Source organism: Lynx rufus, unplaced genomic scaffold (genome assembly GCF_022079265.1).
Source record: "Lynx rufus isolate CCGP_SWC_20201006 ecotype Redwood Valley unplaced genomic scaffold, mLynRuf1.p SCAF_9, whole genome shotgun sequence".
Lineage (NCBI taxonomy): Eukaryota > Metazoa > Chordata > Mammalia > Carnivora > Felidae > Lynx > Lynx rufus.
In genome coordinates, this window is record NW_025814897.1 from 105,409,103 (window position 1) to 105,532,062 (window position 122,960).

Below are 122,960 nucleotides of genomic sequence, written 5' to 3' on the forward strand. Positions count from 1 at the left end.
TGGCAACACGAGGATGTGGAGGACATCAGATGAATTCTGAGACGCCTCAGCTGCAGCAGTCTGATTTCTTGGGATGGCAGCTGATTTTTCAAGAACACAAAGTGCTCAGTGTAATTTCGAATAAATGGCACAGCTCAAAATAGGGTTCCTCTCTCAGATGATACTGTGAAGGGCCCCAGATCCCTGCCAGGCTCACTTCCCGATCCAGAGAGTGACTGGAAAGTGACTTCCAAGGCCCATCTTGGGCCACAAACCCTCGGGAACGCAGCCCTGTCTTCAACCAGGCAGAAGCCGTGCGACGGTGATACAGCCCCGTGCTGCCCGCCCCGTCACCCGCAGACCCCTCTCAGTCCCCCTCTTCTTCCCTGCCATCTTTCCCTGAACCTCAAAAATGCACGCAGTAGGGTGCCTTGAGTTCGGTGTTTTCTCTGCAGCAAATCTCTCAATAATCCCCCTGCCAGCATCACCAGACCCTCTCCAGACGCTCGCGAAATGAGCCTCTCCTTTGCAAAGAGCTTCTGATGTTGCGCAGCAAGCACGAGAGTGCGCTTCGACTGGGCACGACCGCGCTGGCCCAACGGCAACAGCGGAACAGCCTAACTGAGCACCTACTACGCGCCAGACACTGTTCTAAGCACAGCTCGTGCGTCACTTTATTTCTGAGGCCTGGGAAGTTCCTGAGACCCTCAGGGAAAACCCTCACCAAGAATCCCAGCTTTACACAGTGTCTCCGACCCTCAAAACCAGGCCTTAACAATAATTAAGGCCTCTTCCGAGAGCATGTGTTTGCTTTGGCCCCTGATGAATTGCTTTCACCGAATTGTGCTTTGGGGCAGACCTTTCGGCGTTGAGGGAGTTCATGAGAAAGAGCCCCATGAAACTTCCTGTCCACTGCTCATGTTGGCTATGAGAACTTCTTTAAAGGCAGTAGAGATGGCCCTCAGGCCACTGGGTTTACCTCTTTGCTTTGGCCACCAGGAAACTCAGAAGCAAACAAATGGTTCCCCACCTGTCAGATGGACAGACCTTTCAGCACTGGTGGATCATGGGGACAAATTCATCTTATGTTCTAGCCTTCTTTTCCTATCATGCAGGTTTTTCTTTTTTTTTTAATTTTTTTAATGTTTTTATTTATTTTTGAGACAGAGAGAGACAGAGCATGAGCAGGGGATGGACAGAGAGAGAAGGAGACACAGAATCTGAAGCAGGCTCCAGGCTCTGAGCTGTCAGCACAGAGCCCGACGCGGGGCTCAAACTCACAGACCGTGAGATCATGACCTGAGCCGAAGTCGGACGCTCAACCGACTGAGCCACCCAGGTGCCCCATGCAGGTTTTTCTAATTTTTCATCCCATTCCCTTTTTTTTTTTTTTAATTTTTTTTTCAACGTTTTTATTTATTTTTGGGACAGAGAGAGACAGAGCATGAACGGGGGAGGGGCAGAGAGAGAGGGAGACACAGAATGGGAAACAGGCTCCAGGCTCCGAGCCATCCGCCCAGAGCCCGACGCGGGGCTCGAACTCACGGACCGCGAGATCGTGACCTGGCTGAAGTCGGATGCTTAACCGACTGCACCACCCAGGCGCCCCCATCCCATTCCCTTTTATCCACTGCTGCCTCATATTCTCGGGGCAACGAGAAGGGAAGTAACTGAATGTCAGAAGTCAGGGGCAGGACAGAGGACCGGTCACCCGATCATTGACTCAGTGATTGGGTCACCCAAGGAGGAGGTGTCGTCTTATCAGTCATACAATGATCTGAGTCACAACTAGTCGATAACTTCAGAACAAAGGGCGTCACCGGCCCTTTCTACGGTTTCTTCAGCCATCCAAACAGACCTGTTCTCCTCGCCCACCAGGTAAAGCCACAAAGTCAGGCAATCAAAATTGCTCTTGAAAGGCCACCTGTGGGGTCGCCTGGGTGGCGCAGTCGGTTAAGCGTCCGACTTCAGCCAGGTCACGATCTCACGCTCCGTGAGTTCGAGCCCTGCGTCGGGCTCTGGGCTGATGGCTCGGGGCCTGGAGCCTGTTTCCGATTCTGTGTCTCCCTCTCTCTCTGCCCCTCCCCCGTTCATGCTCTGTCTCTCTCTGTCCCAAAAATAAATAAACGTTGGAAAAAAAAAATTTAAAAAAAAATAAAAATAAAAAAAAGAAAGGCCACCTGTGGATCCAGAACTCTAAACCAGTGACCTACCTGGTTCTAAGGTGGCTAAGAAAAAAGTCTCAGTTAAAAACACAAAACAGGGGCACCTGGGTGGCTCAGTCGGTTGAGCGTCCGACTTCGGCTCAGGTCATGATCTCACCGTTCATGGGTTCGAGCCCCACGTCGGGCTCTGTGCTCACAACTCAGAGCCTGGAGCCTGCTTCAGATTCTGTGTCTCCGTCTCTCTCTGCCCCTCCCCGACTCACTCTCTCTCTCTCTCTCAAAATAAATACACATTAAAAATTCTTTTAAATAAATAAAAAATAAAAATAAAAACACAAAACGAAAGGAACAACAACACCCTTTCCCCTCTAAAGCTCCCGCACTTCTGCAGAAGAGCAAGTAAGACACTCAACTCAGGTGCACGTCTGCCCGGCCCCGAACAAACAGCCCCCTCCTGGAGCCCGTTAAGCTGTCCTGCCGGCTGTCTCCCGAACCTGGCACGCCCTCCCTCGGGCCCAGCCACCAGGTGAGGCCCCAGAGTGCGCCCCTCCTCCCCCATGAAGCCTCCCCGACCCCTCCAGGCCCCGTGGGCCCTCTCTTTTTTCTTCCATCATCTTTCCACCTATTGTAGCTCAGCACAGTTGGGCAGGTCATTGCTTCCAACTCCCAACCTCCAACTCCAGGCAGCCGGGGGCTGGGGGGGGCGGGGGGGGGCGCTTTTTTCTGGAACCCAGTAGCTGCCTGATCTTAAAATGCTAGCATGGTTTGGGGCGCCTGGGTGGCGCAGTCGGTTAAACGTCCGACTTCAGCCAGGTCACGATCTCGCGGTCCGTGAGTTCGAGCCCCGCGTCGGGCTCTGGGCTGATGGCTCAGAGCCTGGAGCCTGTTTCCGATTCTGTGTCTCCCTCTCTCTCTGCCCCTCCCCCGTTCATGCTCTGTCTCTCTCTGTCCCAAAAATAAATAAACGTTGAAAAAAAAAATTTAAAAAAAATAAAAAAAAAAAAATGCTAGCATGGTTTGAAGTGACTTCATAGAAAGCTACCTGCCTGGCTCATTGCCACCTGTTCTTTGTATCTAAATCTCAAAGCTGTCCTTAAGACCTGGCCTCGGTAAAGAGGGAGTCAATGCTCCGCACTGCAGGGTCTGTCGGGGTCAAGGTTGGGACGAACCCCAACACGCAGCCAAGCATCACAGAACAGTGCTTCTAAAGAAACGCTCCGAACTACCACGTGTCCCCGGCCACACACTCATTCACTCATGCCACCGACGGGACAGCTGGCGCACCTCTGACCTTGAGCTATGGCTTTGCCCGCTTGGGCTTCTAACTTCTCACCCGGTGAAACATGGCGCCCACCTCACATGACTAACTGGCAGTTTACTTCCCTTCTCGGTCTGTTTCCTCAGCTCCCTGGGAGGTTGTGCTTCTAAGTGAGCTGGGGCGTGAGAGGCCCTCAAGGACAGCGCTTGCATCCAGCAATGACGGTGACAGCAGCCATCTGGGACAATGTGGCAGCTCAGTGCCCGGCAGATAGTAAGTGCTCAATAAATCCTAGCTGTTGGTGCTCGGCGGTTATTACTACTTCTAAGCTTTCAAAGCCCTTGAAATGTGTTTTTCACACACTCTCACAGCCCGTTCAGCTGAATTCTGTTTTCTTTGAATAACCAACCACCGCAGTTTCACCCCCGGGGGAAGAGGATGCTTTTCGTCACTAGTCTTTTATATTTGGTAATGAAACAGGGCTTTGTGATGGAAAATCATTCCTTTAATTTGATTTTCTTTGTTGTCCTTTTTAAAAATGAATTGATTGAGGCTCCTCCGAGTTTTACAGCCACAGTGAGGCCTGCACCGCAGGAGTCCAAAGCAGAGAGAAGCCACCAAAGCCCGCTCTGTGTCCCCCAGAGGCCACTTTGCCCTGAGCCTGGTCCCTCTGGTGCTGCTCCGTGGAACTCTGTTTTCCCACACGGCCCCACTGGGTTCTGCCTCATGTCGCATCCTGTCACATCCCAGGACCTTCCCCGGCTGCCTTACCACCACCCAGCCTATCTTGTTCTTGTTTTTTGTTAATTTTTTAAATGTTTATTTACTTTTTGAGAGAGAGACAGAGCACCCGCAGGGAAGGGGCAGAGAGAGACACACACACACACACAGAATCCGAAGCAGGGTCCAGGCTCTGAACTGTCAGCACAGAGCCCGATGTGGGGCTTGAACTCACGAACCGTGAGACCATGACCTGAGCTGAAGTCAGACGCTTAACCGACTGAGCCACCCAGGCGCCCCGAGAGAGAGAATCTTAAGCAGGCTCCACACACAGCACAGAGCCCGACTCTGGGCTTGATCTCACAACCCTGGGCTCATGACCTGAGCTGAAATCAAGAATCAGGCGCTTAACCGACCGGGGCACCCAGCACCCCAGCCTGTCGTTTTTAATGGCTGCTTAATCTGAGCGGCTTTTCGGGCCTTCCATTAGTCACATGTTAGGGGGCACGTTGGTTTTCCTACCCGGTAGGCAAGTCCATCGTGGACATTTGAACACATGGATCTTTCTCTTTTGTATTGCGTCCTTAAAGTTAGCACATTTAAAACAAGAATGTAACCACATGTATCCTGATTTAAAGGTAATATAGGGGCACCTGGGTGGCTCAGTCGGTTAAGCATCCCACTTTGGCTCAGGTCATGATCTTATGGTCTGTGAGTTCGAGTCCCACATCGAGCTCTGTGCAGACAGCTCAGAGCCTGGAGCCTGCTTGGGATTCTGTGTCTCCCTCTCTCTGCCCCTCCCCTGCTTGTACTCTATCTCTCTCTCAAAAGTAAACATTTTTAAAATTTTTTAAAAATAAAGGTAATATACGGTAAAGGGAGATCAGAGCATACCTCCCCAAAGTAAGCCACTTTGGCGTAAGGATCGTTTTGAGCTGAAAGCAATTGTCTCCCCGCCCTCCGCTTTTCTGTCTGAAAGCAGGGCATACATTTCCTGTTGTAGAGGTAACATAAATTCCCACCTGTAAAGGTGTCTCCCTCTCCCATACAGGGAAGAGGACGGTAACTCTTAATCACCAGAGACGGGTCTTATCAATGACAAAGCCACCAACTTGACCCCGGATTACAAACCTTTCTAAGTAATCCTTATCTTCCATTAGTTTCCCTCATATACTTACCCTCCCACAGCTAACCTCCCTAGAAGCCCTTCCTTTTGTCTAGTTACTTCTCTGCAGTTTATCACCTTTTGTCAAAATGGTGTATAAGCTCCTGAGTCTAACTTCTGTGCGTTTTCACCTCTTTCCTGTGAAGCCCTCAGATCCATGCAAAATAAACCTCTCCTATTAATCTTTCTTTTCTCCTGATTCACATGCCCCCGGGACAGAACCTAAGAGGGTAAAGGAAAGTTTTTGTTGTGTGTTTTTTTTTTTTTTACCTCCCCTGCATAGTCTTATGTTGACATTTAGAAGGTGCACAAACATCTAAAAACCAAAACCTAAATTGCCCATAAGGAACCTCTCCACCGCTGAGACAATGAGTGCTCCCACATAGACATCGCTTTTTCTAGCCTTCCCACCCCCTTTCTGCATCAACACACATGAAGTGTGTGTCTATAGAACAGCGTCAAGATCAGGGGAGTTGGAGTCGCAGAGACCCGGGCACTACTGCTCCCGTGACATCACCTCCTAGACATGCGACCTTGGGCGTCTCATCTCACCTTCTTAAAGCTCATGTTCTCATCCGCGAGATGGGGCAGAGAAGATTTGCCTCACAAGGTTGCGAGGATTGTACAAGACAGGACGCAGCTTCAAGGGCTGATTAATAGTGCCTGGCACACGGCGAGGGCCCCCTACGAAGGCTGTTTCCCACCCAGGCTCCCTTCAGCCTCATTAAAGTCTTGACGAAAGTGGTTTTGCGCGCATTTGGGCCCTTGATTTATAATCACCAGCTAAAATGAACAAACCATCCCCTAGAGGAAATAACACAAATTTCAGCACCAACTGCTTACACAGAACTGTCCTCCTCCTCTTCTTCCTCCGGGCCCTGCAGGCACCCACAGTTACCATTTCCTGGGGCCTGGGATAGAACCCCCCCAAAACGAGAGGCCCAGGCAGGCCACACTGCAATCATGAAATGTCTCAGGCTCGAGCGGCCGGGTGCTCAAAACTCCCTGGGGCGTTGGTTCCCATTCTACAGGGGTGGACACTGAGGTTCAGAAGGGTGAACTACTTGGACCCGGGTCACGAGGGCAGTGACAGAGCCAGGATTCCACGAGATCTGGCCAGGCACCCTGTCCTATGCCCTCCCCTACCCCACGAAGAAATGAATATCCTCCCAAGAGAGCTTTGAGACAGGAGCTCAGTACAGCCAGTGCACGGAGGTCAGGGCTTGAGAACCCTCATCAACACCCACACTGCCGATCCTGACCGGGGCCCTCCCTGCCAAGACCGCAAAAGCCAACACTCAAACACCAGGTCGAACCGCACGTTGGACCGTATCTCATCTCGGGGTGGCTCCAGGCAGGCCCTTGTTCCCACCCAATCCTGCCTCCCTGGAACAGATCTTCCAACCCTGGGGGGATGAGGCGAGTCTAGACTTTGCCCCCCAGGGATCTGGGCCCCCCACAGATGGGGACCCCTACTCTGTCCCATCTCCCCAGCCGTGGCCTGATCCCTGGACCCTGGAAGGGTCCTGCCCTGGGGGGCCAGAGACCTGGGTAGGTAGATGTCCTGGGCGCAGTGCTGGCACGAGCAGTCACCAACATGGCCAGCACGACGTCCCCAACACCGTGGAAGGGGAAACAGAGACCCGAAAATGCCGTCCGTATGCCCTAAAGCGGCTCGCTTCTGGGTTTAGTTTCTCAGCACCTGAGAGCTTTACAGATGAACACCAAAGAGCCGCAGTGTCTTGTGCGCTTCTCGCTCTCCTACCTGGGGGAGCTGGGTCAAGCCCCAGCCACACATCACCGTCCCCCTTCCCACTGCAGGAAATGAGCTCTGTCTCTCTGCATGGAGGGAACCACTATTCAATTGAAATTGATTTCCAGGCCTCAGCAACCTCGGGAAATGGCTGGCCTGGCCGTGGTCGCCCCTGGTGGCAAAGTTAGGGGGGAGGAGGGGAAGGGGGGGAGGAGGGGGAGGGGAGGAGGGGGAGGGGAGGAGGGGGAGAGGGAAGAGGGGGAGAGGGAGGAGGGGGAGAGGAGGAGAGGGAGGGGAGGAGGGGGAGGAGGAGGGAGGAGGGGGAGAGGAGGAGAGGGAGGGGAGGAGGGAGAGGAGGAGGGAGGAGGGAGAGAGGGAAGAGGGGGAGAGGGAGGAGCGGGAGAGGAAGGGAGGGAGGGGAGGAGGGGGAGAGGGAGGAGGGGGAGGAGGAAGGAGAGGAGAGGGAGGGGAAGAGGGGGAGGAGGGGGAGGGGAGGAGGAGGAGGGAGAGGGGGAGGAGGGAGAAGAGGAAGGAGAGGAAGAGGAGGGAGGGGAGGAGGGGGAGAGGGGAAAGGACTTTAAAAATCAAATGGGAAAACAGCTGCGAGGCTTGCTGCTGGAGCGAGGCGTTTTCGGAACGGGTTCAGCACTGGGCTGACAGATTTCGAGTCCGGCTCTGACACTTCCGCCAGGTTAGCCAGCCAGACTTCAGCTGTACAATTGGGACAGTCACAACTCTTGGCCCTCAGCTTCCTCTGCGGCGAAATGTCACGGTGACAGCGAGGGAAGCTGGTGGCAAGATTGGATCGGTGGCGGCCTGGAGCCGGTGGGCACAAGGGATCTTCTGGGGGTGACGGAGACGCCGTGAACCTGGATCGTGGCGATGGCGGCACAGCCTTGCAAGTTTGCTGAAGTTTATTAAATTGTGCAGGTAACGCAGGTGGGTTTTGTACCACACTCGTCAGACCTCAATAGAGCGGTTTTTAAAAAGCACCCGGGGATAGAGCGTCAGAAGGTAAGGATTCAGTTCGGAGACCGCGTTCAGAAGTGCGTTGAGGCTGTACCGCACCGTGGAGATGCCGGTCCTGTTGTAGCAATAAGACCGCAGCAGAGTGAGTGTAACCACAGCAGACCGGGACCCCGCTCGGGGGTTTACGAGCCGGGCCTGCGCTCCTTCGTGTCTAGAACGAGGACAGGAGCAGTTTCGGGGGCTGACGGGCCGATGAAATGAGCGCAAGGTGAAAGTACGCGGCCACGTGCTCAGGAACTGGCAGCTCATGACCACCTCATCCTCGCTCTTAGGATCCCAGCCGCTCAGAGGAGGCCCCCCAGGACCAGGGCTCGAGACAAGTTCCCTTCCCCGCAGTGTCCCTCCTGCAGCTCATGGCCACTTGCCCCGTCCCTTGGGCTTGGGATTAGACTCGGTCCTTCATCCCGAACTTCCTCACGGCCACACATCAGCCCAGAGCCAGGCTCTGCCCACCACAGTACTGTTCCCCAAGGGCTGGCCATGTGGGGTCTCTGGGGGGGAGGGGAGGGGGGGGTCCCTGGGAGGGGCGGAGGCTGGCTCTGACACCAGGGAGAAGCCTCAGGCCGAGTGGCCTGGAGCCCAGGTAGGCACACAGAAATGTCCCCGTACCTGAGCAGTCGCCCTACAGTCAAGAAAACCGGGGTTCAGAGGGATAGGACACCTGCGAGACAGCGGTAAGCACGGGTCACACCTGCTCTGTTTACACCAAAGCCCAAGTACCAACGCCCAAAAGAGATGGAAAATACGAAGGGAAGGAAAGGAGGGAGTGGGGGCTCTGCTCGCCTCCCCCCCATACACTGAGCTGTAGAAATCATTCAGAGAACACTTGTGCGAATGCAGGTTCCCGGGCCTCACCCCCACCGCCACCCCCAGCTAACTGAAACACAGAACCGGCGTTTTAAAAAGCGTCCCCAGGCAATTCGGATGAAGGTGGAGAACCACCAGCCGCAAATAATACAGGGAAACAGAAATGCAAATAGAGAAAGATCCAGAAGTCAGCAGAGCGCGAGTTCTCTGTGGCAACGGTAATAAAGGCTTTAGAGGCATGCAGCTGAGATGCTGCAAAGTGCATGGCCGAGCAGAAGCCTTGCACCGGCCCCTCACGCTGGCAGGCGCGCAGATCCCCAAGCGCAAAGGAGGAAACTGAGGCCTGGACTGGGGAAGCCACATGGCTGGCGGCCGACAGCCCTGAGCCGTGGGCCACGTGAAGCCAGTCACCACACCCTTGGGCTGCAAGTTCGAGCCAGTGCAAACCCCAAACCCCAGACCAGCATCACGAAGACCCCAAAAGTGCTTTTCCTCATCTCATCGAGGTTCCATTACCCCCACGTGTGACCAGACGCAGGGGAGCAAATACACGATGAGTAAACACGGAGGCAGGGCGCCCGGTTAGGCTCATTTGTCAAACGAGCGTGGCCCTGAGGTCCTGGAGGCTGCACGGACGGACTGACCTCATGCCTGCACGGCCCCTGGTGGCTCACACCGTGCTTTTCCAGCGTTATCCGCATGCGCTCGCAGTAAGAATTCGCAGTCCCGGTGACGAATGGGGTTGGACCCTAATTTGCAGAACGAGGGCTGAGCTCCTAGCCCCCCGGATCCTGATGTCTGTGGTCACCCAGAAATGCTGACTTGGCTGGTCTAGGGTGCAGCCTGGACAGAGGGGTTTTTAAACTCTTGGCAGGGTTCTGGGTACTTGGCCCTGGGCTGCTTGGAGAACACCCTCAAACCCGCATGTCCCATGGGCCCTGAGGCCCTGGCAAGCCCCCCTGCTCCCTCCCTTCCTTGCCCCCCGCCCCTCCTGTCCTGTCTGTGCCCTGACAGCGACAGCGGTCCTTGGGAAAACACACCATCGCTGGATCCCAAAGTGTGCCCCAGTCAATTCTCCGTCTCCTGCTGCAACAATGAAAGTCGAAACCTGCCTCCTTAGGGAGACAAGCAGCGTCACAAAGATCTGCGTGGGCCTCTCGCCTCCCCCACTGCACCCAGCGCCCAAGGATGTGGGGCAGCGCAGGGCTTCAGGCCCCGAAAGCAGGTCAGGCCGTCACTCCTCACCACCGGGCGGTGACGGATTTGGCCATGAACTGCCCCAAACACTGGTCGACAGCCCCGTAGTAATTAATGATGTCACCGCAAGCCACGTGCTGAGCGGTTTCCATGCATTCTGTCAGTTAATCTCCAGCTCGAGGCTGTGAAATAGCCGTTATTGTCAGCCCCCTTTTACAGATGTGGAAACTGAGGCTCGTGCAGGTAAGTGGCAGAATCTGGATTCGAACCCGGGTCAGACAGGCGCCAGGGTCGGCGCTGTTCTTAACAGCTGCACTGCCCCGCCTCTCCCCAGGGTTCATATCAGCACCCACATCACTGACCCTCTGCTGAGGAGACGGCAGAGGAGAGAGCTCCAGACAGGAATCAGGACTGCTTGGCCAGGTGCTGGCCGTGTTGTCTCAGAAGGTCAAAGAAAATGGCCAAGTCCATAGCCCACGGGGCCCTTACGGCTAGTGCGTGATTAATCCCCTGAGTCACGGCACTTTGTGGAGTAAAAGGGGCTATTCATGACGACAGTGGGACAATAACGATGGTCAGGACTGTCCAGTGCAAGCAGGACTTAACGGTCACCCAACATGGAACCGAAGTTGGCTACTCTGCACTTCAGTCCCCTCACATTTAAAGTGAGGATGTTATGGGGCGTCTGGGTGGCTCAGACGGTTAGGCGTCCGACCTTGGCTCAGGTCACGATTTCACAGCTCTTGAGTTCCAGCCCCACGTCGGGCTCTGTGCTGACAGCTCCGAGCCTGGAGCCTGCTTCGGATTCTGTCTTCCCCTCTCTCTCTGCCCCTCCCCTGCTCATGCTCTGTCTCTCTCCCTCTCTCAAAAATAAACAAACACTAGGGGCGCCTGGGTGGCTCAGTTGGTTAAGCGTCCGACTTCGGCTCAGGTCACGATCTCATGGTCCGTGGGTTCGAGCCCCGCGTTGGGCTCTGTGCTGACAGCCCAGAGCCTGGAGCCTGCTTCAGATTCTGTGTCTCCCTCTCTCTCTCTGCTCCTCCCCTGTTCATGCTCTGTCTCTCTCTGTCTCAAAAATAAACAAACATTTTAAAAAATAAATAAATAAATAAATAAATACTAAAAATGTTGTAAAAAAATAAAGTGAGGATATTATGAGGACCCATTAAAATAATTTGTGTGACCACACTCAATACATTCTAAAACCTTATGTGCAGTGAAGGTGTTTTGTTTTGTTTTGTTTTGTTTTAGTTTGCAAGACAACACTTGTGTTCGTGAATTTATTCGTGGTCTGCCCGGACGGTGGGAAATCACTGCCCCTAAAGACCCCCCTCCCCCCGGTGGTGTAGTGAAGAGGTCTGGCCACATTCGAGCTGTGGACCGATGACACATGAGCCAAATGTGCTCCGTGTGACGAGTTTTGTTCGGTCAGCGCAAGGTACTGACGTTTTTGAGTTTGAACCTCACAGCCCTGCAGTCCCTGTTGGCTTATTCCTGGCCCGATTCCCGTGGCGTGGCCACCTGCCCAGCCCCTGTGGGCATCTGAGTTTGCCAGCCTGGGACTGGACACATCCAGAAGCCCCTTCCGGTCCTGACATTCTAGGTCCTTCCTCACCTGGGTCTCTAGCACGGATATGAACTCTAATGGACGCTCTGTAGGTAGGCTGATTGCCGTTGACATCCGACATTACCCTATCGGACAGGCAATGTGCAGCATTAATCAGAATATAAGAAGACCACCCCTCACACCATGCCAAATGCTTAAGCCAACCGTCAACTGGGAAAAAGAGAATCGCAAAATCAAAGGGTCAGTCACCACGTCTCACGTGGGCAGTTTGGTTTTCCACCACTTAAGCCACTGCCAACCTCTTCGGGTTAACCGTGAGCCAGACAATGGCGGAGAGAGGGGGAGGGGAGGGGAGCGCCCCTGAGTTCAGTCTCCTGTTTCCCCTCCTTGGAGAGTAATGGGCTCCCGGGTGGGCTGAGAGGACGTGGTGACCCCACCGGGCACGGAGCGCGGCACACGAGCCCCCACAGTAGGTAGTTAAAGCGGGGTCACTCTCTAGAAAGAGCAGATCCTGGTCAGCAAATCCTCCCTGGTCTTTCGTAGGTGCAGCTTCCTGGAGAAGCAACAAGGCAGCAGGTGAAAACCCTGTATTTGGAGTTTCAATAACGCATTTGAATGTTGCTATGCTTCTGAGCGGCAGCGTGACCTTGAAAGAGCTCCTTGACCCCTTTTGGTGTGTTTGCGCACCTGCTAAAAGGGAATAATGGCCCCTGTCCTGCCCACCTCACGGCCCCCTGAAACCCTAGCTGTGAGGTCTGTCACTGGGCCATGTGTGTGTTAATAGTCACTGTCAGCAGACAAACTCCTCGGGGAGAACCAGACCCTGCACACCTCCTACCCTCTCCACCACTGAGCTAAAGGAGTATCGTGTCCAACCTCTCACTTTCCAGCCAGGACTGTCCGCCATTATTATCGACACAGGTTGGCTGGTCCCCGGGGCTCTGATTCTCCTTTGGGGTATTAAGTACTTTTCATAACAACCACAGACAAGATGCACAAAGAGGTCAGTAGCTGGATCCCTATCTACAGATGGGGCCAAGATTCTAACCCAGAGCCAAAAGACCCCATCCTTCGTTATTCGTGTCCCGGGATCAGGGATGGACCCAGGTTTTCTTGGGCCTGAAGTTCACACAGTTGGGGAGGGCCCTCTTTGAAAAGGATCCAACAGCACACAAATAAAATTAGGTAAAAGGCCGTGGAAGAATCGGGAGCCAGCCCCGAGGCTGACCTTCCCCAGCCTCTATGGGCTGAGCTGCCTGGAGCGTGGGGAGGGACTCAAGGGCATCAGTGATGGCAATCACACTTCACCCTCTCCGTCCCAGAACCCGTCTGCACATCGGCCCTCTAATTTCTTCCCACTGGTCCTGTATCACACGCGCATTATTATTTTTTTTATGAAATGTTTTTAACGTTTATTTATTTTTGAGAGACAGAGCACGAGCCGGGGAGGGACAGAGAAAGAGGGAGACACACACAGGATCCGAAGCAGACTCCAGGCTCTGAGCTGGAGCACAGAGCCCGATGTGGGGCTTGAACCCACGAACTGGGAGATCATGACCCGAGCCGAGGTCGGACGCTTAACCCACTGAGCCACCCAGGCGCCCCTACACGTGCATTATTAAAGATACAGACTCAAGCTCCAGGAGGTCGTCCAGGAAGAACCAGACCCCACATCCCATGTTCTTTCAGCCACACCACACAGCTCCGGAACACATATCTCCCACATGGTGTGGGTAACAGGCCACGATGAATGGAACACAAAATTTGGGGCAAGTTTCAAGTTCAGCCCATCCATCCCTCACCCGACTCCTACCAGAACTCCTGAATATCACAGACATTCAGCCAGCACCCCCCCCCACCCCCCCCCCCAAAAAAAGTCCCGGGTCATAACCGTATCAGAGTCATGGAAAATGAGACAATGGAAAACCTCCATCATTCCCAGCAAAGACCTGACCGTGCCCTCACAGGGCTCCACCTCGTCCCCACTGAGGCAGCTTCCGGCAAGTGCCTGTTTGTACGAGCAGCGAGAAACAGAACTTGTGCTGATCTGAGTGTCTTACCCCCACTCGCTTGGCTCTCCTGTGACAGACAGCCCGGCTGAGTTTCGCAGCATCCCCGAAACGTGCCGGAGTGGGCTGGGCGAGACTCTCGGGGCTCAGAGTCTGTCATCACATCTTGGTTGCGACCACAGAGGGGTTTTTGTTTTTTTTTTTTTTTTTTTCTTTTAGACGCCAGCTCAAGGGCAGAAGAATTAGTCACGGCTCAGAGGTTGAGGAACGCTACTGTATGGGACCATAACATCACCGTCAGGCCCCACAGCTGGGAGCCCAGAAAACTCCCAGGTACTTTACCAGACCCAGATAGCAACGTCCTGTTTGGGACACAGTCATCTGGTGCTAAAAGTTCTCAACCCATGGTAACGGTGCTTTTGAAACTGAAAGATGCATCCAAAAAATCTCGATGGCACACCATGACTCCCCATGCACCCCACCCCCACCCGGAGGGGGGGGGGCTCAGTCCCTTTCATTCACAAAGTGAAACCAAGTTGGTCAGCGTCTGTCAATTTCACTTCCTGTTTCCTGGCTTCCACCAGCGAGTGAGGGGAGGGGGGGTACTGGGGGGATGGGTGTCACATCACCCAGGGGCCACACAAGCCCACCTGCCGTGCCCCCAGAAGAAGCCCATCCTTGGCCCAGCACTCAAGGACGACCTTCCCCCAGGGGAAGACGGAGAAGGCAGAGAGGCCGACAGACCGTCAGTGCAGCGAGATGGGATGGGGTGGGGGCCACGGGTGCTACAGGATCCAGACGGGTGGGGAAGTCTGTCCCCGGGGAGTCCGCGAAGAGGTCTCCGACAAGACCGCCAAGAGAAGGATGACCGATTAATGACGATGACGATGTTAGCGGACACTGGCTTAGCACCTATAACACGCCAAGCACTTTCTAACACGTGGCGTTCATCAGCTCACGCAGTCTTCCTTCCCAGGGAGCCTTTGAGACAGCTCCCATGATACGTTTACCTTATGGAGGAGGGAACAGAGGCACCAAGATGTTAAGTCACTGGCCCAAAGTCCCACCTCTGGCATGAGGACCAGTTGACCTGCCAGACTGAGCAGGGATGGGGACGTGGGAAGTCGCAGAGATGAAAGAACATGACATTTAGGGAGCGCCACCGACATCTTGTGAACGTGTAGCGATAGGGCAAAGGTCACAACACGTGGGTATCCGGCCCACAGAAAATGCTTTGTGAGTGGCCCACGTGGCACTTTTTAAAAAGTATAGGGGCGCCTGGGTGACTCAGTCGGTTAAGCATCCGTTCCAGTCATGATCTCACGGTTCGTGGGTTCAAGTCCCACGTCGGGCTCGGTGCCGACAGTTCAGAGCCCGGAGCCTGCTTCAGATTTCTCTCTGCCCCTCCCCAGCTCAAACTCTGTCTCTCTCTCTCCTTCAAAAATAAATAAAAACATTAAAAAAATTAAAAAGTGTAAAGCAACCTTTGAAAATTGGGCGATTTCACATAAACACCCAGATTTCCCAGGCTGTGTTGAGAAATCGGGACCTGGGAACACGGAGCCCGTATTCTTCTATGACAACGGAGTTGGGATGGTCCCCCTTAGATGGGGTGCGGCCACCCTCCTCCATCCAGTTCACTGCAGCCCCCCCACACACACCCCCTTGTGTCTCCCCTGCCCGGCATTACCTGCGTGCTGACCAAGGGGCTCAAGATCTGGGGAATAAAGATCTGGGAATAAGTCGGGGGGAAGGCAGGGTGCCTGGGTGGCTCAGTCGGTTGAGCATCCGATTTCAGCTCAGGGCACGATCTCACGGTTTGTGGGTTTGAGGAGCCAGCTTTGGATTCTGTGTCTCTCTCTCTCTTTCTCTCTGCCCCTCCCCCACTTGTGCACGCACGTGCGCTCTCTCTCTCTCTCTCTCTCTCTGTCTCTCTCTCCTTCCCTCTCTCTCTCAAAAATAAACATTAAATATTTAATGTAAATAAACATTAAATATTCCATGTAAAGAAATAAACATTAAAAAAAGTTTAAGTCGGGGGAGACGTAAACCAGATTTCTGACCAGATTTCTGTCGTCCAGAGGGCACTCCAGCGGCTCTGGGGAAAAGGGATTGGTCGAGCACCTGATGGGAGGTAGGCAGAGGATTCATGAGCCTAGTGCTGCCCACGAAGGATCCAGATCGGGAGAGGTGTTAATAGAGGTCCTGCCCCTCCGCTGAACTCGTCTGGGGAGAATCTCTGCTGAGAACCTTTTCTCTGTCTTCTCCCTGGGGGCTCAGGATGTAAGTTTCATTTTGAAAGCAATGTATTCCCATATGGAAGCCTGAGGTCCACAGAGTACCTACCAAAATAACTCAAAGTCAAATGGGGAAATAAGGAAGGTGCTCTGGGGAGCTAAGCCCAAGGGAACTGCAGCATTTAATAAGGTGACTGTCCCCAGGGCTAAAGCAAACCAGCGGCAGAGGCCAGGTCAACCACATGCTTCACTCCAAGCCCCGACACCTCTCCTGCCTATGTTTTCAACTCGAAGCAGCATGTAACCAGGGAGCAGGGTCTGGAAAGCCAGGGGTAAACGGAGGAGAGGACCCCAAGTCACTTCCCACAAGGAGGGGGGATGCAGCCGAGCCCCACAGTGAGAAAGACAGGTTCCGTCCCCATTTTACAGACACCATTAATGAGCTCGGTTCCAGGCAGACACGCCGATGGCAGGGTCAGGTAAGAGGTAGAAAAGGAATTCGAGAACTGGGGGATCGATGAGGACATCTTGCTTGGCAGAGGGAAGGTGGTGGCCACTGGGGTCCCACGGGACAATGTGGGCCATTCTTAGCTGGGTGGCACTGTGTGCAGTATTGAACTTCTCTGTGTCTGTTTCCTCACCTTTAAAAGAAGGACGATGAGGGGTGCCAGGGGAGGGGGAGGGGCACTTAGTCGGTCAAGTGTCCGACTTCGGCTCAGGTCATGATCTCATGGTTTATGAGTTTGAGCCCCGTGTCGGGCTCTCTGCTGTCAGCGCAAAGCCCGCTTTGCATCCTCTGTCCCCCTCTCTCTCTCTGCCCCTCCCCTGCTCATGCTCTCTCTCTCTCTCTCTCTCTCTCCCTCAAAAATAAACAAAATAAAACAAAATGAGGACAGTGATACTTTTCGGGGTGGACGGAGTCAGTGTCCGGGAGAGCCCTTCGTGACTATAAAGTGACCTATAGACTCGAAAGGCACATGGCCCTTGTGACGTACGTCATCGTTGGTACCTGTGGTTCGTGAATCCCCAGCTCGCTCCGACTCAAGGGAAGGATGCCAAGACAGTCAAGCCCTCCGCCTTTCTTCCTCTCCGTTCCCAAAGTCCCCACCTCTGATGTCCCAAGACCCTAGATCCCCCCGCTTTCTGGAGTGGTCCTGTGTGTGCTGTGCATTTGTTACCAGTGTAGACGGAATAGGTAGCCTCTTCATTGGGACTCACCCAGATATTCAGACTGTGTCAAGCCAGCCTCGCATAAAGGCAGAAGGTCTGGGGCCTGTGGGAAGAACCCTCCCCTGCACAGAGGGCCTGGTTGTAACAACCCGCCGAACATTTACTCCATCATCCACCGCACTTTGTTTTCTATTGAAAGCACCCTGTCATCTTTTATGTTTCCACCCAGGAAACAGCGACCACGGAGCAGAAAATCGAGATCCCATTCACCTTGATGGATTCATTTCGATACAACTTCACTCAACAGCTAGCCGCTTCCTGATTTCACATTTCACCATCAAAGACGACGGCCAGGGCCGGGCGGGGAGGGGGGTGGGGGGCTCGGTCTTATCGGCAGCACACCCTGGCCGAACGACAGCTTCCCGCCTGGAGGATTCTGGGACGGCGGCTTTGGACCCCAGCGGCCAACAGAGCTGAAACGTCCCCACTTGTCCCACCCTGCAGGCTGCCACAGCCAAGTGGGGCAGCAGTGGACGGAGGTCCCGAGAGAACCCAGAATAAGGCACAGTCAGACTGCCCGTACAAATGAAGGAAGCAAGGCCCAGAGAGGGTACTGGTGTGGCCGCGGTCACACAGCAAGGCCTCAGCAGCCAGTCTCCTCACACTGGCTTAGGTATGTCACCGGGGCAGCACGCATTGCCTCGGGGATGTAGGGATGGGTCTCCACCCCCCAGCTTGGGGACCAAGGGATCACATCAGGGGCTCACGCGACCCCAGAACCAGGATCGTAATGAGGTGGTGGTCTGCTATGGGCTTGATGGAGGAGAGGACATGCCCTCCATAGCGTAGTGTGGAGAGGGACGACGACTGTGGACTCTGGGTCCTCCCCAGAGGTTTTCCTGAGCAACTACTTGGCCCCTGATAGGTAACCCAGCACGGCTGAGAGACCGTCCACGGCTGTGGCGACCACGCACTGTGTGGCTCGCATCCAGACCTGTCTAACGTCCCCCGAAGAGAATGGTGATCCGTTCGCTTATCGGACTAACTCGGTGCGGGGCTGTGTGGCTACGAGGCTGAAACGGACACAGCATCTAGGGCCTCACGCTGCTTAGAGCAAAACCATCGACCCGAAACAAAATCGGTATTCGTACGGCGAAATGCAACGCGGCAACACAAAGGCACAACCAGCTGCTGCGCTCAGGCCCGTGGATGGATTTCACGGGCAGAACGATGAGTGAAAGAGACCAGACACACTCGGATTCCGTTTACGTGACGCCCCAGGGGAGGCAGAGCTAATTACTAGTGATGCAAGTCAGGACCGGGCTTGGTTCTTGCTGGGAGGCAGCTGCTGTGGGCAAGAGGCACCGAGCAGCCTTCCAGGGCGGATGAAAACGCTCCACATCCTGAGCTGGGCAGCGGCCACATGGGCGCGTGCGCGCGCGTGGGTGGGTGTCGTGCCTCACTGTACGTTTTTTTTCAAATGTCTGTTTAGCCATCTGTTTCAGAGCTAACCCGCTGTATGCTATATGCTTGATCAAAAGGGAAAAGGCTCAGCCAAAGACAGTCTTGCCTGAGCCTGGATCCTTCCTGTGAAATAGGACACCAGGGACTCTGCATGTGTGTCCCGGCGATCAGGGGCGCAGCCCCCCTCCTGCTCCTTCCGGGGAGCAAGTCTGGCCGCAGAACTGCAATGAACACAAGGCCCCTTCCCACGGCAGACGTTTGGAACCCGCCTTCTGAGCTCCAGTGAGGCGACCCGAGCCCAGACGGCACTTGCTGGGAGCGGGGCCACACGAGTCTCGGATCGCTGACAGACATGGCCGGGGCCCAGGGCATGGAGGCCCCGGGCTCCACGGTGACCTCGTTTTGGAGCGAGCTGGGTCTGGCATTGCTGTCCTGGGAAGCTCTTTGCTCTGTGCGGTGGGGGTGGAGGGAGCCCAAAATAGCAACCCCCTCCACAACCCACACAGAGACAGCAGGTGCTTGAAAAAAGAAGTGTGGGGTGAGGAGTGGCTGACGGGCACGGCCAGGGGGGCACCAGGTGGGACTTCGGGCTCCCTTCTCTGAGGCACAAATGAGGGGTAGAGGAAGGCCAGGCAACGGCATCACATGACTGCTGCCCTCCCCCTCACAACCACGGCGATGACATGGGTACGTCCCCAGCCTGGACCTCTCTTAGGCCCCACATTCAAACCTCCCACATCCCACTGCCCACTCAGCAACCCCATGTGGGGGCTCGACACCATCTCCAAAGCAAACCCCTAAGAGTCCCCAGCTCAGAACAGGACTCCTCCAGCCTTCCAGAAGCCCTGGCCAAAATCCCACGGTGTCACTCCTGGCTCCTCTTTCTCTCACGTCCTACGTGCAAGCCACCCAGAAATCCTGCCGTTTCCACCTGCAACGAGTGGGCAAACCCTGACCACTTCTATTACCCCCGTGGCGACCAGCCTGGGCCACGCCCCCATCATGTCTCACCTCCTACCCTGCTCCCTGCCTTTACGACCTTCAGGGCATTCTCCCGGCGCCCCAATACCCTGGCCTTTTAACTGTACATCCCTGTGGCCCCATAATCCCACACCTAGAGATCTACCTCGAGGACATCACACTGGGACCGCACAGGGGTACAGTCCCGGAAAATGGGAACCGTCTGAGTGTCCCCGGCAGGGGATGGGAGCAATAAATCATGACTTCCTGAAAACAGTCAGTGGGATCTACGTCTCCTGACTGGGAGAGACGGCAGTGCCACGAATTGCGAAACCATGTGTTATAAGAGCCCGTTCTTGTTTTCTAAAACGGACACACGTTTGCACAGAAAAGTATCTAGAATGTATCTAGAAGAGTACCTGTGAATGTATGCACAGAAAAGTATCTAGAAAGACGTGTCTCAAGAGGAATAACAGCTGTGGTCTCTAGGTAGCGAGCCCAGGGGTAGCCTACTCTTTTTTTAATTCTCTTCTGTATTCTATGAATAATTTACAATTAGCACATATCAATATCCTTACTAGGTAAGACAGGAAAAAGTGCATCCATTTTAGGGAACAAGAGCACTAAAACCTCCAAAGGCTTCCCCCAAGTGCCCAGCACACTGGCGTCACCTTTGCGGCTGGACCTGGGCACCCACCGGTGCAGGGCGATCCGAGCAGAGACCCTGTCCCGCTGGCCCCCGCTTCTCCTCCCCATGGTGCTAAGCCCCTGCGTGTGACTGAAGAGGGGGAAGCAGAGAGAAAAGAACCACTTCCTGCAGAGCTGGTGGTGGGAGCAGCTCTGGGGGGGGGGGGGGGAGGAGAGTTGTCCACCTTAGGTGAGAACCAGAAGCTCGCTTAGGAAATGCTGAACATGACCCTGGGGGCCGCCCTCATTCACGAGGGCAGTGCAGCTCTCCGGGGACGACCACAGGCCGAGCAGATCATAGGTAAGATGTGGCCGGCAGCACTGTGGGTCCCGTGGAGACACTGCGCCCAGCCGTGCCATAGGGAATATGGTCTGAAGCCAGTGCGAGCCCAAGGCCACAGGCAACGGAAGCCCCCACTGGTCTCCAGAGCCTCGGGTGGGATGCTATCTGACTCCAAAGAGCACTTGGGCTTGTCCCCGGCAGCCTGGGGGGAAGCTGACCAAACCCCCTCCTGCCACCAGCAAGGGGAAAGCATTCATCCAGGTCGGATCCGTATTGGTGAATTTGACTGTGTTCCATCCACCTTCATAGACAGGGTGCCCAGCCCAGGCCAGGTGCTTGGTGCATTATTCAATGAAGGTATGAATGAATGAATGAATGAATGAATAGAATGAGCCATCCACAAAGACATCACTGCTTGGAAAATAAACATCTCAGTTCACGAGCTTCTCAGGGTTGGAAGTGCATCTATGTCGTGAAGAAAAAAGCTGCCTTTAAAGAGAGAGAAGATTAAGGACCCAGACCTGGAGTCACGGGGCCCGGTTACAGGAATGGGGCCAGAGGACTTCACCTACCTCACCGTGGAGGGGGAGTGGGAGTCGGCTTCTGGGAAAAAATGGGGCCTCACCTGGGGCAGTCCCAGAGGAGGGAGGTGATGATGACAGAGCAAGGCCCCAGCTTCCTGCCTTTAGCGGGTGAGGGACAGTCCACGGGGCTTCAGGATAATTAAGCCCAAGCCCCATTCTCCGTAGGCCATCCACCCAGCACCCAGCCCACCAGACTCTGGGCTCCTCTGCCTAGACTTGGAAGTGGGGGCTTTCAGGCTTTCTGTGAGCCCTTGCCCGGGACGGAAGGGGCAGCGATTGAACTCAGGTGGTCCTTCCCTGCGTTGGGAATCAGAGAGGCAGATTCCAGAGAGCTTGGTGCTGTCGGGGAGATGGGCCACCTGGTGCATCGAGATGGCCTCTCAGTGACTGTGAGTGTGTGGCTGTCACAACCCTCCTGCCCCCAACTGTCATCAACACACCAGTACCTACTTCGGTCACTACCCCCCACCGTCCCCCAGCACACACGGCCTGACCGCGGTCACACTCAGGCCAGCAGGATGGGTACACAGAGTCGCGGACCCCAGCTGTGGTAGAGACGCTGAAGAATACAGAAAAGCCAGCCCCAGGCCCCCGAGGGAAACCCACAGAGCCTTCCCCGAATTCTCCTGGCTCCAGTTAACTGTGGGACTCCGGGCGAGTCCCTTCCCCTCTCTGGGACTTTTCCTGGTCGACGCGATCAAGATGTTGGTCTCTGAGGTCCCATCTGATTCTGAGAAGCTGTGAGTGTCTGAGCCTGGACACATGCTTCCTGTGTCCGAGCAAAACAGCCCCTCACAAACTAGCTGGTTACTAAAAGCAGAAAGGTACCCAAACAGGTAGGCAGGTGCCTGGAAACTTAGATACAGGCACTACTGTTAATTTTTTTTTTTTTTGCCTGAAATATCGCTAAAAATAGTGGACATTTGTGCCATAGGCAAAACATTCCCAAGGGGGTTATCGACCAGTGGAGTCCACAGCTCCCTCCATCCGTTTATTTTTTTTTTCTTTTATTGACTTTTGTCCGTGAATCTAGAATGCATTAATTTCGCCTCCTGCCCATAATTTCTTGCACCTGCTGAACCTCCCCTTCGGTGAAAAGCCCCCGGAGGAACAGGATTTTGTCCCCTCCATCTGTGTGAGCCCTGGTGCCCAGCGTGACACTTTAGGCTCTAAAAATGCTATTATTACTGTTGCTGTTTCCAGTTACAGAACATGAAGAAAACTTCACCTCCAACCCAATCTTCTCTCTACAAACGGACAGCCTGAGGACCAGCACATAAATTTTACTTAGTCTAACACCAGAGCCTCGACAGGGCGAGGGCCACGTTATTCATGCTAATTCTACTTCAATCAATGCGTACGTTCACTGAAATTTAAGCCTAGTGGGGTTTTTCAGGGGTGGGAGACTTGACACGTGTATTTGAAAATGAGGGAGGATAAGAAATGTTTGAGAAGGACAACGTCCTTCCACATACCGAGAGAATGTGTATCTACAGATTTGCAGGAATTAAAACTGTGTGTATCATTTTGGGAGATAGATCAATTGACGGGAAATAAGAAAGAACTCCCCCCTCCCTCAAAAGACCCAAATTTATAAGGAAATTCAAGAACACAGTAGTGTTTCTCATCAGTTGGGGGGAACACGCAGTTTTCTTTTTTAATTTTTTTTATGTTTTTATTTTATTATTGACAGAGAGAGAGAGAGCAAGCAGGGGAGGGGCAGAGAGAGAGGGAGACACAGACTCCGAAGCAGGCTCCAGGCTCTGAGCTGTCAGCACAGAGCCCGACGCGGGGTTTGAACACACGAACCCGAGAGATCATGACCTGAGCCGAAATCGGACGCTTCACCGACTGAGCCACCCCCGGGGCCCCTGTAGTTTTCAAATAGTAGTGGCAACAACTGCTTTTCTTCGGGGGGGGGGGGGAGGGGGGGAATAAAATGTAAAACCTTTCAAGATGATTTTGAATAATTAAAACCAAACTCAAAACCAATGCAGGTGGGCTAAAGGTGTCTGCATAATAAAACAAAACAATACCGGAAGGAAATATAGAGGAAAATTTTTATAACTTCAGTGTGGAAAAAGTTCTTTCTCGGCACGACCTAAAAACCAGACGCCATAAAGAGAAAGAAAAAGAGTTTTGACCACATAAAAACTTAAAGTTATGAATAGTCTAAGATACCATAGAACTAAATTGTTGCAAACAAAAGAGCAGGCTGGGACACGATACTTGCAACATGTGTAACAAACAAAGAATTCATAGCCGTTATATTAAAGAGCTCCTACGAGGGGCGCCTGGGTGGCGCAGTCGGTTAAGCGTCCGACTTCAGCCAGGTCACGATCTCGCGGTCCGTGAGTTCGAGCCCCGCGTCGGGCTCTGGGCTGATGGCTCAGAGCCTGGAGCCTGTTTCCGATTCTGTGTCTCCCTCTCTCTCTGCCCCCCCCCCCCGTTCATGCTCTGTCTCTCTCTGTCCCAAAAATAAATTAAAAAAAACGTTGAAAAAAAAAAAAAAAAAAAAAAGGAACCACTTGGGCATTGGCTTTCAAAATTGTAAACGTTCATGTGCACGAAGGAATGCCGCCTCCGGAAATCCATCCTAAAAAATAACTAACACCCGCCTAAAGATGTGTTTGCTATCCTCTCCTTGTAGCAGGGGACCAGACAGATGTTGATGGAGAGAAGGATAAGAGAAATCATGGCACGTTCCGATGGCAGAGGACCGAGCAGATGTTACTGAGAATGACACAATCCGCGTGTCCTGTCATGGAAAGTCACTCACAATTTATTGGGGAGGAAAAGGAAGCAATTTTATAGTCGTGAGTAGATTGTGACCCCATTTGGTAAAGTAAACAAATGAATAAAGATTCAGACCAAACTTTAGCCCTGGTGACACGTGGGCAGAGGGCTTGGTGGAAAATGATAGAGATGATCATGAATGTTGCTTTTTAAAAATTTAGGGGCTCCTGGGTGGCTCAGCTGAGTGTCCGACTTCAGCTCAGGTCATGATCTCACAGCTCGTGAGTTCGAGCCCCGCATCAGGCTCTGTGCTGACAGCTCAGAGCCTGGAGCCTGCTTCGGATTCTGGGTCTCCCTCTCTCTCTCTGCCCCTCCCCTGCTTGCACTCTGTCTCTCTCTGTCTCTCAAATATAAATAAACACTAAAACAAATTTTTTAAAGAAAAATTTATGTTGGTGCTCTTTGTGTTTCAGTGGTACGTGTGACTTTGCACGTATGTGTACTGTGTGTGTGTGTATGTGTGCATGTGTGTGTGTGAGAGAGAGAGAGACAGAGAGAAAGAGAGGGCTTATTTATTTATTTTGAGAGAGAAAACAAGCACAAACGGGGGAGGGGCCGAGAGAAGGAGAGACAGAATCCCAAGCAGGCTCCTCGTCACCAGTGCCGAGCCCGATGGGTGGCTCAGACTCACCAACTGTGAAATCATGACCTGAGCCCAGACCAAGAGTTGGATGCTTAACCGACTGAGCCACCTAGGCGCCCCCAGTTTTTATTTTAGAGATGAGAAAACAGCTCTGGGCTATGTCACAAGCTACGAATGCTATAAAGGAGTTGCTCCCAGCTTGCGTGAACCGACAGCCAGGGAGGACCCCTTCCCCACCAGTGCCCACCCATCCTCAACCAGACCATGTGAATTTTGTCTTGGCAGACGGAGGCTGCGGTAGCTAGAGGCGGCAAATGGTGGCACATTGTTTCTTCAAGTGTTGTATTTAACGTTTCTTTAAAAAAAAAATTTTTTTTTAATATTTATTTCTGAGACAGAGAGAGACAGAGCATAGTGGGGGAGGGGCAGAGCGAGAGGGAGACACAGAATCCAAAGGGAGCTCCAGGCTCTGAGCTGTCAGCACAGAGCCCGACGCGGGGCTCGAACTCACGGGCCGTGAGATTATGACCTGAGCCGAAGTTGGTCGCTCAACCGACTGAGCCACCCAGGCGCCCCTGTATGTAACATTTCTGATCATTCAAGTATTGGAGTCAGTACTTGGTATAGAAATGTTAAGAAGCGGGGCGCCTGGGTGGCGCAGTCGGTTAAGCGTCCGACTTCAGCCAGGTCACGATCTCGCGGTCCGTGAGTTCGAGCCCCAGGTCAGGTTCTGGGCTGATGGCTCGGAGCCTGGAGCCTGTTTCCGATTCTGTGTCTCCCTCTCTCTCTGCCCCTCCCCCGTTCATGCTCTGTCTCTCTCTGTCCCATAAATAAATAAAAAGCGTTGAAAAAAAAATTTTTTTAAAAAGAAATGTTAAGAAGCAGAAAACAAAACAAAACAAAACAAAACAAAACAAAAAAAACAAAACAAAAAACAACCACCAGTAATTACTATCAATATTTTGTAATATTTCTTCCAAAACGTTCACCCTACCTTTTAAAAACATAGTTGATATTACATTGTAGGTTACGATTTTGTATCTTTCCTAGAAAATAACATTGTATCAGAGGCATTTTCTTATGTCATTAAGATCTTCATAAACATCACAATCTAAAAACAGATCAATGTTTTAAATAGCGGTGTTTTACCCACTATTTAATTTCACCCTGCTAAAACCTAACCCCCACCCACCCAACCTAACCTACAGGCACCAGAGTGCCTCATCTGAGATAAAATGTATTGAGTATATATTCTACGCCAGGCACAGAGATGACTAAAACACACCATACCACATGACACACAGGCAAAATTATTCTGGGTGGATTAAAGAGCTAAAGGAAAAAAAAATCACAGAAAGACTTGAATAAATTTGATGAGAGAATTTATCAAACCTTGGTGAGGGGGAGGACCTTCAAAGCCTAAAGCTATGGAGAAACCACAAAAGAAAAAGATCACGAGATTTGGCTACCTAACATTTTGATACTCTGTAAACAATATGAACAAAAAAGTAAATGTCAGGTAGCAACCTGGGGAAATTATCTGCAACAAAAACAACAAAAGATTAATAGCCGTAATATATAAAGAGCTCATACAAATCAATACAAAATATCCACTGAGACTCCAGGATATAACTAGGGAAAGGCTTAGATCTGTGCTATCCAATATGGTAGCCACTAACCACATGTGGTTATTTAAATTTAGATTTAAAGTAATTTAGATTGAAATGAAGTCCTTAAACTAAATTAAATCTAGATTTCGATTACATTAAATTAAAAAGTCAGTTTCTCAGTCAAGGTAGCCTCACGTCAAGGGCTCAGTACCCACTTTTGGCTAGTGGCTATCCCATTGGACACTGCAGATATAGTCCATTTCTATCCTCATTAAAAAAAAGTTTGATGGCAAAGCACTTAGACAATTCACAAAAGAAGACATACAAGTGGCCAACCAACACATGAAAAAAATTCAACTTCATCAAGAAGAAAAGGAAATCAAAGTAAACAAAAGTAGTATTTTATGTCATTTGTCTAGAAGTAGATGCTGTTAATTGAAGAGAAACCATCTGTAAAATAATTTGGTATAGAAATTAGGAGTGATAAAAACCCTCACGCCCAGTAATTCAGTTTCCAGGACTGTATCCTAAAAACATAGAAATGCAGGAACCGTTTTATGCAGAAAGTTAGTTATTTCTGGGCTCTAAGTAAATTCAGAAAGAGAACCCAACCTGTAAGTCCAGCTTCCAGGAAGTGATTACATCCACTAAAGCTCTCACTCAAGGGGCACCTGGGTGGCTCAGTCGGTTAAACGTTTGACTCTTGATTTCAGCTCAGGTCATGATCTAACGATCACGATCACGATCACGGGGCTCTGCGCTGACAGCAGGGCGCCTGCTTGGGATTGTTTCGCTTCCTCTCTCTCTCTCCCCCTCCCCTGCTCACACATACACTCTCTCTCTCTCAAAATAAATAAATTAATAAACATTAAAAGACCCCCACTCGATGGACTGATAGGCATCAATAAAATTTTGCTTTTTGCAAGAGGGTCTGATGACTTGGGAAACACAAGATTTTTTTTTTTTTAATCCTTCAAAACTGGGCAGCTAGGATAATATCTGTTATAAAAATACGGGGACTATTATATAGGCACCAAATGCTGACAGATGTCAGAAGTAAACATTACAGTGCGATGGGATTCTGAATATTTTTTATGCTGTTCAGAAATTTCTGACTCGTTAACGAGGATCATTTGCTGCTTTTCTATAGAACTAGAAACATTATTAAAAATTTAGAGGAAGAGACAGAATGTAGTGATTAAGAACACGGACCTCAGGGCAGGGGGGCTAGCTCTCCAGCCTCAGACAAGGTCACCTCAGTCTCCTCCTCTGAAATTAACAACAGCCCCTGCCTCAAAAGGTCATGAGAAAATTAAGCGAGCTGTTGCCTGCACGTGCTGGGCAAAGTCTGAGCACACAACAGAGCACATAAGCCACTACTTTTATTAACATGAGAAACGGTTATTCACACTGCTGCAGGACAGACCTGTACCTAAAATCTTCTACATAACACGCTCTCAGCTGCAGAAACATACACCTTCAACACATGCTTTTAAAAATATCCAAAAAGATGAGAAGGAGCTATTCCAGACGAATAGCGGTCACGTCGGGGTGGTGGGATTATGAGTTTTCTTTCTTTGTTAAAGAAGCAAAAAAAAAAAAAAAATATATATATATATATATATATATATAATCTTTCTGTGCTTCTCAGATTTTCCTCAATGAGCATGCAAATTTTACAATAATAAAAATGCTCTAAGAACAAAGAGCAACACTGAAATAAATACGTTTAGCTATGCTAAGGGGGTCAGATTTAAGATTTAAGCTGGGGGTGGTCAAGTGCACAGAAATGACAGCCTGGGCCAGGGGGCATGGGGGGGGTCTGCTGCCACTGGAGGGGACCATGGGGGTCTCTGAGTGATGGGATTCTGGGAGGTGATTTAAAGTTGCTTTCTATGTATTTCATGCGTCTTCCAATCTTTGTAGAAGGGGTCTTGAATGTAGGAAGTTTTCTGATCACATAAAAAGCTAGTTAAAAAAAGAAAACCAAGTTCTCTGACCTCAACTGGGGAAGGAAACTGAGTCAGAAAGAGACTGGTGCTGAGGGGTGGGGCTTGAGTGTTAGGAGGGAGGGTGGCACAGGGACCAGGGACACTCGAGAGGGTCCCACGCTGCTGGGTCTGCGGCTGGGGGCTGGACCCTGGACCCTGGAACACCGCACAGCTGCAAACACGCCCAGGTGGTGTCCCCGGGTTACAAGGACTGGGAGATGATCCCTTTTTATTTCCGAAGCTCCCCATAAAACGTCTGTGAGTTTTTCTGCTGCGTGAGTTTTTCACTGCATAGGAAAGGAACGTGCATTTCGCAGTCCCGGTAGCTGATCACAGATCTATCACATTTCTGTCACTTAGCCTTCCTGCCCCACCCCCAGCACCTGGGAGTGGCCGTCCCCACCTTGCCCCATGACCCCTCCAGAGCTGGACCTAGTCATCCCAAAGGCTGCCAAACGCACCCACACGTCCCAGGCCACACACACAGGTGAAGAGGAAAAAAAAAAAAAAAAACACTTAACTTCCAAAAGGGCCACTACGGGAACAGGGTCAAACTCCTTCTCCCGACATGGGGTCCGGCCGCTCCCTGTTATGTGAGTCCCTCTCCTGATCCCCGAGCTCCCCAAATTCCACAGGGCCTCCTGCAAAGTGTGGGAGGGCTCTTTGTCAACCAAGAGTGGGGACCACCCGGCTTGGTGTCGAATCTGCTGGGCCTGCATGCTTCTGAGACACTGAAGGTAGAATTTGGCTTGAGATGAGTGGGCGGAGAAGCCCGTGCTGGTGCAGAACAAGGTCACAAAAATGCAAGGCAGCCGCACGGTTTTGTGGGACACGCAGGGGCTCCGGGCTCAGAGAATGGCACCGAAGCCTGGTTACCCATCCACGCTGAGCAGTGACCATAAAGTGGAGACGAGATCCGGGCTTGCAGGACTGTGGTGAGCAGAGGATGCCTGGAAAGTGCTCGTAAATATTAACTCCCTCGGCCTCTGGTCTCCTGTTGTCATGGCAACGTGGAAGGCAGCGAGGTTGGGAAATAATGGGATGAAAGGGCCCGGGACGCACAACATCAAGTCCCAGATGGCCATGTTGCACCGGCTGTGCGGGCCTGTGCTGGCCGCTTGACCTTGGGGGTCTTCTCTGTACAAGGGGGTTCATTTCTCCTCCGAGCCCCGGCGGCCTTCTAGAACCATGCCGGGGCTCCTCAGCGCAGGACTCAGGGAGGCGACGGAAATGCAGGCGAGCTGAGCTATCGTCTCTGGCGGAAAGATCGATGCACACAGAGCCCAGCAATAGAGACAGAGCACACAAAGCCTGGGTCCCCAGGCGGTGGTTTGCCAGGTGGGGGAGAAGGTACGTTCTCTGCAGCAAAACCCAGCAAATCAACAAAACACGAAACCACACTTCCATGTTGCAAGGCTTGTCCTGCGCTAGAGGTTCTAGGACCTTATGAGGTGCAAGGGAGGCATCAAGGCTCAGACTAAACGTATGGCCTTTTGCCCCGAAAAAGGCGCAAATGCACGCACGTGACATCCAGTAGCTGGTGGGACCCAGAAACGCAAGCCCGGGCCCCGTGGTCAGGACCCTTGCCCCACCCTGGGCTCAGGGTGCCCTAGACAGTCTCCCCAGCCAGGGGCAGCCCCCGGAGGAGGCAGAAACTAGGCGGGAGGCCCAGCAGCTCTCAGTGATACGCCTGGGCAGGGAGCTTCATCCCCTGGCCGCCCTGACCGGGGCCCTGACCGCCCATCCTGAGGCGTCCCTGTCCCAGGACCACCCAAACCCCAGGCAGAGCAAAGACAGATCCTCAGCTGGGCCCCAAAGGCCCCCTCTTTAGATTCACTTACCACTAGAAATCAGTGGGTAGCAGGATCCCGAAAAACTCGGGCTGAAAGACCCTGCCTCTAGCTGTGTGTCCTACCCCATTCTGGACCTCAGCGTGCTGGGCAAGCCCCTCTGCTCCCTGACGACCCCAGCAGGCAGCCTCCCTCTTTAGAGACCCAGGCACCAGGAGGAAACCCAGCTGACACTGGAGCTCTTGTGAAAAATGCTCCTCTGTGTTCTAAATACACCACTGTCTCCGCAAATCCTGCTATCCGGCTTGACCCCAGAACTCCGTACATCCTATGCCTTTCCCAGAGCCTGCAAAGAAATGAGCTCTCAGGATCACAGAATGTGACTTTTAGCTTTCTTTTATCAAAGAGGGGAAGTCGGAAGGGAGCTGAGAGGAGAAAAGAAGACGGAGGGAGATGAGGCAGGCCAAGTGGGAACCAAGGAGGGCTTCCTGGAGGAGGCAGCCTTGGGCCCAGGCCTGGCTGAGAGGGAGCGTAGGAGGCAGGACCAGCTCCAGCTTCCTTCCGCCCCCGCACACTCCTTCCCGCGCCCCGCCCAGACCTCGCCCCCGGGTGCGTGGCCCCGGCAGTGAGCCCCTTTGTGCCTGTCTGGTCAAGGGCGTAGGCCAGCCCTGTGCATGGATCAGACCAACCTCCCGGGGGCACAGAGCAGCCCCCTCAAGGGCAGGACCCAGTCCCCAGAGACGCACGCAGCCCAGACAAGGGTCTTCCCTGAAGCCACCACCCCCCAGTGCAAGCCCACAGCCGGGGGCCGGTTATATGTCACGAGAGCCCATTTTACGTTCCAGCCTAGTGGAGTGGCCCCGTCACAGAATCAGGGAGAAGCACTTCCTGGTCACAGTTCGTGCGCCGGTTCGGTCTGTCCCTGACACTCACAGACACCTTCCCTGTTGGAATATTGGGGAGGGGGTGTGTGCCATCCTGAGCCGCCCTCAGCGGCGGAGTCGGGGCGGGTGGGGGAGGGGTGCACCGTGCCCGGAGCTTTGCCTCATTTAATCCTCCAGACAATCCAGAAAATACTTTTATTATTCTCACCTGACGGAGGCTACTCAGCTGGCTACTCTGTCTTGGGGTTCTCTGTGACCCTCACGTCCCAGGCTTTCCACCCCGGCCCCATCCTGCGGGCGGTGGGGTGCAGGTGGGCTCTCATCGGGCCTGATCCTTCTTGTAGTGTATCCCGAGGCAGCCCCCTACCCTCACTGGGCCCCTACGTCCCTGTGTTTCAGGCCCCAAGGCCCCCAGTGTGGGCTATGAACTAAAAGCAGGGCTCCCCTAGAGACAAGGCCCAGTACAGCAGGGAAGGGAGTATCCCCTTGGGCCCTGGGTCCCTGTAAATTCTTCACTCGGCCCTGTGACTGTGGGTGAGTCACCGCACCTCTCTGAAAAATGGGGCAAATGTTATATGTGCTGCCTTCCTCCCAGGGTGGTTATGAGATCCACCACGACAATGAATGTGAAAGTTCACCGCTCTGCTCTGTGAGGGCGGCAGTCGGGCGTTGTGGGTCACGGCGCCCACGGCCCTCCCCGGGGAGGGGGCAGGGACCCTCCCCCTGTTTTGCAAACAAAATAAAATCAGGCTCAAAGGAAGGCAGCTTCTCACTCCACGAAGCCAGGGACCTGTTTTGGCTTTGAATGCTTCTCGGGTCTCTATGGGCTCACCAGCTCCCCCCGGCACCCCTCCCTTCCTCATTTCCTCACTGATGGCATGGGGGCGAGCCCCCCCCACCTCCACCGCTCCCCGCCCTGCCTGACAGGACTGTGAGATGCTGCTGGGAACAGCATGTTATAAAGTGCAATGCCACAAGACAAGCATTAAGATCGTCCAAACCGCTCACCACGCCGGCCACCTCAAGGCCACTCTGCACTGAAGAAAGTCCCAGCTCTGTAATAGTGGGCTGGTGTGTTTCACCCCTTCCTTGGTCTCTAGCTCCTCAGAGAAAGGCCTGCTTGCTGGGTGTTGTGCAGGTATCTGTGGGGGGCAGCAGAGCATCAAGCTTTGCACAACCCAAATGGCCATCCTGGTAGGATGGGTCAATAAATTGTGGTATCAGCATGCAGTGGAATACTATACTGCAATGAAGAACACACAGTTGCTATACATGTGCCATAACGTGGATGAATCTCCCAAGCACGATGTTGACTGAAAAAAAAAAAGTCGGACACGAACAAGTACACACCGTGTGATACCGCTGAGATAAAGTCCAAGCACGGGCAAATGCGGTCTGTGATGATAGAAGTCAGGATGGTGGGTGCCTGGGGAGCAGGTGGTGGGGAGCTGGAAGGAGGCACAAGAGGAGGCCTTCTGGATCCTGGTGGGGGTCCGTTTGTTGGCCTGGGTGCTGGTTACCACCCAATGAACAATGCCTGGGTTCAATTTGTAAAGTCACTGAAGCTATGCATTTATGATACATGCACCTTTCTGTGTGTATCCTGTATTTAAATAAAACCTTTTCGAAATTTGACATCTGGGTCCAAGACCTAGCTCTATCATTTGCATATTGTGTGAGCTCTCTCCAGTTAAACTCTCTCTACTCTGACCTCTGCAAAATAGGGATAATGATGGCATCTGCCTCTAATGGTCCCAAATGTCAACTATGTAAACTCCACCTTCATGGTGACCTTATCCAAGCACCAAGTATTAATATTTTTTCTTTAAATCAACTCAACAGTGTCACCTAACTAATTTAAAAGTAAGATTTTATATCACTCTCATAAATCATGGATTTGGTATGCTAATTATCTACTTTCTAGTATATTCTAGTTTATGTTAAACACCTAACTATTAAGATAGTGATGGTCATCTGTGGGCCGCCTCAAATCGCCTTCCGTATCTAGTGATGGTTGCTTACCCACATTGGAAAAAACCGAGATAATGAGTTATGCAGAGCTCCTAGCACGGGGCAGGCCCTTGGTAAGTGGTAACCATCATCACCAACATCACCATCACCAGCACCATTAGGATCACATGCAGAAGCAGCGAACACCCGCTTCCAGACCCTCTCCTAAGGCCAACTCAACACGGCCGTGACCTCAGCAGAGCTTAAAGAGCTCAGGACATGGAATCCATTCTGAAGTTTGGGGACCTGCTGGGTTGCACGTCCAGGTAAAGGTTCCACGTGGGTACAGAGTGGATGGAGGGCACCCTCCCACCCTCCCCACCCAGACCAGAACCACTCTCTCTCCAGAGGCCTGTGTTGACCTGTCTCTTCCTGAAGGCCAAGGCTGAGCACCCCCACACCCCATCCCTCGTCTCTACAACACAGCCAGCTCCTCAGAGCCTCCCACCAATGGGGCCCAGATCACTAGACAAGCAGAAGTCGTCATAGGAGGGGCGCCTGGGTGGCGCAGTCGGTTAAGCGTCCGACTTCAGCCAGGTCACGATCTCGCGGTCCGTGAGTTCGAGCCCTGCGTCGGGCTCTGGGCTGATGGCTCGGAGCCTGGAGCCTGTTTCCGATTCTGTGTCTCCCTCTCTCTCTGCCCCTCCCCCATTCATCCTCTGTCTCTCTCTGTCCCAAAAATAAATAAAAAATGTTAAAAAAAATTGTTAAAAAAAAAAAGAAAAAAAAAAGAAAAAAAAAAAGAAGTGGTCATAGGAGAGCTCTGGACGCTCAGCAAGTCATCAAAAATGTGTCAGTGTTATTTCACATTTGCCCTCCCGGGTGCGCCTGGGACGCGCTCCGTCACGGACTGTCAGGGGCACCCAGAGTGCCCACCCTCACCCCAAAAGTGGTTGACTACCTATTTGGGTATGCCTCTTGGTAAGTAAAGTCAGCTGATCAGCATTCAGATTTACTAAGCTGGCGTGGAGGTCACCAATTCAATTTTTTTTTAAGTTTTTTTCTATGTTTATTTATTTTTGAGAGAGAGAGCGCGAGTGGGGGAGGGGCAGAGAGAGAGGGAGACACAGAATCCGAAGCGGGCTCCAGGCTGTCAGCACAGAGCCCCACTCGGGGCTTGAACTCACGGACTGTGAGATCATGACCTGAGCGGAAGTCGGACGCTTAACCGACTGAGCCACCCAGATGCCCCACTAATTCAATTTTTTCAAAGGCTTTTGGTATTTAAAATGGCCAGGGGCACCTGGGTGGCTCAGTCGGTTAAGCCCCTGACTTCCACTCAGGTCATGATCTCAGGGTGAGTCTGAGCCGCTCATTGGGCTCTCTGCTGTCAGCACAGAGCTAGCTTTGGATCCTCTGTCTACCTCTCTCTCTGCCCCTCCCCTGTGTGTGCACATTCCTGCTCTCTCTCTCTCTCTCCCTGTCTCTCTCTCTCTCTCAAAAATAAACATTAAAAAAATTAAAATAAAAAATAAGATAACATAAAATGGCCATGGGGCGCCTGCTTGATAGGCCAACTCTTGCTTTCAGCTCAGTTCATGATCCCAGGGTCGTGGAATTGAACCCCAAGTCAGGCTCCACACGGAGCCTGCTTGGGATTCTCTCTCTCCCTCAGCCCCTCTCCCCCACTCACACATTCTCTCTCTAAAATAAAATTTTTTTTTAAATTTAAATAAATAAATTGGCCATAATCTTTGATTCAAATAATTCTACTTAAAGGGAGTAAGGACATTTTTTAAAGATACTTGCACAGAAATGTTCATCACATAGTTACTTTTAATAGTAACAAGAAAAAAATGGTAAACAACGCAAATGTCCAGTTAATAGAGATTAAACACGTATCAAGACTTTTATATCTTGGTTATTATAGGCCATTTCAAAAAATCATGTTATATAAGTCTATGACAAGGGAAGATACTCAAGAAGAGAAACTATATACTAGAAGAGAAAAAACAGATTACAAATATAAACCTATGTGTGCATGTGTGTGTGTGTATATCTATTTATCTATCTATCTATATATCTTTGTGTGCTTGTGTGCATATATATCTTAATATATACACATATACATATTTTTATAATACAAAAATATTTATCATATATATGATATTAATTTTGAAACAGTATAATTATTATAATAATAAAAATAATGTAAATATATGTTCTAATACATTAACAGTGGCATATTAGATGGCAAAATTATGGGCAGTTTTCGTTCTTCTTTATACTCTGTGGTACTTGCTGACTTTTCTCAATAAGCACCCATTGTTTTTATTATTAAGGAAAATTGAATATGATATTAAAATGTTATATGTGATATACAACCCTACATGGGACTTTTCTCTTTAAAAGTTTTTCTGCAAATCCCTCTTACGTTATTTTTTAATTTGTTACAAAATCATAATACACGTCCTTCAATAATAGCTAAACTACACAGAAGTGCATAAAATGAAAACGAAAGCCCAATCCAACCCCCCGCCCCCGTCTCCATTGAATCCCGTCCCCAACAATTAACCTCGGTTCGCATTACTTCGATGAATATTCTGCAAAACCTTTTTCTGGTAGCGTAGAAACATTCTGTCCGGCTATTGAACTCACTCATATTTTTTGTCTTATGAAAATAAGATGGCAAGACTCAGATTGTCCTGAAATGAGCGTTTTCACTGAGCAGAATGGCCGTCTCTGCGAGTCATATGCTGTGGTCTAGGTCCCCTTTCTTGCTGGCCGTATCACATTCCAGACTGGAGTTGGGTGGAACTTAGTTGCCCTCGGCCCTGAGTTCCCACGTTTTCATTATCCCTAGGGGACCTAAACACCCTTGTGTATATTGCCTTCCATCCTGGGGAGTGTAGGAGAGCTCTCTAAAAATAACACTGCGTATGAGGTGTTTTTTCTAATGTTGTGGCTTTTGCAACTCTGTCTTTCAAAAAAAAAGGGGGGGCCTGTATCGGTTTTTTTAGGTTCTCGTGAATGACAACCTTTACACAAGATCTCAAGCCTTAACTCACAGCTTAAGAAATCTTGGGGGCCATCTGGTGCAGCCCCTTTATGTCATAAATAAACTGAGGCCTGGGGGGAGACAATCCACCCCGGGCACAGAGCCAGTGAGGGGCTGAGTCGGGACTGACCCCCAGGACCCCCAACTTCGAGACCCTTCTTGTAGTTATTGTAGTTAGTATGCTAACAGGACCCAGAAGCTTCCGTCCTCAGCCTGAAAAACTGATCCCACTGCCAAACTGGCAAACTCCTACTCGCCCTTCAGGTCTCAGCCTGGATGTCACCCCCTCCGGGGAGCCTTCTTTGACTTCCCCAGAGATTGGACTAGGGATATCACCTCCTGCATGCCCCCTCGGGCCAGGCCTTCTGGTGTTCTGTCCCAGCTGCCTGTCGGGTCGTGGCCCCACTAGACTAGAAGCTCAGGGCTGAGGTCAGTCTGTTTCATGAGCCCATGCTGAAAGCCCCCCTGTCATTCATTGATTCACTTGTTCAAGAAATAGCTTGGTGTCGGGTGCTTGATGCTGAGGAGAGAAGGCTTGGGTTGGAGAATTAAAAAAAAAGAGAGACGGGAGAGTTTCCTACAGGTGCCAGAAACTTGAGAAGGCTGAGTGTTGCTTCTCAGGGCCGGAGAGTCGGGTGCTCTAAAGCCGACGACACTGACAACCCCCTGTGTGCCTTTTCCACGAATGCCCTCAGCCAGTCCTCAACAACCCTCCAGGCAGCTTCTGATCCAACATTTCACGGAAGGGAGGCTCTGAGAGCAGAGGCTGCGGGCCAAGGACACACAGCTGGTCTGCCGGCCTCCTGTGCCCCCCACAATCTCCACTGTAACACAGCAAAACCCTCACGGGGCAGGGGAAGTCCAAGATTCAAGAGAGGCTGTGCCAGGAAAGAGTGGCTCATAGGCCAGGAGACCTGAGGGTCCGGTCCAAACCTCACTGCCAGTTGGCTGTGTGCCTCGGGGAATTCACCGTGCCTCTCTGATCCTCAGTTACTTCATCTGAAAAATGGGCTTGGTTAACACTTGCCCTACGCTCTGTACTCGGTGGTCTTATTTTCTTCAGCAAAACGACGCCCCGTGGTCGAACAAATCCAGTCTTACAGGAGCAACAGAAGAGAAACCATGAACGCTGAGTCCCCGAGATATGTGATTCACACCCGCCAGGGGACCAGGGACTGGGGATGTGTCTCTTGCACACACACCACTGGAACGCCTGCAGCAGACTCGCGTGGGGGTAGGGGGTCAGAGAGAAAGGGGAGGTCGGTTCATTCAAGGTCGTCTTCTGGGCCCCATGCACAGAGCCCCAGCAAGGAAGTATGAAGAGTCCCTGGGGTCCGCTGGGCTAGACAAGGCCTCAGCTGACCAGCCCTCACACCCAAGAGATTGCACTAGAGTTTGCAAACCCTTCGTGTCTTTGTGATGGAAACTTCTAGAAGCCCTGCAACGTAGGGATCATCCCCTACTCCATCTTATAAAGGAAGTCTCGAAAGAGGGAAATAAGTTGCCCAAAGATCATTCACCTGGTCAGAAGGGAAAGTCAGCCTCCAGACCCCCAAACCTTCTAGTCCCCACCCTGATATGTTCGTCACGATATAATCAAGGTTCCCGGAGCCACGATTGTGTTTTGCCCTTTACACAGATGATTCTGTTTCATCTTCAAGCCATCATGATGTATAGATGAGGAGTCTAGGTACCTTGCTTGAGTCATACACCCAAGATTTCACTACCAGGAAATGAGCCCAGGATTGTCAGGGAGCAAAACTCAGCTCCCAGGAGGGGCTGGGAAAGATTTGGGGGGAAGGTGCCCTGACCTGTCCCTGCAGGCTAGACAGGCCCTCGAGGGCAGCCCCACCTCCCTGGGACTCGGGGAAGTGCACACACCGAGCCACCTCACAGAGCCAGCACACCCCTCTCCAGCATAACCTCCAATCTTCTGCCCTCTGCCCTTTTGCCAAAAACCCAGCCCTTGACACCTTGTCACACAAAAGAAAGAGTCAAACCCTTCAGGTCCCAGGACAGAAAACCAACTGACGCAGCCCTGGGGAGTTCCTAGAACAAGAGAACCGGCCTCAGGATCATCGAACCCCATATTTTACAGATAAGTCATCCGAGGCCCTCAGCACCCACCTGGCAATCTGGGGCAATCTGAACGCTGGCACCTGCCCGGGCCAGGGCCCCTCCACCATACCTGCGTGCCCCTCAGCTGCCCATCCAGAACCGGAATCTGATCTTATCATGCCCCACTTTCTCCCTCCTCCAGCCCCAACCCCCCACCAATGATCTGACTGAGCAGGAGCAAAGCCGGCGGGAAAGGATGTACTTCCTGGTGTGGGGGGCGGGGTGTCCTTCTGCAATGCCTGATCCTCTCAGTGGGACCCCCTTCTCCAAGCTGCCAACTACAGGTTTTCAAGGATTCAGGTCACCGAGTCATTTCACAAATAAATGCTTGGAGAGCTCGTCCCACCGTCACCGGGCAGAGGCATCTCCCCTGGCCACCAGGCCATCCCAAGGTCTTTGGCAACCATTGCACAGATTCATTCATTCATTCATTCATTCAACAAACACTGAGGTCCTACTAGGTACCAGGCACATTCCTGGGCCTCCTTCCTCTCCTCCAGGCACCCCTCTCTGCCTCCCAGGGCTCAGCTCCTCCCCCTTCCCCAGGCGACCCCAGTGGCCCCTTTGCACTGGCAAGAGGGCAAATCCTGGGGGCGCTGGGGAGTCGCAGAGCCCGGCTGACAGACGCATGCGCACCCCCGGGGGTTACCTGGTGTGGGCCAGGACAGCACAGGCAGACACCTCTCTGGCAGAGGCCGAGGAGGTACTGATACCGGGCCCTGAGGGCTGCTAACCCCCTCCCTGCCCCTTCGGCCTCCACGCCCGCCCGCCTGGCTGGGCTGCTTGGAAAACCCAGCCCCAGCTCAGCTGACTTCCTCTTGTGTCATGGAAAGTTCGATGCTGAGAACAGGAAACTCCCACCTGGGATCTGGGGTCTGATGGGCGACTGTGAGCCTGGGAGGCAGGAGGGGCAACTCTCGGGGGCTGGGCACCCAGAGGGAGGGCGAGAGGGGGGCAGGGGAGGTGGCCCACTGGGCTGGGTGGAGGTGCCCTTTCACTGGGATGGGTCAGGAACCGAGCCTCAGGGGCCCCGGAGTTGCCTCCAACTTTCCAGAAACAAACAGAAGGGATTAGAACCCACGGACTTGTCTGTAATGAAGACTCAGGGATCACATAAAAAGTCAAATTTTCTGTTTGTTTTCTTTGCTTTTGGTACGTGGGGGTGGCGGGGAGTAGCAAAAGTTTTGAAGACGGAGAAACGTGGGTTCAGATCTTAAGTTTGACCTCCTGAGGCCAAGTGCATTGCTTTCTGAGCCTCAGTTTCCTCCTCTGTGAAATAGAAAACTCCACCCACTTCCCCGTGAAGGTCGGGAAGGCTAAAAGAGACCACACCCGGGCTCACTTAGATGCTCAGTAAAATCCCTTGTCCCTTTCAAAGTACAGTTATGTAAGCCGAGTGTGGTAACCCAGGGTGTGAAGGGCCACTTAAGACGTGAAGCGAGTGTGACCAATAAAAACTTTCTTTCTTCTTTCTTTCTTTCTTTCTTTCTTTCTTTCTTTCTTTCAGTTTTATTTTTGAGAGAGAGAGCAAGCACAAGCAGGAGAGGGGCAGAGAAAGAGGGAGAGAATCCCAAGCAGACTCCGAGCCATCAGCACGGAGCCCGATGCGGGGCCCAAACTCACGAACCGTGAGATCATGACCTGAGCCGACACCAAGAGTCGGACGCTCGACCGACTGAGCCCCCCCAGGCGCCCCACCAATAAAAGCTTTCTAAACATGGAGTCTTTAAGAGAAAAATTCTCCAGAGGGGCCCTCGGACTCCTCGGTGGGCAGAGTGGGGCCCATCTCTGTCTCCTTCACCTCTGCGTCCCTGGTGGGTAGCACGTGGCAAAATTTTGCCGAATGAATGAATAAAAGTTCCGGGATTTCCAGAGTCACAGGACAGGAAGGAAGGATGTGAGGGCAGGGGGCAGGCCCTGGAAGGGTTAGCTGATGCTAATGCAGAGTCACCTCTGAGGAGGGGAAGGGGTCCCTCTGAATCCTGTATGAGGTGGTCAGTGTGTCCCCCACATCACGACTATCTTGGGGGTCCTCAGCCTTTGACCCGGACCTCAATTCTTGCCTCCGATGAGCGGATACAAAGCACCTGAAATGCTCCGAGAGGAGACAAGGACGGTGTTGAATGAGGGACGGTGGGGGCGGGGTGGGGGGGGTGAGTAGGCAGGTGTCGAGCAGCTGCTGGAGCAATCTTAGGGCGCAGAAGGAGGGGGCCCAGCAGGAGCAGGGTGGGACGGGTGTGGAGGGGAGGTCACACTTCTTCACGGTCAACCGTGTTGTGTCTCTGAACCTTGTCAGAGGGCTCAGGTACAAGAAGCCCCAAGGAGCCTGGGTCTGGGTCTACCCCGCCCTGGAGTGCAGAGGGACTGAACCCGGCCCAGGCCCCTGGGGTTGGGGTGGGGGGGGTGCTGCGGCCCTTCCCCTGCGCCCGGTCCCGCCGCCCCCTCTCCCCTACCCCCCCCCAACCGGATAATTTGCAGAAACCCAGCCACCCTGCCTCTTCCCCAACAGGCCAAAGGTTGACTCCAGCACTTGTGGGAGCCACATCGCAACGTGGAAATGACGCGTACTGACCTAGCGATCGCACACGCACGCACACGCACGCACGCACGCACGCTGACGTGGAGATCACACGCACCGACACGGCGGTCACTCACAGGCACACGCACGCAGCCCGACGCGAGCCCAGCATCCGTGGAGGGACCCGCTTCTTGCGGGGGAGTCACCTCAAATTCCCACCTCGTCCCCAGGAAGGCGAGGCCGAGGGCCTCTTCTGGTTTTTCACCGCTGTGCCTGCGGTTGGAACCGATGTGGGCCCCCCCCCCAACCTCCCCTGCTCACCACCTAGCGCAGCTCAGTGCCATTTCAGTGCGACCCCTGCCTCGGGGACTGGTCCCCCGCCCCCTCAGTCCCCCCTCGGGCCTCCCCTCTGTGGGGGCCAGGCCTCCTCCCTCTCCGCAGCCCGGCCGAGAGCTCCCCAACGCCGTGGCACCCCCGCCAGGCGGTGCGGCCCGCAGCCTGGCCCGGCGTCCTGCGGTCGGGTGGGGGGACGCGGCCCCAGCCCGGCGCGCCTCAGGCAGGAAGCTGGCAGGGGCCGGGGCCGCCATTCGAACTGGGGCAGATGGTTTTGCCAGGAGGAAGTTGACAGTTCAACTTCAAACACGGATGACGCAGGCCCCACGCTGCCTGCTCCCCTGTCCCACCCCTGCCCGCGCCGGCCCGCCCCACCCCTCCTCCCTGAGAGGGAGACCCGGGAACCAGACACCCTTCGCCCACAGGTGCCGAGCTTGGCGAGGCTGAGGCAGGAGGAGGCCGCGCCCATGGGGTCTCAGCAACCACCACTGGCCGCCCTGTACCTGCTGGGGGTGCTGGGTGAGTACCCCGCCTGGGGCATGTACCGGGTACTGGGACTCAGGGGTGCAAGGGAGAAGATGCCAGTTGTTGCTCTGGTCTGACTCAGGCCCGCATGGCACCTCTCTGGAGCATCAGGGAGGGCTGAGGCCGCGCTGCCGGTCCCCCCCCACCCTATCCCTTCACCCCACGTCCCCCATTCTGCTTCGCTCCCGCACCCTTTGAGGTGGGACCCGTGCCCCATCAGACTCTCAGCCCAGAAATCAAGTCGTCCAGCGCCCATCTGGCCCGAGCGTCCTCTGCAGCTGGACCGCCACCCCCCCCGCAACCTTGAGTGCCCACCTTTTACCTGGATGCACCAGGGACGGGGACTCACGGTCTCCTGGGCAGTTCTGATGATGCTCCGAGCACAGTGGGCCCAGGCAGGGTGGGGGCCGCCTCTGAGAACACCGCTGGGCGTGTGTCAGACATGCACCCTTAGGTGCCAGTCTCCCTCGCTCTGTCCCAGGGGAGCCCCAGCCAGGCCCACCAGCCAGGGCGTGAGCACGCACTTGGGTCCGCTCTTGGGCCACTGTGAAAGCCCCCCGGGGCCTCTGAGGAGCTGAGGGGTGGGTGAGTCTGGGGCCTCCTGTTTGCTGGGAGGGAGTGGGTGGAAGCTGGAGGTCTCCGCATTTATGAAAAGCAGGGGGTAAACTGGACGAGGTCTGCCCCCCTTCTCAAGGGTTTGGGGGTTACCGTGGGGCGAGAGAGATGCTTGCCTACGGGACAGGTGGGAACTGGAGGGGGCTGCGGTTTCCCAGTTTGGAGGGAAAGGACGCGGGGACCATGGCCTGCCTGAGCAGGGAGCCTCAGGCCCTCCCAGACAGGCTGGGGCGTTGCGTTTGAGTATATGTGTGTGAGTAGGTACGAATGTGTGTATGTGTAAGTAGGGGTGTGTGTGTGTGTGTGTGTGTGTGTCTTCACGGGCCAGACATGGTCTCCAAATGTAGGTTTACCTCCCCCCGCACACGGACGATGGCCCATGTGCACACACACAGGCTCGCATGGCACTTTTTAACATGAAACTGCAAGAGATCCACCCCTTCTGTCCCCAGGGCAGATGTCCCCAGGGAGGTGGGACCCTCCTGAGGAGCTGCTGGGGCTTCCTTGGCCCTGAGGATTCCTAGGATGGACCCCGAGGTCCCTCAGCTGTCCCTGACCTGTGGCCTCTGACCCGACTGGAGCAGGGAGGCTGGCCAGGCTCCCAGCTGGGGCTGGGGGAGGGACCCTGCTCCATGGGTCTCCCATCCGAATGCCATCAAGGGGCCAGGTCCTGGCAGGATCGGGCAGCTCCCTGAGCCCAGTGGAGCCCAGTGGAGCCCAGAGCCAGGGAGACTTAGAGGCAGCCCCATCACAGGGAGTATGGGAACCATCTGGAACCCCAGGAGCTCATGGTTCCCGGTGTGTGTTTGTGTGAACTGGTGGCTAATAAACATTCCCATCGTTTGGTGGGTCACAGCGTACAAAAGACGCGTAAAGCCGTTTTCTTCTGTAAGCTTCACAACACCCTGTGAGGTAGGCGGGCCCATTGCCCCCATTTTACAGTCAGGAAAACTGAGTTCCGGAAAAGCCGAGAGGCAGGCCTAGGGCACGGCGCTAGTGAGCAGCAGAGCCGACCCTGGCCCGGCGCTCCTGCTGTCACGGAGGCTCCCTGTCCCCGAAGAGCACAGACACCCCAAAGCCACTCACACAAGTAGGAAAATGGCGGCAAAACACAACTGCCACCTGCGGATATGAGCACCAAGGGCAGGGGACCCCGAGGGCCAGAGCTGGGGCTGGGGGCAAACAGCACACATACCCTTTGAGCCATTCCAGGAGGAGACGCCCCACCACCAGACCCCTGGGGGTGCTGCGTCTCCTGGCTGGCCTTCAAGGTTGTGCCAGCAACTTGGGGACCTTTGGGGCATGAAGATGCCCGCGGTACACCTGGGGTGACAGTGACAGCCGCTCCCTCCTGTCGTTGTCCTTAACCCCAAACTGCCTGGGGCTCACCTAGAAGGGAGAGAAGGGCGGAGGCAGCCCTGAGGGTCCGGCCCAGCCACCAGCACTGAAGCATGGCAAGGTCATGGGCTCTGCCGTTTGAATTCTGGTCCGCCACTTGCCAGCTGGGCGGCCTCGGACCACTCTGTCAGCTTCAGTTTCCTCCTCTGCAAAATGGGAATAATAAAAGAGCAGGGGTCCGATAGAGACTTATCAGGATTAAACAAATCAATGAACGTAGGGCTTTTGGTAGGAAGGCCGGTTAGAGGGTAGTAGGTGCTCAGCAAGCACTGATGGTCGTAGTAATCATGACCATCATCATCATCAGGGTCGAGTCAGCAGGAAACAAGGTGACGGAGGACCTGGGGAAGCAGAGTCTTGCCAGACGCTAGCCTGGCCACTGATCTTTCTCTTCCCCGGTCCCTTTGCACAGACTATTCACGCCTTCGTTTCTCCATCTACGAATATTCATGGAGCAACTAGCATGTGTCCAGTTCTGTGTAAACGCACTAGGGACAGCCAGCCCTGGACAAGAGCACCCAAACACTCCCGAGTGTCTAGAGCTCATGCTAAGTGCAATGAAGGAAACAACAGCTGAGACTCAGTGGCCAAGCAGATGCAGGAAAGAGCCAGCCGGGCAGAGAAAAGAGGGAAGTGTGCCCAGGGGTTGGCGAGGGCACAGGCAATGGTCAGGACAGGCCCAAGAGGGGCTGGGCATCCATGGGAGAGGAGGGGAGAGGGGCTCTAGCTGCGAGCAGGCTTCCCGGTCCGCGGTTCCACGATGTGGAGGCTGAGGGTCTTGCTGGTTCTGGGAGCAAAGCAAACGGCCAGCTTCTTTTCCCAGGGAATAGAGGGACCTGGGGGCTCAGGGGCTGTCCCTGGCCCTCCCGGTCGCTCTGTCCAGCGCCAACACCTCAGCAGGGTTTTCCCCACAGAGACCGAGGAGGGACCTCAACTCTGCCTGATAAAATCGATGGGTCACCTACTCCGTGTGTGCACACGCATTGTGGGTGCATGTATGAACCCGTGCGAGCGTGCTGTGTGCGTCCTTGTGTGCATATGGGTGTGTGCACGTGCGCGTGTGTGAAGGCCTGTGGGACTTTGGAGTAACGCGGACTGCAGTTTGATTTCTATCGGGCCACTCACAGATGACAAGAACATGAGAATCTTAGCCTCCTCATCTCAAAATTGGGGATGACGACCGTGCCCACCTTAAGGGACGATGCAATTGTTGAAGGTGGCTCATCCATTCATTTAGACAGCAAGGATTTATTGAGCACCTACTATATGCCGGCCACTATTCTAAGTGCTGTGGACACAACTGAACAATCGAGATCCCTCCCCTGGTGGATCCAAGATAGTAGTCGGGGTGTGATGGGAAGACCAGTGATGGCCCGGGTGCTGGGAAGTCATGCGTGGGGTGGGGCTGGGGGATTGGGAGTGCTGCAGGGCAGTGGGGGGGGGGGGGTTGTGCTTACCCAGGGAGGGGGCAGTGCATCTCACAAGGAGATAATATTTGGGCACATGCTTGTAGGAAGTGAGTGTTCACACTGGGTGGGACTGGTGAGGACGATCCAGGCAGACGGGCCTGTGGGCACCCAGCCGGGTGGGGAGGGGCCGTGCAGGCAGAGTAGAAGAGGAAGTGGGATAAGTACCCTCGAAAGGAATGGTCCCCCTCACCTTCCCAGGTCCGCACACCCTTATCCCGAGCCTCGGGCCAGATCATTTGGGAACTCAGAATCTTCCAGATTGCAGGTCATACCGTGTATGTGCTGGGCGCTCGTTGCACGCCAACGAGGTCTTGGGCAACACCCATGTTCCCGTTCAGTGAAACACGAATTCGCACTAAGAGAGACCCATAAAGGCTGCAAATGCCTTCCCGCCAAATGCACCAGAAAAAGACTTCTTGTTTGGGGTTTTGAGGGATGATGAGGGATGATGGCCCTGAATCACTTCCTCCCTAGCTACCACCACCACCATCAACATCACATCCGGTTCCCACAGGGACGCTGAGACTCCCTTTTCCCTTGGGGTACAGCTGGGACAGGTGCGGTGGGACAGGGTAGGGAATTGGTGGTGGTTGGCAGAGGCTAAAAGGGTCCTGCACCACCACAGACTCCCATGGAGGTATCTAGAGTGAGCCCTTCCCTCACTGGCCTCAGTTTCCCCTATCTGTACGCCAGGGGTAAGGAGGCTCCCGGTTCTCCCGGTGGCAGATTCCCATAGGGCCTTATCAAGCGAAGATGATGGTATTTCTTGTCCTGACCCCACCATCAGCAAGCTGTGTGCCCTTGGGCAAGTCGCTCGACCTCTCTGAACCTCAGTTTCCCGATCTGAAAAAAAATGAGAATGAGCATGGGCCCGTCCTCACGGGGCTGTGGGTACAAAAAAACTTTGGGATGTGCGAAGCTCTGAACAAAACGGAGGGCTTGTCGCTGTCACCTTGGAGACGCACGTGTGGCATGAAATTCAGGCAAATTCAGTCGACAGAGCAGGCCACCAGCGAGAGAGCGATCACAGTGCAGACCGTGCCCGTCGTCCTGCCGGCGATCGGCCGGCATCTGCCGGGTGGGACGACGCAGGCCCCTTGCGCGGGATTAGAGGCCCGAATCTGCTGTCTCTTCTGTGGGAAGCGTCCCTCAGCCTTCTTCTGGCACAAACTGTGTGACTCTCCACGTTCTGCACATAAAAAGACTCCTGATCAAAAACCAACCACTTCGTCTGGTGCTCGATGGAGAAACGGAATTGGGGGCCTTTGTGATCTCTGTTTCCCTGAAGCCTTGATACAGACTCGGGTTAGACACGGCTCCGCTGATTAGCGTCATTTCAGAAAAGGGGGGCTTCTGACCTTCCAAGTCAGCCTCTCATCAGAGGACAAAAGGAAGAAAAATCCAGAACGCCCCCAGAAGGCAGCCCAACGTGTGGTGTTTGCTGTAAATCGGTGAGACGTGTGTGGACTATTCGAGGGAATCGTTGTTTATGGCAAAATGGAGCATCGGACCTCCAAGCCCCACGAAGCCCGTCCACTGGCTGATCCGGGAAACCGGGTGGTGACGGCCCCCTTCGGTGAGGCTGTCGAGAGGAGGTGGGGTCTGCCATGAAGAAAGCTCGCCCTGGGGTCTGCTCGAGGTCAGAGCTCCATCGACGTTCGCTGTCACTGTGACTGTCCGTGGTGTCCCAGCCCCTCCCTGGGACCCTGCCGCCATGCCTCCACTGCTTTGCCAGCGTATGGTGGCTGCAAAGACAAATGTGCGTGGGTCCCGGCAGGGCCTGTGAGTGAGCCCGGGGCTGGCCAGCCTGGGCCCAGTCTCAGCTCTGCTGAGTACCGCCGAGTGGAACCGCTAACACGGGCCCACGAACGTGCATCTGCGATTCCAACCGCCCCAAAAAAATGTTTGTAGATTTCTGGAAAACGCCCTTGGGGCAAATCCTGACCTGAACAAACGGGGGGGGCTATTTATAATCTCGCGCGTCCCACCTAGTGTGAAAATTCATGTGCTTCGCTGCAGAGCCCATCGTGTGTTTGAAGCGGGGGCCCTCCAGACACGGGGTGACAGTAGGGTGCCTCGCTCTGCAAATGCGGAGATGAAGAGAGGGGCCGGGAGAGCGAAAACGCAGCCTCTCTCTCTCTCTCTCTCTCTCTCGGACTTTCTCAGCCGTGCGCTCTGCCTGGGCTCGGCCACTCCAAGCCCGAAATAGTGGGGCTCCGAGGGAAGGCTGACAGGGGAGGGAAGGGGCCTCTGGAGGATTCTCATTCCTGGCCCCAGCTGCTCGGCCGTAGTTGTGGATGGCAGATTAGGAAATGACACCACGCGTCCATGCCTCGCGTCCCTCATGGTCTCCCAGGGCTCCAGGCTTCTGTTTGCAGATTCTGCAGCCATAGAGCCTTGGGCCTCAGGCTGCAGGCGGGGGGCCGGCTAAGCCGCAGCCCCAGAGGGTCTCAGGAGAACCTGAGCGCAGTCTGCAGGGCCTCAGGGAAGGAAGTTGTTGGTCGGACCCCTGTGGGAAGCAGCTAAAAGAATGAAAAAAAATGTCATGGACAATGATAAAACTGAATCTGTCTCTGGACACACAGAATCTCAGCGTCCGCTTCTGCCTGGCCCCCTGCCAGCCACTGAGATACACCAGGAACTAAAGATTATAGATCAGAGAGGTGTGAACCGAGAGGAAGGTGAGGGATCATGGAGTCTAACTTCCTCATTTTACAGTGAGGAAGCCAAGTCCAGAGAGGCTGGCCAAGGTCACAGAGCAAGTTCGTGGACAAGCCTCCCCATGGCACGTTTCACTAACTGAACGGAATTTCAAGTCCATTCCCTCTCATCAGGTTTGCACATCCCGAAGCATGCAGGATGTTGGTGGAACACGGGGCAGGCTGTCACAGCCTTCCCTCTGAAGGGAGGGGAGGCAGCGTGACCCAGCAGTCAAGAGCGCAGAGTCTGTGACAGATGGCCTGGCTTGGAGAACCGGCCCCAACAGTCATCAGCGGCTTGGCGAGTTGGCCAATCTTTCTCCATTTCTTCACGCATAAGATGGGGATCAAAATGATAACGCCTACTGCATAGAGCTATGGTGAAGTTTGAGAGAATTAATGTATACAAATGCCCGGATGAGGGACGAGCCAGGAAATGCTGCCCTACTGAGAACATCAGGCACCCAGAGAGAGACAAAGCCCTGGGCTACCTAGAAACCCTTCCTCAACAGAGCATTTAGGGACTTTACTTGGTTCTCTAGCTTGTTCAGTCTTTCCCAAGAATGTTCTCTGAGCAGGGCCTGGGCCATTCTGTGTGAGATCTGCAAGAATGGTCTGGTCCACCCCCTGACCGCAGAGGATTCAATGTCTGAGGGTTCCAGCACCTCGGGGTCAGGGGCTCGGGCACGTTCATCTCCGCATCCCCAAACGTGGCACTTTGGAGACACAACTAGGTGACAGAGAGCATGGGTTCGGAAGGCAAACTCCCAGTTTGAATCCAGTTGTTGGCAGTGTCTGCCTGGACAGAGCATTTTCCCCTCTCCCAGTATCCACACCATGATTGGATTCAACTCATATCATAGAGCCATATGGGAGATTAATAATGATGTCCGTAAGGAACCACCCCGAGTGCTGAGTACACAGTAGGTGCTCAATAATTGTTCGCTTCTGTTAATAATGAATGTTGACTGTGGTGACCTTGGGAATATGACGGTGTCCAGTGGGAGAAAGAAGTGGTGAGACCCCTTTTCTCTGGCTCTCCAAGCATCCCAGACAGACAGCCATTCCTCCCCGGCAGGCCCGCCGTCCTCCCCAGGCCTGACCAGCTCCACCAGCGGTGACACCAGCCCTGAGCATCACGGTGCCGTGACGGCTTTATCACAAGGGGTCTTGCTCGCGGGGAGAGGGCTGGCTGGCTGGGGCATGTCTTCCCTTAAAATGCTACCACCGCCTCCAGAACACTCAGGCAAAAACGGGCTTTTTTAAACACACCTATGTTTCTTTTTCATCTTGACTTATTTTTGAGAAAGAGAGAAAGGGTCTGCGGGGAGGGGCGGAGAGAGGAGGACAGAGGATCTCAAGCAGGCTCTGCACCGCCAAAGCAGTGAGCCCGACACGGGGCTCAAACTCACAACCGTGAGATCGCGACCTGAGCCTAAGAGACGGTTAACCGACTGAGCCACCCAGGCGCCCAAAACAGATTTTTAACACCCGACAGTAATTTCCCCAAAGCAACTTAAACGGAACTATTTGCTCTGTAAAGTGGTGACCCTGGTTCCCAGTCGAGAAAGCAAGTCCGGGAGTCAGGCAGATGGAAATCAAAACACCTACTTCATGCCTGACAAACCTGAGTGGCAAACCCGGGGGGTGGGCTCTGAGGCCACACGAGCGTGCCCCCCGCCTCGTCCCTTGCCGGCCCAAATCAAACCTCCACGGCAGCCGCAGATGAACTGGCCACAGTCTGCTCCGTGAGCTCCCCACTCTGCAGTCAGAAGGGGCTGGGAGAAGGCCCGACGTCCCAACTGGCCCACGTTACCGTCGAACGTACCTGGGCAGGAGCCACGCCAGAGGGGAGGCCAGACCCCTAAGACCCGTGTTCGCTGGGACAGTGGCCCTGACCCCTTTGTGCCTTACGTCGAGCCAGCCCCAACCTCTCTGAGCTTCGACTTCCTCCTCTAGAAGCTGGGAGCTGGTAAAAATAAATCACTGTCATTCCTATCCCACCAGGGGGAGACTAAGAAGTAACAAATGGTGCCCGGGTTGCCCATTCTGGGTCATTTCTCTGGTTCTCTACAACCAGGAAGTTCAAGCTTTTTTTTTTTTAATTATTTTTTAATGGCTTTATTTACTTTTGAGAGAGAGAGAGAGAGAGAGAGAGAGCAAGTACGCGAGCGAGCACCAACAGGGGAGGGGCAGAGAGAGAGGGAGAGAGTCCCAAGCAGGCTCCACACTGTCAGCGCAGAGCCCGATGCGGGGCCTGAACCCACGAACTGTGAGACCACGACCTGAGCCGAAACTGAGTTGGACGCTTAACCGACTGAGCCGCCCAGGCGCCCCTGAATTTCGAACTTTTTTTTTTTTTTTAGATTGAAAGCAACGCCCGCGACAGTTTTACGTTGCAGCCGAATGCACTAAGAAGTGATCCCTATCTTCACAGCCATTCTCTGTTCTAGTTCATTTCAGTTTGCCAAGATTTGATGGTTGCTATTACTAAATAATTTTTAAGAGATTAACGGTTGTAAGCCTGCACGTCACTACAAGGGGGTAGCCCGCGGAAACGTTGGGAGGCAATGGAAATATTACCTTGACCAGGAGGGTGATCAGATGGATCTATGTATGTGTTAACATTTACAGATCTGTGCGCTAAAGGCAAATCAATGTTACTGACGTCCGTTTTAAAAGAAAAGTTTAAAAACAGGAAAAAAAAATTGACCGTTGCAGCCCACGAAATTGGTTTCACGACCCTCCTAGGGGTTCTGACGTGTAGTATGAAACTCCCTGCCTCTGAACCCCATATTGGGGGGCGCAGAAGAGGCCACTGCTCAGGCTGTGTGCTCAGGGTGTAAGGGGGGGGGGGGGTTGGCAGGAAGGAGGTTCCACTTCCTGATCTTCCTCTCTCCTTTCTGCAGTCACTTCCTGCCTGGGAGGGCCCAACTTGGAGAACTCAGGTAAGGAAGGGCCATACAGAGGCCTGGAGCAGGGGGTGACGGGGGGGTGGGGGGTGGGGCGGGGCTGTGATTCCATCAGGCTGTAGGGGGAGCTGCCAGGGTGAACCCCACCCTGCAGAGGGAGCGAGCCCCAGCACACACACACACACACACACACACACACACACACTTAGATGCCCATGTGCGGATGGATGCCCTCGATGGCCGTAAGGCACCATACAAAATGCCAGTCCTCATGATAATTATCATTATAACCCACTCACCATGCAGAGAAAACATACTGGCCCATAAATGCACCCTGCAGAGTCCTGTTTCCTTCTCAGTCCTGCCGGATCTCCCTGGTCAAATGTATTTGCAGCCGACGCCGCACAGAAAGGCGGCACAAGATTGTAAAGCAGGTCGAACGCCCTGCCTTCGAGGTTGGACTTTAAGAGGCTAGTGTATCCCAAACAAGGTTCCATGGAACATGTTGGATACAAGGTAGGCAACATCATGTCACTCACTGGAGACTGAACCAGTGTGCCGGCTAGGAAAGCCCCCGAGAAGTCCTGCAGGGAAGAAACCTGTTAAATGTTTTTGTTTTTGTTTTTTAACTCAGCAGTTCTCAGATTCACTTCACCCCAGACCTCACGCTTTCACATCTCCTAAGATAACATCATGCTGAATGTATTTTGGGAGAAACGTGGCTAGAGTCTCACGAAGCCATGTGCAACCAGAAAGGGCCGCAGGGGCCTTGGCGGGACTACAGAGGCATCCTAGCTGTGAGCTCTGGCAAGTGGCTTGTCCTCTATAAGCCCCAATTTCCCCACCTATAAAATGGGGAGAAAAATCTGTTCCCTGGTGGGGATTCGGTTAGTCTGCTCGCTGGAGGGAAAGCTTCAGAATATCTTGCCAATGTCAGGTGTTGGAACAAGTCCCCTTCGTCTCTAACTAGTCTAGTGACCTTGGCAAGCCCTAGCGAGCCCCGTGCTTCTGCTCCCCAAGCCTAGAAGAAAAAGGCAGCCTGACCAGAAGTTTCCAACCAGGGAAAATCTCTACCTCCCAATCACTTGGAAAAATCTTTTTACATTAAAAAAAAAAAAAAAAAAAAAAGTCTTGAATAGGGTAATACAGTTGCCTGGCTTAAAACTTTAAAAATATAAAAAGACTTACAGTGAAGAATCTCATTTCCATTTCTGTTTCCCATCTGCCCAGTCCTTCCCTCACCCTAACACCCCAGGTGACGGCCACATGGATTCCTTTCTTGTCTCCCTTTTCAGAATCTACGCAGAAGCAAATATATACCCTTATTCTCCCTCTCACGGAGCTTTATAAAATCACACCCTCCGTGTTCCTACCTATCATCCAACGATTCCACTCCTAGGTATTCACCCATGAGAAACGGAACACGTGCCCCTACAGACAGACATCAGTTCAGGAATGTTCCGTGCGGCTTTGTTCACAGCAACCAACTGGCAGCTTGATGCACAGACAGTGGCCTGGCCACACAGTGAGACACTATTCCACAATAGAAAGGAAAGTGAGACATGTCAGGATGCAGAGAAACCGCAAACACGGAGAGAAAGAAGCCAGACAAAAAACACAGAACGGCAAAAGCAAACACACACGGTAACGAGTCCACTTACATAACGTCTGAGAAGAGGCAAAACTCCTCTTTCGCGACAGAAAGCAGATCGGTGGTCGCCTGAGGCGGGATTCAGGGAAACTGACTGCACGAGGGACACCAGGGAACTTTCCGGGTGACGGAAACGGGCTGCAACTCGAGCGTGGTGGTGCTTACACGCGACTGTACATCTGTCAAATTCCATTGAGCAAGTGCCCTTAAAATGAGTGCATTTCACTGTGTATAAGTCGTGTTCACAAAATTGATTTAAAAGTTAGAAAAATCAAAACGGGTGCCAGGCCCTATTTCTATGGAAACAGAATTTGCAGGAGTGGGGCGATCCTGCTGGAGAACGGGGGCTGAGAACCTGCCATTCCGAGCTCCCGTCGGCTCCGAGGTCTCGAGCCCCATCCTCTGGGGTCCGGTTTCGGGGGACCGCCCCAGTGTGTGGGAAGTCCCGCAGCGCCCCAGAGGACGGAGCTCCCAGGATCGAGGCAGGCAGCCCCGGGGGGAGGGGGTGGTCAGAAGACAGCCTGGCTGGGCATGGGAACCCGGTGGAGTGAAGGCCGTGAGGGGTCCCCCACGGAGGGCCCTTCCCATCCTGACCCACCCGCATACACCTCTTTGACCCCCAGGGCTCCGGGTGAGACTGACAAGCTCCAACTCGCACTGCCAGGGCCAGCTGGAGGTCTCCTTCAAGACCAACAAACTGTGGCACACGGTGTCTAGCCGGAGCTGGGGGAAGAACCCGAACCACTGGGAGGACCCCAAGCAGGCCTCGAATCTCTGCCGCCTGCTGTCCTGCGGGGAGGCCGTGGCCTTTGCCCACTTCCCTGACTTCAACAGTCCCAAGAACCAGATCACCTGCCACGGACTCGTGGGGTCCTTCTCCAACTGCAGCTTCAGCAACGCAAACCAGAGGGACCCTCTGGGCCTGATCTGCCTGGGTGGGTAACTAGTCGGCCACACAGTGTGCTCGGCCTGCGTACCAGCCCCGAGGAGGCTGCCCCGGGGCCTGGGATCTGGGGCCTGAGCAGGCAGGTGGAAGGGAGCTCCTGATTGACAATAACCTCCCCCCCCCCAAAGAAACACACACCATTGGGGAACTGGAGGGGGAGGGCTTGGGGGAGGGAGCACCTGTCTGGTGGGAGGGAAGAGGCCCAAAAGCGGATTCTGCCGATTGCTAACATGAAGGTCTCCTCTTAACCTTCATTGTACCCACCGCGAAATGGGCTGGTGCTGCCCGCCCCACAGGAGGCCTAGAGACAACGTGTGGGGCAAGTGGGCTTAACGGGGTCAGTGGCACTTAAATCCTGACTCCCAGGTCTTTCTCAAAACTGCCAGGGGCTCCCAGCGCTCCCACCCCCCGATCCCACATTCTCTCCCTGAAACCTCCAGTCCTCCCTCCCCAGGGCTCTTGTCCCTCCTTCACCAGAGTGTGTTTTATTGCAGAGCCGCCCAGGACAGCACCTCCTCCCACGACCCCCCCACCCACAACCACTCCGCAGCCCACAGGTAAGAGGATTCTGAGGTCCCTGGGGGCAGGGTGCTGTATTTAGCCAATGAAAACACAGGATGCCCAGTTGCCTTTGAGTTTCAGACAAACGTGGAAAGGCTTCGTGTTTGTCCCGTGCAATATGGGGCCTCACCACCTCCCACGGCTGTCGGCCGGTCTTCCATTTGTCCCTGTGTTAGAGCCAAGGGGCCGGGAGCAAGGAAGCCCCCACTGCCAGCCCCGCCGAGCTCAGGCCTGCTGCCCTCTGTCTCCCCCCGCAGCCCCTCCCAGGCTGCAGCTGGTGGCAGGGCCCGGGGGCCTGCGGTGTGCCGGCGTCGTGGAGTTCTACTGGGGCAGCCGGGGTGGTGCCATCAGCTACGAGGCGCAGGACAAGACCCAGGACCTGGAGAACCGTATCTGTGAGGCCCTCCAGTGTGGCTCCTTCCTGAAGCATCTGCCAGAGGAGGACACCGCCAGGGCCCAAGACCCAGAGGAGAGCAGGCCCTTGCCAATTCGATGGAAGATCCAGAACACGAGCTGTGCCTCCCTGGAGCAGTGCTTCAGTAAAGTCCAGCCCCGTGAGGGCGGCCGAGCTCTGGCCATCGTCTGTTCTGGTGAGTGAGTCCCGGTGAGGACCGGACGGGGCGCCCCCAGACGGTCAGTCAACGCCTGTGTCTGGGAACCCCTGCATGTAGCACAGGGCACTGGGCACCACGAACGGGAGGGAAACAGAGGCCCGGGTGGGAAGGCTGCAACTCAACACCCAGCGCCTGGGCAGTCCCTGCAAAGTGACACCAACAAGCCCAATGCATTGCTGGCATGGCGGCCGCTCAGGAAGGTGGGGTCAGCAGGACTTCCAGGACGAAGCCAGGTCTCCCTTAGGTTTGGAAGGAGGAGAGGAGCATGGGTTTGGGGGGAGCAGAGCACAGAGGGCGTTTTAGGTGGGAGCTGTGACTTGTGCCAAGGACCAGAGCAGACGGGGCGCTTGGAGGGGAAGCAGCCTTGCCGGAGGGGAGTTTGTAAATCCCAGAGACCCAAGAGGGTGGAGCGGTGGTGACAAGCGGGAGGTCCCCGAGGCACGGCAGGCAGAGAGAGACCAGAGCAGGTCCTCCGAGAGCTTCCTGCGGAGGCTCCTGCACAGAGGGCAACCAGAAGCCTGGGTGTCCGACGTGGCTGAGGGGAGGAGGCCAAAGAGGGAGGCCTAGGGGACCCCAAAACCAGGACCGCAGGTCAGATTGAGAATAATCCTAGCACGCCTTGGGAGGCGGTGGGTTCCCATCCCCGGAGGGTTCTAGTAGAGTCCAGACTGTAAGAAGTCATACCTCCCCGGCACTCACATGGGGCCAGGGACGCTCCCAGGACATTCGTTCATTTTCACAACAACCCAAGGAAGTGGCTGCTATTATGCCCACGTTACAGATGAGGAAGCTGAGGCTCAGAGAAGTTAAATGTCTTGCCCAGCATCCCAGAGCACCAGCTGGGATTTCTACTCCAGCGGTGTCACTCCAGGCCCCCACCTGTCTCAGCCTTGGCTGCCTAAAGTGCGGTCCTGGACTGACCCCGATCTGCATTTCAGCAGGGTCCTTGGGCGGGGCGGGAGGTGCATGCATGAATCTAGGAAGCTTTGCCCTGGACCACTGGGCTATCCCATTAGCAGACCTGCTCCCACCCCCACCCCTCCCCTCCCCATCCGCCAACCTCCCCACCCCCAGCCCAGGTGGATACTTACGGTGAATGAGTGAAAACACTGCCCCTCCAGGTAGAAGCAGCCCCCTCCACGCCCCCCACCCCCACCCCAGGCCCAGGGTTTCCTGGCCTGATGAGGGGAAAAAAAAATGGTCTGGCTCTCAGCCCCACCCACCCCTGCCCTCCAGCAGGCTACAGCCTGCAAAACAGACCCAGAGGCCTTGCCTTTGAATGGCTTTTCTAAATAGAACACTTACTGGGGCCTTGAAGACAGATGTTGCTATGGAAACTGGCCAAGCCGGTGAGATCACAAGTCACTCTACCCTGAGCCTCGGCTCAGGGGGGCCTCGGCTGAGGACCCCGGCAGTGGACCCCAGGCCCCACCCTGACAAGCAGAAATGGATTCGGTGTCTCTCTCTGAAAGGACCAGGCCCTTTCATGAAAGCCCACCCCTCCAGGCTGGGCAGAGGATTCCTGGGTTCTGTCCCATCCCGGGCCTCAGTTTCTCCTTTCGGGAGAAGCACTCCCACCCGGCCCCCTCCCCCAAGGAGCAGCAGGAAAATGAGAATGGTTCCCAGAGGGAAGTGGACCCAGGAGGAGCCTGTTTCTCGCTGCTCCTGTCTTACCTCCACCTGCTCAGGCGCCGACTCCCTCCCGCGGTTGCCGCGGGCGTCTCCCCTCCGCCAGATTCTCCCCTGAAAGCGCCGATGCCCGCACGCCTCCAGATAGCTACCGGCCGCTGCCCAGAGGTGCCAGGGAAAGAGCTTGATGGGGGAAATACCAGAAGATGCAAGAAGGGGGGAAGGACAGGAAGAAAGGTGCTCCCAGCCGCCCATGAGCTGGGCTCTGCCGGGGCCCCCTCTTGGCCGGCGACCTGGGGCCCCCGTGGCCGGGCGTGTAGGCCAGGGGCCGAGGGAGCTCCCTCCAAACCTCCCACCTGACCTCCATTGCATCCCCTCTCCAGATTTCCAGCCCAAGGTGCAGAGCCGCCTGGTGGGACGCCGCAGCCTGTGTGAGGGGTCCGTGGAGGTGCGCCAGGGCAAGCAGTGGGAAGTCCTGTGCGACAGCCCCCGGCCCAAGGGCACGGCGCGGTGGGAGGAGGTGTGCCAGGAGCTGCGGTGTGGCAGCGTCGACTCCTACCGGGTGCTGGATGCCATCGAGACCTCCCATGGGCTCTTCTGTCCCCAGGAGAAGCTGTCCCAGTGCTATCAGCTTCAAGAGAAAAAAGCCTACTGTAGGAGGGTGTTTGTCACATGTGAGTTGGCCACGGCCCACGGTGGGTTTTCTCTCTAGAACCTAGTCAGTGAGCATGTTTCTGAAGGACAGGATCCAGGAGCCCCGGAGCCCTAGAAAAGGATGGAGAGGTGGCAAATGGGGGAGAAGGGGCGACTGTGCTCAGACAGCAGTGAACGTGAACGGCACATAGGAGACTGACCACAATGAACTAGGGAATTTTCATCCTATCTTCTACTCTTCCGGGATGGAAGATAGAAAAGCAAGAGAGAAATGGTAATAGAATAACGCGTGAAAGAGAGGGAGGGATGGATGGCAATTAGAATATGATGGCAAGGTGATCGCTTATAAGCAATGGGCAAGGGTAGGAAGTTAAATAGTTGATAACAAGAGTGGCAAATGATAGCTGGATGATGAATTGCTGGATGACAGATGGGGGACAGATGAATGGGTAACAGAGAATTCGAGAAAGGGGGGAGAGGAGGAGGAGGAGATAACTGCCTTCCGGACAAGCTGGTGAATTACTGCAAGGAGCAAGAGGGAAGGGCAGGGGTACAGATGGGGCGGGGGAGCCAACTGGCCGGTAGCTTCTCTCTGAGCCTACGGTTCCGATACCCCGGGCAGGACCGCCCTGACGTCTCTGTCTCCCCCAGGCCATGACCCAAACCCAGCAGGCCCGGGCGCAGGCACCGTGATGAGCATCATCCTTGGCCTCGTGCTCTTGGCCGTGCTGCTGGTCGTGTGCGGCCCTCATGCCTACCGGAAACTGGTGAAGAAATGTAGGTGCGGGCGCCCCAAACGCCCTCCCTTTCAAGCCCCTTTAAGAGGAGCCGGGTGGGCGGGAGGGCGCCTCTGCTTCGCCACCCAGCCCCGCCCAGCCCCACCCCTCTCCTGCCCATAGGAACAGAAAGAGAAAGTCAGGAACAGGGTAAGAAGTGCTGATTGGCGCACACCGGGGGAGGGCGTGGCCATTCTTCAGACTGGGGCACGCCCCCAGCCTCCGGTGCTACGTCCCAGGCCTGGCTCCACCCCCTAGCGGCCACAGGATGCTGATCGTGCGGCTTCCTCTCTGAGCCTCAGTTTGTTCATCCATCTAATGGGCGATTGTCGTGAATATAGGGGGCTGTTATCCTAGTCTTGCAGAACTCTGGAGAAAATTCTTCAGGGACAGGAAGCGAGATTACAGAGGCTGAAAAGAGAAGGCCTGGAGGGGTACAGTGTCGGCCAGGTCCCCAGCGCCCTCCTAGGTTCTGGTTCTAAAGCCCTGTGGTTGTTTCTCTTGGAGAAGCAGCCCCTAGACCAGCTCCTTCAGCATGAGATTGGTCCAGGTACCCTCCTGAGCAAGTCAGAAAACTGAGACCCTGAAAGACTCCAGGGGGCAAAGTTCAGCAGTCCTGCCTTCAGCTGCACCTGCCTCCCTTCTCCACTCCCTCGCCCCCTACTCCCCCCATCCTTCCCTCCCACGATCCCTGCCCAGCCCTTGTCCTCACGTGCCTTTCCTGTCTGTCGCCCAGTCCGCCAGAAGAAGCAACGCCAGTGGATTGGCCCGACAGGAATGAACCAGAACAGTAAGTGTCCCCAGAGGCAAGGTCCTCCCTCAGCCCCAGCCGGTGTCCACAGGGGTCACGGCTCACTGCTGACCACAGATGGAGGAGCCAGCAGCTACTTGAGGCCTCTGACCTCCACCGTGCTCACCTAAGGTGGGGCTGTGGTCACCAGGTGTCCTAAGGTGGGGCTGTGGTCACCAGGTGTGAACAGGTGGTGCTCCGAAAGGAGGACTCCACAATCACATAGGTTGAGAAGTGGAGGAGTTAAGCAAAATTAGAGTTGGTTCTTTATTTCAGGACTTATCAGAACCTTAACGGGCATTTCTGCAAGAAAGGTTGGCCAAGCTAGCTTTATCACGGAACAACTTTAAAAGGCCAGTGTTAAAACATTTTGAAGCAGCTAGCCCATCCTCTACCCTCGTTCTTCATCCTCTCTCCTAGACCGCTCTAACGGATGGAATTATGGCCCCCCTCCCATTTTCCACGCCACGTTCTTCCTTCCCTTTTGCAAGTCGAGGGTCAGATCCTTCAAGAAGGCTCCGTGTTGTGGAGGGTTTTTGTTCTGTTCTGTTTTGTTTTACAAGACAAAGCCCTCAGTTCCAGGAGAGGAGGGACTGCGTCTGCCCCTGTCACTTGTGTTCCAATTCCCTGCTTAATACATGTTTGATGAATGACTAACTGACCAGCTGAAGGCCCATCCCGCCAATCAGATTGCTGGTCAACCCCCAGCTGCTCTAAAAGTCTGACCCCTGCAAGCGTGAGCCCGCCCTGGAAGAAAGGAGTAGAGGGATGCATCCCAGGAGCTGTGGGTGCCATGGAAATTCTGGGCCCCTGTGGGGAAGGAGGAAGAGGACAGAGCAGCCAGGCTAATGACACCATCTCCTGCACCTGTTCAGTGTCTTTCCATCGCAACCACACGGCCACCGTCCGGTCCCAGGTTGAGAACCCCGCAGTGTCACACGTGGAGAATGAATATAGTCACCCTCCTAGGAACTCCCACATCTCTGCTTGCCCAGGTGAGCAGCGGCCGATGCTTCCGGGGATGAAGGCAGGTGGGAGCACAGGTCATGCGACGGCCCAGAGAAGCGATGCCCCCGGGGACGGGAGGTGGGGGGCGCTCCGGTTGCCCTTTGACAGCGGTCACAGCAGGGTACGGAAGGGATACGGCCTTAACAGGCCTGAGCTGTCCCCCCGGAGACCATGAGCCACTCAACTAGAGAGAAGAAGAAGCCGGGGATGCCATTAACCGCGGCACCGCTGTGACCTAACAGGCCTGTTTCTCTGCGGGGCCTTGAGGGCCGGATGGTAAACGAGGCCCCTCGGATTCTTTCGAGGCAGAACAGAGCTATCCGCGGCCTGCAGGAGCCCTGTATCGAATGCTCCCTGACTGGCACTAACAATTAAGCCCCAGGGAGCCTGGAGTTCAGTATCATTAGTGAATGCTGGCTGATTTGATCAAAACAGATCCGGGACTGTCCAGCCACCAGCTCATAAAGCCCCTGTGATCTTCAAACCCCCACGGGCTTCTGGGCTTTCTCTCTTTCCCTCTGTGGCCTGGGGGGATAGAGCCTGCTGCAAATGGCTTCTGTTCTTTCTGCAGCTCTGGAAGGGGCCTTGCATCGTGTTTCCACCCAGCCCGATAACTCCTCCGACAGTGACTACGATTTGCACGGGGCTCAGAGGCTGTGAAAGGTGAGCCCGGCTCCCCGGCCCTCCGTTCCTCCCCTCCTGCCCACCCTGCCCGTCCAGAGCGGGGGACTCGGCACATCTTGACTCCTGTGGAGAGAGAGGATAACGTTAACAATTTAGGGGATGGGCGCTGATTTGGCAATTATTGGCAGAAGGATCGTCGACCTTAACACCTCCTCCTAAAGTCCATCTGAGAAGGCCACCCAAAGGAGCCCCTGTGAACTTCCTGATGGACCTACACCCCTCTGTCCCTGCCATCAGATCGGGGGCTTGGCGCCCGTCCCCCCACCTCCCTGAACCATCTCCAGGGTGTGGTTTCCTTCCCTTCTCACCCCATAGAACCAGCACCAGGCACAGAACGGCAAGAGCCCGACCTTTTTCCGGAACACTCTGCATTCGCCCCTTGGAAATTATTTCTGTCCCCAAACCAGGAAATGGACCGAGGCAAGGGTGCCTTCCGACATGTCCTACGTCCCTGCCGCCGAATGCCGCGGGAGCCTGGCCCAGTGAGGACCCCCAAAACAGCTCGGCTGCGCCTCTGAGTGCGGGGGCCGTGAAAGGCAGAGCCCAGAGACAGACACGCGGGGAGCAGCGCCGAGAGGAATCAGTTCTGTCCTCAGACTCTGCCCCCAGTGAGGACAAACAAGGAAGCACCTCTCTGCCGTGGGGTGGGGGCTCAGTTCTCCAGTGGATGTTTAATATGTTCTTTGTAAATAACAGCTTTTCTACTTCCTGAGAACTAGGGGGCCTCACATCCTCTGTCCAGGGTCCGGCCCCCGGACCCCTCCGGGGACATCGGTGTGGCTGCTGTGGTCAGAGGACTTCACACCCTAAACGAAGCCACTGTGTGGCCCGCAACTGCCACCTGCCTCGGAGCCCATCGCCACCCTCCCTCTGTGGCCACCCTTCGCCCCCCCGCTTCTCCCCCCACCCCTGCTCCAAGACGTCTTCCCTAACAGAGAACACTGGATCTCTGGGGCCGCTGGCTGCCAAGCCCAAAGTGCCACCTCATTGCCTGGCACAAAGGGGGCACCTAGGAAATCCCTAGCCGATTTGGGGTTTTATTTCCAACAGCAGTTTGAAGTTCAAAGCTGTAGTGGTTTCAGCCAATCACAGTTAACTTCTTTTTTTTTAATCTTTTATGTATTTATTTTTTAATGTTTATTTTTGAGAGAGAGAGAGAGAGAGAGAGGGAGACACAGAATCCAAAGCAGGCTCCAGGCTCTGAGCTGTCAGCACAGAGCCTGACGCGGGGCTTGAACCCACAAACTGCTAGGTTATAAACTGAGCCGAGGTCAGACGCTTAACCAACTGAGCCATCCAGACACCCTAACTTCTTTTTTTAAGTGTATTTATTTGAGAGAGAGAGATCATGCTTGCACACACACACACACACGCACGCATTACCCTGCAGTGAGTGCCTGGGTTTCCTTAGCAAAAGGAAGGAAGGATGAGCGAGAGTGGGGGCATCTCACTGGGAACTTGAAGATCCAGTAAAGGCAGAGGCCGCGCGGGGCCCCCGCTAAGCCCTTGGGCACCGGTCCCCTAAGAAGGCATCTTGGGTCTGGGACCTTCCTCCACGCGATCTGTCACTGTATTCACTGGGTGCAAAAGCTCTTTACGGTCCAAGCTGCAGACGCCAACTCTGAAAAGGCGACAGGAAGTTACTAGAAGGATATGGGGGAGAAGCGCCCACAGAATCGGGAGCCAGGGGTACTGGCCTTCCAGAAGAATCTAGTCAGCGCCCTGCCAACACCTTCCACCCAGGCCTCCCGTCCTCCCCTGCCCAGGGCCCAGAGTCCTGTGAGAGCCCAGTGGCCAAGCCCAGCTCTCTGACCTGCTCCCAAACACGCTGGGGATCTAGAACCAGGGGCCCGCAATCACCTTCCTACACTTGGCGGGGGGGAGGGGTTCCTCAAAAGGGACCGGAGAGCCTTCTTCGGGAGGGCTGTCGGGGAGCAAGAATTCCTGTCTCTTCAGAGGTCCTTCGAGCTGGACTCGGAACCAAATTGACATGAGCCCGATCAACGGGAGAAAACCAAACGTAACCGGCATCCGTACGGGGCATCCACGCAGACATGGAAATCCCAAACGTGGACCACATGAGGTCTCTGTGTCATTCTGAACTCAGGAGAAGGGGTAGGGCTCTGGGACTTCAAGGGAAGGATCGCACTGCACTTCGCGGGGCGATAAAAAGAGCAGATGTTTGGGAATCGGGTGTTTGCCCCACCATACAGATGGGTCGCTCAGATAACATTTATCTCTGGCAAGAACACTTATTCTGGAAAGACCTCCAATTTAGATTCTTCCATGTAGTAGAGGGCGGGGCAAAAGCTTCTCTGGAGCCCTCAGAGTCTGATGGCCTTCAGCTCAAAATAGCCCGCAAGCCAAAGTGCCCGTCTTGGGGCAGCCCGCCCCCAGTCCCTCCAGGGCGACCAGCACCTTTCGCGATAAAAGCTCTCGACTCTCTAGCTTGGCCACCGTGCACGGCCTCAACACAACCATGGCCTGCTTAAAACCCACCCAACCCCCCCTCCCCCCCCCCACCAAAGGAGCTGCGTTGAAGTATAAAAATCTTTTTAGAAACCTCGTTTTCCAAGTGGTGGCGGGCTTGGGTGGTGCACTCCAAAAAAGATCTACCTGTTCGGTTGGACCCTCGAATAGGAACGCTCTCGGCCTCGGAGACGCCCCCGGGGGGGAGTGTGAGTGTGCAACCCGGCTCAAGCACACCCTCCTCGAGCAGAGTCCGGGAGACTGAGGCCCCGGAGGAAAGCTCACCGTGAGTAACCAGGAACAAGTCTAGCTTTGAGGTTGACGTGCCTCTAGGATCTGGGAGTACAGAACGGGACTAACGTGACGGCCGAGCGGACGTTTCGAGTGGCCTGGCCCCAGCTAACTCAGCGAAGGGCCCTGCTCACTGAAGCCAGGAATCGCTTTGAGGCTCTAAATTTGACACTCAGGGTGTGTCCTTGGGCAGCTGGCTCTGCGGCCAGGGGAGGCCCACTGCGGTGGGTGGGTGGGCGGGGAAGGCGCCTGGTGATTTCACAGATGCAGGGCGGGGAGAGGCGTGGCGAGCGTCTGCGAAATCTAAGGTGTGGAGGGCCTGCGGGGAAGGCAGGGCCAAGAGCAGCAGGGGCACCCGTACCCCGGATGACCAGCTGAAGCATCTATCCATCAAGCCCTTCCTCAGAAAATGGTGCCGCCTCCCTGCCGCGATTCTGGGACCAAGGCCAAGCCAGGGACCAGATTGTGCTGCCAGAGTGAGATTTTTGGCCTCTTCCTACAAAGCCAAGTTGTCTTCTAGCCCTCCCTGGTGTCCTGTGTCCCTAGTCCTGGACATCTGCAAGGCAGGGCCAGAGTTCAGGAGGTGGGGGGGGGGGGAAGGCCCTAAAACTTTGAGGCCCAGGGATTCTCAACGTGGGCTTAGATCCCCCGAGCTTTTTTCAGGAGTGTGACGCTGGAAGGCAGACGGCTTCGGACACCACAAAGGCATCGCACAGTGGAGGAGCCCCTGCGGCGGTCAGGCAGCCGGGAGCGGGTCCTGCCCCCGCGCCCCCGGGCTAGGCGACCTGGTCCCCGGCCCACCCATCGTGCAGTCTCCCCCCCCCCCCCCCGCTTCAGATCTGGGGCTCCACGCGCTGTTGAAAGGACCCAACAAGCTCATGCAGGTCACTTGGCCCTGCTGAATATCCAATGCTGGCGATGCACAGCATCCCTGCGTGGTGTCCACAGGCAGCCCGTCCTTGTCACTTTGCAGGGAAGGAAAAGCGGAAGGGCTGACTTGAGGGCCCATTGGAAGCCTGGTCTCCTGACTCCCCCGGAGCCGCCCTTACTGCTGAAAGCGGGAGGTGCCCTCCCAACCCTCGTGATAAAAAGCCCGCTGAGCTCACGGCGGAGAGGGGGCAGGCTGGGCGGTGGCCGAAGACCACTCGGTACGCAGCCAGTTTTGTGCCCCACCGTCCCTCTCTCCGTTTAGAACCTGGAAGGGAAGACGTGGCCCCACCCGGGGGTCTTGGCCAGGCCGACAGCAGGCAGGCCCTGTCCCCCAAGCGGGTGGCAGGAATGCGACGCCAGGCTCCCTAGGCTGAGCCCCGCACGCCCCCTGGTGGGGGCCTGTGGCCTCGCGTGGCCCAAGCTCTGGCCCAGGAAGAGGCAAAAACGTAGGCCCCCAGCGTGAAAGAAAACACCGAAGGATGGGATGAGCACTGGGTGTGGTATGGAAACCAATTTGACAATAAATTTCATATTGAAAAAAAAAGAAAGGAAGAAAACCAGAGAGTAGGAGAGAAAAGGGGAAGGTCGTCAGAGCCTAGCCCCAGGGCAAAGGCGCAGGGGAGGGCAGCAGCTCAAGAGAGGACAGCCAGATAGATGAGGCTTTGTGGACAGGAATCAAAGAGGCCTCTCAGCAGAGCGTGATCCTGAAGGGATTCCACACCCGCCCCAGGCAGCCACATCTTCACCTCGCAAACCCACTGGACGAGCCACAGCACAACTTGTAACTCATCAGAGTTTATTATGGCCATTAATTACACAAACACACCGGCGATCGGTCATCCAGTTCAGAAGCACTCGAACCAGTAGAGTCCATTAGTGATTTCTCTTGATAAATAACTTACGAGAAGCAAGAACAATTGGCAAGGACCCAACAGCGAATGGAGCATCTCGTCGCGAACACCCACCGATGGCGCGTGGGCCGGGGAGGGGGGCAGGCACCGGAAAGTCGAGTTTCCTCGTTGGCCCCCAGCACCCCAGGCCCACCGGACGCTGGGTACTCAAGTAGTGGACATTTCAAGGCACATATGACTTCCTGGCCGATAGCAGCTCCAGAGTCTGCCCTCGAGACCTGGATCCCATCTGGAACAACCAAGGTAAAGCTCCGCTCACCACACCCCTTTGGTCTATTGTCTCTGTTATCCCCGAACACGCTCAACATCCCCGGCGTGCCCGGGGTGGGGGCCGCAGGCGGCGTGAGTCCCAACCCCTGCCCTTTACATTCTGACGACAAGAGGGAAGCAGAGGAGCGGACTCTGACCCGGTGACGGTCACGGTGTCTGAGGAAGCACCACTTGGGAAGTCGCTGTTAGGGCATCCTTTAATGTGTGTCTCAGGAGGGGTGCCGGGGTGGGGAGTTACACGAGGGAGCCAGAGGCAGCAGACGGAGGGAGGGGCTGCTGCGGATGAGATTCAAGGCACTAAAGGAGCGGATGGATGGGGCGGGCCTCAGCAGTCAACCGGAAGTGGAGGGCCCCAGAGAAGAGAGGGCGGCCGCTCCATTCCTAAAGGAGTCCGGTGTGACACCATCTCCTGGGCCGGAGCCGGCCCCTCCCCTCCAGATTCTGCCTCAGATTCTGGGGTCCACCTTCACAGCCCCCCGTTTTCTCGCTGCTCTGGCTCTGCTGCCGTCGTTCAAACCAGCACGCGGGACAAGCTTATCTGACATCAACCTATCGGAGTTCAATTATGGCTTTATGTGATTTAAAAATCAGTGTTTCTCCTTACTGTTCCCTCCCCTGAAGTCCCACTCTAGCTCCAGGCCATCCTTGAATGGACCAGATGGACGCAGAGTCGCGTCCCTTGCTGTGGGCACCAGGTTGAATGTGCCAGATCCCAGGAGAGAGGCAGGGGGTGAGCGGGGGCCGGAGACCCCCTCGTCACGAAGATAATTGCATTGGGTTCCGGTGTCCGTGAGTGCAAGCACAAGTGCGTGCCCGCGAGCACACGCACCTGCCCACTCACACGGACACCCACGGGGGAGGCACCGAGCTCCCCGCCTGGCTAGCACCAGAAAAGCTGAAGCCAGTCACTGAAAGGAGGCGCTCCCCTCCCCCAGGAGGCCACTAAGTGCCGTGACCGTCTGGTGCGGCCAAGCCAGTCACGCTGCCGGCGCCTTTCCAGGCCTGCACGCTCCCGACCAGGTCCCCCCGAGGCTCCCACGTGCTGACACAAGTCCACAAGGAGGACCCAGGTCCACTTGCAATTTAACCTCGAATCTCAGTGGTGGGCGGGCCAAAGGTTGCGGTACACGTAGAAGTAGGGAAGGGCCGACGGCCGGGACTGTGTCTAATACCCGGGCCAGGAGGGCCCCTGAGGTGCTGGAAACCCATAGGGAGGGGCAGGCCCGGGAGGGTAGGGCGGCTGGGGGACGCCTGAGGGCTGGGGCTGGCCTGGGAAGATGGGGAGCTGGGGCTGTGTTGGGTAAGGAGGTTTTCCTCCAGTCGAGAGGTAAGGGGCCTGTTGAGGATAGCCAGGACTGGGGGCCCGGCTCCCCGCCAAGGGGTATCCGGGGCCAGAGGCACCAGTGGGGGCCGTGGGATAGCCTGGCCGGGGGGGCGTGCTCCTCTGTGGGGACCAGGGGTAGCCCGCGGCAGCCCGGGGTCCCAGCTGGGCTGACGGGTAAGGGGGGCCCAGAGGCCCACTGTAGGAAAAGGAGGGCTGGGACACCACGGGGAAGGGGGCCGGCTGGAGCGCGCCTTGGACGGTGGGGCCCACGGGCATGCCAGGAGACGGGCTGTAGGGCAAAGGGTAGGGAGGCACGGCCGCCGGTGGCGGGGGCGGCTCTTCGGCCACAGGGGGTGTCGCCGGGGGGGCCGGGCGAGGCGGGGGCGGGGGGCGCGGAGGAGGGGCGTCACCAGCCGGCTCCTGGGAAACTCTGGGCTTCCTCATCACGTCCTGAAGCTTCTCCACGCGCACCCTGCGCAGGTGAGACAGCATCCTCATGGAGGAGAAGTTCTCCAGAAACGTTTCCAAGGGCACCTCGCCCTCCAGGAACTTCTCGGCCATGGCCTAGAAGAGATAAGGTCTGGTGACGAAGGGCCTGCCTGGGATCAAGGCCACCCGTGTTCCCCGGCTGCGGCACCCCCCACCTCAGCGCACTGCAGCCACCCCCTATCTTCTCTGGCCTCCGTTTGGGAATTTCTCCTCGCGGCCCTCATCACTGCCGACACAGGCTACCTGCGCTCGCTGGTGTATTTATTCCGTCTCCCTCACCAGGGTGTCAGCCCCTGGAGGGCAGGGACTACTGTGGCCATTGCTGTCCCCCACCCCTGGCGCTGTGCCGGGCTCGCAGTGGCTGCTGCCCGTATGTGATAAATAAATGCATGGACACCAGCTACTCGGTTCCTACTGCAGGCGGGCCCCGGGCTGGGAGGACCTGGTAGCTTCCGGCACCCAGAGCACGGACAACTGGAGGGAGCCAGTCTGCCCGCAGACGGAAGAGACGGCCAGAGGGAAGCCGAACAGAGAGGCCAGGCCGCCAGGGAGGGGCCGGGGGCCTGGCTTCAGTCCTCGGGGCCTCCTGCTGCGCCACCTTGTACCCAGGTCTGCCAGCTGCCCTGTGGCCCAGCCGGCAGCTGCCCTTCCGGCTCCCGCCAGCGGGACCAGGCTCCCGTTCACCCCATCCACCGGGACCGATGGCGTCACTCATCTGTGCCACCGTCTCAAGCCCCCTGTCCCGGCTCTACAGGCACCCGGTGCTCGTTCCGAGGGCCCCTGCTCCAGGGGCCGACGCTACCGCCGGAAGAGGGGGTGACGACGGCCATCTTACCTCAGACTCTTCTTCAATCTTCATGCCTTCGATCTGCAGAAGGTCTAACAAGGTCTCTGGCTTCAGTGCTGAAGCAAACTTCTCTGGAAGGGAGGGCAGAAAGATCAGCATTCTGAAAGCGCCTCTTGATCCGGTGCCGGAGGCTAAGGTTTGGGCGAAGACCTTCGGAGTGACCCCTGTGTGTTCCGAGGTCCGGCCACTGCCCTGGGGTCTGCTGTGGAGCCCCCGGTGGCCCAGTTCCCTGAGGTCGCCTTCCTAGGCAGAGGGGAGCTCTACCCACCGAGCCCAGCCCAGACCTCGGCTAGCCGGCCTCCCCAGTGCCACCCGATGCCAGCAGGAAGCCAAGATGCACCGGCGAGCCCCAGGCCTGCTCGACCTCACTCTCTGAGCATCCGGCTTCTTCACTGTCCAGACCAGGACAGCCCCTCCCACCTCGCAGATGGCAGATCCCGGGACGCGGAGAGCCCGGGGCAGCCCTGGAAGCCGGAAGCCGGGCTGGTGGCGTTGCGAGCAACAGCACGGAACGCACGCTGTCTGGATCCAGCCCAAATCCGGCCACGTAACCCTGGCCGTGTCCCTGACTCTCTCGGAGCCTCATTCTTCTCACGTTTGAAACAAGAACAGTGGTACCTCCACTTACAGGCTGCTGTGAGAAAACGTACGGAAAGCACTTAGCACGGGGGTTTGGGGACACGGTCGTCCTGACTGCTGGCCCTTTCCTGTCCGGGGGCAAGGACGGGGACCTATTCCAGCAGCTCCCAGGCCGCCCCTACCCAGCTTCGCCTTCTGCTCCTGGCACCGCTCCACGAGCTTCCGCAGCTCCCGGTACTTGTCCGAGAGGTTTGAGCGGCTGATCTCCAGGGGACCTTGAAACTCCAGGTTCCGCTCGGCCAGGCTGCGGTTGGTGGCCAGAGCCATCTCTCGTTCCAGCTGCAGGTCCTGGACCTAAGGGAACAGGATGTGGACCGGGAGAACCCTCCCCACCACCGCCACTCACCACCGCGGCAGGCTGGACCGGGGGCTTCTGGGACGCATCGCCCACCGCGGCAGAAGTGGGCGATGCCCCCGACTGGAGTCCGACAGACCCGGGTTCGGACCCCGAGCAAAGCACTGTGACCCAGGCACCTCATCCCACACCCTCTGTGGCGGATCCGTGCGGAAAACGCACTGACGGTCGGCAGCTTTGCCCACGGCCACAGGGGGAGCAGGAACCAGGCCCACCAAGGGCCGTGGACGCCTCCAGGAAGCAGGGGGACCAATTAATAGGAACAAGTCAGAGGCTTTCTAGGAGGGAAGGGACCAAACTCCCAAGCCACTTCTCCCCAAGCTTCGGAGGCAAGAGGCCCACCGTGAGGTGCGCTAAGGTGGCCAAAGCCAGACCACAGGCCGGACGTGCATGAGGCCCCGAAACAGTCACCCTGAGGGATGAGAAAGGCACGGCCAGACCGTGACGCTGACTCAGGAGAAACTTGTCCTCGCCTCCGAGGCCACAGGCATGCCCTGCAGAGAAGCTGTGCAGATGAGCGGGCAGAGGGGGCCCCCAAGAACTGGAGCGGAGTCTCACAGCCAGCAGAAGGCTCCCACCGACACGGGCGACCTGTGGCCACCTGAAGCCAGCCTTTGCCCCCGGACGTCGCCCCCTGAGAGCACCTCCCCAAGCCAAGCAGCGCTCTGGCCCTCAGCCAGGTCCCTTGCTGCCACTAGCGGCTGAGGCGACAGCCACAGGAACCCTTCCCAGACCCGCTCTGACCCAAAGCTCCCTCCACGTGCCAGGGAGTCCCCTTTACCGAGAGGAGGGCGGAGGCTCAGACCCACCACCCCTGAGACAGTGACACGTGGCACCAAAGAGAGCGCTCAGCACCCAGCAGAGGGCTCAGGGCACAGCTCGGCAAAGGGCGGCTTCCATGCAGGGGCCACCCTGGTCAGCACGTGATGGGCCGGCTCGTCCTCCGCCAGGCCATGGGGACCCGGGAAGAGGGGGCTTCCGGGAAGCCTGCCCTCCTGCTGATTCCCAGCCACAGGGCCTTGAGATCCGAGCTCAGGGGCAGGACCGGAGCCTGCTTTTCATGCTCCAGACGGGGAAGAGGGACGTCACATCCGCCTCCCCTCCACAGTGCAGCCACTGGGGCCCAGGGATCATGGGCCTGGCTGTGGTCTCTCTGGTCTCCCTAGGACAGCAAGCTGCCTCCACATCTGGGCCGTCTGTATTTGCTGCCACGAATACTCTTTTGAGTCACCGGGTAAGCTCCAGAGCAGGAGGCCTGAAGCCCTCTGCTCAGCTGCCCCTTACATAGAACGTCTGGCCCTCATGTGTCCACTGCCTTTTCCCTGGGTCTTGACCAACAAATATATCTAAGCTGTGTCATTCTGCCCTACGCCTTGCCCTATGCATTTCTGCCCCCTCTCCCGCAGCCTCCCCCAAATCTTTCTCCACTGGGGGGGGGGGTCACTATGAAGCCCGCCAGCTGTCACTTAGAAGAGGTCGATACCACAGTTCCGGAACCCCCGTCAAAAGAGCTCACCAGCCTGCCGCGACCCCACCATTCACTGCCCCGTGTGGACACAGGCCCCCTGCTACCTAGCTCTCTTTTCTCCAAGCAGTGTCCACATCCCCAAGTGAACCAGCTCCTCTCTCTCTGCACAGCCACACGGCGACGAGGACGTGTAAAATTGTGTTTTATACGGACCGTGGTGGAAACCTCGTCCAAGGGCTTTTGCAAGCCTGAGGAGCCTGCCCTGCTTCACTTCCCCTTGATCCCAGAAAGCTTTCCCCGCGGAGGATTCGAATCGATCGGTCAGGCTGGCTGCACGCCACAAAATTCGCGTTGCCTGCAGCCCAAGACGTTGTGAGGCCGTTTTCTGCACTTCGGCGTAGATTCTATCAGCCTGCTCAGCTTGGAAGTCAAGTAGTGATACTTCTGTGAAGGCTCGCTTCTGCCAAGTTCCACGTGCCATTCAGAGCTGGCCTTGGGATTCCTATAACCTGTGCTCACGGCAGAGTCAAGAAGCACTTTGCGCCCGGGGCGCCTGGGTGGCTCAGTCGGTTGAGCATCTGACTCCTGACTGTGGCTCAGGTCATGATCCCAGGGTCGTGGGATGGGAGCCCCACATCGGGATCCTCACTGAGCACAGAGCCTGCTTAGGACTCACTCACTTTCTCTCTCTCTCTCTTTCTCTCTCTCTCTTTCTCTCTCTCTCTGCCCCTCCCCTGCTGGAACACACTCTCTCTGTGTCTCTAAAATTAAAAAAACAAACAGACAAAAAACCCTGCTCTATGCCCAGCACTATGCCAGCTGAGGCAGACCCCGGCAGAGTCACGGCCTAACTGACCACAGAGGCAGGCCTGCAGCTTAACCGACACAGGCTTTGCTTTCTGTCCTCGCGGAGCGAGCTCAAGGCACCAGGATGTGCCACGGAGCACCCCCACCTCTCTTCAGACCCTGCCCCCTACTGCGTCCCTGCCCCCTCTTCGATCCCTACCCCCCGGCAAAGATTGCTCGTCTGGGTAGAGGGGCAGGTCGCGGGGCGGGCAGCGAGAGCACAGGCGAGGAAGGGCAAGGGAATACAGCCTCGCTACGCACCCCTACAGAAAGCAGGAAGAAGCTAGGCGGGGTGGCTTCCCTTCTGTCGAGAACAGGTCGTGAACCCCCAGGAAAGACACACCATGCCGGTTCATCAGTGAAAATAAAAATATATTCCAAGCGCCCATCAGACGAGCTCGGCATCGCTTGTGCTTGGGTCTCCGCCCGGCGTTAGGGGCAGCGGAAGGGGCTTCCAGAGCAGTGGGCCGGCTGGCGCCGCTCAGGGCAGGACCGCGGTATACCCAGCTCTCGGCCACGTCCAGCCTCCTGACCTCACAGGGGGAGTCACGGTTGAGGACACAGGAGGGCAGGAAAGCCTTTATAAAGTGTAAAGCTCTACACGTCTGCAAGGGTGATTTTATTCCCAGGGGGACTGCGGAGAGCGGAGCTGGTTAGGCGCCCTTTGGTAGAGGAAACAGGACTGCACAGGAGATGAGCCCAAGAAGGGCTCCTCCGGAGACACAGGGCCACACAAGGCCCTGGGGAAAGGCAGCTACAGAACAGTAGCAGTACCTTTAGAAACCTCCAGATTCAGGCTGGAACAACAACGTGGGGACTCCCGGGGCAGGTGGGTCCCCCCGAGTTCACATGGGGGCCCTGGATGCCCTAGCACCGCCCCCTAGAACTCCCAGAGGGCCCGGGAACTGGATCCCGATCTCGGGGGCTCCTCCGGCTTGATCCAAACCAGGGTGAAGGCCACAGAAAAGGGAGGAGAACGTGGCCCAAACTCCCACCAGGCCGGCGTCCTGAAGCAGGGCCTCAGTCCCACCTGCTGGCCTTCCTTCTTCCTTGGGCCCCAGGACAGCTTTGCTCTACCTCAGGGGACTCCAGGGCCAGCCGGTCAATGGCCTCCGGGTCGTTCTGCATTTCCTCCAGCTCCTCCAAGGTCTTGTCTTTTAGTGTCTCCATCCTCCCTGTGAACACAGAGCGAAGCGAGAGACAAACCACGGTTTTCCGACGATGCTTCCAGCACATTCCGGCCACCCTGCCATCCCCTGTCCCCGGGGACACCAGGAAGCCACTCCTTCTCCCAAACCATGAGCAACAGGTATGTGAAAGCACTGGGCAGCCAGAGGCAAAACTGGGATTCCTTACGGTGCGGGATGAAACTACCCAAGGTGCACACGGGACAGGGCAGGACAGGACGGGCGGCCAGGGACAGAGACTACGTTGGCCCCAGGCCGCCTGTGAGCCCCGATGCCAGCATGACCTCCGCTAAGTGTCTATTTCTGTCTGAACCAGAAACACACCCAAACCTTCACACACGGGGGCTCTGCGGCCTCAGCATCACAGGCTCAAGGGCATCGCAGCTAGTTTTATCTAGCGCACCGACAACCTTGGGCTTCCCTCAAGTATTCTCTGCAACTGCAGTCCCCTCCACGTGCCACAGAAACGGACCGTCACATGCAGGTCTCCTTGGAGAAGAACGACCACAAAAAATAATCAAATTGGCCCCTAGGGCAATCGGAAGGCAAAGGACGCTGACCGACCCACAAAGAACATCTGCTGGGATGGGAGAGCTGGTTTTAGCAACCCTCCCCCTCTGTCACTCTGCCCAGAGGGACATCGATTGTCTGTGTGACAGAGGGGTCACAGCCAAGCCCCGAGAGGGAGCCCCGGGGACCTGGAGAAGGCAGCACAGACACCCCCAGCACACTCTTCCTTTCTGCTGACAGGATTCCCCTGCTATCTGTTCCAGAAGCACATTTTTTAGCTTCGATGTAGATTTTTCTCATTACGAAAGTGATGTTAGTTTTCAAAAGATTCCAGGTTCGAAAGATAGCGAGACCTGGAGGCCCCCAATCCTCCCGGGTACTGTGCTCAGCTAGCGCGGGCCGACAGTGAAGGTTAATCCAAGGAGGTGCTTTGCAATCAAGAACCAAGGTTACGCCCGTGTGGTCGGAAGCGGCCCTGTCCAGGTCTTAGTCTCCCCGTCTGCAATGGAAGGGGCTGGTATCTCCCAGGTCATCAGAAAGATGAAAGGAGAAACGGATCAACAGGGACACCCACCCCATTCACCAGCAAAGCACCGGCTGACTCCTCCTCCTCATGTGCCGGCACGGCTGTTAACGGTACTCCCTTCTGATGCTCAAAAGTGCCCTAGTTTCGACAACAAAATACAGGGTCACCCTCCTGAGAAAGAGCTAGCCAAACAGAGGCACCACCACCGTCTCTTCTCTCCTGAGGGGTCAGGGTGGTCCCGAACCTCCGAGGCAAGGAATGTCAAGTGCAGGTACGCGCCTGAACCCCAGGGGGAAGCCCTCTGAAAACGCAGGCGCCCCAGTCCCAAAGGTAGAGTTCTGTGTCACTAGGCCAGGGCGGGCCCAGAAATCCAGAATCTCCAGGTTCCAAGAAAGGCGACAGCTCCCGGCTCCTCGGGTGACCGCAGAGGCCACAGGTTACTGGGCACCGGAGCGCATGCCTTTTGCATGTGTGGTCCCTCCTGACCCTGCCCCGGGGGCAGGCAGTTGGCTCTTTCCGGGTGGGGACCAGAAAGATCAGGAAACGGCAGCCTCAAAATTCAACAGCCTTCTGGTCCACGTCTCACCCTGCTGCTCCAAAAAGCCTTGGTCTAAAAGCTGGAGCAGGGGAACGGCAGCTAGAACAGGCCCCGGGAAGAACTCCGGAGGCACACTGCTACCACGCAGCCAACCAAGGGGGTCGGCCATCGACGGGACCTGCAGGACAAACGGGAACCTCCCTGAGCTTCTGGGCCTTCATCAGCAGAATGGGCCGGTGTGAGGCTCAGAGAGGGAGGGCAGACAAAGCGCTAGCTTAGCGCAAGGTCTGGCTTAGCGCAAATGCTGGCCCGAGGCTCCAACACCACAGAAATTACTTATTAGGCCTCCAGCGTGGCCCAGATCCGGCTGAGAACTTGCCGGGCCTTCGCACCCACAACAGCAGCAGCGCCCAGCCGGAGTCCAAGCACAGAACAGGGTGTCTGCCCACTCCTGCGGTCGGGGCTGAGCGCAGATAGCCGGGGGCCAAGGGAAGCTCCGGGGGGCAGCTGGCGGACCACACACCCCCGGCAAGGTCGGCAGGGCATGTGCGGAGGCCCCAGCGGGTGCAGGCTTCATTCCTCCACACGGGGCGTGGGGGGGGGGGAGCCCCGAGCAGAGTAACCCTCCCCCAACCACTTCGCACGGCGGGTGTCGCGCTCCGTGTCCCACACAAGGCAATGTGGCCTCGAGCAACAGGTCGCATACAGCTCTTGGTCTCAGGACACCTCCCACCCCGAACATTATGGAGGAACCCGAAGAAGGTTCCCTTGTGTGGAGTTTAGGTGTCGGTACTGACCATATTAGGTATTAAAAGCGAGCCATTTTTTTCATTTATTTATTTTTTTTTTAATGTTCCTAGAAGCTTTAAGTGGAATAGCCTGGGCTTGGAAACAACCCAATGGGAAACCACCCAATTAGTAAACGATCATACGATCTGTGGTACGGCTGCACTAGTTATGTGCTACTCTCCAGTAAAAAGGAGCGAATTGATGTATACAACGTGAACGGATCTCAAGGGGATTCTTCTGGGTGAAGAGTCATTTCTATAAACATGCTGCTTATATAACATAGAGGTTTTATATATATATATATATATACACACACATATATATATATATATGACCTTCTTAAGATGAGAAGGTTGTCTAGATGGATACACCTGTTCATGGTGGCCAGGGAGAGACATTTTTCAAATACAAGAAGACGCAGGGCCCCCTGGGTGGCTCAGTCGGTTGAGCGCCCGACTTCGGCTCAGGTCACGATCTCGCAGTTTGTGACTTGGAGCCCCGCATCAGGCTCGCTGCTGTCAGCCCGTCAGCACAGAGCCTGCTTCGGATCCTTTGTCCCCCTTTCTCTACCCCTCCCCTGCTTGCGCCCTCCCAAAAATGAATATTAAAAAAAAAAAAAAGAATACGCAAGCCCCCGTATTCCATTAGCCACTAGAACAATCATGTGATTGTGTGTATCATGTGCCACGTACCCTCCGAAAACCCCACTGTATACTCGTGCGAGAAACGCAGTAAAAAGGGAAATGTCTTAGCTCATGAGAATCATCGTGATCTCACAGGCAGCCTGAAAGGGTCTCAAAGACCCCCAGAGGCCCCGGAAACACACTTGGAGAGCCACTGGCCTAGCGGTTAGGAGAACGGATTCTGCAGTCAGGCTGTCTGGGTGTGATTCCTTCCCTGCTACTTAGGAGCCGGCTCATTTAACCTCTCGGTGCCTTAGTTTCTCCGTCCATGCCTGGCACTCAGTGCACACTCCACAAATGCCTGCCATTACAAGGACCCTGACCACCGTCACCCGACCTCACGGAGGAGGCTCAGAGAGAAGTAACTCACCCGAGGTCACACAGCGGGGTGAGTGACTGGGGCAGTGCCCTCCCCAGTCCGGGACTTCGCACCACGTGCCTCACAATCACCTGAGTTCCAAGTCTTCTCCCAGACCCAGAACTCTCCAGGGCTCTCAAATGAATTTTAACGGAGTTTTCATTTTAACTGAGCTACCCAGGGTCAAACCAGTTTGGCACCTGTTGCCCTGCTTTCCCCTCCCTCTGAGGGAACTCAGGCGGGCCCAGCCTCACCTGACAGAGGAAAAGCAAAGACCCTGGAGAGGAAGGGATTTGTCAACCGGTCCACATGGAGGCACGATGAGAACGCAGGGCTCAATCTCCTGTGTTGTTTCTACGGAGGGACCTCTGCCAGGACCCGAAACGCACCTCCCTCGGGCGCCTAGGGCTTGGCTCGTATAGGCACGGTGGGGCCAGGCAGGAGACAGGGGTCTTCAGCCCGGGGACTGAGGCTCCAGGTTTGCAGCCCCGTGGCCGTGGGCCCAGTGAGGCAGCGTCAGAAGCAGCCACCACGGTCTCAAGACCAACCAGCAGAACAAGGAGGCTACCGCTCTCCAGAAGAGTCCAGGCGAGGCCACGTCCACGGGGAGATTCATACAGCGCATGCCTGCTGCACTGTCAGGCTTCCAGAGGCCAGGAGACCCACAAGACGCAGAGGCCAAGTGGGGGGTACGTCGAGGGGGAGGGTCTGCGCTGGGCTGGAGGCCCAGAAAGCACTGGGAGCCGGCCTGACTGGGAGGCACTGACACAGAAGCCACCCTACAGCCACCCCAGGAGACTGGCTTCCTCGATGGGCTTGCCTTCACCGGCCACTTTTCCTGTTTCCCCTCCAAAAGGGAAATGTTTTGACTAGAGAAAAGCCACCAAAACAAAACCTTTGTCAAACATTCCAGTATTTTATAACCTTCTGAACAGTTTTCCCGCTGGGGCTGACACACAGCTCTCGATACCTCCGTGTATCTAGCGTCCATCCTTGAACCGGCAGTGAGCGTGGGCGTTCGATGGACGTCCGTGAAAGCAGAGTGGCCCAGTCCCCTCCCCGGGCCGCACAAAGAGGGGCCTGATGTTGCTACAACCTGCACGAGGCCACTGCTGCTTTCACCAGGGACGGGGACGGCCACAGCACCGAGGATGTCACCGGTCATCAAAGTCTGGCGGGAAGCTACTGTAGACACTTAGCAAGAAAGGGGACTCTGCTGTGTTAAGAATGGTGGCCAATCAAGAAATAAAATTAGCTGCGGTGCACGGAGGTGTGTGGCCGCTCCACGTGACAATCTTTCTCTGCCATCTAAAGCCCCACACCTGGCTCTTTGATGGCCTTGAAATCCCTGCGACACAAATCCCTGTAACATCTAGCTGGTGACCCGAAAAATCACCGTCTTGCAGACAGCGGGAATTCTCCCCAAAGTGGGCCATGAATGAAGCACAGATCTCTTCAGAGACCACGCTCTCCCGCCACTGTCCCTGCCTGGGACGCCCCATCCCCAGGGGGGGTGCTCCTAGGTGCCAAGGTTGCCCCCACTTCCCTCCCAGGTAGGCACCTTCGCGTGCACCTTCTTGAACTAGGAAGATCAAAGGGACGGGAGAATGTTCTGGCTCCTGTCTGTGATGACTATCCCAGCCACTCCCCGACTTGGGAAAGATGACCGCCCCCGTATCCAGAAAAAGAAACACCTCAGCCCCGTGGTTGCAAAAGACCACTCTCCTGTGTCGATGCCATTTCACTGCGGGCTTCAGAACAGGCCCCTTAGCCAACTCTGCCATTAGTTTATATAATCACTCCAGTAACTAAAGCAAACACGAGGCTTAATTATCCCTATTTCAGAGATGAAAGGAAGCCCAGAAACAAACAGGGTATTACCCAAGGTCCTATAAGCTGTCGGGGTCACACCACGGGAGGCCCAAGTCTCCTTCCACCCCTGCTGCTGTAACATCACAAGCACCTCTGCCCCACCTGCCCTGCCCTTCGCAGGAGAGCCACGAAGATGCTTTAGTTATAAGGTTGCCCGAGATGCAGAGATTACAATCCCACGCGAGCACGCCAATTATCCAGGCCCATCCTGGGTCCCCACCTCCGGGACAGAGGTGGCTCACGACCCCGCCCTCCGACAACAGCTCAGGCCTGGGCTGGCAAGTGTAATCTTGTAGGGATTTATCGTGACTTCCCCTGCCCTTGGAAGCTCCCGAGGCCTTTCAGAAGTCACAGAGCCACCCCCTGATTCTCAGGGCCACCCGGTGAGGCTGAACACAGCAAGCACTTCTCTGAGTTCAGAATTTGGAAAAGGAGGGGCGAACAGGACATTCTGCCCAAGGCCCGCAAAGCAGGTGCCCCTGAAGCCTGGGCACCCACCGCCAGGAAAATCCAAACCGGCACTCCTCAAAGCAGCTGTGACCAGGGATGTTACAACGCAGAGAACTGGGACATTATGGAGAAGTCATCTGGGGACCCCCGGTCCACGGGCTTTGCTTCTGGAACCTGACAAGTGCAATCACCATGCCCCTCAGCACCCCGGGCCCTGACTCAGACCCCCTTCTGCTGGCCAAGTTGCCCAAGAGGATGCTGGGTACTTCTCAGATGGGGTCTGCAGGAGGGGACAGAGGAAAAGACATGGGCCCCCTTGAGGGCAGGGGGATGGTCTTGTTCACCTGTGTCTCCCCAGTGCCTGGAACAGACCCTGGCCCACTGATAGCTCACAGCAGGGCTTCCAGAAAAAACAGACCACGGCAGGGAGGGAGAGGACAGGTCAGTCAGCTGGCAGACAGTCATATGCAAGATGTGGAGATTCGAGAACAGGCCTACTTCCCTTTACCACGCCTTCCTTCATCTCTCTATGCCTTCACTGAGCAAATGTTTATGGGGCAATTACTACCCGCCAAGAACTGCACAAGACCCCAACTAAAAGGAGGAAGGATGATTGGGGGCAGAGGGGTGCAAATAAACTCTGAGTTTTTACTATGCACCAGGCACAACCCCAATATATAAAACTGAGGCCAGGGGCACCTGGGTGGCTCAGTCGGTGAAGCATCTGACTTCGGCTCAGGTCATGATCTCACAGTTCGTGGGTTCGAACCCCGTGTCGGGCTCTGTGCTGACAGTTCAGAGCCTGGAGCCTGTTTCAGATTCTGTGTCTCCCTCTCTCTCTGCCCCTCCCCTGTTCATGCTCTGTTTCTGTCTCAAAAATAAATAAACATTAAAAAAAAAAATCTGAGGCCAACTCCCCTCGACGCAATTCAGTTTTTATTTATTTATTTTTGAGAGAGACAGAGACAGCGTGGGCAGGGGAAGGGCAGAGAGAATCCTAAGCAGGCTCAGTGCTGCCAGCACAGAGCCTGATGCGGGGCTGGAACTCACGAAACCGTGAGATCATGACCTGAGCCGAAACCAAGAGTCGACGCTTAGCCGACTGAGCCACCCAGGCGCCCCTCGATTCAGTTTTAAAAAGCAAAAACCTTGAGAACCCATCACGGTGAATGCAGGGACAAGGGGACGTAGCACAGGTGGGGACCAGTGGAGTGAGGAGGGGAAAGGTGGACGGCTCTGAGGGGTGGGGGTGTCAGAGGCCTGCAAGTCCTCACTGAAGGGGGGCAGCTGGTGTTGGGACAGGAGCCAGAGGGCCAAGGGCAGGTGACAGCAGGGCCCTTGTAAGGAGCCGCTACAGACCCACACAGCTGAGAGAGGGGAGGAGAAGGCTGGAGGCGCAGGCAGGTGGCTCTACAGCATTCACAAGTACAGCGAGATAACACCTCTGTTTGGGGGTGACACCATCGACCCAAAGGGAATCAGACTGGGAACAAAGTGGGAAAGGCAACGCATGTGCTAATCTGCGCTCCCTCCGCAAGGAGAGAAAAAGTCACTGTTTCCTTGCTAATAAAAAGGAAGAAAAACTTTTTGTTTTGTCCTGTTTTGTCTCCTCCGCAGCTCTCACCTACACCCGAGCTCATGAACTCGGGCAGCCACCAGGGCCAGGCAGGCACTGGCGTCAGGGGCCAGCCCAGCGCAGGCACCTCCTGCAGGAAGGAGGGCGGCCCAGAGCCGCCAGGTCTCCCGGGGGAAGCCAGGAATGCAGATGCAGGGGACACCTCTCCCTTTTTAAAATTCCAGTAGCCAACACAAAAGTTGTAAAACGACGAAACGCCGGGTGGGTCCCTCCATGAGAGACACGTGCCCGGAGGACAGATGCCACAGAAAAGCAGGGAGGACAGGGGGATGAGGTGACAAGGGCATTGCATGGGCACCCTGGGCCCACCTTTTGCCACCAAGCGCTGAGAATGGGGGCCGACGAGGCTGAAGCAGCCACCAGAAGCAAGGGGACAGGCTCGCAGGTGCGGCCCCGGGGCCCGGGTAGTACGCACACAACCAGGAGGGGAAACGAAGTCTCCGGCCACCGGCCCTGCATTTCTCGGTGTCGCCTTCTTTCCATCACTTGATATCTTGGCTACATCGATCTCACACGTCCGGAACAAGAGGAACACGATCTAGCGAGGATAGCGAGGCCCAAAGGTGACTATATGATACCCTGGGGGGTGGAGGCCAGAGGAAGTGCCCTTTCCCGCTGCTCCCTGGGGTGGCGTGGAGGGGGCTGAGGATGTCTCGAGGGAGAAGGGTGCTGGGAAGGGTTCAAATTCAGGGCCGCCTTCCAGATCTGTCCTTGATGGGGGAGAGAGGGGGACAACGCGCTGGGGCTCTTGCTCAATCTCCATCTTTGCCAGGACTGTTCAGCTCAAAAACAAATAGTTTCAACTGATATCAGATCCTTTACAAGGGTAAACGCTAAAAAAAAAAAAAAAAAAAAAAAAAAAAAAAAAAAGTAAGGGTGCCTTAAAAAAGTCGGTAGGGCATCCTGATTCTTGATTTCGGCTGTGGTCATGGCCTCACAGTTCGGGAGTTCGAGCCCCATGTCAGGCTCCATGCTGCCAGCCTGGAGCCTGCTTGGGATTCTCTCTCTCTGCCCCTCCGCCGCTCACCTGTGCACGTATGCACTCACACGGGCGCTCTCGCTCGCTCTTTCTCTCAAAATAAACTTAAAAAAAAAAAAAAAAGAAAGCAGAGGGGCACCTGGATGGCTCAGTCAGTTAAGCATCCGACTCTTGGTTTCAGCTCTGGTCACCATCTCACGATCTTTGTGAGTTCGAGCCCTGCGCTGTCAGTGCCCAGCCTGCTTGGGATTCTCTCTCTCCCCGTCACTCTCTGCCCCTACCCCCTCTCTCAAAAATAAATGAACTAAAAAAAAAAAAAAAAAAAAGTAAAGCAAAATGCAGTATTTTCTGAGCTCAGATCAGAACAAGGTATGCCAGCCTCGGAGCTGCCTGGTGCCTCTTACGCCCCTTGTCTCTGTCTGAACAGTTAATGCCAGCTTTCCCCCAACAGGATGCAGAGAAAAGCACGGAATGTGGACTGATGCCCAGGGTCTGCGCTTTGGCTCCACAACCCTGGAGCTGTGTGACCCTGATCAAGTCTCTTCACCTCAGTTTCCTTACCTGGAAAATGGGCTCTGTGACGATAATCCTACCGTAGGGGTTTTGTGCCTCAGATGAGCACACGGCCCCGAGATGGCTTTGCAAGCTCCAGAGCACTGAACAAATGTTAATTATTCTGCCTCTTGGGGGTAATCCGATGATTCGGGGCGCCTCCTGACGCCCCTGGAGCTCAATATAGAGTCAAGCAAAATGACTGCCATAACTGAATCGGGACCCAGACTGTGACTGGGCAGGGTGCCTCTGGATTTCCCGGCTCCCGGCTGGAGATAAAGCACAGGTTCCAGTCGCTCCCCTCCTCACCACTACCACACCACACTGACTTGCAAGCTACTTCAAGCCCAAAATCACCCTGCAGGGAGCGTTGTAAAGGCCGTGGGCTTCTTGTACATTTCCCACAAGTAGCAAGTAGTTACCATAGCAACCTGTGCAGTTCCCTATGCCTGAGTTAGAGAGGCCTGGCCCCATCCCACCCCTCGTGTCAAAAACACCTGCGGTTGCCTTAGAAACCTTCCTATTCCTGCAGCTTAATGAGGATGTATTTGTTGACCTGATCTAGTTTTCTTTTCCTAGAATGATTCTAGCCGCTCACCCAAGTATCAGACCATTCAGTCACTTGACTTCCCACAGGACTTAATAAAAACAGATCAAACCATCAGGCACTGCTCACCTGGCCCAAAGCACCATCAAACTTACCTTTCCTTCAATTTGAAAAGTTGGTACGTAAGCACCAGAAGGGAGCCTTCTTAAGTTTTCTCTCTTTCTAAGGAATTTCTGGGGTTGGGAACTCCTCCCCACCCCCCAGTGCTAAATAGTTACGACAGCATGAAGGGAAGTGGAAAGAGTTCAGGGCTTAAGAACCAAATATTCCTGGACTGAAATCCCAGCTTGACCTTTTATTAGCTGTATGACCTTGGGCAAATTATTCCGCCTTTCTTACTGTCTCTCACTGGTGAAATGGGGCTAACACTACCAACATCATGAGTCGTTGTAAGGACTTAAAGAGAATTCAGCGAGATCACTGCTAGAGGTGCTAGAAAAACCACCAGGCAGGCGTTCGGTAGCATTAATTCACACGCTCACACCTTACTTTTGGAAAATGCTGCCTGACAACCTGGCCAGATACCCAGCTAGGCTCAGGAGGGAGGGCAGGTCCCCAGGAAGGCTAAGGATGTGGCTTTCGGAAACAGGCTCCAAACCAATCTGAACAAAGATCCTCAAATATAAGTGCACCTGTACATCGACGGAGGGATATACAACCTCTCAGGACGAGGCTTTCGGAAGGCAATTGTCATCTTTACATAGTATTTATGTAACAACCACATGCTCCTCAGGTCTACTGAATAACTCTATCTGACCCCCTTTTCCCAGAGGCAGGCCCCTAAGTGAGAAGATCCAGGAATGATGAGCCCATTTACTGTGCCAGACGCAGGGGGCACTCCAGAGTGGCCCAAGACTTCTGCAAACTGCCTCTACGGGCTAAGTGGCCAGGCTGGGGGCGGGGGGGGGGGGGCAGGGGGGGTGTCCATCAGCAGGGGACAACCTATGGAGCCTGAGCCAGACAGCAGGGTGTGGAGCCCCTGGTTACATAAAGTCCCTGGATGACCCAGCCCGTCCCCTAAAGGGACCCTTCCCATGCCCACGGGGCATATTCCCCTCAACAGCATTCCTCAACGGCATTCCAGGAGTGACTACCTCAACCGTCACCTTTTTCCCTCCCCAAACCACACTCTCTGCCTGACCCCCATTTCCATCATGCCCTCAGCTTCGCGCCCTCGCTCCCGATCTTCCAGGCCACCCGAGACACCTGTGATGTCCAATCACCAGGTTGTATCTGGTCATTGCTCCAGAGTGTTTTGATCCGGGCACCTTTGGATTAATTTTTGGAAGCACTGCTTCCGGCGCCCTCCACCCTCCAGCTTCCCTGAAAGCCAGCCATCCCCTCCCTCCCTGGTCCCCATCCCTCCAGCTGTCAGGACCTCCACTTCCATCCTCTTTTCCCACTTGCCCGGCGCACCCTGTTGCTTTGCTAGTTTTCCAAATTTCCAAAGTTGTTCTCCTTTAAAACATTCCCCCAAGCCCCCAGGGCACAGAACAGATCCCGGAAGCCATGCTCCTCCCAGAAGGGGGAGGGGGAGAGCCCTACTCTCCCAGCTGGTCTCCCCCAAAGCCTCAAGGGGGCCCTCAGGGCACCTTCCCAGAGCACATTTTGAAAAGCCCTGCCCTCATCCCTCACCTATGCCCAAGCCCCCCTCCTCCACTCTGTTGCAGCTGTGATATCTCAGCAGCAGGGCAGAGGGAGGGAGGAAGAGAGCAGGATGAACACTTTGGGAGAAAGAGCAAGAAATGCTTCCCAGAGGAGAGCTGACATCTGAAGGACAGGCAGGCATTCGCAGGATGGGGAAGGCACGGGAAAGGACTTTCCAGCCCAGGGAAGGCAAGGGCAAAGCCCGGGTCATTCAGCTGGGAACTCCTTGGGGGCAGGGGCGAACCAGGCTTCGCTCAGTGCCCCTCCCCAAGCCTCACTGTCCCACCAGCACAGAAGGAAGGAGGACAGTCCCCACGGATGGCGTGCAGAGCACTTGCGAGGTACAGGGCAGTGTTCTAGGCGCTCTGCGTGCAGCAGCTCGTATGGTCCTCACAACGCGCCTTCACGGCTGTGTCCCCCTCGGCTTTTCTCGCTTTACAGACAAGACACCTGCGTCGAAGGAGTCTCGTGCCTGACCAGTCTCACAACGAGGAAATGCTAGAGCCTGAGTGTCACTGAGGGGGTCTGGCTTTACGGCCCGTCCCCCCCACCGCCACACTCCCACCGCCTCTCGGTCAAGCGCATGTCCCTGGAACGCAGTGCCCGGCCCCGGGGAAAAACTTACTAAGTGATCGTTATTACTGATGCCTTTCGATTCGACTTCTAAAAAACAGGGCCTGGTCTCTCTCGATAGCACTGGGAACACTACCTCCTTCGGGCCTCGGCCCTGCAGGGAAAGCCCAGTGGCTAACGGCTCTGGAAGACACACAGCCCTGAGCCTTCGGTCACTACTGGCTAGAGACCTTGGGCAGGCTACTTCACCTCTCTATACCTCAGTTTCTTCTAGAAGACAGGGTTTTGACGGGGATGAAATGAATCACTGCCCGGGAAGTCTAATGCCCGGCTCTCAGGCCAGGCTCAACGAGCGGTCAGGATCTTCATCACCAGGGCTGAGCTCCCACATGGCCCGTTCCCTCCCTGGACACTGAGGAGGCGGAACTTAAGATTCCTCCAGAGACGCCATCAATCAACGGCACAACATAAATCCAATGGCTGGATGTGACTCAGATCAATAACGTTCCGCTTCAGTCAGGATGGTGGCCAAGAAACAGGTTACTTGACAAGTAGCCCATTCTTGAAATTTCCTGACAGGGAAACACAACCCAGACACTCTGCAAAGCCTCTTCCTTCTCTGGCCCACGGCTCAGTGAAAAGAAAACCGTCCACACCCACCTGCCATTTCCTTCTTCCTCTGCCCCAACTGTTCAGGTGATTCAGGAAGGTGCTCAGCCTGCAGCTGTCGGCCTCCCCACACCCGACACTGGCTAATCTGCACGGAGCAAGCTGAGCTGGCAGCTTCAATCATCCGTTTAGGAAGGGTCAGGATTGAGGTCAAGGCAAAGGCACACTCAGGACACATATCCAGGAGTCTGTATGAGGACCCTCGAGGTTTGTCTATTCAAAGTCCAAGGCAATGAAACTCGTTGGTCTTACCGGTTTGGGGCCATCCTAGGCTGGTAGAAGGTGAGACACCTGTAGACCCTACCCTCCGCCGATGACGTCTGACACTATGAACTTCTCGGTGCCCCCCCCCCCGCACCCCAAGGTGGGCAGGTGTGCCGAGGGCAACAGGGTAGCCACAGGAAAAGAGAAACTAGGCCAGAGCCTCCTCATATCTGCTCTCGACTCAGGCAGGGCTCCTCGAAGGTCATTATCAAACAAGCAAAGGCCATTACCAAATAGGCAACGCCTTATCAGCGGCTGCCCTGGGCTCTGCACTCATTTTCATCCTCTGGCAGAATGCCCACTCCGAGCCAGCCTCTCCAGCAGCTGCCCATCTGGTTCTAACAGACTCCAACCTCACCAGCCCTCTCCCACAGACCCCAGTAATCTCTAAAGGACACAGCCAGTCAGGGCACTCACATCCCTGCTTAAACCTTCCATAGCTCCCCAGTGCTTTGGTATTATATTCAAAATCTTTGCTCCTTGGCTTGACAGGCAAGGTCCTAGATCAACTGATCCCAAACCTCCCTTTTCATCTAGATCGCCCTCCACTCCCTCATGGGCTGCTCACCCTGCCCCAACTCTCTGTTCTACCCACTGGTCCCAGGACAGGCAACAGGCTTCCAATCACTGTGCACCTGTATAAAGATGAGTGGGACGGGGACTCTGCCCCCAAGGCGTTCCCAGCCCTGCCATCCAGCCTTTGCTCCTCCTGCTCTTCTGCCTGGAATACTCTGTCCTCTGCCTCCTCCAGCTTGAAAACGCCTGTCCAGCCTTCAAATGCCAGCTCCTTCTCCCACCCTCCCATAGTGTTCTGGAAGTACCACCCAGCATTTAGGATACAGGAATCAGCCAGACTGTGAGCTCCCCAAGGGCACAGCCCACACAGCCCGTGTGTCACTCAGGTCTGCAACCCAGCACTGGGTCAGTGCCTAGCACACACAAGGCGCTCGATGAGAGCTGACCGCAAAGGGCACCTGCTCTTGGCCAACACATGGGAACAGGGACTAGATTTCTCTCCTGCCTCAACCAACCAAAAAGCCAGACAAAATAAATAAAACAATAATTTTTCAGACAATGGGCATCAGGCATTTCGGGAAAGTGATTTCTGAGAGGCAGGAACAACTGCCCTAGCTCACTGCCCAGAAAGGGGTTCCAGGCCACGATGCAGGGAGAAAGTACCCAGGCAACGCCTGCCAGTCTTGGAGCCCGACAGTCTCCCCGGGTTGGGGAAAGCAAGCTGGGAGTCCAGGGAGGTCAAGGCAGCCAGACTTTATAGGGCCTAAAACCAGAAAGCAGATAGCTACACAAAGGGAGAGCTCTGGAAATCTATGAAGGGTTCCCCTCCACTTTTTGGCTGCATAGTACAGATCAGGATCAGAGGGAACGATCCTTGGACCCAAAGTTGAGCCAAGAATAATTTCTGTCTCAGCCAAAGTGGAAAACCTAGCATGAAGAAGGTACTGCCTTGTTCTGATCCCACATGACAAAATTAAGAGCGAGTCTTTAAAGGATGAAACTGTTTCCAAGTAACTTAACAGTGTCCCAAAACAATGCCAAGAATATTTATAGAAATACAGAAATATCCAGCACCCATAAAATTCTCAACATCTGACATCAATCAAAAATTATCAGACATACAAAGAAGCAAGAAAGCTTTTCCATTAACAGAAACAGACTCAGAAATACAGATAACAGGGACGCCTGGGTGGCTCAGTCAGTTGAGCGTCCGACCCTTTATTTTGGCTCAGGTCATGATCTCACGGTTTGTGGGATTGAGCCTCGCATCATGTTTCAAGCTGACAGCACAGAGCTCGCGTGGGATTCTCTCTCTCCCTCTCTCTCTGCCCCTCCCCTACTCGTTTGCATTCTCTCTCACTCTCTCTCAAAATAAAGAAACTTAAAAATATGTATACAGATAACAGAATTAGCAGAAAATGACATTAAAATGGCCACTATAACCATGTTCCACACATTCAAGAAGCTAAAAGAAAAAACTGAGTTGCAGAGATGGAAACTATGATGTCTGAGATAAAATGTATACTGGGCAAACGTAGCAACTGATGAGGCGAACGACAAAAGCTTGATAAACCTGAAGAAGCGACAATACGGACTATCCAAAACCACCACAAAGAGAAAAATAAAAAGACCGGGGAAGAAAATGAAGGGAGCATCAGAGAGCTGTGCAACAACTTCAGGCATCCTAAATACATGTTAACTGGAGTCCCCAAAGGAGAGAGAGAAAGGAGAACACAGAAAGTATCTGAAGAATTAACTCGACTCTCCAAATTTGACAAAATCTATACAAACCCACAGATCCCAAAAACTCAGCTGACCCAAGAACAAGAAACCTGAAGAAAAGTACACCAAGGCATATCATAATTAAATTGTTCAAAACCAGCAATAGAAGAAAAGCTGCCAGAAGGAAAAAGGGCACATCAGGAATGGAAGCCCGAAAATCAGAGACACGACAGATTATTCATTTGAAATAATGCAAGCCGGAAGACACTGGAACCACATCTTTAAAAATGCTGAAAGTACGAGTCAATTAAGAATCCTATACCCAGGGAAAATGCCTTTCAATACCAAAGGCAAAATAAAGACTCTCTTAGGCATCCAAAAGCTGAAAGAATTCATCACCCGCAGACCAGCACTGCAAGAAATAGTAAAGTGAGAAAGACTCTGAAACAAAATGGATTTACACAGAGGGATGGAAAACACCAGAAATGATAAACATGTAAGTATATTTTTTTTCTTTTTGATCTCTTTACAAAATAATCGGCTGTTTACAGCAAAAATCATCACAATGTGGGGCACCTGAGTGGCTCAGTTGGCTAAGCGCCCAACTTTGGCTCAGGTCATGATCTCACAGCTCCTGAGTTCAAGCCCCACACCAGGCTCCCTGCTGTCAGCACAGAGCCCACTTCGGATCCTCTGTCTCCCTCTCTCTCTGCTCCTCTTCTGCTCATGCACATGAGTTCTCTCTCTCTCTCAAAAATAAACAATTTTAAAAAATAGTAATAACGATGTATTATGGGATTTATAACACATGTACAAGTGAAATGTGTGGTAACAATACAAAGTCCAGGAGGAAAGTAATAAATGTATACTATTGTGAGGTTCTTATACTATATGTAAAGTGGTATAATACCATTTGATGATAGACTGTGCCAAGTTAAAGACTCAAACTATGAAGCTTAAGGCAACTGCTAAAAAACAAACAAAAAAGAGTTATGGCAAATAAACTAGGCAAAGGGAACAAAATGAAACCATAAAAATTACTCAACCCCAAAGAGACCAGAGGAAAAAGGAAATGGGAACAAAGAATATTGGGCAAACTGAAAACAAATAGCAAGATAATAGTTAAGCCCAACTTAATAATCGTATTAAGAGTTAAGCCCACTTAATAATCGTATTAAGTGTAAATATTCTAAACATCCCAATTAAAAGGCAGAGATTACAAAATTGAATTTTACAAAATGCAAAACCTACCTATACGTTGCTTACAAGAACCCACTTTAAATACGAAGGCACAAATAATTTAAAAGTAAAAGAATATAAAGAAATACACCAAGTAAACACTAATTTTTTGAACACTATCCATTTTTAAATTGTGGTAAAACATATACAACATGAAATTTACCATTTTAACCTTTTTTAAAATTTTTTGTTAATGTTTATTTATTTTTGAGAGAGACAGACAGAATGTGAGCAGGGAAGGGGCAGAGAGAGGGAGGGAGACACAGAATCCGAAGCAGGCGCCAGGCTCTGAGCTGTCGGCACAGAGCCCGATGTGGGGCTCGAACTCACGAACTATGGGATCGTGACCTGAGCCGAAGTCAGATGCTCAACTGACTGAGCCACCCAGGAGCCCCCATTTTAACCTCTTTTAAGTGCACACTTTTGTGGCATTAAGGGCATTCACACGGTTATATTACCATCAACACCACCCACCTCCAGAAGTTTATCATCCCAAAACGAAACTCTATACCCATTAAACATTAATTCCCCATTCGTCCTCCTCAGCCCCTGGCAACCACTATTCTGTCTGTCTCTATGAATTTAACTACTCTCGGAACCTTACGTAAGAGAAATCATGCAGTATTTGTCCTTTTGTGACTGGCCTGTTTCATTTAGCATTATTTCTTCAAGTTTCGTCCAGGTGGTACTATGTGTCAAAGTTTCCTTCCTTTTTAAAGCGAGATAATTTCTATGTATGTATCACATTTTGTTTATCCATTCATCTGTCGATGGACACTTGGGCTGCTTCCACGTTTTGGCTATTGTGAACAATGCTACCGTGAACATTGGTGTACAAACATATTGTTTGAGTCTCTGCTTCTACTTTTTTCGGGCGTATACATAATTGGAATGGCTGGGTCCTACGGTGATTGTGTATTTAATTTTTGGAGGAGCTGCCATACTGTTTTCTGCAGCAGCCGTGCCCTCGACTTTCCGACCAGCAATAAGGGTTCCAATTTCTCCACATCCTGTTGCCACCACTTCTAGGTTTTTTGTCATTTTGATTCGCATTTCCCTAATGACTAGTGACGTTGAGTATCTTCATGTGCTTAATTGGTCATTTGTGTATCCTCAGAGAAATGTCTATTCAAGTCCTTTGCCTATTTTAGTCATATCATTTGTTTCTGTTTTCTATTTTGAGTTGTAGTTCTGTATACATTCTGGATATTAATCCAACAATGTTTTGAAAGCTGGATTGCCTACATTAATATGAGACCATGTAGATTTCAGAGCAAAGAATATTACCAGGGACTGAAAGGGTCAATTCATCCAACAAAAACACTCCAAATGTTTATGCACTTAATAACAGAGCTTCAAATTGCATGAAGCAAAAACTGATAAAACTACGAGGAGAAATGAACAGACCAACAATTACAGTTGTAAGTTTCAATGACCCCCCTTTTTCAATAACAGATAAAACAAGTAAACCGAAAAGCACTAAGCAGTTAAGACCTGAACAGCACTACCAACCAACTCAGCGGACATTTATACCACACGCCAGACAGCAAAGCAGGAAACACCTTTTTCCCAAGTAGTCACAGAACACTTACCAGGGAAGATCATATCCTGCGCCACAAAACACGCCTCAGTACATTAAAACATTTCAAGTCACACAAGCTACATCCACTGTTTACAAAGACATTAAGTTAGAAAGCAGCGTTTATTGGACAGAAAGAGAGTAAAGTAAGAGTATAAGGCTGACTTTGTGTCTTCTACTATTTGTAATCCTGCTGAGGAGGAATCACATGAATTAGCAGTGGGACTAAAAGTACTGCCGTGTCTTCAATGCTAGGCATACCTGACCTGGGCTATCTGTTTGATAACGTATTCATGGTTGAGTCTCTCCTTCTCTCCACTCTCCAGCCCATCCTAAGCCCCAGGGGCACCACCTAAATCACGACAAACCTGTTTGGTATTTGCTCAAGTCTTTCACAGAAACCAGCGAAGGGAAAGAGAAAACGCAGTGGAGGGAGCACCTGTGAAGTAACATGCCTTTTAAAGCTCCTGAATCCTCAGAGACATCGCCACGACAGAGATCTCTGTTACAGGGCAACTATCCAGGAACAAACCGGAACCTTGTGAAAACTCCAAACTCTGAGCAGAAACTAATAGAATTTTGGAACAACAGAGATCCAGTGGGATTAAAACAAGGTCTTCGATGACCTAATGATGTCAGCCTGGAAAAACCCTACTGGTCCTGGCCAAAAGTATCCGGAAATGATCTGCATGGCTAGTTAGCCTGATGCCCTCTCAACAGCAGATCTATGTCGGAGTAGCAAATTGCACAGCAGTAAGTAAAAAGAAAACGAGAATCCTTAGAAATAATCTCAATTCCAAGAACAAAAATCTACAAGCCCCTGAAAGTGGTGCTTCCCACTCAGTCGGTTAAGCAACCAACTTAGGCTCACGTCATGATCTCACAGTTCATGAGTTCAAGTCTCGCGTCGGCCTCTGTGCTGACAGCTCAGAGCATGGAGCCTGTTTCAGATTCTGTGTCTCCCTCTTTCTTTGCCCCTCCCTCTCTCTCTCAAAAATAAATAAACATTTAAAAGTTTTTAATGAAAAAAAAGGTGGTGCTTCACAAATCTGACTTACAGTAAGAATTACTCAATGCATTTGTTAAAAATACAGATTCCTGGGACCCCTCCAGACAAATCTCCAGAGGTTTGACTCTGTATTTTTAACAAGCATCACAGATGATTTTTTTTTTAATGTTGTTGTTGAAGTAGGCTTCACACCCAGCGTGGAGCCCAACACGGGGCTTGAACTCACGACCCTGAAATCGAGACCTGGGCTGAGATCAAGAGTCCGATACTTAACCGACTGAGGCACCCAGGTGCCCTGCATCACAGGTTACTCTTAAGGTCCAGCAAACACATGAGCTTTGAAATGAGACTACCGGGTTAAAAATCCCAATTCGGCCACTTACTGGCTGTGTGACCAAATTATGTAACACCTCTACAACTCACTTTTCATCGTAAAATGGGATCACCACCTACCTTGAAGTATTCTCAGAATTCAGTATGTTCACAAAGCCCCTAGAACAGTGCCAAGAGCACATGGCAGTCAAGAAATCAGACCAACTGCTTATCTAAATGAACAAGTCTAAAATGAAATGTTCCACCTAATGGAAACTACAAAGGCACCAAGCCAGTTTCCAAGATAATCGAGGAAAAAAGCCTTTCTGGCCACTCGGACCACCAAGAACAAAGACTCTCACTTCAGCGGCCGATATTTCACCCAAGTCCTTCCTCCCACCCAGGACCACAAAGTCCAGGCCTGGGCAGGGCCGCAGCTCTGCACAAGAGCCCAGGAAAGTCATTCCTCCCCAAGCCCCTCTGTCACCGCCACCTCCAGCTCCAAGACTGACAGTCCTGAGAGTCAGGTGGCAGCATCTTGGGTGCAATGACTCCTGGAAAAGAGGCAAGGAGCCAACGAAGGGAGTGGAAAAGGGCTGAGTCAGCAAGAGGATCACTGTATCACTGCTGAAGCGAAGGGAAGTGAGTCTGTGAAGTTTCCAGAGCTAAAAGTGGACGTTCCTAGGGTGGATGAGCCCAGACCCTGTACTGAGAAAGTCCTGACGGTCTCGGAGGCTGAAACGCCAAGGTGTAGGGTCAGCTCTGCCAGGAACTCACAACATAGCCCCGGGTTACTCCTTCTCCCATCCATAAAGTGGGAAAATAAGCACCTCATTGGCTGTAGGGACGAAAGGAGGAATCAGGCACATACTGGAGATACACAGACACACGCATACCACTGCCATCTGTACCCAAGAACCAGACACGTACTGGAGAAAGTTAGACAGATAGATATATAGAGATATATAAATAATGTACGTACACGTATAAAATACACACACACACACACACACACACACACACACACACACCAATGCCTTTCTACCCAGCAGGTCCAGGAGTAGGGTTTGGTCAGGGACGCTGGAAAAAAAGGTCAGAACAGACTAAAGGCTGAAAGCTCTGGTTCTTTCCCTGCGCTGGGGAAAGGGCACAGGCGGGGAGTCACAGACCAGGATCACTGCGACCCTACTCGGCCACCGGCCTCCCGTTCGACCTCTGGCAAGTCAGATCCCACTCTGAGGCCTGCTTTCCCATCTGTATAATGGGCAAACGGACTCCAACGTCACTAGAACTATGACCAACAAGATGCTCAAATATGGAATGGGGGTGGGGGGTGGGGGGTGGAGGGTGGCGGTGAGGGGGTGGGGTGGGGCGGGGCCAGACGCTCCACCTGCAGGGGGAAGGGAGGGGAGGGCGCAAGGGGCAGGGGCGCCGGCCTCCCTCCCTTCCGCTGCGAGGGGCAGGGGCGCCGGCGGTAGTCACGCGCCCTTCGCGCCCAATCACCGGCGTCTGCCAGGACGAGGCGGACAGGCGGGGGCGCGCCGGGAGCCACTGCCAGCGCCACCCCTTTCCCCGTCCTCGCCCCTCCCCGGGTCCCGCTCACCTGCCCCGGCCACCGCCGCCGCCGCCGCCGCCGCCACAGCCGCCGCGGGTTAAACCACGGCCCGCGCCCACACTTCCGGGGCCCGCAGGCCCGCCCCCTCCCGCCGGATGTGACACCCTTCCAACGTCCGGGGCTGGGAGCGGGGTCCACGCCGCTGTCCCGCACCACGCTGGGAGACCCGCGGGCCCGAGTCACCACGGTAGCGCCCCACCCCGCCCCCCTCCCCAGCACACTCACACACACACACGCTCAGCCACCCCAGGCCACACCCACGGGCGTCCTCGCGAGACCCCTCCCGCGAGCGGCGGACGCCCGGCCCCGCCCCCCGCAGGCCTCCGCCCCGCCCCTGGAAGGGGACCGCCCATTGGGCGGAGACCCGGCCGCCCAGGGCGAGTGCGCCTGCGCGGGTTTCCCGCGGTTCCTCTGGTGGCCAAGACCAGGGCTCTTCTGTTTTACCGGGCTTGGCCTTGGGCAGGCTGCTCTAAGCGGCCGAAAGGGGCCCGAGAAGAAAGGAGTGGAATCCCAGCACCTAGGGAACGACTTAGGTGGTCTGAACTCGGACTAAGGGGCCCCCAAGCCAACCACACGCCCACGGCCGTGACATCAGTCAGCTCCAGGCCGGGAGTGTCCACAGACCTGTGTCCCTGGCAGAGAGAAGTGCCTGTCAGTCTGGAACTGACTGGCGGGTTTTTCAAAACAACTCTTGAGTAGTTTCCCCCCAAGTAACCTGTTTCCCAAGGCCCGAGATTGCACTTGTAGCCCATTCTGTGTGCGTAGCGCTTGACAGACGTCCTTATACGTCCTCACTTGCCCAGAATCCCGAGACCGATGACCTGGGAAGAAAAGCCCCCGATGCTAGCTGGTGCTCTCTTCCCTGGGCACCGTGTACTAAACGACCAGACCTGGGGGTGAACCCCATTTCCTGTTTGGCTTCTCAGCGGGGTCCATGATTGCAGCTTTGTAAAAAAAAAGGGATCCCAGGAGGAGAGCTTCTTAGACCAAGGAAACCGTACCACCCAAAATTGGCCACCATATTAGGTGTGGAATTAAGACCATCGTTGCTGGTGGTAGAAATCCAACTCTAGGCCACCATCTGCAAAATGGGAATTATTGGGTCACATAACTATAAAGTCCAGGAGCTCGATAGCACCAGGCACAGCAGTATTCAAGGTCCCATCCTTACTTGACTCTGTTCTTTCTTTTGGGATATCAAAATTCCTTTCAGCAGAGAGTCTCAAAACTTCGATTTCAAATTATAGAGAGAATGGATCTGATTGGCTATGGTAATCGCCATTGTCCCTATTGGGCAGAGCCTCCTTCCTCTTTCTTGCCACCACGTGGGCTGCCAGGTAGCAGATGGATTAAGGACCCTTGGGCCAGGTGACCACGCAGTGATCACCTCTAGAGGGCAGAAGGGACGGTGAGGAAGACAGTCTCAGCTACTGACTTGCGTGAGGGATACCACGGTTGGTTTTTGCAAACATCTCACTTTGAGCACAATGTCAGAGTGGCTCCCCTTTACAGCGCTGTCAGACAGCTGGGGTGACGCTGTTTTCCGAGGGGTCGGGAGGACCGAGGCAGATGACCTTAGCTTTGTGTCATAAGACTTTTGTGCTATATAGTTTTTAATCTTGTGCATATGTTACTTTGGTGGTAAAAAATTAGAAAACACTAGGATGGGTTAGCTTGAGTTTATGTTTAGCAAGCCTTTCACCCACTGGTACTGTGTTGGCAGGTGAAATCCAGACGTGATGCCTGGAGCTAGAGTAGCCATCTTGAGCTGTGAGGTGACCGGGGAATGGAGGCCATACTTGGAGGCACAACAAAGCAGAAGGACCCTGAGCCCTGACGCCACGGAGCGTCGAGACCCTGCTGGATACTCACGTCTGGACTTCCACAGGAGAGGGAAATAGACCACCCTGGGTAAGCCACTCTCGTTTCGGGTTTGCTGTCACTCGTGCCCTTCAGGTTTTAGACTCCACTTCTGGAAAGCCCCTCTTGTACCCCCAAGGCTGGGTAAGTGCCCGCTTGTACGTTCTTCAAACACCCCACACCCTTTCCTTTCTCAGCATTTGCTACATTTTTCTGTAATGGACCGTTCGCTCCCTCCGGAGAGTAATTTCTGTAAGGATGGGCAGGAACTATTTTATACATCATCTTCTGCGAATGCTAGAAACTCCTGAAGCAATGACAGTAATAACCTGTGAATGTGACAGACACAATGATTCTATCCAGGGGAAATGACAAACTGCTCTATACTTTCCCCATCAAGTAGGTCATTGCCAAGTCATCCAGGTTTGGGGTGGGGGGGACGACTGAATTAGCAAAGATAGAGAATTAGAGCAAAGGAGGGAGGGAGAAAGGGAGGGAGGGAGGAAAACGTGGCGAGTCGTCTGAGGCAGGTGGCCCTGGAAGAGGGTGCTCTTCCTACCTCGTTTCCTCCTATTTTCCACTTCTGGCTCTTTTCAGCTTCCCCAGGCTCAAGCCCACCCCGTTCGGTCCTGGTGTCCTATCGCTGGCACATATGTCCCTTATACCGTGCCTCAGTTACATCCAATTTCATTCATATTTCACAGTGAGCCTGATACATGCAAAAGAGAGGGAGAGAGAGAGAGAGTGCGCGAGAGCAAGAGAAGACAGCTCCGTATTCTTCTCCCATTCTGTCATTCCACATACATTCACTGCTAAGAACTGCAGACACAGGGGGGTCTGGGTGGCTCAGTCGGTTAAGCGTCCCACTTCGGCTCAGGTCACGATCTCACGGTTCGCAAGTTCGAGCCCCATGTTGGACCCTGTGCTGACAGCTCGGAGCCCAGAGCCTGCTTTGAATTCTGTGTCTCCCTCTCTCTCTACCCCTCCCCTACTCTCTCTCTCTCTCTCTCTCTCAAAAATAAATATATTTTGGGATGAGCACTGGGTGTTGTATGGAAACCAATCTGACAATAAATTTCATATTAAAATAAATCAATAAATAAACAAACAAACTTTAAAAAGAATTAGCACTACAGAGACAATGGTGAACAGACACCATCTCCAGCCATGGGGAAGTTACGTTTTTGGTGGGAATTTGAGAGGACCAGGAGATCTCTCTTCCCCAAGATATCTCCGTCCTTCAGATGATCTTCATCCAGCACAAAAAAATATTCAAGTCCAGATATTCCCTGTGTTTCCTCTCTACCCCCTCTACCAAGGGTGGGTGGGTTGGTTGGGCTCCTCCACTTGGATCTTGTTATGCTGGTTGACTGGATGAAGAAGTGATGTAAGCAGAAGTGAGGAAAGCGGAACAGGTAGGTCCGAGTTTGAGGTCGGACGAAGAAGGTGTTTGAGAGGCTGAGGTATTGTGGGGGCGAGGATTCGGGACCCGGTTGGAAAAGCAATTTTTGAAGGAAGCTTTGCCGCCTGGCACGCATAATCCCCAATTCGGGCTTCAGGAGATCTTCGGTGAAGACTCCGTCTTTTTTTTTTTTTTTTTTTTTTCTGGACTGGCTGGTTTCTCACTCGGACTCCTTCCTCCTGGCGTTCACTCGGTGCTCAGCAGATCCGGCTGTACCCCCCAGAAAGGAGTCGTGTCTCCAAGGCAGGGGCTGGTAGCTGCCTACAGCGTTACCCCGCCTCTCGTTTTCCTTTAAAAATAGAGTAGGGGCGCCTGGACGGCCCAGTCGGTAAAGGGTCCAACCGACTCTTGGTTTTGGCTCAGGTCATGATCTCGCGGTTTGTGAGTTCGAGCCCCGCGTCAGGCTCCGTGCTGACAGCATGGAGCCTGCTTGGGATTCTCTCTCTCTCCCCTTACTTCTCTCTCTCTCTCTCTCTCTCTCTCAAAATAAGTAAGTACACTTAAAAAAAAAAGTGTCTAAAATAAAATAGAGTATATTTTATTGTACAGCAATGTGTCCAGTAGCTAAAAGGACAAACCAACCAACAAAAACCCCTGCATTTCCCAACCGCCCTTGCTGCCAGTTATGATGGTGACTTTGTGTAACAAGCAGAAGGATTGCGAGGAATTACTTGGAAGGCTGCTTTAAAGGAGCGGAGTCAGCTGGGAGGTGAGTCCTTTTGCCTTCCCACCTTCTTAACTGCTGCCTTGATTTCATATGTGATGGCTAGAATTCTTCTAGCTGTGTTGGACCATGAGGTGTCCTAGAAAATGGAAACCATTCATGGGGCGCCTGGGTGGCGCAGTCGGTTAAGCGTCCGACTTCAGCCAGGTCACGATCTCGCGGTCCGTGAGTTCGAGCCCCGCGTCGGGCTCTGGGCTGATGGCTCAGAGCCTGGAGCCTGTTTCCGATTCTGTGTCTCCCTCTCTCTCTGCCCCTCCCCCGTTCATGCTCTGTCTCTCTCTGTCCCAAAAATAAATAAACGTTGAAAAAAAAAAATTTTTTTAAAAAAAAAGAAAATGGAAACCATTCAAACTCTGGATGGCCTACCTCCAGACTGGTTTGAGTGGGAGGGGGAAAAAGAATCAAGTTTTATCTTGTTACGGTTATTTTAGGTTTCTTGCCACGTGTACCCAAACTTAAACCTGATCTGGTTATCATTAATACAGTACACCTTCATTAGTATTCTGTGGGGTTTGGTAAACGAATTTATATTTTACAAGTTTCTTTATGGTCTTGTTACATTTATGCAGAAACCATGTATATACGAATATATATACCGATGCACCCTTGTGCCAATGCAAAATTGTGATTAGAAACATGCCTTCTTAAAGGTATAGCTTTGGGATTTTTTTTTCTTTTCATTTTTTTCGCCCTTGGTTTCCTGACTTATTAACAGCCTAGCATATATCCTCTCGTACGATCTCATCCAAATCTGTATCTACTGGCCCAAAGAGGCTGAGGGGCAGGGTGGGGAGAGCTAAAAAAGAGTAAAGTATAGGCACGTGAATGAAGGGTGGTGACCATTATTGCTCATCATAAATATTCTAGCCAGGTCACATTACCCCCCCCCTCCAGCCCCCACCCCAGGTTTGCCATGACTATGGAATTTTCTTTGGCCACCGCGGTGTGCACAATATGTCACTTCCAGGTAGAAGCCTTCGCGAAGCAGTGTCCTGTTTGCCACGCATCCCCTTCCCTTGCATCAAGAGGGCGTGACCGTGATGAGCAGGGTCCCCTGCTAACCCGTGTCACGTGTGAGTGTGCGATAAATCTTAGTTGTGTTGACCCGCTGAGATCTGGGGGTTGTATGTCTTCACAGTGTAATAGCTTATCTGCACTGAAACAGGAGGGCTTAACAGGGATGTTGTCTCTTTCTTCCTTTAATGATCAAACCCCTAGTCTAGGGCCACCTAGACGAAAAGACTAAAGAGGACATACATTTCCTAACCTGTCTTTCACCTAAAAGGACTCCTGTGACTTCATTTCGCCAGTGAGATATGAGTGGAAATAATATTTACAACTTCTGGCTGTGTCCTTTAAGGAACAGGGCATGTCCTGCTTCCCCTTGTCTACTTCCTGCTAGCCAGGATGCAGATGTAATGACAGGCGCTGGAGCAGCCACATTAGACCAAGAGGTAAATATCACGTGTTGAAGGTGGCACGGCAGAAAGAAAGAATTTGAGTCCCCGTCACTGGGGAGCCACCTGGAGCACTGCACCGGAGAGAAATGAAATTGTATTTTATTTAAGCCTTGATTATGTAGGCCTGGGTTATGGAAGTTGAGCCTGTAACCTAGTACCCAACCCCCGTGTTAGCCTTACTTGGACAACAGAGTGTGAAGAATAGAAACCATATCTCTTTCCATGGACTTAGGAACATGTGAGATCCCTGCCCTCCAGAACATGTAGTCTAGCAGGCATATCAGAAATTCAAGAAAGGGCAAAGCCACAATGGCAGAGGAAACTTCAGGGCGCTCCAGGAACACATAGGAGGGCAACTTAAATAAGTCAAGGTCCTGGTGGGTTGCGTGAAGAAGATCGTCTTAGGCCTTCTTAGGTCAGCCTTCCCAGAAGTAGCCCCAAAGATGAGGTGTCATGTATAAGGAATTTCTTTCAAAGTTGCTCTCAGAGAAACCAGTGAAGGACCAGGGGAAGGCAGGACAGGGAAGGGACAAGCCTGTTCCCACGGGGAACTCTGAAAGGTTAAGTCTCACCTCGAAAATGCCCAACCCAGGGGCGCCTGGGTGGCTCAGTGGGTTGAGCGTCCGACTTCGGGTCAGGTCATGATCTCGCAGTTTGTGAGTTCGAGCCCCGCGTCGGGCTCTGTGCTGATAGCTCAGAGCCTGGAGCCTGCTTCAGATTCTGTGTCTCCTCCTCTCTCTGCCCCTCCCATGCTCATGCTCTGTCTCTCTCTGTCTCTCAATAATAAATAAACGTTCAAAAAAAAATTTTTTTTTAATTAAAAAAAAAAAAAAAGAAAATGCCCAACCCAGGGGTGCCTGGGTGGCTCAGTTGAGCATCTGACTTCGGCTCAGGTCATGACCTCACGGTTTGTGAGTTTGAGCCCCACATCCAGCTCTGTGCTGACAGCTCGGAGCCTGGAGCCTGCTTCAGATTCTGTGTCTCCTTCTCTCTCTGCCCCTCTCTCCCACTCGTGCTCTATCTCTTTCTCTCTCTCTCTCTCTCAAAAATAAATAAACATTAAAAAAAAGGTTTTTTTTAAGAAAAAAAGAAAATGCCCATCCCAGGGCAGGGGAGCTCCCCGCAGCCGTCTGAGGGCCACTCTGTGCCCGCGGAGCCGCTGTAATAGATCCTCCAAAGCCAAGTCGCAGATGTCACTAGAAACAAAAGCACACCAAAGCCAGGGAAGATGCAACCTCAGACAACGTCCACGTGCTCTGCACCCCCTCCGCTCTCACCAGCATCGGATCAAGAATCCCACCAAAGGGGGGGTGGGGACGCCTGGGTGACTCAGTCGGCTGAGCGTCCAACTCGGGCTCAGGTCGTGATCTCACAGTTTGTGGGTCGGAGCCCCCCATCGGGCTCTGCGCTGACATCTCGGAGCCTGGAGCCTGCTTGGGATTCTGTGTCTCCCCTCCCCCTCTGCCCCTCCCCTGCTTGTGCACTCACTCGCACGCGCTCTCTCTCTCTCTCAAAAATAAATACATAAACAAAATAAATAAGAAAAAAATTAAAAAGAATAAAAAAAGAATCCCACCGAGGGGAAGAGCCCCTTCTAGACTCTAGAGCGAGCCGTTCTGGGGAACCAGGGAGGAGCCGTCAGCCGGAGTGTGTATCACCTCAGCATTTAAATCCCCACCTTCCCCCATACGCACATTCATACACACTGACATACTCATTTATACACTGTTCCTCACACACGCCAGTATTTTAAGAGCAGGAAGCAGGGAATGGGAATGGCCACTGAGGAAGTGCTCAGTGAGACAGGCTGGGCCCTGTCTCCAGCTGGGGACCCCCAAGAACTGTGAGCCTCGGGTCCCGTCACAGCTGCTCATGCTTCCATCCTCACTGGCCACCCGATGGGCCACGATGAGGCCCCAGGAAGTCAAACACGGCTCCCCGGGCCCCGGGCCCGGGACCGGCTGGGGACAGAATAAAAGGGCAGCCTCTTGGGGCACCTGGGTGGCTCAGTCGGTTAAGCATCTGGCTCTTGATTTGGGCCCAGGTCGTGATCTCACGGTTCAGGAGCTCCGGCCTCACATCGGGCTCCGCACTGACAGTGTGGAGCCTGCTTGGGATTCTCTCTCTCCCTCTCTCCCTCTCTCTCTGCCCACCCCCTCTCACAATGAATACATAAACTTAAAAAAAAAAAAAAAAACGGACAGCCTTTTCTCCAGGCAGCAGACCCCAGGCAGACCCCACCAGAGAGGGGGTCAGGCAGCCTTGGGCCCGGAGGCCCACAAAGCAGCCTAATCCTCCCAAGCAGGCCGTCCCAGAGCCAACATCACACGGCTAGTGAGAGTCTGATTCCGGCCTCAGGCGTGGGCCTCACAACGCCTCTGAGTTCCAATTCATTTTGTCACTCAGTGACTTCAGTCTGGGCTGACCTGGGCCAAGGCCTTTCTGTTCTCTGGGCCTTGATTCCTGCCCCTGCAAAGCCAGGGATGGAACCAGATGGCCCCTCAGTCATGACGTTCCACTAAGAGACAGCTCCTTCTTAACCCCCGAGTCCCAGACAGGCTCCCTACATATGGCAGTGTAACCGGCATGGATCTGCGTCCAAAGAACATAACCGACTTTATGTAATACACAGCACCTGGCAACGGTCTAAGCACCTACGCATATTCATGCATGTGGCTCTGTTAGGATTGGTGATGAACCCATCACGCTGGTGATGAAGGATGGTGAACGTGACGCACAGGAAGAGGAAATAACTTGTCCGAGGTCACACAGCTCGTCGAGGCCACGCTCGCATGTGAGCCGAGTCCCTCTGGCTCCAGCATTGCGTTCTCAGGCGCCGTGCTCTGCTCCCCCTCATTTTGTAAAACAGCGTCTCGCACATCCTCCGATTTCTCAACTTCGGTCTTCTCTCCCTTCCAGGCCACGCTTCCTCCCCCTCCGTGGAATCCAGTGAGATCCGCACACCCGTGTGGTGTCAGAAAAAAGTGGGGGTGGGGTCCAGAAACACAGCTCGCCCTCTGTCTCTGGGCAGGTCACACAGGGTCCCCCCTGCCCCGGACGAGGGCCAGTCCCACGGGGTCCCGCCAGCTCCTCTCAAGGCCACATGCGCAGCAATCAGACCTCGGCACCCCCCTACCTTCGATCAGAAATTCTGCCCCCTTCCCGCAGAGCTGAGCGGGAGGAGAACCAGCCCCCCCGGGGGACACCCCCGTGTCCCCCAGAGATGACTGCCTCCTCCTTTCCATCCTGGCACTTGCTCCTCTGTCCACCCTGCCCCCCACGCCGCTGGGTGCTCTCATTTAACTTCCAAACACTTGGCTATGGTGGGAGTTCTTTCGGGGCAGAGCTCCTGTCCTACCGCCACGAGAACAGGAAGGAAATTCACATTTCCAAATATTACACCAGCTCCTTTCCGTGCAAAGTGCTTGGCAAATAGCTTAAGTGACAACGAGAAGTTGATAACAGAAGTGGTTCTAAAACTCAAGCGAAATCTGCCTTCCCCACAGTTTAAACTTTGTCCCATTCTGCTGTGAAAATTTGCCACGGAGGAGGCCTAGTCGCCTGGTTCTGAGAAAACCTTTTAGATTTGAGGTTGGTCCTTCCGCCTCACGGGAGTCTGGAATCTCCAGGGTAAACAGCCCCCCAGGATGTCTGTGGCCTCTCCCTCTTTCCCATCACCCCCCACTACGCCCCTCCCCAGTGACCTGTCCACACGCCCGCCCCCACCCGTTTCCACAGCCCCCCTCTTTCCTCTCTTGCAGCCTCTTCGTGTTCCAGCCTCCCGTTCCTTTTTACTCCTTTGCTTTCCACGGCCTAACAACATCGACTCACCTACTCAGCGCTGTCCATTGTACACAGGATAAAAATTCCACGCTCCTGAACACGGCATTCAAGGCCCACCCATGACCTGGTCTTTGCTCTTTCCCACGTCAGCCCGTGTGTTATTAGGGCTGTCCTCCAGATTTTTCGAATCTTCATTCTACACGCATGCTAGATTACACTTCCACCGTGGTCCCTTAAATTCAGGGCGGCCACGTGACTTGTTCAGACCAATGAAATTTGAGCGGTAGTGGCGCACGTCACTCCCGGCAAACGTTGTGACGGCCACCGTGCGAGCCGACACCTGTCCTCACCATGACAACCAGTGGCACTGCAGATGGCGACGTCTCCAACCATCTGCGTCCCAGAGGGTGACCTCTCCAGTCACAGGGCCTGTAATGGACAGACAGGAAGAGCGAGAAAGACACATGATTTTTCAGGTGGCCGTTGCTTGTTGCTGTCCATTCTTTTTTTTTTTTTTTTAATATTTAAAACAAACGTTTTCAACGTTTATTTATTTTTGAGAGCGAGACAGAGGGTGAGCGGGGGAGGGGCAGAGAGAGAGGGAGACACAGAATCCAAAGCAGGTTCCAGGCTCCAAGCTGTCTGCACAGAGCCCGACACGGGGCTCGAACTCACGGACTCTGAGATCGTGACCTGACCCGAAGTTAGACTCGTCACCAACTGAGCCACCCAGGCGCCCCTGTTGCTGTCTATTCTGACTGATAGCATGTGTCACTCGGGCCTATGACCCTCGCAATTCCACCTCGCCAGGTGACTGACAATCCCTTGAGCTCACTGGGAGGCTGGTGATGCCTTCTTTGATGTTCTCTGCTCCCTATGCCCATCTTCTCATCCATTCACCCTCCATGCAGTTGCCCCACCAGGAAGCCTTCCTCACTTTCCACCCAAGAACACTGAAGGGAAGAAAAAACTCTCCTCTACCCTCAAGGTCTTCGAACCCAACTAAGAACTCAATTGACATGAGGCAGATTAACAGGAGAATAAAACTTTTTTTATTACAAGCACGCAGAAACCCAATAATGAGTTTTTTTTTGTTTTTTTTTTTTTCAACGTTTACTTATTTTTGGGACAGAGAGAGACAGAGCATGAATGGGGGAGGGGCAGAGAGAGAGGGAGACACAGAATCGGAAACAGGCTCCAGGCTCCGAGCCATCAGCCCAGAGCCTGATGCGGGGCTCGAACTCACGGACCGCGAGATCGTGACCTGGCTGAAGTCGGACGCTTAACCGACTGCGCCACCCAGGCGCCCCAGAAACCCAATAATGAAATTGAGATCCAAAGAAATCTCAAGGCAAGTTTTCACACCTTTTAGACAAAGAGGCCATAAATCTGTGAGGAATGAACAGGACAAAGAAAACTTAACCTGGGGAGCTTCAGTTAGGAATCCTAAACGGAATTTGAGCCGGGGCAGTAAATTAGGAAGAAATGAACAAGGGTTGTTTATATATAGTCTTCTTGGAGCTGAATGTCCCATCTCTGGTGATAAGGATCTCTTTAGGTCCTAGATGGAACTTGCAGTCCGGTGGATCTGGGTTCAAATGTTGGCTCTCCTACTCACCAGCCATATCTCCTGAAGGGAGTACCTGACTCTTCTGAGCCTCAGTTTCCTCATTTGTAAACTGGGGACAATCTCGGCCTCACAGGGCATCCATGAAAAGCACGTGGCAAAACGTATCCGGTGTCTCTGGGGTCCCTTGAATGAGTCAGGCTCTGTGCCTGGGAAACCGGAGCGGCCAGGGAAGGTCTCACCGAGGAAGGGACAGTTGAGGTGGTGGCTGAACGTGGAGAAGGAGACAGCCATGCAAAGGCCTGGGAGAAGAACCTTCCAAACAACGGAACCGCGATCGCAAAGGCCCAAGGTAACCAAATTCAATAAATGGCTGCTTTTCCAGCTCCGGTCTTCCTTCCACACTGCAGGGGACACCTCGGCCACAGGTCGCCCAGCGTGACCTCATCACCTACCTCACTTGCAAGTTACCAGCAATGAGCGGTCACCCTCCTCCCCAGCACCTCCGAGGCTGCGTGCGTCCTGAGGCGGGACGATCAGGGAGATAGTGCGAAGTTTGCTGCAGGCCTCGGGCCGTGTGGATAAGCTGGTTATCTCCAGGGGCACAGCGGATGTCACTGCTACCACCAGCGACTCTGACTCTCTCGGTGCTAGTCCTCCTGGGCGGAACCTCCAGCACACCGATAGGGCCAAGAGGAAAGAAAACGCTCTGGTCTGATCTTCCCCTGTGTGATCGCGGGGCCGCCCGAGGTGGCTGTGCCCTCGGCCGATCTGGTCCCTCCATTCCTTCTCCAAAGATGGCCGTGGGGCATCGGCATCAGCTCCTGACCCTGAGGCCCGGGCGCTGGAACTCAACCCGCAAGCAGTTGAGATCCAGGTAATGCCCAGCCTGTCCTTATGGGTCTGCCCTTGTCCTCCATCCGGATCCACACAGCAAAGTCCCCAGAGAGTGCGAGTGGTTTCATCCCCCATCAGGGCCTTCAAAGCTCCAAGGTCTTTCTTTCTTTTTTTTTTTTAAATGTTTATTTATTTTTGAGACAGAGAGAGAGAGAGAGAGAGAGACAGAGCACGAGCAGGGGAGGGGCAGAGATGGAGGGAGACCCAGAATCTGAAGCAGGCTCTGCGCTCCAAGCTATCAGCACAGATCCCGACACAGGGCTCGAACCCACAAACCGTGAGATCGTGACCTGAGCCGAAGTCGGACGTTCAACCGACTGAGCCACCCAGGCGCCCCCAAAGTCTTTCTTGAGCATAGACAAGCCCCTTGAATGCAGGCTTGTCTGAGCCTCCTGACTTGGCGAGGCGTTCCCTAAAGGACGAATAAGGCATCGGCTATAAGTTGCCAAAGGCTGAGCAGAGGAGGCTCAGTGCTCTAAATTCAGGCCAGTGCCAGGCAGTCCGGGATTGCATGAACGAGGAAGGGGAGCCGTGGGGCTCGGCCTGAGTCAGACGCTGTCTGTGTGACTGCCGTCTGGTGCCACTCCAGCTGGGGCCGTGCCCGCTGTGCCCGGCACCTGGGAGAGCCAGCTCCCAACATCGTCCTCCTGCTGCCCCCAGAGGCAGGTCTGGTGACGGAAGCAGGCCAGACTTGAGAAGAAAGGGGAAGGACTTCGGCCCCGGCAGCCGAGGACCTCCGAGAGTCGCCCACGGAGGCGACGGCAGTGGATGCCATTGAGCGTTCTCTGAGCTGTCCCCGCTCCGCGCCCTCCCAGCCTGAGGACCAGACGTCTGGAGTCCCAGCGCTTCGCTAGCTTTTCTTTGGTGGGTCGCACTCCCCAGGCCCCAGTTGCTTCATCTCGAGGACGAAGGGATTGGACTTTTTCAAGGACAGCAGACGGTCCAGACCGCACGCCAGTGCCGGTTAGCGTGACAAGTGGCTGAGGGGTGCGTGTTGCCCAGGACTGCCCGGCGGGGTCTGCCCTGGACTCCAGGTGGGCAGGGGCAGACCAGGTGCCATGATGTAACTGCCACCCCTGAGCCGGAGGACCTTTGGGCCTTGCCCGGCAGAACATTCTGCCGCTTGGAATCTGTGGGCTGAGATCAGGTGGTTAAAACACAGATGTTACCGACGGGGAAGGTTGCGGCTTCTTCAACAGAAACCCCAGCTTAGGCTGATGAATCATCTCTCCTAAAGGAATAAATACCGATAAAAGGACTCTGGGTACAAGACCTGCCAGGAAGGAGAGCTCCATCAGATAATATTTTAAATGCTTTGCATGGCCTGCCCTTTTGCAGTCCGGCTTGAGATGATGCCGCCAGCGAGGGAGCAATCGAGGGGCCGCTGGCTGGGGCTGTGCCTCCTTCCCGTGGCTCACCAGCAGCGAGGATGGCTCTATGTCACCTCCACATCTGGAGCCAGAATTCTGGCAGATAGGATGCCACCTCCCGCATGTTTACGGGGAGACCCGCTGGGGCTGGACCAGGGGCAGGTACCATTCCTTGCCCGGGGCTTCTTCCACACCCCGGTCCCTCCCGGGCCTTGCCCCAGCTGCCCTCCCTCCTCTTCCAAAGCTCCACACCCCCTCACCCTCGGCCTCACTCCTTGGCTCCCGCCCTACCCAGGCCTGTCCCTCACCTTGCAGACAGCACTGAAGATGAGTCCAGGGAGGGGGATGCCCGGTTGGTTTTTTCTAAAAATGCGCTCATCCACATCCGGGCCTTGTCGTGGCTCCTCAGAATCTCCAGCTGGCTGGTCAGGCAGCCCCAGGGTGGGGGTGGGGGTGGGGGGGCAGTTCCCAGGGGAAGAGCTAAAGGAGAAGCAGCTCCCAGTGACCCAGTCAGAGGGGGCCGGCTCAAGTCTGCTCTTCTTGGGTCCATCGGGGTAACACTAAAGGCAGAAACCTCAAAATGTGAGGGTTGTGTGGGGGGGTTGGTTGTTTTTTAATTTTTTTTAAATTAATTAATTTATTTGGAGAGAGACAGCGTGAGCCAGGGAGCAGGAGAGAGAGGGACAGAGAGAGAGAGAGAGAGTCCCCAGCAGGCTCCAGACGGTCAGCACAGAGCCCGCCACAGGGCTCGAACTCACAAACCGTGAGATCACGACCTGAGTCAAAATCAAGAGTTGAACGCTTGACCGACTGAGCCACCCAGGCGCCCCTCTCACGATGCCTTTCAACGGTTTACTGATTTGAATTCGGGATCAGGATAGAAAGGACGTACACATGCATTGCATTTGGTTGTTGTCTCTTAAGACTTCGAATAAGTAATAGTGTCTCCCCTTTGTGTGCTTCCCCCAGATCCATTGTTGTATCAGGGGCTGCAAAGCAGCGATTTCTTCACTCCACCATTCCTTCTGAATTTAATTTCTAGGATGCTTCAGTAAAAAACTTGCCTTTGCCAATTAGTTGTAGTTACCTGAAATATACTTCACTCGGACAAAAATAGCGTAAATATCAATGATTATTTCCCTTTCTCCATCAATGATCAGACGAACGAGTCGGTGCCCTAGCAATGCCCCGTGGTGACAAATTAGATGCCGTATAATACCCTACGGAACTCATGACTTTTTGTATATTTGATTTGTTTCGATCAAGTTGAGGCGATGCATAAAGCGTCCCACTTTTGGCCAGCGGAAGCCTCTTCCTATTGATTCCTGAACCTTTGGACAGGATTTCGGTGATCTTTGGAGGCTCCCAACCTTCTGGACCTTCGAGACAATCCTAGGCTCACCCTGTGCATTTCTTGGCCCAGCCCTGGAATCGGCCATCTCTTCAAGAACCCCTGATCCTCTAATAAGTAGTAAATGGTATCTGGAGGCCACAGGCTGGGCCCCAGGACAGTCTCCGCTATCAGGTTATCACTGCTCCCAGGCTTTTCACCTGCCAGAGCCGGGAAATACGGCTGATCCTTGAACAACACGGGTTTGAACCACACGGGTCCACTTAAACTCCATTGGAGTCTTTCCAATACATACAGTGCAGGACTGCAAGTGTATTTTCTCTCCCTTATGATCTTCTTAGTAACACATTCTTTCCTGGAGCTTACTGTATCCTAAGAATACAGGATATAATACGTATAACGTACAAAACATGTGTGAATCGGCTGTTTATGTTGCCAGTGAGGCTTCTGGTCAACAGTAGGCTATTCGTAGTGAAGTTTTAGGGGAGTCAGATGTTATATGTGGGTTTTCGGCAGCCTGGGGAGAGGGGGTCAGCGCCCCTAAACCCCACATTATTCACAGGTCCACTGTACATATTTAGTTAGAGAAAGAAAAATAATTAATTGGTACCAACTGAGACTTCCAATTCAAGCTGTCACCAACTTGAGGACCGTTGTGTTCATTTGCCACAGTTTATCCTCCGTGCGGGCGGACGTCTTTTCGGTTGAGGGATTCTGTGGAACATGTACATGGTTGCAAAGCCACACAAGAGAACAAGAAAAAATGTCACTTCTGACCCTGCCTTTCCCTATTAGTAACTGTGCTCGTTAGTTTTGAGTTTCTTCTTCCACGGATGCTTAGTAAAAGTAGGCATATATAAAAGCAGCAAGCTACAAATACTGTTCTGTGTTCTGTTCTACCCTGTCTTTTTTTTTTTTTAAACAAACAATATACCCTTGAGATTTCACCCATCCCTTTCTTTTTTCCATCTGCATTATACCCCGTTGTGCGGCCACCTTGCAGCTCGTATCCACGCTCCCCTTGACCGTCACTTTGGGAGTGCTGCTAATTTTTTGCTTTTGCAAATAGTACATGTAGCTTATGAGTACATCCTCCTTAAAAAAACAAAATCACGGGCCCCAAGGGCATCACGTAGGCCAAGTCCCCAGTGGAGGCTTAATGCATAATCTCACTGCAGTTTCAACCTCCCCCAGAAATGTGGTCTTAACCGGTCAGTCAGGAATTCTCTGATGGGCCCTCTGGATCTCCTAAAGGAAGGTAAGGTGATCTTCACGATAAGACCCCTTAGTTTCCCCTCGAGGGAAAGCAGGCTTGCCTAGCACAATCTTTTTCTTTTGCTGGTAATTTTCTCGCCCCACCCGACTTGTAGGAAAAGTCTCCATTTCATACAGCTCCTCAGGGGAGCTGGTGGCCCTTGCTTAGACAGGATGCTGCCCGATCCATGAATTGTATAGCCAATTAGATCTTTAAATTTTACTCGGTTGAATTAACAGGTTGAAAAAGCCTGTAAAAGGCTTTTTGCCAATGTATCTTTGGGTGAGAGTCCTAGAAGTAGAATCGCTACATTAAAAAGGGGCATGTGTCGGGGCGCCTGGGGGGGCTCAGTAGGTAAAGCGTCCCACTTCGGCTCAGGTCACGATCTCACGGTTCGTCGGTTCGAGCTCCGCTTCGGGCTCTGTGCTGACAGCTCGGAGCCTGGAGCCTGCTTCGGATTCTGTGTCTCCCTCTCTCTCTCAAAATTAAATAAACATTTAAAAAAATTTAAAAATTAAAAAGGGGCCCCCGCTCCATCTACTACCCAAGCCTGGGGACCAGGCCAGCATCCCACTGTTCTACTCAAGGGTCAGTCCTGGACAGATCTCACAGAGGAACCAACACCAGCGTCCTGGCAGTCCTACAGGAACTGGAAAATTCCATTCCCTTCTCTTTGGCTGGAATAACACCAGTTTAATTGGGCAGCCCTGTTCATCTCAGGCTAAGCAGAAGCTTTTTTTTGCTTTCTTTGATTGACAAACTTAAAACTTAATTATTCCTTTGCGTGTTGGCTTGGCAGACAAAATGTTTCAAGGCATGAATCCTCTTGGGAAATTAAGTCAGGTGCTCAGCAAACGGAGGTTACTGGTAAGTTTGTTGGTCATCTGACCCTGGTGGTCCTTCTTTACAAATGCTAGGTATTCCAAAAGATAAAAATGCTGATTGGGAGGGACGCACACACCCCAATGTTTATAGCCGCTCTATCAACAATATCCAAGATATACAAAGAGCCCAAGTGTCCGTTGACTGATGAAGGGATTAAAAGATGTGATACAATGGAATACTACTCAGCGATCAAAAAGAATGAAATCTTGCCATTCGCAACAACATGGATGGAACCGGACTGTATTATACTAAGTGAATTAAGTCAGAGAAAGACAGATATCATATGATTTCACCCATATGTGGAATTTAAGAAACTCAACAGATAAACACAGGGGAAGGGAAGGAAAAATAAGATAAAAACAGAGGGGGGTCAACCATAAGAGACTCTTAAAGACAGAGAACCAACTGAGGGTTGCTGGAGGGGCGGTGGGTGGGGGGTGGGCTAAATGGGTGATGGGCACTAAGGAGGGCCCCTGTTGGGATGAGCACTGGGTGCATGGAAGTGATGAATCCCTGGGTTCTGCTCCTGAAACCAATACTACACGGTATGTTAACTAACTTGAATTTAAATACATCAATTTTTGAAAAGGCAAAGAAAACTAATATGGCGAGGATGCATTCAGTCTCTTACTCGTTCAACCAACGTGAACTGAACACCCCTTCAGTCTGTGCTCTACTCCCACCGCTTGGCTAGAAATAAAAACCTGTGCAGCCCACAGCCCACAGTTGCTTGAGGCTTGTCTCACACTATGTTTGTGGGTCGGTTTGTTTTTAAGAAAATAGTTGCTCAGGGGCGCCTGGGTGGCGCAGTCGGTTAAGCGTCCGACTTCAACCAGGTCACGATCTCGCGGTCCGTGAGTTCAAGCCCCGCATCAGGCTCTGGGCTGATGGCTCGGAGCCTGGAGCCTGTTTCCAATTCTGTGTCTCCCTCTCTCTCTGCCCCTCCCCCGTTCATGCTCTGTCTCTCTCTGTCCCAAAAAAAATAAATAAACGTTGAAGAAAAAAAAAATTAAAAAAAAAATAGTTGCTCACATTTGAAAGTAAGGATTTCACACAAATATCCAGGCTTCTGACCTTTCTTGAAAACTTGGCCAGGCTGGCATCATCAGCCAGACGTGGCAGCTGCTGGTTGGAACGGGGTAGAGGCTGCCCCCTTGTGGTGGGGCAGGGGATGCCCCGTCCAGCCCTTCCATTCGTTTCCCTCACCTCCTGGATCTTGAGCGTGTGAGCCCTGCCCTAGATGGCAAGCTTCCTGAACACAAGGACCACTTGTGTCTTATTGGACTCTTTCTAGCATCCAGCCCAGACCCCAGCACACGGTGGGCCCTCAATAAATGTTTGTTTATGAATAAGATCTCTTTTGGATGCACACATCACATTTCTCCTAATATTAAAATGGTGCAGGGGCGCCTGGGTGGCTCAGTCGGTTGAGCGTCTGACTTCGGCTTAGGTCATGATCTCGCGGTTCCTGAGTTCAAGCCCCGAGTCAGGCTCTAGGCTCACAGCTCAGAGCCTGGAGCCTCCTTTGGATTCTGTGTCTCCCACTCTTTCTGCCTCTCCCCCGCTCATGCTCTGTCTCTCTCTCTCTCTCGAAAATAAATAAACATTAAAAAAAAATTTTTTTTTAATGGTGCAATTATACTATTGCTCTAGCCTAATCTCTGGAACAGAGAGACATCGTAAGTGCCCTTGGTCTGTGCCATCCCATCACCTCAAGTCACTTGTATGCAGTGTGCTGTCCCTCAGTGTCTTCACTGTGACATTTGACCCCCTAGCAATCTCCTCTCCGAATGAGGCTCCCAGTGCATGTACCTCCAGGACCCTTGGGGGAACTGCAGAAATCAGAAAAGTCAAGCATAACACCTGGCACTTGTTTTTATCACATTATTAACAGCACCTTTATCTCCAAGACAGCAAAAGTCCCCGCTCTTCTCTCTTCGTTAGATCTTGTGGTTTGGGCTTTTTGTTTTTTGTTTTTTGTTTTTCCAGCCAAGCCCCAAGGAAGAGATTACACCAGAAATCTCTGTATTCTGTGAGTTTTCTAAATCCCCTCTTCACAAATACTGATGGGCTAAAGATCTTATCGGGGAGGTTTGTATTTCTTATCAGGTCCACTTAGCAGCCCTCAAGGGGACAACTAGGACAGGTCAGAGCACATATAGCAAACAACTTTTGCCGGCCACTGCGTGCTCAGAACCCGAGGAGAAAGCATGAAGTGGTTTTGGGTCCTTGGGCTGGTGGCCCTCTCAGAGTGCTTAGTCACGTAAGTACAGGGACTGCAGGTGGCATCAGCTCTCTTTCTGGGCTCTTTCTTGCCGTCTTATTCTCCTGCCCATCCATGGGTAGAGAAGAGAATCTAATCATTCCCAGACTGTCTTAAAGTTCAAGTCTCCCTTTATTGATCAGTAGCTTACCATGTGCACTTTGGGGCCCCGGGTGTCTTGGGGCAGGCCTGCAGGGTTGTACCGCTCCAGGGGTGCCAGTCATACGAGCTATGTGAAAAGGTGCTCCTTGGAATTGCTCAGTGCACAACCTGTGCAACCGCAGGCATGGTTCTGTCTAGGAACAGCATTTCTCCTGCATTTGTTTCTGGGTCTCTTCTCTGCTCTCTCTCCATTTCCACATGTCTATGTCTCTGTTATTCGTCTCTGTCTCTTTAGACGTCTCTGTGAATGCAAAACACTGTATTTTTTCCATTTTGAGTCTTTCTTGTTTCTCTACCCTCTTCGTTTCCCTAATTTATTCCCCACCTCCTCACTTCCTCTGTAACCCCTGTCTTCTGGCTGAGCCCCGGAAAAAGATCAAGGGGGCTACTTGTAGGCCCAAGTTTGCCTCTAACAAGCAGTGTGACCACAGGCGAGTCGCACACTCCCTGTAAAAAGATGACGACGATTTCTGCTCCACCTCCCTCCCGGGGCTTCTTTGACAAAGACACAGTAAGGTGACAGTAGCGACAGTGATGGCTGCCACTGTCGAGGCCTCCTACCAGTCAGGAGCATCCTAGCCATCCTTTTGCTTAACGCCCAAACATGCTACGTGGGGGGGGGGGGGGCGGATTATTGTCATTTCACCTTTTTGCAGGTGGGAAAGTGAGGCACAGAACGGCCATATGGCTTACCCCAGATTACACAACACAACCTGTATCCAAACCTAAGTTTATCGCTTCGGTCTTTCCATCGTGTTTGGGGGGGGGGGGGGCCTGTCCTGATAGAGGACATCGTAGAAATGTTGGGAAAACCCCCGATAGCGTGACAGGCAGCAGAAGATCTGGCAGGGGCAGGGTCACACGGGGCAGGCCGTTGCCGTCTCTCATTTGTGTCTCTTTCCCAATGCTGGCTTCAAGAATCCCTCTGACGAGGGTCAAGTCCATGCGAGAAAACCTCAGGGAGAAAGACAGGCTGAAGGATTTCCTGGGGAACCATCCTTACAACCTGGCCTACAAGTTTGTTGACTCTGTAAATCTGGACCTGGGGATATATTTTGAACCGATGAGGAACTACCTGGATGTGAGTGCGGTGGGGGGGGGGGGGGAAGGGGGGAGGAGAACGACTCTACAGAGCACACTAGGGCTCCGGCCAAGCATTGGGGTTCATCTGGAGGTGTGCGCAGGGGGGCTGGGGCTCCTGCAGGCAGAAACGCTGGGGAGCGGGGACCCCATTCCCAGGGGAGAAGGCACTCCTAACCTCAGCACTTGGCCCGTGGTGACCGGGTCCAGCAGTGACAAGGGGGCAGATAAACATCCATTTCAGTGCCAACGATACATCGTTGGGCACCTGTGAACCACGGTGCTTGGCTGGCGGGATTTTGTTCTTTCTGAACTAAGCAAAGCACTCAGTTATACTCGAAGGGCGAGCCCTATAGGATCAAACGACAAAGCCCACTGTGAACCCAGCCCGACACCCCAGGCAGAGGAAGTTCGGCCTCGACAGCCCCAAGAATGACACCAGGGAAAAAGTTATTGAGCGCCAACCAGTGTGTGAGGTTACTGTTATTGTTGACAGAGAGTTACTGTCTCTTCTCCAGGGAGGCATAGCCCAGCCTGGAAGACAGACAAAAAGTAAATGAAGGTCCAGTAAAAGGGCCAGCCGCATGGTGTTGATATACATCTTGAGTTTAGAGGAAGTGGCCTGGGCTGGCCTAGGCGGGCTGCCTGGAGGAGGAAGCACTCAAGCTGGGCCTTGAAAGGCTGGAAAGGATTTAGTGAGCTGCAGGGGACACTGAGGAGCTTTTCAAACAGAGGCACTGGCCTGAGCAGAGGCTGTAAGGTAGATGATTTCAGGAGACCCGGGACACCCAGTGGAGGCAGGCACCCTGGGAGTCAGGGAGGCCCAGGGCCTGCCGTAACCACCCCTTCCGGCCCCTGCAGCTGGCCTACGTTGGCACCATCAGCATTGGAACGCCCCCGCAGGAGTTCAAGGTCATCTTTGACACCGGCTCGTCTGACTTGTGGGTGCCCTCCATCTACTGCTCTAGCCCTGCCTGCGGTGAGTGCAGCCTTCCGTCGCGCGACCCCACCACCCCGTCCCCGGTCCTCGGCAGACTGACGGACGCTCACCTCCTGTGTCTGCAGCTAATCACAACGTCTTCAACCCTCTGCGGTCCTCCACTTTCCGGATCTCGGGCCGGCCCATCCACCTCCAGTACGGCTCCGGGACGATGTCAGGATTTCTGGCCTACGACACCGTTCGGGTAATGTGGAAACCGGAGGCTGCGGCAGGCCGGCCGTGGGAGCGAGGACTGCTTAGAGGACTAGATGTGGGGTCAGGTGGGAGCACCTGTCTTTCCCAAAGTCCCCCGGCAGCTGGCCGCCTGCCCTGTGGGGCTGCGTCCCTAGGGAGGTATTGAAAGGGAGTCCCTTTCCCACTGGGAGGCAGCGCAGGGCTCACACAGGTGGGGGGTGTTTGGGAGGTGGGGGTGGAACTGATACGGGGGGGGGGCGGGGTCTGGGTGCAGCCGACCGCTCCGGGCTCCCAGGCAAAAAAGCAGGGGCCACAGGAGTGGGAGTGGCCTGATAAATGGGTCCTTACCCTCGGGGGCCTTTGAGAATCTAATAAAAACCCTGGACTGCCTCCTCCAAAGCACCTGAACACACACGCACCCCTTGGGCGGACACAGGATCCACAATGAATTGCGAGGGACGCACGCCATTTCTGTCACCGCGTCATACCAATGCCAATGAGACGGCCACCCTCCTCTCGCTTCCTTTTGTCCTCAAGTGGGAACAGTTTGGTCCCACTTCCAGTCTCGGTTTCCCCGCCTGTGACAAAGGCATGGCGTCACGGGGGAGCAGGTGTGGGTTGAAATCCCCAGCGCCACGCAGACAGAACGTGTGTGTCTGTTCCGGCGTGTCGCGGCCACCTGAGGTCCGCCCAGGGCACGGCCACGCCTCGGTCTCTCTCTGCGGTGTTAGTCGTATCTCCGTGCCCCCGTCTGCCCAGCCCAGCCCCACGTTCCAAATCCGTCCCCGGTAACACCCTCTTCTCCCGCAGTTCGGGGGCCTCGTTGACGTGGCCCAGGCGTTTGGCCTGAGCCTGAGGGAGCCCGGCAAGTTCATGGAATACGCAGTTTTCGACGGCATCCTGGGCCTGGCCTACCCCAGCCTCAGCCTCAGAGGGACCGTCCCTGTCTTCGACAACCTATGGAAGCAGGGTCTCATTTCTCAGGAGCTCTTTGCCTTCTACTTGAGCAAGTAAGTCCGGGCTGGACCGGCCCTTTGTCGAAAAATGGTAGACTATTTGACCCTAACGTTTCTTGAGAGAGAGCCTAGTCCGGGGGTCAGCACACAATGGCCTGGGGGCCGTAGGTGGCCCACCATCTGCTTTTTGTAAATAAAGTTTTATTGGAACACAACCAGGCCCATTTGTTTCCGTCCTGCCCGTGGCTGCCATTGCTCTGCTACGGCAACACCAAGCAATCGCAATAGATACCGTGCGGCCTGCGAAGCCTCAAATAACGACGCTCTGGCCCTTGACGGGAGAACTTTGCTGACCCCCGCAGTCTAAGTCCCTCGTCTGACAGATGGGGAAACCAAGGCTCAGAGAGGAGCTTTGCACAAGGTTGCCCAGGCAGGTACTTGCGGACGGCAGGACTCGATCTCAGCCTGTAGGATTCTCCCCCGTGGTGTGTGGTCAAGTCAGATCTCCAGTCTCCGGTCTCCGGGCTCAGTAGCGGGAAAAGCTGAAGTTCCCTGAGCGGTTGAGGGTCTGGGAGGGGGTGGGGGCAGGGGAGAAGCCCAGACTCGTGAAGGACCCTGTTGACAGACTGTGTCTTCTCCACCCAAGGCTGAGTTTGACCCACAGATGTGTGTAGGGGACAGAGTATGGTGGAGGCCGTGGGTTCTAGGGGGGCCTGAGTTCAAACCCCAGAGCTGCTGAACCCCTCTGAGCCTCAGGAGTACAAGAGCCAGTCGAAGGAGAAGATTCATTCAACATGTATTGATTGAGCACCTACTATGGGCTGGCGAAGGAGGCAGCCAAGAAATAAGTACATAAAGGAAGGGAAAAGGTACCTCCGGATGGTAACTGGTTCCGCGGCAGCAACAAAACGAGGTGATAGAACAGACAGCAATGAGCGCGGTTGCAGAGAGGCTACGGCAAAGGCCTCTCTGAGCTGAGACCTCTGTGATGGGAGAGAGCCGGGCCGGGGAGACAAAGTTCCAGGCAGAGGAGCACCTGAGCACCACCCGAGCACCAGCAAGGGAGCGGGTGCGGCCGGAGCCCTGGGGGAGGAGGGAGGTGGGAAGGAAGTCTGGCAGAGAGGCAGGGACAAGCCTCCCCTGGGTTGGGTTTTTTTTTTGCGGAGGGTGGGGGGAGAGAGAGAGACAGAGCACAAGTGGGGGGAGGGCAGAGAGAGAGGGAGACGCAGACTCCGAAGCAGGCTCCAGGCTCCGAGCTGTGAGCACAGAGCCCGACGTGGGGCTCGAACCCCCCAACCGAGAGATCATGCTCTGAGCCGAAGTCGGACGTTTAACCGACTGAGCCCCCCAGGCGCCCCATGGCTCCCCTGGGGTTTTGCTCGAACGGGGAGCGGAGGCCTCTGGCAGGGGTCAGGCAAGGAAGAGACATGATCCAATTTACATTTTTGGAAGCTCACCCTGGGGGTGCCCCGGAGAATGATGCCGTGGAGCGGAGGCAGGGAGGCCGGGGAAGAGGCTACATACAGCAGCCTCTTTAGGAGAGAGAGGGTGGCGGCTTGGTCTGGGCAGGTGGAGGCGGGGGGGGGGGGGGTGGGGAACAGAGCACGAGTCAAGATATACGTTGGCGGAAGAGGCAGCAAGATGTGCCCACAGACTTGTTATGGAAGGAAGGAGAGGGGTCGGCAGAGAAGTTTCCTCCCTCACTAATATTGTTTGCGTGCTCCCGGGCCCCGCTGCATAATTTGCAGGAACAGTGCAAAACGAAAACGTGAGGGCCCCTGTTTGACAAGCACTGGGAACTTCCAGACAGGGATGGCGGAGATGTGGGGCCTCGCCGAGCACGGGGCCCGTAGCCCACACCCCGGGGGAGCCTGAGCGCTCGAATTTTCTGAAAGATGGCAGGCCAGACCTCTCCGGCCGACGCGTCCTCCGACCGCCTATCTGAGCGCTCCGATCGCTCGAGGGGGTCGGCCCAGGGGATGGTCAGAGCCAGCCCTGAAGCCGGACTGTCCGGCTTCGAACCCGGCTTCACCATTTCATCAGCCAGGCTTCAACCTCTCCGTGCCTCAACCTCCCTGTCTGTAAGACGGAGAGCAGAGGATGTGTGGACAAGTGAGCCACGATAAACACAGCCCTCAGACAGTGCTGCTGAGCGTGAGAAAAGCATCCCCCCCCCCCCGGCCCGGTTATCTTCCACTCACGATGAGCCCTTCCTCCTCCCCCCCACCTCAGAAAGGACGAGGAGGGCAGTGTGGTGATGTTCGGCGGTGTGGACCACTCCTACTACAGCGGAGACCTCAACTGGGTGCCGGTGTCCAAACGGCTATACTGGCAGTTATCCATGGACAGGTAGGCCCGGGCCTCGGAGCGCCGCCCCGAGTGATGCCCACGCGGGCACACGCACCCAGACACCAGGACACCCGCTGCCCACGGGTCCTCACAGCCCCACGCCTCCTGGCGAGGTCCTGGCCAGGGAAGAGGGCCCAGGCCCGGATCTTGGAGTGTGAGGCGAGGGGCAAGGGAGGCCCGCCGACGTGGGGAGCTGAACTCTCTCGGGGAAGAAGCAGCGGCTGCAGGTCTGCGCCCGCCCGCTGGGGGGGAGGCGGAGACGGAAAGGGGATCAGAGAGACGTCCGCCAAGGGGAACCTCCATGTTCACTGTGGGGGCCCCATCATGAGCCACGCACCAAATACGGGTCTCTCATTGTCCCTCGCTCGCTTCCTCTTCGTTCGTTCGTCCGTTCGTTCGTTCAACAAACATGTTGAACAGCTGCTGAGTCCTGGTCTCTTGAGGGAGGCCCTGAGAATAGAACTTGCTCTTCCAGAGCTCACCATCTCACAGGGCAGGTGTACAGGAAACAAGTCACACAAATAAGGAATTACCCCCTTTGATGCATGCCAGAAATGAGGAAAAGTATGCCAAGGTGACCCAGAGAGGAGACCTGACCGAGTGTAGGCGTAAGACTTGCCTGAAGCTGGAAGCTGGAGGATGAGGAGAAATTAGCCCAAGGGAGTTGGGGTGGTTCGAGAAAGGGGCGGCAGCGTATGCAAAGGCCCTGAGGCCCAAGAGAGTTTGGTCCAGTTGCAGACCTGAAGTCACAGAAGGTCAGCAGGGTCAGAACACAGGGAAAGAGCCGGCGGGCCTGAGCTGAGGGGGTGTGCGGGAGAAGCCGGGGAGAGGGGGGTAGCGAAGGGAGCCCGCAGAGTCATCCTCCGGCCTGCTTTGTCCCCCTGCCTCCCAGCATCTCCATGAACGGGGAGGTCATTGCTTGTGATGGTGGCTGCCAGGCCATCATTGATACAGGAACCTCGCTGCTGATTGGCCCATCTCACGTTGTCTTCAACATCCAGACGATCATCGGCGCCAACGGGTCCTACAGCGGCGAGGTGAAGGGTCACGCGGCAGGGTCGCCCTAGGGCTCCCCACACGTAGAAGGGTCGGCTGGGCCAACCTCCTCTCCCTCGCTTTCTCTGACAGTACGTAGTTGACTGTGATGCCGCCAACACTCTGCCCGACGTCGTCTTCACCATCAACGGCATCGACTACCCGGTGCCAGCCAGTGCCTACATCCAGGAGGTGAGGAGCCCACAACCCCGGGGCCGGTCCTCAGATCCGGGACTTGCAGGAAGGCTGGGGAGCAGCCGGGAGGAAGAGCCCCCCCCCCCCACTGGAGGCCAAGCCGCGTCACTGCAGATGCCGCTGAGTGGCCAGGGAAGGCCAGCGTGGGTCCCCGGGAAGGCTGCCTGCAGGGGCTGAGCTCAGTCGGAAGGAGCCGGTAGGGGCGAGGGGAGAGAGGGCATACTTTGCAGAGGGAACGGCCGGCGCGAGTCAGAAGGAAAGACCCGGCGGACCGTGAGAGCTGCAGACAGTTCTGGTTCCTGCGTGGGCACCCCACTTCCGCCGCTGCTGACTGGTGAGTGTTTCTGTCTCCTCCAGGGTACTCAGGGCACCTGCTACAGCGGCTTCGACGAGAGCGGAGACAGCTTGTTGGTCTCAGACTCCTGGATCCTGGGCGATGTCTTCCTGAGGTTGTATTTCACCGTCTTCGACCGAGAAAACAACAGGATCGGCCTGGCCCTGGCAGTGTAAACACTGGGGCCAGCTCCAGGAAGCAACCGTGCCCACCCCAAACCCGCGCGCGTGTGCACACACACACACACACACACCCCGCAATCAGGGCATTCCTGCCCAGGGGCCGGCTTGAACTGTGTCTTCGGCTCTGCAAAGCCCTTCTCCCAGTGGGGAATAAAAGACCTCATTTTCCACGGTGCTGATATGAATGAGTGCCTCTCTTTGGGTCGGGGCGGTGCATCCGAATCAGGCAGGACTCCAGAATCTAGCCTGGACCGCCAGTGAGAGGGGCCCAACTCCAGCTGGAAGGCTACTGGGGACCCCAGGACACAGGAACCAGAGCAGGTCCAGAGGTCTCGGGGACCCAAGGAATCAAATGCCATCAGCTCATTCTCTCTCTCCCTCCCTGTTTCCTTTCTCTCATCTTTGATTCTCTTCGCCTGACAAATTTCTTTCCCTCGGTCTTCTGCCTGGTCTGAAGGACCGGGGGGCTGCCGGCCTCGCGACCTCCCAGCCGTAAGGAATCCAAACAGAAAGGAGGAAACCTTCCGCGAGAGCCGGGTACCAGGGAAGGCTCTGATTGGACCACCTCGGGTCATGTGTCCAGCCCTGGCCCGACCGTTGTGGCCCCGCATGATTGGCTCTACTTGGTCACGTGGCCTCATCTGGGTTGTGGGTGCGATTGACGGTGTCTCACGGGACCACACGGCTCGGGGTGAGCGGCCCCCGGAAGAGGCGGCAAAGGTGTGTTCTAGACAGATGGGAAGTTGGTGACTCTGCCACCAAGATCCGCCCCCTCCTCGCTCAGAGGGATGATAAAGGATGATAAAAATAGATTCTGTCCTTCCATTGCAAAGGACCAGCAGTGACCTTCCATTGCAACCTTCCATTGCAGTGACCTTCTCCTGAACGAGGCCCTTTAAGCTCAGGTGGTTCCACCCTGGCCCCCCGTAGCCAAGCGGGCAAAGGACAGCCACCAACTCCCTGCCACCTACAGTGTCTTCTTCAGTCCTGCTTCCCAAGTGGCAGACCCACGTGGATGCCTGAGCCCTCCCCACCCCTCAGAATCCCAACAGGGCCCCGCCCTTGGCCTCTAAGACTTTCTCGGGGAGATAGACGCTCACGTAAAAGGGGACCCAGGGTGCACAAGGCCCCCAGCCTTCTAGAGCTTGCTATTCTGAGCCTCCTCCAAGGGTGCAGCTAGGACACCATTTGGTTTGAGCTGCCTTGGTTTGGGAAGTGTGGGATGGGGGCATCACTTCTCCCCACCTGGAGACCCCAGGCAGAGACCCAGGATGGGTCAGCGAGAGTCAAAAGGCAGAGGGAGGGAGGCCCAGACGGAAGAAGGAGTAAAAAAGTGGAAAATGCCATCCTATCCCATGCATGGTGCGGCCATCACTCCCAGGAGACAAACAGCGGGGAACGTGACATTTCTTCCTTTGGCATCCTTTCCTTTGCTGCATATTTACTGAGCACCTACTATGTGCCAGGCACTATGATGGGCCCCTGGGATAGAAGACTGGATTAGCAGGGCACCTGGGTGGTCTGGTCGGTGGGTTAAATGTCCGACTCTTGATTTCCACTCAGGTCATGATCTCAGGGTTCATGAGATCTAGCCCCGCCCCGGGCTCTTCGATATAAGCGCAAAGCCTGCTTGGGATTCTCTCTCTCCCTCGCTGCCTCCCTCTGTGCTGACAGCTCAGAGCCTGGAGCCTGCTTCAGATTCTGCATCTCCCTCTCTCTCTTCTCCTCCCCTGCTCGCGCTCTGTCTCTCTCTCCTTCAAAAATAAATAAAAACATTAAACAAGATTTTTTTTAAACGCACAAAAATCCAGAACTGGGCTTAATGGAGACTCAAGGGAACAGTGTGTAAAACTCGTTTTGCACGTGAGTCTTCCTGGAACCGGAGGCAACTTCTCGCTGGGTCAGAAACCACCATTAAGAGCAAGAATATGCTGTCTCGCCATCTCCCCATGACCCCCTGCAAGGAAGGGAATGTACAGAAAAGGGGGGGGGGTCTCTGAGCTTCTGGCTCCAGCTCCCGGTGACAGGCACATAGTAGGCCCTCAAGAAATACACGCTGATGAAATGAAGAGTTGAATTAGTAAGTGCTCCCCACGAGTGCCCACCGCTGCCTCCACAGTGGGGGACATGTGTGGCCTCAGTGGCCAGCGTGGGCTCACTGCCTTCACATCAACCGTAAAGGGCCTTTGCTCCCCTGAGTCTAAGCTCAAGGCTGGAGCTGGTGTCTTTTAATGAACCAAACTTTCCTGGAGCCTCTGTATGTGGAGCCTGTGCCACCAACGCGGGCATAAATCCTGATCTTCAAAACAAAAATCCTCCCCCCTACCCCCCCACCCCCGCAGCCCTCAACTTTTGGCCTCTGCAGGCTGCACGCGGTAAGGGACGCATAGGCTTTGGTGAGAGAGAATATAGAGGAAAAGGGAAAAGCTAGCATTCGAACACTTCTTGTAAGAGGGTCAACTGATACCATCTTTTTAGAGCTTTGTCCTTAAACTAAGATTGGGAGGAAAGCGAAGCATGATTCTATGGAAGAGAAAGGCTTCCAACAGAGGGATGAGACCTGTGCTGGGGTTGCACACTGGCACAAATCCATTCCCGCAGAAAAAAAGCCAACCCGGAACAGACTGTGACGCGCTGACACCTAGTGGCCGAGGGAGGTATTGCACACGCGCTCCGCGTCGTCTTCCCCGCCACCTGCAGCTCGGTTCCAGCTACTTGAATGGCCATTTGGCAACGTGAGACCACTGTCACGTGAACTGTCCCCCCTTTAGACCTGCTATGACTTTGATAAATAGATTCCAACTATATGCATTTAGCTAAAAATTATTAGCTGTAAATATTTTCCCAGGGAAGTTATATTAATAAAAGTTCGAAACTGGCGCATAAAGAGAGGTGCAGCGGGAATCGTGGGTCACGAGTACGCTCACTTCCTCCCTGATCACCTTCAAGTGTGTGCACCAAGGGCCCCTCCTCTGAGGCCTTCACTGTCACCTCCCTCTAAAATGTCAATCCTCAGGGTGCCTGAGGGGCCCAGTGGGTTGAGTGTCAGACTTTGGCTCAGGTCATGATCTCATGGTTCATGAGTTCGATCCCCACATCGGGCTCTGACAGCACAGAGCCTGCCTTGGATCCTCTCTCTCCCTCTCTCTCCGCCCCTCCCCTGCTCACTCTTGCAAAAAATAAGTAAACATTTAAAAAAATAATAATAAACTATCAACCCTCACCAACACTCTCTGTCCCCTTGTCCCTTCCTTGTTTTCACTTCCCTCTTGCCCCCACTGTGACCATTTCACACACTATACAATTTGTCTGTTTCTCCTGGGATTGTCCGTCCTCTTTCCTGCAGCGGAAATTTGTGAGGAAGCGATTTGTTCAAGGCACTGTCTTATTCTTTGATAGATTCCCCAGTGCCTACGTTAGGGCCTGGGACATGACAGATGCTCCATAAGTATTCTGGGGATGAATGTTATGTGAAACCAGTGTTAAGAAAACCCCGCATCAGGGGCTCACGCGGCATACAATTCTGCAAACGCCCGAAGTGTGGATGTTGCCAGCTGTGATCAGTTTCCTTGGGCTGCCGTAACAAGTTCCTGGACTGAACCAGCTTATACAATGGAAATTCATTTTCTCCCTGTTCTGGAGGCTGGGAGTCTGAGCTCAAGGTGTCCGCAGGGTGGTTTGTTCTGATGCCTCTGTCTGTGGCTTGTAGGCGGCCGCCTTCTTCTGGTGTCTTCACATGGTCTTTCCTCTGTGTGTGTCTGTGTCCTAATCTCTTCTTATAAGGACACCAGTCAGATTGGATTAGAGCCACCCATATGACCTCATTTTATCTTAATCATATGTCTAAGGACCCTGTCTCCAAAGAGTCCCATTCAGAATTTCTGGGGGTTAGGACTTCAACATATGAAAAGGGGAGGAAGGGGAGCTAATTCAGCCCGTTACATAGATAAACACACCAAAAAATGCTGGGATGTGTCAAAAGAATACAGGTGTCAGCCGAAGGGGGTTCTTAGTGGCCAAACCCAGGACCAGCGACGCATGAAACGTAAGAATAATAATAACAGATTATAACTCAGCAAATAAAACAAGGATCTGAGTCCATAGCGATCAATAAACACAGGTAAATAAATACGTAGGGTGAAAGGAATGGCTTTTCCTCACCATAGACTGCCCATTGAAAAATGCAAAAGAAAATTACCACTCTGCAGCCCTCGCTTTAATAATCAATTCGGACACAAATCCTCATGGGATGCTTCAACCCGGGTGAAGGTCTCATGGAGAACAGCTTAGGAACCCAGTCTCAAAGCACCTCCCCGCAGAATACCTTAGTAATCCCGACTTGGGAATCG

At 54.2% G+C, this 122,960-nt stretch overlaps 3 protein-coding genes across 10 annotated transcripts; 2 read left to right on the forward strand and 1 right to left on the reverse strand.

Moving 5' to 3' along the window:
• Positions 1-40,942: 40,942 nt before the first annotated feature.
• On the forward strand, positions 40,943-60,311 carry CD5 (CD5 molecule). Of its 3 annotated transcripts, XM_047070910.1 has the most exons (12): positions 41,078-41,184; positions 49,738-49,985; positions 50,281-50,319; positions 52,558-52,869; positions 53,375-53,437; positions 53,699-54,031; positions 56,068-56,358; positions 56,990-57,115; positions 57,851-57,904; positions 58,780-58,899; positions 59,484-59,575; positions 59,912-60,311. In XM_047070910.1, the coding sequence occupies exons 2-11, from the start codon at positions 49,976-49,978 to the stop codon at positions 59,570-59,572; spliced, it is 1,437 nt and encodes a 478-aa protein (XP_046926866.1). In that variant the 5' UTR covers positions 41,078-41,184; positions 49,738-49,975; the 3' UTR covers positions 59,573-59,575; positions 59,912-60,311. The 3 variants fall into 3 exon arrangements, with proteins under 3 accessions (XP_046926864.1, XP_046926865.1, XP_046926866.1); XM_047070908.1 differs by lacking the exon at positions 49,738-49,985 and having other exon boundaries at positions 40,943-41,184; XM_047070909.1 differs by lacking the exon at positions 49,738-49,985 and having other exon boundaries at positions 40,943-41,184; positions 60,004-60,311.
• A 3,754-nt stretch (positions 60,312-64,065) lies between these two features.
• Positions 64,066-92,465, reverse strand: VPS37C (VPS37C subunit of ESCRT-I). Of its 6 annotated transcripts, none has more exons than XM_047070780.1 (5): positions 92,256-92,465; positions 71,466-71,610; positions 67,889-68,060; positions 67,116-67,193; positions 64,066-66,355 (listed from the first exon to the last, which is right to left on the reverse strand). In XM_047070780.1, exons 2-5 carry the CDS (start codon positions 71,603-71,605, stop codon positions 65,633-65,635), a joined length of 1,113 nt encoding a protein of 370 aa, XP_046926736.1. In that variant the 5' UTR covers positions 71,606-71,610; positions 92,256-92,465; the 3' UTR covers positions 64,066-65,632. The 6 variants fall into 6 exon arrangements, with proteins under 6 accessions (XP_046926736.1, XP_046926738.1, XP_046926737.1 ...); XM_047070782.1 differs by lacking the exon at positions 92,256-92,465 and adding an exon at positions 79,294-79,731; XM_047070781.1 differs by lacking the exon at positions 92,256-92,465 and adding an exon at positions 72,707-73,624.
• Positions 92,466-111,087: 18,622 nt separating this feature from the next.
• Positions 111,088-118,785, forward strand: LOC124506417 (pepsin F-like). The gene is made up of 9 exons (XM_047072485.1): positions 111,088-111,144; positions 112,225-112,387; positions 113,248-113,365; positions 113,452-113,570; positions 114,371-114,570; positions 116,749-116,865; positions 117,758-117,902; positions 117,994-118,092; positions 118,453-118,785. The coding sequence occupies exons 1-9, from the start codon at positions 111,092-111,094 to the stop codon at positions 118,603-118,605; spliced, it is 1,167 nt and encodes a 388-aa protein (XP_046928441.1). The 5' UTR covers positions 111,088-111,091; the 3' UTR covers positions 118,606-118,785.
• The last annotated feature ends 4,175 nt before the right edge of the window (positions 118,786-122,960 follow it).

Bases quoted from the DNA above. Each gene is read 5' to 3' on its own strand.
- CD5 (XM_047070908.1), top strand. From the start codon at position 41,133: ATGGGGTCTCAGCAACCACCACTGGCCGCCCTGTACCTGCTGGGGGTG. The intron at 54,032-56,067 runs GTGAGTGAGTCC...TCCCCTCTCCAG, and splicing joins TCTGGCCATCGTCTGTTCTG to ATTTCCAGCCCAAGGTGCAG. The intron at 56,359-56,989 runs GTGAGTTGGCCA...TGTCTCCCCCAG, and splicing joins TAGGAGGGTGTTTGTCACAT to GCCATGACCCAAACCCAGCA.
- VPS37C (XM_047070777.1), bottom strand. From the start codon at position 71,671: ATGTGCTGGAAGCATCGTCGGAAAACCGTGGTTTGTCTCTCGCTTCGC. The intron at 68,061-71,465 runs GTGGGACTGAGG...CTGTTCCCTTAG, and splicing joins GGAAGAAGGAAGGCCAGCAG to GTCCAGGACCTGCAGCTGGA. The intron at 66,356-67,115 runs GTAAGATGGCCG...TATCTCTTCTAG, and splicing joins AGATTGAAGAAGAGTCTGAG to GCCATGGCCGAGAAGTTCCT.
- LOC124506417 (XM_047072485.1), top strand. From the start codon at position 111,092: ATGAAGTGGTTTTGGGTCCTTGGGCTGGTGGCCCTCTCAGAGTGCTTA. The intron at 113,366-113,451 runs GTGAGTGCAGCC...CTGTGTCTGCAG, and splicing joins CTGCTCTAGCCCTGCCTGCG to CTAATCACAACGTCTTCAAC. The intron at 118,093-118,452 runs GTGAGGAGCCCA...TGTCTCCTCCAG, and splicing joins CCAGTGCCTACATCCAGGAG to GGTACTCAGGGCACCTGCTA.